The 144,179-nt window shown below is 39.4% G+C and overlaps 2 protein-coding genes across 12 annotated transcripts in view; both read left to right on the top strand.

The window, feature by feature from the left end:
* The window catches only part of LOC147357059 (C4b-binding protein alpha chain), a 46,856-nt gene extending 9,712 nt beyond the window's left edge, over window positions 1–37,144 (top strand). For all 11 annotated transcript variants that reach the window (XM_086342805.1, XM_086342804.1, XM_086342803.1 and 8 more), the window contains 10 exons: window positions 787–969; window positions 1,657–1,756; window positions 20,303–20,388; window positions 20,565–20,759; window positions 21,002–21,184; window positions 22,678–22,878; window positions 24,259–24,450; window positions 34,600–34,770; window positions 36,043–36,218; window positions 36,737–37,144. In XM_086342805.1, the coding sequence (XP_086198931.1) occupies window positions 787–969; window positions 1,657–1,756; window positions 20,303–20,388; window positions 20,565–20,759; window positions 21,002–21,184; window positions 22,678–22,878; window positions 24,259–24,450; window positions 34,600–34,770; window positions 36,043–36,218; window positions 36,737–36,949 (1,700 nt within the window). In that variant the 3' untranslated portion in view covers window positions 36,950–37,144. The remainder of the gene's footprint in view (window positions 1–786; window positions 970–1,656; window positions 1,757–20,302; window positions 20,389–20,564; window positions 20,760–21,001; window positions 21,185–22,677; window positions 22,879–24,258; window positions 24,451–34,599; window positions 34,771–36,042; window positions 36,219–36,736) is intronic.
* A 27,242-nt stretch (window positions 37,145–64,386) lies between these two features.
* Window positions 64,387–131,195, top strand: LOC147357058 (zona pellucida sperm-binding protein 3 receptor-like). Its single transcript, XM_086342802.1, has 12 exons — window positions 64,387–64,490; window positions 78,810–78,976; window positions 80,096–80,275; window positions 81,341–81,440; window positions 91,435–91,520; window positions 91,688–91,882; window positions 99,886–100,068; window positions 101,438–101,635; window positions 111,064–111,246; window positions 114,951–115,148; window positions 118,123–118,305; window positions 130,749–131,195. The coding sequence occupies exons 2-12, from the start codon at window positions 78,835–78,837 to the stop codon at window positions 131,021–131,023; spliced, it is 1,923 nt and encodes a 640-aa protein (XP_086198928.1). The 5' UTR covers window positions 64,387–64,490; window positions 78,810–78,834; the 3' UTR covers window positions 131,024–131,195.
* Window positions 131,196–144,179: the final 12,984 nt, after the last annotated feature.

Here is a 144,179-nt window from a genome sequence, read left to right as displayed (position 1 = left end):
TCTTCACTGCCTGTGGGTTTATCCAGAATGGACAGGAAAAGTATAAACTTCTAAAGTGGCTCCTAAAGGGTAAATCAGCCCTATATTTTGTTCTTGCAAGTAAAGCAGGATTAAGATTGTTATGCTTCAAGGGGTCCATGTTTCTTCCTTCAGACAACACAAAATCCAAAGGATGCAAAAAGGACAAATTAGGAATGTTATAGTCATCCTTCTCCTAGCCACCAAGTTTCTGTTCTCTGAAACAATCAATGTTATGTAATGTTCAGTTCTGTTCAGTTCAGTTGATTAGTTGTGTCTGACTCTTTGCGACCCCATGAATTGTGGCGTGCCAGGCCTCCCTGTCCATCACCAACTCCCGGAGTTCACCCAAACTCATGTAATGTTACTATTAATTAAATGGTAAGTTTCTGTTATTATTAATGAGGTGATATACTTCTGTTGAAGAAAACTGTTGGACTTCGGGATTTGCATGGATGCATATGAGTCAGCAGATATGGGCAATCTGCTAGGCTGATGAAATCCTGTCTGCCATCCTTTTAAGATAAATCATTTATAGGAGAAAAGAAATGAAAAATTTATGCCTTTTATCTTTATCATTGTCGTTAATCAACAAACATGTATTACGAATTACTCTTTGGATTCATTGAACAGTGGGGATAATAGGAGTTATTACTTTTCTTGATTAGAGGAGAAAAGAATGGTTCCTGCCCTAAAGTAATGCTACTGAAACTTTAGGATGCTGTGTCTCAAGCTCTAACTTGAGTGTTTTGTCATTTTGGTATTCAGGCAGTTGTGGTATTCCACCCTATTTAGACTTTGCTTTTCCAATAAATGAGTTGAATGAGACAAGGTTTGAAACTGGAACTACTCTGAGATACACCTGTCGTCCTGGCTACAGGATAAGTTCAAGAAAGAACTTTCTTATCTGTGATGGAACAGACAATTGGAAATACAAAGAGTTTTGTGTCAGTAAGTATGAACATTCATTTCTCTTATTTGTGCTTTGTCCTTCTTTGCAAAGTTGCCTCAGGAACTAAGCTTTATAAATGCAAATGAGTATCTCTGATCACTGAGGAACAATCCAGTTGGTCAGTTACTGATTTCAATGTACACGTGTGCCACTTTTTGGAAAAACAAACAAATGAATAAAACAAACAAATTAGGAGCCACCTAGTTGCACTGAAAAATAAATCTATCATTTACAATCTATTCACTAAGTACTTTTTTTCAGAAGTGAACTGCAAATTCATTTTAATACACTGAAAACTAGATTCACTGTATAAAATTATGAAAATTACATGTCTAGAAAATGATGATACAGTTTTCAAAGAAACCTCATCCCAAATACTGTGTTTGGAAGAAGATGCTGTTATTCACTCTTAATTGAGAATAAATTCTGTGATATTTTTCTAGTAGTATGGGTATACACAAGCAATCTATACTTTTTTTGTACCTTTTGTGACCAAGGACATGTATTTTGAGTGGCTTAAGTTCCAAGTACACACTGGAGATGTAGAATGGAGCTGAGTTCCCTGGTCAGTATGTTAAATTCTGGACCATAGACTTCATTACCACAATGATCCATCAGCTCTCTTTTCTAATGCCATATCCTTGAGTGCATGGAATCGCTAATCATCATTTTAACTTTTCTCGCAGAAAAACGATGTGAAAACCCAGGAGAATTACTTAATGGGCAAGTGATAGTTAAGACAGATTACTCTTTTGGATCAGAAATAGAATTCAGCTGTTCAGAAGGGTGAGTGTGAGGCAATCTAGAGATACTTTTCTTTTAAATTAAAATTTTAAAATAGCTAATGTATAATATAATCTTTATTTCAAAACCAAACATGATATAAAAGGTATCTACTGAGAATTCTCACTTTCATTCTATTTCCATCACCACATTCCTTTCCATCTTTAAACAGGGATACACTTATATTGGCTTCTCATGTATTTTTCTAGTGTTTACTTTTATAAATACAAGTTAAGAAATTATTATGTATTCCTATTTGACAACTTTCCAATAGGAAAATTAGTCTTAAATCTCTTAAATCTTGCTTTATATTTTATTTATCAATATAAACAGAAGGTGTCTCTATGTTTGTGCATAGAGAGGTTTCTCATTAATTCCCTTTTACGCCTGCACAGGATTTTATTGTGTGATGTATTGTGGGCTGATAATCTCTTTGATGGATCCATGAATTTTCCAATCTTTTTCTGTTCTGAATTATGCTCTAATGCATTACCTTGTATATATAAATTATATCTGTAGGGTAAATTTCCATGGTAGGAATCCTGGGTCAAAGAGTACATATATTTGAAAATTTGAAAACTATTTCCAAATTGCTCTCTGTAGGAGTTACATGGTTTTGCAGAATATACAAATGTTTATTTCACCATAAACTTTCCAACTAAGTTTGCTGTCAAACCTTCAATGCTTGTAAAAATGTTGAAAATTTCCCAATTTAAGAGGTAAAAATGAAATCTTACTATAGTTTAAATGTATATTTCTCTTATTATGAGTAAAATTCAGCATGTTTTAATAAGAGATGTTTGTATTTATTCAATATTTGTGAATTATTTGGCATATCCTTTGCCTATTTTTACTATTAACTAGTTGGGCATTTTATTCTTAATTTTTACGGTATATGGATATATATATTCACATGGATTTGTGTCTGTTAGGGTTCACACCTTGCTTCTGATGTGAGCTGCAACTTTGCGTTCAAAGTTTTTCTTTTGACTTGGCTTTGGTGCATGCATGCATGTGTGCTAAGTTGCTTCAGTCATGTCTGACTCTTTTTGACGCTATGGACTGTAGCCCGCCAGGTTCTTCTGTCCATGGGATTCTCCAGGCAAGAATACTGACTGGATCTCCTCTTCCAGGGGATCTTCCCCACCCAGGGATTGAACCCGTGTCTCTTGTGTCTCGTGCGTTGCAGGCAAATTCTTTACCCACTGAACTACCTGGGAAGCCCTTGGCTTTGGTATATGTTGTCAAATTTATCAGTCTTCCTTTTAAAATGGCTTCTGAATTTTAAGTCTTAATTTAAAAGGCCTTCTCAAATACAAGGTTTTGAACTATTTGCCTAGCTTTCTTCTATACTTTTATGTTTTCATATTTTTTAATGTTAAAAGCTTTGATCCATTTGTAGTAAATATATAGTATACAACAGAATAGGAAAGACTAGAGATCTCTTCAAGAATTTTAGAGATACCAAGGGAATATTTCATGCAAAGATGGGCTTGATAAAGAACAGAAATGGTATGGACCTAACAGAAGCAGAAGATATTAAGAAGAGGTGGCAAGAATACACAGAAGAACTGTACAAAAAAGATCTTCACAATCAAGATAATCACGATGGTGTGATCACTCACCTAGAGCCAGACATCCTGGAATGTGAAGTCAAGTGGGCCTTAGAAAGCATCACTACGAACAAAGCTAGTGGAGGTGATGGAATTCCAGTTGAGCGATTTCAAATCCTGAAAGATGATGCTGTGAAAGTGCAGCACTCAATAGGCCAGCAAATGTGGAAAACTCAGCAGTGGCCACAGGACTGGAAAAGGTCAGTTTTCATTCCAATCCCAAAGAAAGGCAATGCCAAAGAATGCTCAAACTACCGCACAATTGCACTCATCTCACACGCTAGTAAAGTAACGCTCAAAATTCTCCAAGCCAGGCTTCAGCAATACGTGAATCATGAACTTGCAGATGTTCACGCTGGTTTTAGAAAAGGCAGAGGAACCAGAGATCAAATTGCCATCATCTTCTGGATCATGGAAAAAGCAAGAGAGTTCCCGAAAAACATCTATTTCTGCTTTATTGACTATGCCAAAGCCTTTGACTGTGTGGATCACAATAAACTGTGGAAAATTCTGAAAGAGATGGGAATACCAGACCACCTGACCAGCCTCTTGAGAAATCTGTATGCAGGTCAGGAACCAACAGTTAGAACTGGACATGGAACAACAGACTGGTTCCAAATAGGAAAAGGAGTACATCAAGGCTGTATATTGTCACCCTGTTTATTTAACTTCTATGCAGAGTACATCATGAGAAACGCTGGGCTGGAAGAAGCACAAGCTGGAATCAAGATTGCCAGGAGAAATATCAATCACCTCAGATATGCAGATGACACCACCCTTATGGCAGAAAGTGAAGAGGAACTAAAAAGCCTCTTGATGAAAGTGGAAGTGGAGGGTGAAAAAGTTGGCTTGAAGCTCAACATTCAGAAAACGAAGATCATGGCGTCTGGTCCCATCACTTCATGGGAAATAGATGGGGAAACAGTGGAAACAGTGTCAGACTTTATTTCTCTGGGCTTCAAAATCACTGCAGATGGTGACTGCAGCCATGAAATTAAAAGACGCTTACTCCTTGGAAGGAAAGTTATGACCAACCTAGATAGCATATTCAAAAGCAGAGACATTACTTTGCCAACAAAGGTCCTTCTAGTCAAGGCTATGTTTTTTCCTGTGGTCATGTATGGATGTGAGAGTTGGACTGTGAAGAAGGCTGAGCGCTGAAGAATTGATGCTTTTGAACTGTGGTGTTGGAGAAGACTCTTGAGAGTCCCTTGGACTGCAAGGAGATCCAACCAGTCCATTCTGAAGGAGATCAGCCCTGGGATTTCTTTGGAAGGAATGATGCTGAAGCTGAAACTCCAGTACTTTGGCCACCTCATGCGAAGAGTTGACTCATTGGAAAAGACTGTGATGCTGGGAGGGATTGGGGGCAGGAGAAGAAGGGGACGACAGAGGATGAGATGGCTGGATGGCATCACTGACTCGATGGACGTGAGTCTCAGTGAACTCCTGGAGTTGGTGATGGACAGGGAGGCCTGGCGTGCTGTGATTCATGGGGTCGCAAAGAGTGGACATGACTGAGCGACTGAACTGAATTGAACTGAACTGATACAGTATGAGGTACATATCCAAGTCCTTATTTTTCCATATGACTTTCCTGTTATCTCAACACCATTTATTAAAAAGTCCATCCTTAACTTACTGATTTGAGATTGTTTTTGGCTACTATATGGAATTCTCATATATATCTGGGTCTATTTCTAGACTTTCTATTCAATCATTGTTTTGTCTGTATATTTATATACACATTGCACAGTCTTCTACTTATTGATGTTTTATAGTATGTTTTAATAGTAATATGGGTAGTGCTATCTAATTACTTTTCTTTTCTAGGATTTTCCTAACAATACTTGTTTATCTTTCTATATGAACTTTAAAGTTAGGCATATTTTAAAATCATGTTGGATTAGCTTTTAACTTTATTTTAGGAGAATAGATTTTTTTTTAAATGCTGAGTCTCTCTAGACACGAATATGTTATTGTAGGGAAGACAAAACTTTACCTTTACCCTCTTAGGGTCTCTGACTGGGCCTGAGAATTAAGTTGACATAACACATATTAATAGGAGAAAAGTATACCAATCTTATTTTTGCATGTACATGGGAGCCTTCACAGGAAAATGATTAGGCCTATGTGCTTATATGTTAAATTTTTTTTTTTTTACTGGAATATAATCGCTTTCCTATGGCTTCCCTGGCAGCTTAGATGGTAAAGAATCTACTTGCAATGCAATGTGGGAGACCCAGGTTTGATCCCTGGGTCGGGAAGATCCCCTGGAGAAGGAAATGGCAACCCACTCCAGTATTCTTGCCTGGAGAATTCCATGGACAAAGGAGCCTGGTAGGCTAATGTCCATGGGGTTGCAAAGAGTTGGACATGACTGAGCAACTAATGCATGTGCTAGTTTCTGCTGTACAAAAAGTGAATCAGTTATATGTATACATCTATCGCCTCCTTTTGAGATCTCTCCCTACCATCCCACCCATCTAGGTTATCCCAGAGCACTGAGCTGAGTCCCCTGTGCTTTACTATAGGTTCCCACTAGCTAGCTATTTTACACATGGTAGTGTATATATGTCAAACCTAATCTCCTAATCATTCCACTCTCCTTTTCCTGCTGTGTTATATGCCAATTCTCTATGTCTGTGCCTCTGTTCCTGCCCTGAAACTAGGTCCATCTGTACCATTTTTCTAGATGCCACATACATGCATTAATATACCATATTTGTTTTTTTCTTTCTGACTTCCTTCACTCTGTATGACAGATTATAGGTCCATCCACATGGGCCAATTTTGTTCCCTTTTATGCTGAATAATATTCCATTGTATGTATGTACCACATTTTCTTTATCTATTCATCTGTTGATGGACACTTAGGTTGTTTCCATGTCCTGGCTACTGTAAACAGTGCTACAATGAACATTGGGGTACCTGTGTCTTTTTGAATTATGGTTTTCTCAGGACATATGCCCAGCAGTGGGATTGCTGGGTCATAAGGTAGTTCTATGTTTACTTTTTCAAGGAACCTCCACACAGTTCGCTATAGTGGCTGTATCAATTTACATTCCCAGCAACAGTGCAAGAGGGTTCCCATTTCCCCACACCCTCTCCAGCATTTATTGCTTGTAGATTTTTGATGATGGCCACTATCATCAGAGTGAGGTGATACCTCATTGTAATTTTGATTAACATTTCTCTAATAATTAGTGATGTTAAGTATATTTTCGTGTGCCTTTTGGCCCTCTGTGTCTTCCTTGAAGAAATGTTTATTTAGGTCTTCTGCCCATTTTCTTTTGGGTTTTTTTTTCTTTGATATTGAGCTCTGTGGACTGTTTATATAATTTGGAGATTAATCTTTTGTCTGTTGCTTTGTTTGCAAATATTTTTTCTCATTCTGAGGGTTGTCTTTTTGTCTTGTTTATGGTTTCCTTTGCTATGAAAAAGTTTTCTAAGTTTAATTAAATTCCATTTGTTTATTTTTGTTTTTATTTTCATTACTTTAAGAGGTGTGTCCAAAAAGATCTTGCTTTGATTTCTGTCGGAAAAAAGTGTTTTTCCTGTGTTTTCCTCTAAGAATAACTGTACAGTCTTGCAGTAGGTCTTTAATCCATTTTAGTTTATTTTTGTGTATGGAGTTAGGTAGTGTTCTAATTTCATTCTTTAGCACATATCAATAGCTGTCCAGTTCTCCCAGCACCAGTTATTGAAGTGACTGTCTTTTCTCCTATGTATGTTCTTGCCTCCTTTACCATAGATTTGGTGACTATATGGGTTTATCTCTGGGCTTTCTATCCTGTTCTATTGATCTATATTTCTGTTTTTGTGCCAATACTATACTATCTTGATTACTGTAGCTTTGTAATATAGTCAGGGAGCCTGAATCTCCAGCTCTCTTTCTTTTTCAAGATTGCTTTGACTATTCAGGATATTTTGTATTTCCTTACAAATCATAATTTTTTTTTGTTCTAGTTATGTGAGAAATGCCATTGTTAATTTGATAGGGATTGCATTGAATCTGCAGATTGCTTTGGGTAGCATACTCATTTTCATGATATTGATTCTTCTCATCCAAGAACATGGTCTGTCTCTCCAACTGTTTGTGTCATCTTTGACTTCTTTCATCAGTGTTTTATAGTTTTCTGAGTACACACCTTTTTCTCCTTAGGTAGATTTATTCCTAGGTATTTTATTCTTTTTGTTCTAAATGGGATTGTTTACTTAATTTCTCTTTCTAATCTTTTGCTGTTAGTGTATAGGAATGCAAGAGAGTTCTTTGCATTAATATTGTATCCTGAAACCGTATCAAGTTCATTGATTAACTCTAGTATTTTTCTGGTGACATCTTTAGGATTTTCTATGTATAGTATCATGTCATCTGCAAACAATGATAACCTGGATTCCTTTTTTTTTTTTTTTTTTTTCATTTTTCTTCTCTGGGTTCTTTTTCCAAACTGGACTCCACTTTTTTTTTTTTTCTTTCTTTTTCTTCTCTGATTGCCATGACTAGGACTTCCAAACTATGTTGAACAATAGTGGTGAGAGTAGACTTCTTAGTCTTGGTCCTGATTAGAGGAAGTGTTTCCAGTTTTTTTGTCACTGAGAATGATGTTTGCCGTGGGTTTGTCATATATGGCCTTTATTATGTTGTGGTAGATTCCCTCTATGTCCACTTTCTGGAGAGTATTTTTTTTTTTTTTTCCCACAAATGGGTGTTGAATTTTGTCAAAAACTTTTTCTGCATCTACTGAGATGATCATACTGTTTACATTCTTCATTTTGTTAATGTAGTGTATCACATAAGTTGATTTGCATGTATAGAAGAATCTTTGTATCCTTGGGATAAATCTCACTTGACCATGGTTTATGAGCCTTTTTGCATATTATTGGATTCTATTTGCTAATATTTTGTTGAGGATTTTTGAGTCTATTTGTATCAGTGATATTGGTGCACAGTCTTTTTTTGTGATATCTTTGCCTGGTTTTGATATCAGGGTGATGGTAGCCTCATAAAACAAGTTTGGGAGTGTTCCTCCTTCTGCATTTTTTTGGGGGAGGTTTGAGGATAGGCATTAGATGCTTTCTAAATATTTGATAAAATTTGCCTGTGAAGCCATCTGGTCTTGGAAGATTTTTAATTACAGTTTCCATCTGGTTACTTGTGATTGGTCTGTTTATATTTTCTAATTCCTCCTGATTCAGTCTTGGAAAATTGTCCTTTTCTTCCAGGTTGTCTATTTTGTTGGCATATAGTTGCTTCTAGCAGTCTCTTGTGGTCCCTTGTATTTCTATGGCATCAATTATAATTTCTCCTTTTTCATTTCTAATTTTATTGATTTGAGTCTTCTCCCTTTTTTTCTTAATGATTCTGGATAAGGGTTTATATATTTTATTTATCTTCTCTATGAACCAACTTTTAGTTATATTGATTTTTGTTACTGTTTTATTCATTTCTATTTCATTTATTTCTGCTCTGACCTCTTCTTTCCTTTTACCAACTTTGTTTTTTTTTTTTTTGCTGTTATTGTTCTTTCTTTAGTTTCTTTGGATGTAAGGTTAGATTGCTTGTTTGAGACTATTCTTGTTTCTTGAGTTGAGGTTGAATTGCTATAACTTCCCTTTTAGAATTACTTTTGCTGTACTCCGTAGGTTTTGAATTGTCCTGTTTTTGTTGTCATTTGTTTCTGCATATAAATTTTTTCTCCCTTTGATTTCTTCAATGATCTCTTGTTATTAAGTAGGGCACTGTTTAGCCTCCATGTGTTTATGTTTCAGTTTTTTTCCTTGTAATTAATTTCTAATCTTGTACTGTTGTGGTCAGAAAAGATGCTTGATACAATTTCGATTTTCCTAAATGTTCCAAGGCTTGGTTTGTGACCAAAGATGTGATCTATCCTGGAGAATGTTCCATGTGCACATAAGAAAAAATTGTATTTTGCAACTTTCAAGTGAATGTCCTATCAATATCCATCAAACCTATCTAGTCTATCATGTCATTTAAAGCTGTATTTCTTTATTTACTTTGTGTCTGGATGATCTGCCTGTTGGTGTAAGTGGGGTGTCAATGTCCCCACTATTATTGTGCTACTATCAATTTGCCCTTTTATGGCAGTTAGCATTTGCCTTATATATTGAGGTGCTCCTATGCTGGGTGCATAAATACTTATAATTGTTACATTTTCTTCTCTGATTGATCCCATGATCAATATGTAGTGTCCTCCCTTATCTCTTGTAACTCTATTTATTTTAAAGTCTATCTTGTCTGATATGAGAATTGCCACTCCCACTTTCTTTTTATTTCCATTTGCATGGAATATCTTTTTCCATCCCCTCACTTTATGTCTGTATATGTCCCTAAGTCTGAAGTGGGTTTCTTGTGAGTGAAGAAGTGAAGTGAAGTCGCTCAGTCATGTCCTACTTTTTGCGACCCTGTGGACTGTAGCCCACCAGGCTCCCCTGTCTATGGAATTCTCCAGGGAAGAACACTGGAGTGGGTTGCCATTTCCTTCTCCAGGGGATCTTCCCGGCCCAGGGATCGAACCCAGGTCTCCCACATTGCAGGCAGACGCTTTAACCTCTGAGCCACCAGGAAAGCCCTTGGGTTTCATGTAGACAGCAATATATGGGTCTTGTTTTTGTATTCATTCAGCCAGTCTGTGCCTTTTGATTGGAGCACTTAATCCATTTACTTTCAAGGTAATTATTGACATGTATGTTCCTATTACCATTTTCTTAATTGTTTTTGCTTGTTTTTGTTCTTTCTTTTCTCTTGTATTTCATACCTAGAGAATTTGTTGTAAAGCTAGTTTGGTGATGCTGAATTCTTTTAGTTTTGCTTTTCTCCACCGAATCTGAATGAGATCCTTGCTGTGTAATCTTGGTTGTAGGTTTTTCCCTTTCATCACTTTATATCCTGCCATTCCCTTCTGGCTTGAAGAGTTTCTGCTAAAAAATCAGCTGACAACTTTATGGGAATTCCCTTGTATGTTATTTCTTACTTTTCCCTTTCTGCTTTTAACATTTTTTCTTTGAATTTACTTTTTGTTCACTTGATTGATACGTGTTTTTTCTTGGGTTTATCTTATATGAGACTCTCTGTGCTTCATGGACATCAGTGGATATTTACTTTTCCATGTTAGGGAAGTTTTCAACTATAATGTCTTCAAATATTTTCTCAAACCCTTTGTCTTTCTCTTCTGGGACTCCTACAATTTGAATTGTTGGTGCATTTAATGTTGTCCCAGAGGTCTCTGAGACTGACCTCAATTCCTTTCATTCTTTTTTCTTTATTCTGTTCCTTGGCAGTTATTTTCACTCTTCTATTTTCCAGCTCACAAATTGATTCTTCTGGTTCTGTTATTGTTATTAATTCCTTCTAATGTATTTTTCATTTCATTTATTGTATTGTTCACCACTGTTTGTTCAGTCCTTTAGTTCTTCTAGGTCCTTGTTAAATATTTGTTGTATTTTCTGGATCTATGCCTCCATTCTTTTTCCAAGATTTTGGATCATTTCTACTGTCATTACTCTGAACTCGTTTTCAGGTAGGTTGCCTATTTCCTCTTCATTTATTTGGTCTTGTAGGTTTTTAACCTTGTAATATATGTTTTTGTGGTCTCATTTTTTTTTTTTTTTTTTGGTAGGTGAGGCTGTGTCCCTGTCTTACTTATTTAGCCTGAGGTTTCCAGCACTGGAGTTGCTGGCAGTTGGGCAGAGCCAGGTTTTGGTGCTGAGATGAGGCCCTCCAGGATAACTCACTCTGATTAATATTCCCTTTGGTCTGAGGTTCTGTGTTAGTCCAATGGTTTGGATGCAACTCTGTCACTACAGGAGCTCACTCCTGACCCTCAGAGCAAAAAAAAAAAAAAAAAAAAAGGTAAAAGAAAAAAAATATAACAAAAGCAAAGAACAAAAGGTTAAATTAGAAAATTAAAAATATATTAGAAAAAATAAAAACATAAATGAAACAAAAATACAGCAAAACAGAAGCACAACAGCAAAAAAGAAAAGAGAAGGAAAAGGATGCTGGAAAAGGCTTTGGCTGTAGGGGGGCAGGTCTTAGGAGAGAATGGGGCTTAGGCAGGTGTGGGGAGGGGGCTCAGTACCAGTCCTGAGGGGTGATGGAGGCAGGACTTAGGGCTCAGCAGAGCTAGAGGGTACCTCAATGGTCCAAGGTTCAGGCAACAGGACCCCAACAGGCATTCCAGGGTCGAAACTGGAGGGGGGAAACAATGGTTCCATTCCCTTCCAATCCAATCCCTGGAATGTTTCTCCTTATCTCTTCTGGGCCCCTCACTGGATGGTCCTCACTTGAGTGTGGAAACCCTTCCCCTCCCCCACATGCATCTCAGGAGCACTGGGTCTACTGGAGTCTACTTTTCCTTCCTCCTTCCCTCCTTCCCTCTCTTCCCCCCAGGAACCCTGCAGCTAGAGGGGGCCTCAGAGGGTGAAAGTTCAGGTCTGAGATCCCAGTAGGCTTCCTAGGGTTTGAGTGGGCAGGGGAAATACTGGCTGTGTTGACTTTTGATCCTATGATTCCCCCAAGGTCTCTCCACATCCCCACTGTGGGTGGCCCTCTCCCAGCTTGGGAATCCCTTTTCTCCCCCAAGCTGAGCCTCAGGGGTGCCAATTCCTCCCGCTTCCACTTCTCCTCCCCCTTCCCTTCCCCCCATGTCCTACCTGGTAACACAGGAGTTCCTCCCATCCTTAGGTGTCTGAGGTCCACCGCCAGTGCCTGGTAGATGCCCTAGCCGTGAGGAGATGTGAGCTCCATGTCCTCCTACTCTGCCACATCTACCCCACGCTTTATATATTAGATTGCGCAAAGAATAGTATTTGTGGATCACCTGGAGAAGGAAATGGTAACCCACTCCAGTATTCCTTCCTGGAAAATCCCATGGACAGAGGATCCTGGTGGGCTACAGTCCATGGGGTCACAAAGAGTTGGACACAACTTAGTGACTAAACAGCAATGACAGCAATGAAAATATATATGGTGGCTAAAGAGAGATAAGCATTATTTTTAACATGATCTTTTAGTACACACTTCTCTTGGCCTCAGTACTCTTATTTTAGGTGATAAAAATGTTCTTTCCTCCTGGTATAGAAAAGTCATATTTCACATGGGAATTTGGTCTGCTTTCTTGAAGAAAAGGGGAGGTCAGAAGTTTCTTGCATCTGCTAATTTTCGGGTACCTTTAGCTAAAAATAATACTGACGCCAAAGTGGCCTGTTTTGGGGTGCTATACCCTATTTATTTTAGTGTTATTCTCGTTTCTTTAGAAGTGTTTCAATATTTTCTTTCTGCATTTCTTGAAGTGATTAAACCTAGGTATTTTAGTTTTTCTATTTTATTTATTTATTTTTAATTTTTTACTTATTTTATTTAATTTTTGGCTGTGGTGGATCTTTGTTACTGCAAGAGCTTTAGTCGAGTTGTGGCAGGTGGAGCTACTCTCTAATTGTGGTGCACTGGCCTCTCACTGTGGTGGCTTCTCTTGTTGCAGAGCACAGGGTGTGTGGGCTTCGGTAGTTTGATGCATGGGCTCAGTAGTTGTGGCCCCTGGGCTTTAGAGTACAGGCTCAATTGTTGTGGCGTACAGGCTTAGTTGCTCAGAAGTATGTGGAATCTTCCTGGATCAGGGATGAAACTCATATCTCCTGCATTAGCAGGTGGATTCTTTACCACTGAACCACCAAGGAAGCCCCTAGTTTTGCTACTTTAAATGGATCATTTCTTCCATTAAATACTGTAATATTATATGTGTATTTATACACAAATATGCTTGATTTCTGCATGTAAACTTAATGTCTAAGCTAATTTTCTAAATTATTTTATTATTTATATTAGTTTTTCAGTTTAATTCTCTTGGGATTACCCAGTTTGCAATCATATCCTCTGCAAAGAGTGATTATTTTACTTCTTAATTTCCATTTTCATACTTTTTTTAATTGTAGCTTTTTTTTTTTTCTATATCAGTTATATTAGTTAGGACTAACTCAGGTGTATATATATGGATTTGCTATAGGAATCTGACTTGATAACAGTCTGGCAGCTGGCGAAAGTGTACAGGAGGCTGTTTCTTTTATGTTTGCTACCGTGACCTGAGGTCAGCAGGGCAGGCAGTCAAAAAGGGAAGGTGGATTTGAAGTGGGAGATGTAAAACCAAAAGAAGAATCACGTGGCTGAGTGGAGTATAGACTGGAAGTCATAGTATGCACTAGAGTATACCCATGAGTATAGACTGGGGTTCATATTGTTCTTTCACTACCTCTTAGCCTTCGACTTCAAAGATGAGAATGTCTTGTAGAAGTTGTTGCCCTTCTCTGCAGTGCTAATGTACTTGGATCAGAAGTTGGACTATATGAAGGAGGACATCCTTCAGGAGCTGGGTTTGCTGTAATTCTGGCTGTGTGTTATGGCACCAAGGTGATGGAGCAGAGAAGTAATATGTGTTAACTGTAGGCACATCTTATGCTGTGATCTGATCTTTTAAGCATATACAGAACTTGGCTATTAATTCACTTACAGACCACAATAACTTGGCATTATGCATGAAAGAAAATTCTGGAAAAGTTTCTCCTTAGGTTCAGTTCAGTTCAGTTCAGTTCAGTTGCTCAGTTGTGTCCGACTCTTTGCGATCCCATGAATCGCAGCACGCCAGGCCTCCCTGTCCATCACCAACTCCCAGAGTTCACTCAGACTCATGTCCATCGAGTCAGTGATGCCATCCAGCCATCTCATCCTCTGTCGTCCCCTTCTCCTCCTGCCCCCAATCCCTTCCAGCATCAGAGTCTTTTCCAATGAGTCAACTCTTCACATGAGGTGGCCAAAGTACTGGAGTTTCAGCTTCAGCATCATTCCTTCCAAAGAAATCCCAGGGCTGATCTCCTTCAGAATGGACTGGTTGGATCTCCTTGCAGTCCAAGGGACTCTCAAGAGTCTTCTCCAACACCACAGTTCAAAAGCATCAATTCTTCGGCGCTCAGCCTTCTTCACAGTCCAACTCTCACATCCATACATGACCACAGGAAAAACCATAGCCTTGACTAGACGGGCCTTTGTTGGCAAAGTAATGTCTCTGCTTTTGAATATGCTATCTAGGTTGGTCATAACTTTCCTTCCAAGGAGTAAACGTCTTTTAATTTCATGGCTGCAGTCACCATCTGCAGTGATTTTGGAGCCCAGAAAAATAAAGTCTGACACTGTTTCCACAGTTTCCCCATCTATTTCCCATGAAGTGATGGGACCAGATGCCATGATCTTCGTTTTCTGAATGTTGAGCTTTAAGACAACTTTTTCACTCTGCACTTTCACTTTCACCAAGAGGCTTTTTAGTTCCTCTTCACTTTCTGCCATAAGGGTGGTGTCATCTGCATATCTGAGGTGATTGATATTTCTCCCGGCAATCTTGATTCCAGCTTGTGCTTCTTCCAGTCCAGGGTTCTCATGATGTACTCTGCATATAAGTTAAATAAGCAGGGTGACAACATACAGCCTCGAGGTACTCCTTTTCCTATTTGGAACCGGTCTGTTGTTCCATGTCCAGTTCTAACTGTTGCTTCCTGACCTGCATACAAATTTCTCAAGAGGCAGATCAGGTGGTCTGGTATTCCCATCTCTTTCAGAATTTTCCACAGTTTATTGTGATCCACACAGTCAAAGGCTTTGGCATAGTCAATAAAGCAGAAATAGATGTTTCTTTGGAATTCTCTTGCTTTTTCCATGATCCAGTGGATGTTGGCAATTTGACCTCTGCTTCCTCTGCCTTTTCTAAAACCAGCTTGAACATCATGAAGTTCACGGTTCACATATTGCTGAGGCCTGGCTTGAAGAATTTTGAGCATTACTTCACTAGCATGTGAGATGAGTGCAATTGTGTGGTATTTTAAGCATTCTTTGGCATTGCCTTTCTTTGGGATTGGAATGAAAACTGACCTTTTCCAGTCCTGTGGCCACTGCTGAGTTTTCCAAATTTGCTGGCATATTGAGTGCAGCACTTTCACAGCATCATCTTTCAGGATTTGAAATAGCTCAAGTGAAATTCCATCACCTCCACTAGCTTTGTTTGTAGTGATGCTTTCTAAGGCCCACTTGACTTCACATTCCAGGATGTCTGGCTCTAGGTGAGTGATCACACCATCATGATTATCTGGGTCGTGAAGATCTTTTTTGTACAGGTCTTCTGTGTATCCTTGCCATCTCTTCTTAATATCTTCTGCTTCTGTTAGGTCCATATCTTTTCTGTCCTTTATTGAGCCCGTCTTTGCATGAAATGTTCCCTTAGTATCTCTAAAATTCTTGAAGAGATCTCTAGTCTTTCCCATTCTGTTGTTTTCCTCTATTTCTTTGCATTGATCACTCAGGAAGGCTTTCTTATCTCTTCTTGCTATTCTTTGGAACTCTGCATTCAAATGCTTATATCTTTCCTTTTCTCATTTGCTTTTCGCTTCTCTTCTTTTCACAGCTATTTGTAAGGCCTCCCCAGACAGCCATTTTACTTTTTTGCATTTCTTTTCCATGGGGATGGTCTTGATCCCTGTCTCCTGTACAATGTCATGAACCTCAGGCCATAGTTCATCAGACACTCTATCTATCAGATCTAGGCCCTTAAGTCTATTTCTCACTTCCACTGTATAATCATAAGGGATTTGATTTAGGTCATACCTGAATGCGCTAGTGGTTTTCCCTACTTTCTTCAATTTCAGTCTGAATTTGGCAATAAGGAGTTCATGATCTGAGCCACAGTCAGCTCCTGGTCTTGTTTTTGCTGACTGTATAGAGCTTCTCCATCTTTGGCTGCAAAGAATATAATCAGTCTGATTTCAGTGTTGACCATCTGGTGATGTCCGTGTATAGAGTCTTCTCTTGTGTTGTTGGAAGAGGGTGTTTGTTATGACCAGTGCATTTTCTTGGCAAAACTCTATTAGTCTTTGCCCTGCTTCATTCTGTATTCCAAGGCCAAATTTTCCTGTTACTCCAGGTGTTTCTTGACTTCCTACTTTTGCATTCCAGTCCCCTGTGATGAAAAGGACATCTTTTTTGGGTGTTAGTCCTAAAAGGTTTTTTAGGTCTTCATAGAACCGTTCAACTTCAGCTTCTTCAGCGTTACTGGTTGGGGCATAGACTTGGATTACTGTGATATTGAATGGTTTGCCTTGGAAACAAACAGAGATCATTCTGTCGTTTTTGAGATTGCATCCAGGTACTGCATTTTGGACTCTTTTGTTGACCATTATGGCTACTCCATTTCTTGTAAGGGATTCCTGCCCACAGTAGTAGATATAATGGTCATCTGAGTTAAATTCTCCCATTCGAGTCCATTTCAGTTCGCTGATTCCTAGAATGTTGACATTCACTCTTGCCATCTCTTGTTTGACCACTTTCAATTTGCCTTGATTCATGGACCTGACATTCCAGGTTCCTATGCAATATTGCTCTTTACAGCAACAGACCTTGCCTCTATCACCAGTCACATCCACATCTGGGTATTGTTTTTGCTTTGGCTCCATCCCTTCATTCTTTCTGGAGTTATTTTTCCACTGATCTCCAGTAGCATATTGGGCACCTACTGACCTGGGGAGTTCCTCTTTCAGTATGCTATCATTTTGCCTTTTCATATTGTTCATACTCTGATGCTGGGAGGGATTGGGGGCAGGAGGAGAGAAGGGGATGACAGAGGATGAGATGGCTGGATGGCATCACTGACTCGATGCACTTGAGTCTGAGTGAACTCCGGAAGTTGGTGATGGACAGGGAGGCCTGGCGTGCTGTGGTTCATGGGGTTGCGAAGAGTCGGACATGACTGAGGGACTGAACTGAACTGAACTGAACTGTTCATGGGGTTCTCAAGGTAAGAATACTGAAGTTGTTTGCCATTCTCTTCTCCAGTGGACCACGTTCTGTCAGATCTCTCCACCACGACCTGCCCATCTTGGGTTGCCCCATGGGCATGGCTTAGTTTCATTGAGTTAGACAAGGCTGTGGTCCTAGAGTGATTAGATTGACTAGTTTTCTGTGAGTATGGTTTCAGTGTGTCTGCCCTCTGATGCCCTCTTGCAATACCTACTGTCTTACTTGGGTTTCTCTTACCTTGGGCGTGGGTTATCTCTTCACGGCTGCTCCGGCAAAGCGCAGCTGCTGCTCCTTACCTTGGATGAGGGGTATCTGTTCACCGCCACCGTTCCTGACCTTCAACATGGGATAGCTCCTTTAGGCCCTCCTTCACCTGCGCAGCCACGGCTCCTTGAACATGGGGTTGGTCCTCCCGGCTGCCATCCCGGGCCTCGGGTGTGGGGTTGCTCCTCCTGGTCGCTGCCCCTGGCTTCGGGCATGGGGCCATAGGGTAGCTCCTCCTGGCCACTGCCCCTGACCTCGGACGTGGGGTAACTGCTCTCGTTGCCGCCCCTGACCTCGGATGCGGGGTGGCTCCTCTTGGCCGCCCCCCGACCTCGGACGCGGGGTGGCTCCTCTTGGCCGCCCCCCCGACCTCGGACACGGGATAGCTCCTCTCGGCTGTTCCTGCACCGTTGCACCCTGGCACTCTCGGCCACTGCCCCGACCTCGGCTGTGGGTAGCTCCTCACAGCCGCGCTTAGTGTGCCGGTCGCAGCTGCCTGCCTCCTTGTCTTTTAGCCACCGCCATTTTGGACTCTGCTGCACTCAATATGCCAGCAAATTTGGAAAACTCAGCAGTTGCCACAGGACTGGAAAAGGTCAGTTTTCATTCCAATCCCAAAGAAAGGCAATGCCAAAGAATGCTCAAACTACCGCACAATTGCACTCATCTCACATGCTAGTGAAGTAATGCTCAAAATTCTCCAAGCCAGGCCTCAGCAATATGTGAACCGTGAACTTCATGATGTTCAAGCTGGTTTTAGAAAAGGCAGAGGAAGCAGAGATCAAATTGCCAACATCCGCTGGATCATGGAAAAAGCAAGAGAGTTCCAGAAACACATCTATTTCTGCTTTATTGACTATGCCAAAGCCTTTGACTGTGTGGATCACAATAAACTGTGGAAAATTCTGAAAGAGATGGGAATACCAGACCATCCGATCTGCCTCTTGAGAAATTTGTATGCAGGTCAGGAAGCAACAGTTAGAACTGGACATGGAACAACAGACCGGTTCCAAATAGGAAAAGGAGTACCTCGAGGCTGTATGTTGTCACCCTGCTTATTTAACTTATATGCAGAGTACATCATGAGAACCCTGGACTGGAAGAAGCACAAGCTGGAATCAAGATTGCCGGGAGAAATATCAATCACCTCAGATATGCAGATGACACCACCCTTATGGCAGAAAGTGAAGAGGAACTAAAAAGCCTCTTGGTGAAAGTGAAAGTGCAGAGTGAAAAAGTTGTCTTAAAGCTCAACATTCAGAAAACGAAGATCATGGCATCTGGTCCCATCACTTCATGGGAAATAGATGGGGAAACTGTGGAAACAGTGTCAGACTTTATTTTTCTGGGCTCCAAAATCACTGCAGATGGTGACTGCAGCCATGAAATTAAAAGACGTTTACTCCTTGGAAGGAAAGTTATGACCAACCTAGATAGCATATTCAAAAGCAGAGACATTACTTTGCCAACAAAGGCCCGTCTAGTCAAGGCTATGGTTTTTCCTGTGGTCATGTATGGATGTGAGAGTTGGACTGTGAAGAAGGCTGAGCGCCGAAGAATTGATGCTTTTGAACTGTGGTGTTGGAGAAGACTCTTGAGAGTCCCTTGGACTGCAAGGAGATCCAACCAGTCCATTCTGAAGGAGATCAGCCCTGGGATTTCTTTGGAAGGAATGATGCTGAAGCTGAAACTCCAGTACTTTGGCCACCTCATGTGAAGAGTTGACTCATTGGAAAAGACTGTGATGCTGGGAGGGATTGGGGGCAGGAGGAGAAGGGGACGGCAGAGGATGACATGGCTGGATGGCATCACTGACTCGATGGACATGAGTCTGAGTGAACTCTGGGAGTTGGTGATGGACAGGGAGGCCTGGCGTGCTGTGATTCATGGGGTCGCAAAGAGCCGGACACGACTGAGTGACTGATCTTATCTGATCTGATTTTGGACTCCTGTTTTCTATTCTAACTACCTAACATAGGTTTTTTATTTGATTTTTTCTTGTTTCTTGTGGTAAGGTTGTCTTGCTATATACTTCCCTTTAGTACTGCTTTTGATGCATCTCATTGGTTTTGGGTTGTGTTTTCATTGCCATTTGTTTCTAAAGATTTTTTTCATTTCCCTTTTTATTTCTTCAGTAACTTGTTCATTACTTAGAGTGTATTATTTAATCTCCATATGTTTATTTATTTTACAGTTTTTCCCCCCATAATCGACATCTAGTCTCATAGTATTATGGCTGGAAAAGATACTTGATATGATTTCAATTTTCTTAAATTTACTGAGACTTGATTTCTGACCCAAGATGTGTGAACCTTTATTCTTTAAGGACAATTTGCAGTCCTGCATGTATTGGGTTGTTATAGTTTTCACTGGCTTTAATTAGAGGGCATGGAAATAGTACAAGGTGGTGCCCAGGAAATCTCCCTACTTTTCAGATATAAACACCATCACCACTCTTGCTTTAAGCAAGCCAATGTCCCATGGCTAATCAGGATTAATCATTTCACTTAGGAAAGTAACATGCTTCTTTGTCTGTTTATTCATTTACTTGAGTACCCAGATTTGATGAGATCAAGTTTAAAGTTTAATTTGCCAGGATAGTATTAAATTATAGAATAAAAGAACAAATGAACAGATACACATCTCATTGCAGTGATAAAATTTTACAGAATGGCATTCTTAATGGAAAGTATTATGTGATAAAATATTATTTCTTCATTTTTAATATAGAATAGTAAGTCTATTTGTTCAGACTTCTTTATTCAACTTAATTTATACTAGGAATAATTTCATTAAAATCTTCAATCCTGTCTTATTCAGGTATGTCTTAATTGGCTCAGCCAACAGTTATTGTCAGCTACAAGATAAAGGAGTTGTCTGGAGTGATCCTCTCCCACAATGTATAAGTAAGCAAAGACTCTTTTTGACTTGACTATGAACTTAAACTTTATTACATGTTAGGTAATAATAAAACTCATGTCCCTCATTGTTGCTTCTTATACACTTCATTAGAATTTGCATCATGAATATTAGATTTTAAGGATGACTTCCCTCATTTTTTCTTCCTCTTCACTCATCTCAGTTGCCAAGTGTGAACCTCCTCCAACCATTAGTAATGGGAGACACAATGGTGGCGATGAAGACTTCTACACATATGGCTCTTCTGTCACCTACAGCTGTGACCGTGACTTCTCAATGTTAGGCAAAGCCTCCATTTCTTGCAGAGTGGAAAATAAGACAATAGGTGTTTGGAGTCCAAGCCCTCCTTCTTGTAAAAGTAAGTCATAATGATGAATTTTGGTTTGAATTCTTAGTTTAAAAGAAAAAGGAAGGGAAAGGTATTGGGGGAGGTGAAATTATTCAAAGAAAAACTAATTATTTTAATGATGCAGTGGTTAATTTGGTAAACTGATATTTATGCTGTACCAGTTTGTGGTAACAAATAGCACTGATATGATGGAATCTCATTTTACTGAAGCTTTTAAAAGTTGAAATTTGTCTTTTCTTGTGGATTTTTAGAAGTCATTTGTGTTCAACCAGTGGTTAAAGATGGAAAAATAACCTCTGGGTTTGGACCCATCTATACTTATCAACAGTCTATTGTATATGCCTGTAATAAAGGTTTTCGGCTTGAAGGCGATAGTTTAATCCATTGTGAAGCTGATAATAGCTGGAATCCTCCTCCTCCCACTTGTGAACTCAGTAAGTATGGACCATGAAAGAGTTTCAATGTTTGGCATCTAAAGATATCCAGAAATATTATTGGGAGCATACTTACATGCCTAAGCACATCTGAATCACACTAGAAGTTTAAATTTAGATCAATCCCTCTTTTTTTTCTTGTTGAAAAAAAGGATTACAGTATACTGTGCAAGACCATATAACATCACAAAAAGCTGTCACACACAGTTGTAAAGGTTGTGCATACTCCACCCCTAAAGATAGAGTTTAGCATTGTAGAGGTTGCTCTACAATAAACTGTTTATTGTATGTTTATTTCAAAATATAGTATGTTTATTTCAACAATTTTCTTGAACTTGATAGAAAATTGCTTTGTTCTAACAAAGATCATATGATAATTGTTTTAAAGATAAACAGTAAAGAGCCCTGAGGGAAAAAGGTCTTTTTCTAACTTACACAAAATTTTGTATGGATTAACTATCAATGTAATTCTCATACTCTGAAATTATAAACTCATGTGGATCCCTGAAAATTATCTTAATAGTAATAATAATGACTTGATGCTAGTATAGGTTTATAGCAAGAATTAATTCAATGGATTCTGTCCAGAATTGTGGGCACTAGTATTATCCTCATTTTAAGAACCAGACATCCATTATTTGAAATGTCCAGGTTAGGAAAATCCATAGAGAGAGAAAGTCTTTTAGTGGTCTCTAGGACCTGGGAGAAGACAAGACTAGGGGGTAACTGCTAACAAGTACTGAATTTATTTTTGGGTTGGTAAAAATATCCAAAAGTTGGATAGTGGTGATGGTTGGAAAACTCTGTAAATATACTGAAAACCACTGGATTGCATACTTTAAATGGATGAATTTTATGTTATGTGACTTGTCTCTCAATAAAACTGTTTAAAAAGACCTTTACCCTTGAAGATGAAAATATAATAAATGTCCAAATTGACGTGTTTGTATTATATTTCCATATTGTGAACCTGTATTATCAGGAAAGAGTGAAGATGACAAGACACAGATTTAGGCTCAAAAGTCACTTGGTATTTTATTTGTTCTTGACAAACCCTTCAATGATAAAGCTCCTGATGTCATCTGAATAAGAGGAATGGCTCTTGTTTATTTTCTTCTATTAGTCAGGAAACAAGAAAGTTTGATGTGTTTGCCTGAAACATTTCTCCAGCCATACTTACCTAGCAAGCCCAATGTTTCAATTCAGAGACTAAAGTTTGTGATATAAAATGAAGATGAAAAAGAATTCACATTTTAAAAAGTTGGCACAACACACAGAAATCACTTGTCAGTGCCCCTAGTAAGAACTTCTCTGATGCCTTCCACATTTGGATGCCTGTCCTGTGTGTTTTCTGGTATGGCTGATTCATCAGCCATGGTAGGCTGGCTCCTGGCTGAACGAGGACTTGCCACCCTTTTATATGACAGGCTCATTGATCATTGTTGCATCCCTATTGAGAGTGTACTTTTCCCTTTTTGTTTCTTTATGAGCAGATGGTTGTCTTGGCTTACCACACATCCCTCATGCCTTGTGGGAAAGATATGACCACCAGACACAAACAGAACAGCAAGTGTATGATATTGGGTTTGTATTGAGCTACAAGTGCCATTTTGGCTATAAGCCAGAGACAGATGGACCTACAACTGTGACTTGTCAGAGCAATTTGGAGTGGAGCCCATACATAGAATGTAAGGGTGAGTTTCTTTTTTTGTAAATCTTTTTGTATATTAAATATTCAGTATGAGCTTGATTTTTCATCTTAAATGGATGTAATTTTTCCCTCAAGATAAATTTGACATTATATTAATTGAACTGTATATGAACTATTATCACCAGAAGGGACCATAAATTTCTTGGAGTTTGAGCTGAGAAATTATAATCTTATCCTGATTCAGAATCAAATGAGATACAAGCACAGAAGTCAAATATTACACAGATTAAGTATTAGCTCCAATATTGGTAAAGGTAGAATGTAGAATACAACTCAACCATTGCTTGAGTCAGACCTCCATAACAGCCCTTTCCTCCCCAGTATAGGCTCTGGGGTGCTTTGCAGAGGAAAGTCTGTGAAGTAGTCATGAACTCAACCAACTTCAGCGTGACTTGTGTCTCATGTCTCTTGAGTGATGGGACTGTGGGCTGAATGACCTGCCTCTAAAAGACAGACTCTGATCCCTGACTCAGTGTTTTTGCCTCAATAGGACAGGAAGGAGACTGTCTCTAGTCTCACTTGAGAGTAAGTGAGGGACTGAGAGACATATGGATGCAATTTTATGGGACTCTGCAATTGACAACATGCATTTTTATACCTATCTATGGGAGTCTTGCCATTTTAGAGGTGAAGACACTGAGGCACAGAATACAGGGAACTTTATTCTGTAGATTGGAATTGAAAAAATATGTGAAATGCACAAATAATGATAGCTCAGTTAGTAAAGAATTCACCTGCAATTCAGGAGACCCCCAGTTCAATTCCTGGGCTGGGAAGATCTGCTGGAGAAGGGATGGACTACCCACTCCAATATTCTTGGGCTTCCCTTGTGGCTCAGCTGGTAAAGAATCCGCCTGCAATGCAGGAGACCCGGATTTGATCCCTGGGTTGGGAGTGATTACCTGGAGAAAGAAAAGGCTACTCACTCCAGTATTCTGGCTTAGAGAATTCCATGGACTATATAGTCCATGGGATCGCAAAGAGTTGGACATGACTAAGTGCCTTTCACTTTCATAAATAATGAAAAATGGTAGTTCACATATTGAAAGATTATTTGTTTCACATTAGGAGTTAAAGTTTAATTGCAGTCATTCAAACTCATTTTGTGGAAATAAAAAGAAAGACCTTAATATCATGGAATTAAAATATCATTAATAAAATCTTTTACCACCACTTAAATAAGGTATTGGAAACAAATGAGCTGGAGTGCTTTAGCAAATCAGGGACTGGGAGAACAGACTTGGTGTCCCTGTTATCCCAATCTCTCTTCAGTGATGAGATCTTCTAAAGGTAGAAATGGGATTTAGCCATAGGAGCCTCCTCATAGTGATTTTACTATTAGTCTTCTTTTATTTTTTTTTAGAGGTATGTTGCCCAGAACCAAACCTGAATAATTATGGAAGCATCACTCTACACAGAAGACCTAGCACTAGTACTCACTGTACCTATATCAGTGGAGATAAGATTTCATATGAATGTCATAGTAAATATATGTTTGATGCTATATGTACAAAACATGGCACTTGGAGTCCTAGAACACCAGAATGCAGACCAGGTAAGACCTTATGGAAACACATTTTTTAAAAGAAGTTTTTCATGTCAAATTGATGGAGATTATAATTCTTTGCATTTTATTTACCAAGTTTTTAGTGAATATATTTGTTTTTCTATCTATATTAAAAATCTTTTTTTTTGTTTTTTGTTTTTTTTTGAAACTTTTATTTTGTTAACTGTGTAACCAATTAACAATGCAGTGATAGTTTCAGGTGAACAGCAAAGGGACTCATGTCTGTATATCCATTCTCCCCAAACACAATTCCCATCCAGGCTGCCACGTAACATTAAGCAGAATTCCATGTGCTATGCAGTAGGTCCTTGTTGGTTATCCATTATGAATATAGTAGTGTGTATGTGTCCATCCCAAATTACTTAACTATCTCTTCCCCCATGATTCCCCCTGGCAACCGCAAGATCATTCTCTAAGTCTGTTGGTCTGTTTCTGTTTTGTAAGTTCATTTGTATCATTTCCTTTTAGGTTTCACATGTAGGTGATATTATGTGATATTTCTCTTTCTCTGTGTGACTTACTTCACTCAGCATGACAATCTCTAGGTCCACCCATGTTGCTGCAAAGGACATTATTTCATTCTTTGTAATGGCTGAGTATTATTTCATTGTATTTATGTACCACATCTTCTTTATCCATTCATAGACATTTAGGTTGCTTCCATTTCTTGGCCATTGTAAACAGTGCTGAAATGAACATTGAGGTGCATGCATCCTTTCAGTCCATGTTTTTCTCCAGATATATGCCCAGGAATGGGATAGCAGGGTTATATTGTAGTTCTATTCTTAGATTTTAAGGAACCTCCATACTGTTCTTCATAGTGGCTGTACTAATTTACATTCCCACAACAGTGTGGGAAGGTTCCCTTCTCTCCACATCCTCCACAGCATTCACTGTTTGTGGAGTTTTTGATAATGGCCATTGTGATTGCTGTAAGGTGATATCTTATTGTAGTTTTGATGTGCATTTCTTTAATAATTGGTGATACTGAGCATCTTTCCATGTGCCTCTTGTCCATCTGTATGTCTTCTTTGGAGAAACGTCAATATTTAGGACTTCTGCCCATTTTTGGTTAGGCTGTTTGTTTTGATAGTGCTAAACATCATGGCAGCAGCAGCAGCAGTGACTGTTCTTGCTTGGAGAATCCCAGGCACGGTGGAGCCTGGTGGGCTGCCATCTATGGGGTCGCACAGAGTCGGACACGACTGAAGCGACTTAGCAGCAGCAGCAGTAGCATCAGCAAACATCATGGGCTTTTCATAAATTTTGGAGACTAATCCCTTTTCAGTTACATCATTAACAAATATTCCAAGCTGTGGGTTGTCTTTTGTTGTTGTTGTCTTTTCATTTGTTTATTGTTTCTTTTGCTGTGCAAAAGCTTTTGAGTTTAAGTAGATATCATTTGTTTATTTTTGTTTTTATTTCCATTATTCTGGGAGATGAATTGAAAAAGATGCTGGTGGAATTTATGTCAGAGAGTGTTCTGCCTATGTTTTCCTCTAGGAGCTTTATAGAGTCTGGTCTCGCATTTAGGTTTTTAATCCATTTCAAGCTTATTTTTTGTCTATGGTGTTAAAGAATGGTCTAATTTTATTTTTTTAAATTTGTAGCTGTATATGATTTTCCCAGCATCATTTGAAGAGACTGCCTTTCCAACATTGTGTAGTCTTGCCCCCTTTGTGTATGTGTTTTATCTGGGTTTTTTATCCAGTTCCATTGATCTATATTTCTACTTTTGTATGAATATCATACTTTCTTGATGACTGTAGCTTTGCAGTATAGTCTGAGGTCAGGGAGGCTAATTCCTCCAGCTTTGTTTTTTTCTTAAGATTGCTTTGGCTAATCAGGATCTTTGTGTCTCCATTACAAATTTTAAGACTTTTTGCTCAAGTTCTGTGAAAAATTCCATTGGTAGTTTGATAGGGATTGCATTGACTCTGCTTTGTGTAGTATAGTCGTTTTAGCCATATTGATTCTTTTCATCTACAAACATGGTATTTTTTCATCTGGTTGTGTCTTCTTTGATTTCTGTCATCAGAATCGCATGGTTTTGGGGGTGGAGGTCTTTTGTCTTATTGTTGTTTAGTTGCTCAGTCATGTCTGGCTCTTTGCGACCCCAGGGACTGCAGCATGCAAGACTTCCCCGTCCTTCACTATCTCTCAGAGTTTGATCAAACTCATGTCAGTGATGCCATCCAACCATCTCATCTTCTGTTTCCCCCTTCTCTCCCTGACCTCAATCTTTCCCAGCATCAGGGTCTTTTCCAATGAGTGAGCTCTTTGAATCAGGTGTCCAGAGTATTGGAGTTTTACCTTCAGCATCAGTCCTTCCAATGAATATTCAGGATTGATTTTCTTTAGGAATGACTGGTTTGATCTCCTTGGTGTCCAAAGGGCTCTCAAAAGTCTTCTCTAGCACCACAGTTCGAAAGCACCAGTTCTTCAGAACTCAGCCTTCTTCATGGTGCAAATTTCATATCTGTACATGACTACTGGAAAAACAATAGCTTTGACTAGACAGATCTTTGTTGGCAAAGTAATGTCTCTGCTTTTTATTTTTTTCCTATTCTGAATTATTATTTATTTTAAAATATGTATTTATTTATTTTAATTGGGGGCTAATTACTTTACAATATTGTATTGGTTTTGCCATACATCAACATGAATCCACCACGAGTGTACACGTGTTCCCCATCCTGAACCCCTCCCACCTCCTTCCCCGTACCATCACTCTGGGTCATCCCAATGCACCAGCCCCAAGGACCCTGTATCCTGCATCAAACCTGGACTGATGATTCATTTCTTATATGATATTATACATGTTTCAATGCCATTCTCCCAAATCATCCCACCCTCTCCCTCTCCCACAGAGTCCAAAATACTGTTGTATACATCTGTGTCTCTTTTGCTGTCTCGCATACAGGGTTATCGTTACCATCTTTCTAAATTCCATATATATGTTTTAGTATACTGTATTGGTATTTTTCTTTCTGGCTTACTTCACTCTGTATAATAGGCTCCAGTTTCATCCACCTCATTAGAACTGATTCAAATGTATTCTTTTTAATGGCTGAGTAATACTCCATTGTGTATATGTACCACAGCTTTCTTATCCATTCATCTGCTGATGGACATCTAGGTTGCTTCCATGTCCTGGCTATTATAAACAGTGCTGCAATGAACATTGGGTACATGTGTCTCTTTCAATTCTGGTTTCCTCAGTGTGTATGCCCAGTAGTGGGATTGCTGGGTCATATGGCAGTTCTATTTCCAGTTTTTTAAGGATTCTCCACACTGTTCTCCATAGTGGCTGTACTAGTTTGCATTCCCACCAACAGTGTAAGAGGGTTCCCTTTTCTCCACACCCTCTCCAGCATTTATTGCTTGTAGACTTTTGGATGGCAGCCATTCTGACTGGCATGAAATGGTACCTCATTGTGGTTTTGATTTGCATTTCTCTGATCATGAGTGATGTTGAGCATCTTTTCATGTGTTTGTTAGCCATCTGTATATCTTCTTTGGAGAAATGCCTATTTAGTTCTTTGGCCCATTTTTTGATTGGGTCATTTATTTTTCTGGAATTGAGCTGTAGGAGTTGCTTGTATATTTTTGAGATTAGTTGTTTGTCAGTTGCTTCATTTGCTATTATTTTCTCCCATTCTGAAGGCTGCCTTTTCATCTTGTTTAGAGTTTCCTTTGTTGTGCAGAAGCTTTTAATTTTAATTAGGTCCCATTTGTTTATTTTTGCTTTTATTTCCAGTATTCTGGGAGGTGGGTCATAGAGGATCCTGCTGTGACGAATGTCGGAGAGTGTTTTGCCTATGTTCTCCTCTAGGAGTTTTATAGTTTCTGGTCTTACGTTGAGATCTTTAATCCATTTTGAGTTAATTTTTGTGTATGGTGTTAGAAAGTGTTCTAGTTTCATTCTTTTACAAGTGGTTGACCAGTTTTCCCAGCACCACTTGTTAAAGATATTGTCTTTTATTTTTTTTTTAATTTTATTTTATTTTTAAACTTTACATAATTGTATTAGTTTTGCCTCCTTTGTCAAGGATAAGGTGTCCATCGGTGCGTGGATTTATCTCTGGGCTTTCTATTTTGTTCCATTGATCTATGTTTCTGTCTTTATGCCAGCACCATACTGTCTTGATGACTGTGGCTTTGTAGTAGAGCCTGAAGTCAGGCAGGTTGATTCCTCCAGTTCCATTCTTCTTTCTCAAGATTGCTTTGGCTATTTGAGGTTTTTTGTATTTCCATACAAATTGTGAAATTATTTGTTCTAGCTCTGTGAGGAATACCGTTGGTAGCTTGATAGGGATTGCATTGAATCTATAGATTGCTTTGGGTAGTACACTCATTTTCACTATATCGATTCTTTCGATCCAAAAACATGGTATATTTCTCCATCTATTAGTATCCTCTTTGATTTCTTTCACCAGTGTTTTATAGTTTTCTATATATTTAGGTAGATATATGCCTAAGTATCTTATTCTTTTCGTTGCAATGATGAATGGAATTGTTTCCTTAATTTTTCATTCTATTTTCTCATTATTAGTGTTTAGGAATGCAAGGGATTTCTGTGTGTTGATTTTATATCATGCAACTTTACTATATTCATTGATTAGCTCTAGTAATTTTCTGATGGAGTCTTTAGGGTTTTCTATGTAGAGGATCATGTCATCTGCAAACAGTGAGAGTTTTACTTCTTCTTTTGCAATTTGGATTCCTTTTATTTCTTTTTCTGCTCTGATTGCTGTGGCCAAAACTTCCAAAACTATGTTGAATAGTAGTGGTGAAAGTGGGCACCCTTGTCTTGTTCCTGAGTTTAGGGGAAATGCTTTCAGCTTTTCAGCATTGAGGATAATGTTTGCTATGGGTTTGTCATATATAGCTTTTATTATGTTGAGGTATGTTCCTTCTATTTCTGCTTTCTGGAGAGTTTTTATCATAAATGGATGTTGAATTTTGTCAAAGGCTTTCTCTGCATCTGTTGAGATGATCATATGGCTTTTATTTTTCAATTTGTTAATGTGGTGTATTACATTGATTGATTTGTGGATATTGAAGAATCCTTGCATCCTTGGGCTAAAGCCCACTTGGTCATGGTGTATGATCTTTTTAACATGTTGTTGGATTCTGATTGCTAGAATTTTGTTAAGAAGGTTGCATCTATATTCATCAGTGATATTGGCCTGTAGTTTTCTTTTTTGTGGCATCTTTGTCAGGTTTTGGTGTTAGGGTGATGGTGGCTGCATAGAATGAGTTTGGAAGTTTACCTTCCTCTGAAATTTTCTGGAAGAGTTTGAGTAGGATAGGTGTTAGCTCTTCTCTAAATTTTTGGTAGAATTCAGCTGTGAAGCCATCTGGACCTGGGCTTTTGTTTGCTGGAAGATTTTTGATTACAGTTTCAATTTCCGTGCTTGTGATGGGTCTGTTAAGGTTTTCTATTTCTTCCTGGTCCAGTTTTGGAAAGTTGTACTTTTCTAAGAATTTGTCCATTTCTTCCATGTTGTCCATTTTATTGGCATATAATTGCTGATAATAGTCTCTTATGATCCTTTGTATTTCTGTGTTGTCTGTTGTGATCTCTCCATTTTCATGTCTAATTTTATTGATTTGCTTTTTCTCCCTTTGTTTCTTGATGAGTCTGGCTAATAGTTTGGCAATTTTATTTATCCTTTCAAAGAACCAGCTTTTGGCTTTGTTTCCTCTGCCTTTTCTAAACCCAACTTGCAATCTTGAAGTTCTCAGTTCACAAATGCTGAAGCCTAGCTTGGAGGATTTTGAGCAAATCTTACTAGCATGGGAGATGAGTTCAATTGTCTGGTGGTTTGAACAGAAGATCCAGTACTGCCTTTCTTAGGAAGTCGGATGATATTGACCTTTTCTAGTCCTGCGGCCACTGCTAGGTTTTCCAATTTTGCTGACATATTGAGTACAGCACTTTAATAGCATCTTCTTTAAGGATTTTAAATATCTGCTGGAATTCCATCACCTCTGCTAGCTTTATTGGCAGCAATGGTTCCTAAGACCCACTAGACTTTACATTCCAGGATATCTGGCTCTAGGTGAGTGATCACACTATTTGGTTATCTGGGTCTTGAAGATCTTTTTGTATAGTTCTGTGTATTCTTGCCACCTCTTCTTAATATCTTCTGCTTCTATTAGATGTCAGTGGGAAGCTGACATCTTAAATAGTTTAAAGACATTGTTATGTATCCTTGAGGCAGACCAAGACTGCCTCAAGGCTCTATTGTTTCTTGGGTGCCCCTCCCTTGTCTTTTCATCCCTTCCTTTCCTAAATTAATATTTGTTAGAATCTGCCCTTTGGAATTAGGGGAATGTCATGGAGGTTGAAGGTGTGTTCCTTACAAGAAACCAGGGATAGAAGGGCTTCTGTGCCCAGGAGCCCCACAGGATCCTGATCAATTTCATGCAGAAGAAAAAAAATGCTTATAACTGTGCATTCATATGGTCAGATCCAAATCCACACTTTAAAAAAGAAAATGTTGAATAAAGCTGGCACAAATTCTATAGCTCCTGACTTCTTCTCACTAAAGCCAACTGCTGACTTCTTAAAGATAGGGAGGGGTACAAAGCTCAGCACCCATCAGCTTTCAGTCTCTATCTGCTAAATGAATGAAAGGATAGAAAATCAGATCTTGAGATGAGTGTCATTTTTCCCCTCCTTACATTTTTGCAGTTTAAGTGTTGGAACATTACTAAAGAAGGACAATCTAGAGGCAGATGAAATTACTAAATTTAACTTTGATTTCTCCTCTTGGAAATCTACTTAGTTCTTCTGAAGTGTGTGTGAACTGAGAAAAGTTTCCAATACTAGAAATTTCTCTTATACTTTGGCACTTTTTAACCTAGAAGTTCCCATCCACTGCTCAGTTGTGAGTATGTTGATCTCAGGACGCACTGGTTGAAACATTTGGGCACCCTCCCAGGACACCTGGTACTAGTGAAATGACCCTATTATTGTGCTGCTTATGGATCAATCACTTGGTCAGAGAACAAGCTTGTCTTTTGTCCCAATATCAAGGATGCTTCTAATATCATAGCATAATAGGGTTTTGGATTCCTCAAGGACAGATTTCCTCCTTGGAAAATGGAAATTAGAACAATGAACTTCACAGGGGGATAAATATTAGTAACTGTTGTGACTTCCATCAAGAGAGAGGAACTATACCATTGTTCATTCCCTACCACGCACGCCTTTTTCATAATTTGCTTTTACAATGTAAGTTTAGAATTTAAGAAATGTGTAACGGTGGTGATTTGTCTGATCTGATGTTTTTATGTGTTGTATTTTTTTTTACCTAGCTTCGTTTGTACAATTTGAACAAAGGAAATGAACTTGCAGTGAAAATCCTTTCCTGAAGCATCATTCAGTTGGAAAAATGAAACAAAACACACACACACCAACAAAAAGCATATTAGGTTAAAAACGTGTATATACTGAATGTTTTTTAAGTGGATAAGTTTGTTAAAAAATACTGCTCATTAGTCCAACTTTCTTTTTATCCCCCATTATTTGTTCCCATTCTTTGACTTTGCTGGTTTCCCTCCATTTTCTGAATCAATGAAAATGGACCACATCTAATAGATAAGCTAGACATTTCAATTATTACCTTTTGTTTCTTGGTATTTATTCTTTTTTCTTCCTTTCTTTCTGGTCCATGTGCCTTTACCTACTACATTATAAAACCTGCTCAAATCTATTTAAACCTGCCTTTCAGAGTTTACATCTTTTCTTCCTTCTCTACCTTCCTTACTCTGGAACATCATCATGCCACCTAGTCTTGCTTATTCAGTAGAGTTAACATGATGCCATTGATGTTCTGTATCAATGTGCTGTTCTATGGGTGCCTGCATGGCCATGATATTTTCAGACTCTCTTATGACAAGGACAGAAGTGTTATCACAGCCAAGGACTAAAAATGCAGATGGAGGATCTTGACCTTTCCATATGTATGCACACTTCTTGTGATGTTCTTTTCTGACAGGGATGGCAAAGAAGGCCTCTGCTAAATCAGTGGCCTCATCTACCAGAAGACATGTTAATCTGCTCTAGCAAAGATACCACATGTGGTACAGTGGCTGCAATGCTGTTGCGTTTTTAGTAGTCTACTGTAATTCTCCAGAATCCGAATTTTTTGTAGTAGACAGACTTATGAAATACATGGGGATACAATGACCACTCTTGCATCTTCAATTATTTAAGAGTGGCACATATTTCTCCGTTTCCTCTACACATTGGTAAATGATATTTAAAAGAACTTATCTTCTTTGCCTCTAAGGGGAAGATATAGGTCATATCAATGACTTCTACTTGGTTTTCTTGGATAGGACAATCTTAACCCATAGGCCAAGGATGAATATGGGGATTATGCCAGTGACCAATTTTGTCTATCTGGCCCACACTTTCAAAGATAATGGAAATGCCCACCAAGTGGTTTAATAAGGGAGCCTTGATGGTTCCAGGTATCTATGTCAACTCAAACTCTATGTCCAATAATACTTGGATTATTATGCACTTCTCATCTGTGCATAATTGCTTATGTAAATGGACGCAGGTCCTCTCGGAAGACTGGGGAACTCATTACTGTGCATATGTCTCAAGTTGTTGTAGTCTCCTTAGTCATGGAAACTTTTTTCTTCAGTTAGTGATCTCCAGACCTGAGATTATTAATAGTACAGGTCCAGAAACTAAGCAACAGATTGTAATTTTTAATGGACCAAAGGCCATCAGCCTCCTGATCATCCATCCTTTATTTCTTTCCATGGTACAGATTGAGTAGTATCTAGTTGGCTGCTCATCTGTTTTCACCCTAAGGAATGTCATGTTCTATTAACCATCTTCCTAATCTCAGTCTGGTTGTATCTCTAACTTGCCACTCCTTATGATGATTACATTTACTTAGCTTCTAAAGCCTATGAGCACCACTCAGATTGTGACTGCTAAGAGTGAACCTTGTTCTTTAACAGTCTTCCCATCATCAGCTCTGGTCTCTGATACAGTGCTCCTCTCATTATGATATTCCTTCTGTCCTTGGTAAATGTATCCTCCAGGTCTTCCCAGACAACATAGTCACTTGGTGGAGTTTCCTGCATGTGTGTGGCACATCTACTCCAGCATACTCACTCTTCTGAATCACTTAATCACTCTCTCTACCACTTGCCACAGCAACTCCAGCATTTGAACCTCATTGTTGGCATCACATTTTCCATGCCTCAAGGAGGCATCTTAGGATAGTACTGTAGATACTATTGTCCATCAGTTTAACATTTTACTGACATTTCCAAAAGTGTCAAGTGTTAGTTGCTCAGTCATGACTGACTCTCTGCAACCCCACCAGGCAGCCCACCAGGCTTCTCTATCCATGGATTCTCCAGGCAAGAATACTGGGGTGGGTTGCCATTCCCTTCCCCAGAGGATCTTCCTGATCCAGGGATCAAACCCAGGTCTCCCTCACTGCAGGCAGATTCTTTACCATCTGAACCACCAGGGAAAGCATTTCCAATGACCTGTTTTATTTAAACTCCTCATGCAGTGTTTGTGGGTCCTGACAGTGTTCTCTTTCACACAGGTGCTCAGCACTGTGTCGTGTCTATTGTTCCAACATGCAAGCCATCATTCTTATTCTTTCTATGAGCTCTTTCTGAACTATTTTAGAGGACAGTGAGTATATTCTTGGGAAGATAGATGGACTGGTCTTATTGGGAGAAATGAGTCAGAGATTGCAGATTTATTTTGCATCTTTAGTTTCTCCCAGAAATACATCTCTGCATTTAGCACAAAAGCAGTGGAATGTGACACCAGCACAGTGTGACTTTGACTTAATTCCGTCTTCCTGTCAAAATGGCTCCTAAATAGTGTCAAGTTTAGTGAATTTTCAAAAAAATGAAGCCAATCCTAAGTGCTTGTCAGTCCATTGTAACCTTTCTATGGTTCCCCAGCCTCAGGCCTTCATGAAGGCAGCTCGAGTCCTGCGTTTGGCTGAGTGATTAGATGGGTAGAGAAGACAGAAGGACAGATGGAAGCTTCCTTTGAACCACACAGATACTAGGAAGTGTTATTATATGCATTCTACATGCTGACCTTCTTTTACTTTTATGTCTCACCTCAAGATTGTAAATCCCCTCCTGTCATTGCCCATGGACAACGTAAAGTAGTCTCTAAATTCTTTACATTTGATCACCAAGCTGTATATGAATGTGATGAAGGGTACATCCTGGTTGGAGCAAAAGAACTCTCCTGCACATCTTCAGGCTGGTCACCTGCGGTCCCTCAGTGTAAAGGTAACTCTGGCTCCCTCTTCATTTTAAGGGGGCGGGGGTGGGACTATCATCAAAGGATTGAGAGCACAGTTTCTTTCCTGTGAGAGGCAGCAAAAAAACTACTTGATTTGATTTATTGAAAATAATTACTATGGTCTGATGGTATCCAAAGCAAAAAGTACAGAGGGCACACAGAACATTAATTTCCCCTTCTTTTCCAGGTACAAAATTCAGCCTTTGTGAGGCATCTCCATTTGTCAGTTTCTTGTATAATTCCAGAAATAGTCTACAGATGGTACATTCTATCTGCATGTAGCTGTGGCCTGCAGGAAAATTTTCATGAAAAGTTGGTCTAGAATGTAAGCCCTAGTGGACTAATGCCAAGCATTGTGAAATCACAAGTATTTCTATCAGTGCCAGTGCAGGGCACCAGCTGCTCACAGTGTAGCTGTGTGGTGAGGGACTCCTAATTTTCCAGCTGTTATGGGGACATGAGGTCAAAATGAGGTCTGATTATTGCATGCACAGAGGTTTAATATCATTTCATCATCAACAACTTCAGGGATGATTTGCTACCATCGTCTCCTTTGCACACAGGAGAATAATAAGCAAGAGGGGAAAATTTTCCTCTATTGTCTTACAGGAATCAAGATACAAGAGACAGCTGATTTGATAGTTGAAGATTTGGGGTCACATGCCCTTTTTATTGGAGAAGGCAATGGCAACCCACTCCAGTACTCTTGCCTGGAAAATCCCATGGACGGAGGAGCCTGGTAGGCTGAAGTCCATGGGGTCGCTAAGAGTCGGGAACGACTGAGCGACTTCCCTTTCACTTTTCACTTTCATGCATTGGAGAAGGAAATGCAACCCACTCCAGTGTTCTTGCCTGGAGAATCCCAGGGACCAGGAAGCCTGGTGGGCTGCTGTCTATGGGGTCGCACAGAGTCGGACACGACTGAAGCGACTTAGCAGCAGCAGCCCTTTTTATATTGTTAGGCTATTTAAAATAGTTATATGTCCTTCAGCAAGTCACTTAACCTCTCTGTATGTCACTTTCTCTTAGATAAAATAGTGAGACTTAAATAAGACGATCACATAAAGATCTACCCCAAAGTCTGATAAAGTACTATCCCAATGCTCAATAAATATGCTAACGAATATTATTTTTCTTCTCAAGATTAAAAAAAAGGTAAAACAATTAGCAACACTTAAATACAGTTCATTCTTAGTACCCTAGGCTTGCATGTTTTTTCTTAGATCTGTGTATTGCTTAAAGTTATGTTTCCATTGCAGCATTGTGTCTGAAACCAGAGATAGAATATGGAAGGTTATCTGTGGAGAAGGTTAGATATGTTGAACCTGAAAGAATTACTATCCAGTGTGAGTCTGGCTTTAGTGTGGTTGGTTCTGAAAATATCACTTGCTCAGAGGACAGAACCTGGTACCCGGAGGTGCCCAAGTGTGAGTGGGTAAGTCACACAATTTGAGGTAATTTTTGTTTTATTAAACCCCAAAGCACTGTCCTGCCAGCAAAGGTGGTACCTGACTTGTCAAGATTCATTCATTCAAAGGAACTCTCATTTTCGCTTTGGAGCCTTCTGGTCCAATAGGAGATGCAAAGTTTTCCTGCTCTCACTTGTGATCAGGGAAAACTGAGCCCCTTTGGAGTGGAGGGTCTCAGAGCTGGTAGTAGTGACTCCCAACTTTTCTAGAGGATTTGATATACTCCTGTCCCATTTCTGGATGGTCAGAAGTAGTGTCTGTTCCCACAGAAGCGTTCTGGGAGGCTGTCTCAGAGCAGAGTTATATTCCTCTCAGGAAGATGATGGTGGGAAGCAAGGTGTTTCTGGTTTTCCTGCTCCCCCACCAGTCCTGGGGTGTGTCTTCGTCCTGAATCTGTAACCCTGCCTGTTTCTACATGAACTGTGCCCCCTAACAATCAGGAGAGAAGTCTTTCAAGCATACTCATCATGTGTTTTTCCTTTAGGAGTATCCTGAAGGCTGTGAACAAGTAGTCACAGGCAGGAAACTCTTGCAGTGCCTCTCAAGGCCAGAGGAGGTGAAATTGGCCCTGGAAGTGTACAAGCTGTCCCTGGAGATTGAAATCCTTCAGACAAATAAACTAAAGAATTCCTATCAGGAAGCATTTCTCTTAAGAAAGAGGGAGAAAAATGTGACTTGTGACTTTAATCCAGAATAGATCACTTCAGTTAATCACCTTTACCATCTCTTTATGCCATCAATTGTGGTAATAGTTATCTAGAAAGAATAATTTGTTAACATTTAGTTATTTGAGATTGTAGAATTGTTGATCATTTTCTGACTCATTGTTTTTGCTTTTCTGTCTACATTGTACATATTTTTTTTCCATTAAAAATTAACATATCCAACAGTATTTTGTTTTCATGGTCATTAGGGCCTCTGTGAAATGAGGTCTGAGAATAAACCCATGCATAAAGTTTATACATTTATTTTACTGTAGAGACCCTGGACATAGGGACTTGGGTTTACACCAATACATTTTTCTGCATTGCCTTTACTCAACATTTCTGCATATAGGTCACTTAGGCACTCAGTATTTAGATTAAACATCAACACACCCCGAACGCCTTGTTCACTGTTGCCCATTTGAAGCAGCCATGCCTTTTTCTAAGTGCCATGCACTTGGCCTCTGCCCCAGTAATGCACAGGGCATTGCCTTATGAGAAGGGGATTCTCGTCTGTGTCCATCTCCTGATTCCATCCTCAGCAACAAGCTCTGAAAGTTTGACGAGTGGAAGCCAACATTGCAGCCACCTTTATGCTCCTAAGTCCTTGATCTGGTTTAGTCCTTATTTTCCTTAATAGAAAGAAAAATAGCCTGAGCAATTGTTTCCCATCTGAGGAGAAACCTCATATCAATCACTTTTATGTCTCAGGGTGTTCGGAGACTTTTATCCTTTGCATTAACCACTTCCTACAATTCTTGCATCCTCTGAAATCTCTCTGTTACTCATATCTTGGCTTTTTTGGCTATTCCATCTGTTTTATACACAGAACTCTATGTGGGAACAGGGGCTTCTTTAATTCCCCTCATCATACTCCAATGAGACAATGTTGTATAACAGACTTTCACTAAAGCTTCAATAAGTTTGAATTCGCTATAGTTACCTACTTGACACAGAAGGTATCTATTCATGGTCTTAAAAGCCATTTGTCTGATCCTTTTACTCAGAATTTCTTTTGGTTGGTATTTGTTTTGGTTTCTCCTGAGACAAGTGAGGAACTACTTTCCTTGGGAGGCACCCCAGAAAGTGCTGTGATTGAGTGGAAGAAGTGTGAAAGGGAGGATTGCCTCAAGAGGCCATTGCTGTTGCAAGCAGAAGCTCAGTCATGCTGATGGCTTTCTGGGAGCAATACTAAGTTGTCTTTCCAAGGAGGAGGATGCAGGGTATTTATTGCCAGTTCTCTCCTTTCATTGGTAAAGACTTGCTCTGGTAGGACTGACACTCAGTCACATCTGACCTGCACTGTGGGCCAGTGTGGGCAGAAATGAGACTTCAGGGCAGAGAGACACGCATAGCCGATGGTTCCATGGGGCTGCTCATGGTAACCTCCAGAGCAGGTATGTGAGCAAAACACAAGTCACGTCTTCTCTAGTTGCTTTTTCTCTGTTGAAGTGCTGTTCCAGTCTATCCATTTTTCTCCCTACTCAAATCTCTTGTGCTTATGCTCAGCCATTTCAGTTGTGTCCAATTCTATGATCCTATGGACTGTAGCCTGCTAGGCTCCTCTGTCCATGGGATTCCTCAGATAAGAGTACTGGAGTGGGTTGCCATTTCCTCCTCCAGGGGATCTTCCTGACTCAGGGATTCAACCTGTGTCTCTTGTGTCTCCTGCATTGGCAGGTGGATTCTTTTACCACTGGGCCACCTGGGGAGCCACTCACACACTGTATAAAACAGTACAATTCATACATTTGCTGTAACAAATATTGATTCCTCCTCTTTTGGTTTGGGATATGAGGATGAAGCATGAGCCTCAGTGGTCCTTTAGACACTCTGTGAAGAGGATTTCACCATCATCTTCTATAATTGTCCAAATTTCTAGTGTATTATAACTATCTTCACATTCATCATCTAAAACACAATCTAAGAAAGTAGAATATCCTGTTAAGTATGCACATGAGCTGAGAAAGCTTTAGTTCAGTTCAGTTCAGTCACTCAGTCGTGTCCGACTCTGCGACCCCATGAATCGCAGCACGCCAGGCCTCCCTGTCCATCACCAACTCCCGGAGTTCACTCAAACTCACGTCCATCGAGTCAGTGATGTCATCCAGGCATCTCATCCTCTGTCATCCCCTTCTCCTCCTGCCCCCCATCCCTCCCAGCATCAGAGTCTTTTCCAATGAGTCAACTCTTCGCATGAGGTGGCCAAAGTACTGGACATTCAGCTTTAGCATCATTCCTTCCAAAGAACACCCAGGGCTGATCTCCCTTAGAATGGACTGATTGGATCTCCTTTCAGTCCAAGGGACTCTCAAGAGTCTTCTCCAACACCACAGTTCAAAAGCATCAATTCTTCTGTGCTCAGCTTTCTTCACAGTCCAACTCTCACATCCATACATGACCACTGGAAAAACCATAACCTTGACTAGACGGACCTTTGTTGGCAAAGTAATGTCTTTGCTTTTCAGTATGCTATCTAGGTTTGTCATAAGTTTTCTTCCAAGGAGTAAGTGTCTTTTAATTTCATGGCTGTAGTCACCATCTGCAGTGATTTTGGAGCCCCCCAAAATAAAGTCTGACACTGTTTCCTCTGTTTCCCCATCTATTTCCCATGAAGTGATGGGACCAGATGCCGTGCTCTTCGTTTTCTGAATGTTGAGCTTTAAGCCAACTTTTTCACTCTCCCCTTTTACTTTCATCAAGAGGCTTTTTAGTTCCTCTTCACTTTCTGCCATAAGGGTGGTGTCATCTGCATATCTGAGGTTACTGATATTTCTCCCAATAATCTTGATTCCAGCTTGTGCTTCTTAGGAAACTTTATTAGAAGAATTTGCAAGAGATTAATTTGTTCAACTTGGTGCTTCCTGAGGGTTTGAGTAAGAGGGAGAAAAGGGACTTGGATATTTTATCTCAGAAATTTAAAGTTTAGAGCAGAAAAAGATAATGGAGGAGTAAGATGGGGAGATCATCTGCCTCCCCAGAAACATCAAAAACTCATCAAGATATGAAACAAGTACAAAGCAACCTCTAAATGACAGCTGAAGACCTGAGATCTCCAAAGGGGCAAGCTAAGCTCCCTGGAATGAGGTAGGACTAAAGATAAAGACATTAAAAGAGAGAGAAAGAGAACTTCAGGACAGGAGCCTGTGCCCCAAGGGAGGGAGGGAGTCATGAAGAAGGAAAAGTTTCCATGCACTGGGAAACTCCCTCACAGGTGGGACCAAGAGGGAGCTGCAGAACCTCAGAGAGCCATGCAAAAGTGGGAGCCCAGAAGGCAAAATACAGAGAAAGCTGCACTTCTCGGCCCATAAGCAGATCACAAGTCTTAGCCCTGACCAGAGGGTGGAGGCGGGGAGCCAAGAGAAGTGGCTAACAAGCCCCAGCCCTGCCCAGAAGGAGGGGGCAAGAAGCTGAGAAAAGCACCACATGAGCCTCACCCTAGCAAGCTCCACCTGCAACAAAGAGTAGGATCAGGGTCAGAAGCTCTGGCAAAGATCCCAGGGAGAGGTAGTGGGCTGGTGGCAGTGAGAATGTGCTGAGATGCTTCAATGTGGCACGGAAACAGACTTGTCTATTACTGCCAAAGCCAGGAGGGGTGCCAGAGACAGTGGACAAAACAGCACCAATCTGGTCCTAATCCCATAGGTTACAGCTACCACAAGGCAGAGAGCAGGCACAGGTTACTGCTCGCATCTTGCTGGGAGCTTAAACAGCTGAGCTCTTTCTAAGAATCCTTTTCCTCTGGGAGAACTCACGACCTACCTCAGATGGTATCAACTCCAATAGGTCACTGCTGCCACAGGCACTCCCGGTACAACCCATAAGTGGTGGCCATATCCTCCCTTCTCCCCAGCCCAAGAGAGCAAGTGAACCCCAATGAGATTTGGCCTTTGCCCCCTCATGTCCAAGGCAGGAACAGTGGACCAAAGTGGCAACTCTAAACATTGGGAGCAACTACAACCTGAAATAAGGCCAGATCTGACACTGAAGTCACCCTACACGGCCCACAGCAGGTCCAGAGACCTTTCTAGAAACATTAGAGGCCTTTGGTGTAAGCCTCACTGGATGTTCTGGGCTGCTGAGTGTTGCCTTCACCAAGAATATTGGTAATTTGTCTTTTGCGCTGTGTGGCTTGTGAGGTCTTGGTACTTCAGTAGGCATCGAGCCTGAACCCCTGAGGTGAGAGACTCAAGCCCAGGACTTTGAACCACCGGAGAACTCCTGACCCCAGAGAACATTAATAGATGAGAGCCTTCCCAAAGGCCTCCATCTCAACACCAAAACCAAGCCCACCCAAAAGCCAGCAAGCACCAGTACCCAGATACTCCACACCAATTCTTCAATGAGACAGGAACACAATGCTGCACATTAGCAGACAGGCTGCCTAAAGCCATACTGAACCCATAGACACCTCAAAACCTACTGCTGGACATGGTGCTGCCTTCAGAGAGATAAGATGTAACTCCAGACCAGAACACAGGCACAAGTCCCCCCAACCAGGAAGCCATCACAGGGCACTCGTCCAACCACACCCACAGGGAGCAGAGTCCACAACTAGGAAGAACTGTGACCTTGAGAACTTTTTCATTTTCTTCTTTTAAATCACACTTTTTATTCTTCCTATACACTCTACTTCTACATCGGACTTTTGCAGTGCTGTGGACTTTTCCTTTTTAAAATCTTTTTAAAAAGATTGTTTCTTCCTCTTTTGGAATTTTTTGTTGTTGTTCTGTTTGACTGTTTTTCTTATTGTTTTTCCTGCTGTAGCTATTCCTTAATAAATACAAATCTTTTTCACATACATCTTTTTATCTTGGATTTTCTATTTTTCTTTTATCTTTTCTTCTGCCCCCACCTTTTCTCTTTTATTTCCCTTCTTCTCTTTTTTTTCCTTCACTCTTTCTTTTTTCACCAGGTATGTTAATTTATGTTTTCTTTGCTATATTCCCCAGTTGACACTCTACTCTGACTCAATTTTCCAGTCTGAGTTTTAGTTAACCCTGTTTTTAATTGGTCAATATCATTTTTGGTTTCCTTTGCTCACCAAGTCAATCTGTTGTACTTTCTTTTCTTTGGAATATTCTGGTTATATTTGTGTGTGTGTAAGAGTGTCTAGTACTTTGGCCACCTCATGCGAAGAGTTGACTCATTGGAAAAGACTCTGATGCTGGGAGGGATTGGGGGCAGGAGGAGAAGGGGATGACAGAGGATGAGATGCCTGGATGGCATCACCGACTTGATGGGCATGAGTTTGGGTAAACTCCGGGAGTTGGTGATGGACAGGGAGGCCTGGCGTGCTGCAGTTCATGGGGTTGCAAAGAGTCGGACATGACTGAGCAACCAAACTGAACCGAACTGAAGGGTGTGTATATGTCCCATTGCTTTTGTAATTATCTACCTGACCTTGTATTTACCATTTATGTAGGTTCATCTTTTATCTCTTGTTATGTTTTGCTTTTTGTCTTGGTATGTTTGTTTTAATCCTCTTTAATCCCATAAAAAAATGACTTATGGAGTCTCCTATCCAGGGATTTGGCCTGAACCATTGAAGTGGGAGCCCTCAGCCCAGGAACCCAGACTGCCAGAGAACTCCTAAACCCAGGGGATATTAATAATTGAGAACTTCCATGAAGTCCTACACCTGTACACAAAGCCTGTATCACACCCAATTGCCAAGGCACCCAGTGCAGGACATCTCACCCAAACAACAAGCAAGACAAAAACACAAAAACAATCATCACTGACAAGATTCCCAAAGACACACCAAAATATACCTCCTCACACTGTCCTGCCTATCAGAAGGAAAAAAAAAAAAACAACAACAACAAAAAAACCCCAACTCACCTCCTCCCACTAGAATGCAGGCACAAGTCCCCCCTAACACGAAGTCAACACAGACAAATGAACCAACCTTAACCATTGAGGGCAAAAACCAAAAGGAAGAAGGAACATGACCCTAAAGCCTGGGAAAAGGAGATCTCAAATGGAGTCAGCTGGGGACAAAAAATGAAAAGACAGAAATATAGCACAAAGGAATAAACAAAGTAGAAACTCACAAGATCAAATAAACAAAGAGGAAATAGGAAAACTACCTGAAAAAGAATTCAGAATAATGATAGTGAAGATGTTCCAAAGCCTCTAAAATAGAATGGGGTAAATATAAGAAGCAATTAATACAATTACAATGACATAAGAGAAGTAAAGAATAAACAGAGATGAATAACACAATTACTGAAATTAAAAATACTTTAGAAGGAACCAAGAGTAGAATAACTGAGGCAGAAGAACAGATAGGTGAGCTGGAAGATAGAATGGTGAATTCTGCTGAAGAGCAGAGTAAAGGGAAAAGAATGAAAAGTATTGAGGATAGCTTCAGAGACTTTTGGGACAGTATTAAATGCACCAACATTAGAATTATAGGAGTCCTAGAGGGAAAAGAGAAGAAGAAAGGCACTGAGAAAATTTTTGAGGAGATTATAGCTGAAAACTTCCCCAACATGGGAAAGGAAATAGTCAATCAAGTCCAAGAAGTGCAGTCCCATACAGGATAAACCCAATGAGAAACTCGTCGAAACACATACTAATCAAGCTAACAGTGATTAAACACAAAGAAGAGGGCAGCAAGGGAAACAGCAATACAGTATATTGATGCATATATATGGGATTTAGAAAGATGGTAACGATGGTCCTATATGCAAGGCAGCAAAAGTAGTACAGATATAAAGAACAGACTTTTGAACTATGTGGCAGAAGATGAGGGTGGGATGATTTGAGAGAATAGCATTGCAACACATATGTTACCATATGTAAAATAGATGACCAGTGCAAATTCAGTGCATGAAGTAGGTCACTCAAAACCAGTGTTCTGGGATAACTCAGAGGGATGGGGTTGGGAGGAAGGTGGGAGTGGGGGTCAGGATGGGGGGAAACATGTGCACCCATGGCTGATTCATGTTGATGCATGGTGGAAACCACCACAATATTGTAAACTGATCATCTTCCAATTAAAAAAAAAAAAAAGAAAGCAGCAAAGGAAAAGCAACAAATAACATACGAGGAAAAACCCATATGATTAACAGCTAATCTTTTGGCAGAAACTCTGCAGGCCAAAAGGGACTGGCAGGATATATTTAAAGAACTGAAAGCAAAAATTCTACAACCATGGTTACTCTACCTAGCAAGGATCACATTCAAAATTGATGGAGAAATCAAAAGCTTTACAGACAAGCAAAAGTTAAGGGAATTTAGCAACACAAAACCAGCTTTACAACAAATATTAAAGGACTTATATAAGCAGTAAACACAAGAGAAAGGAAAGACCTACAAAAACGAACCCCAAACAATTAAGAAAATGCCAATAGAAACATATATATCAACAATTATTTTAAATGTAAGTGGATTAAATGCTCCAACCAAAAGACACAGACTGGCTGAATCGATACACACACAGACACACACAAGACCCATATATATGCTGTCTACAAAAGACCTACTTCAGATCTAGAGACATAAACAGAATGAAAGTAAAAGGATGGAAAATGATATTGTGTTCAAATGGAAATCAAAAGAAAGCTGGAGTGGCAACTCTCATTTCAGATAAAATACACTAAAAAGGGTTTCCACTCTTGCTTCTATTATTCAACAAAGTTTTAGAAATCCTAGCTATGACAATTAGAGACGAAAAAGGAATAAAAGGAATCTAGATTTGAAAGGAAGAAGTAAAATTCTCACTATTTGCAGATGACATGATACTGTACGGGCTTCTCTGGTGGCTCAGAGGATAAAGCGTCTTCCTGCAATGCAGACCACTTGGGCTTGATCCTTGGGTCAGGAAGATCCCCTGGAGAAGGAGATGGCAACCCAATTTGGTACTCTAGCCTTAGGCTAGTATCGTGTACTATCATGTACCTAAAGATACTATCAGAAAATCACTAGAGCTAATCAGTGAATTTAGTAAAGTCACAGGACACAAAATCAATATGTAGAAATCTCTTGCATTCCTATATACTAACAAATAAATACCAGAAACAGAAATTAAGCAATCAATCTCATTAACCATTCCAACAAAAACACTAAATACCTAGGAATAAACCTAACTAGAATCTCAGGGATGGGAAGCCTGGTGGGCTGCTGTCTATGGGGTTGCACAGAGTCGGACACGACTGGTTTTGTGTTGCTAAATTCCCTGATGTAGCAGCAGCAGCAGGAAGACAAAAGAACTATATACAGAAAACTATAAGATACTGATGAAAGAAATCAAAGAGGACATAAACAGATGGAGGGATATTCCATGTTCCTGGGATGGGAGAATCAATATTGTAAAAATGACTATACTACCAAATGCAATCTACAGATTCAGTGCAATCCCTATAAAATTACCCATGACAGTTTTCACAGAATTAGAACAAAAATTTCACAATTCATATGGAAACATAAAGGACCCCAAATATTCAAAGCAATCTTGAGAAAGAAGAATGGAGCTAGAAGAATAAACTTACCTAATTTCAGACTATACTACAAAGCTACGGTCATCAAGACAGTATGGTACTGGCACATAAAGAGAAGTATAGACCAATGAAATAAAATAGAAAGCCCAGAGATAAACCCTGGGATTTATAAGCCCAGAGATAAACCCACACACCTATGGGCACCTTATCTTTGATGAAGGAGTCAAGAATATACAGTGGGATAAAGATAGTATTTTCAATAGGTGGTGCTAGGAGAACTGGACAACTCTGAGTAAAAGAATGAAATTAGAATACTTCCTAACACCATACTATGCTGTACTGTGCTGTGCTTAGTCACTCAGTCATGCCTGACTCTTTGTGACCCCGTGGACTGTAGCCTGCCAGGCTCCTCTGTCCATGGGGATTCTCCAGGTAAGAATACTGGAGTGGGTTGTCAGGCCCTGAATCTTCCAAACTCAGGGATCAAACCCAGGTGTCCCACATTGCAGGTGGATTCTTTACTGTCTGAACCACCAGGGAAGCCCTTTTAACACTGTACATCAAGATAAACTTGAAATGGATTAAAGACCTAAATGTAAGACTAGAAACCATAAAACTCTTAGAAGAAAATGTAGACACAACACTGTATGACATAAATCATAGCAAGGTCCTCTATGACCCACCTCCTAGAATAATGGAAATAAAAACAAAAATAAACAAGTGGGATCTTAATTAAACTTAAGAGCTTTTGCACAGCAAATGAAACTATAAACAAGGTGAAAAGGCAACCCTCAGAATGGGACAAAATAGTAGTAAATGAAACAACTGACAAAGGATTGATCTCTAAAATATACAAGCAGCTCATACAACTCAATACCAGAAAAACAAACAATTCAATCAAACAGTGGGAAAAAGACCTAAACAGACCTTCTTCCAAAGAAGACATATGGATGGCTAATAATCACATGAAGAGAAGCTCAACAGTGCTCATTATTAGAGAAATGCAAATCAAAACTACAATGATATATCACCTCACAGTGATCAGAATGGCCATCATCAAAAAATCCACTAACAATAAGTGCTGGAAAGTTGTGGAGAAAAGGGAACAATCTTGCAAAGCTGGTGGGAATGTAAATTGATATAGCCACTATGGAAGACAGTGTGGAGATTCCTTTAAAAACTGGGAATAAAACCACCATACAACCTAGCAATACCACTTCTAGGCATATACCCTTGAGGAAACCAAAACTGAAAAAGACACATTTATCCCATTGTTCATTGCAGTACTATTTATGATGGCTGGGACATGAAGTAACCTAGATGCCCATCAACAAATGAATGGATAAAGAAACTGTGGTACATATATACAATGGAATACTACTCAGCCATAAAAGGAACACATTTGAGTCAGTTCTAATGAGGTGGATGAACCTAGACCCTATTACACAGAGTGGAGTAAGTCAGAAGTGAAAGTCACTCAGTCATGTCTGATTCTTTGTGACCCCATGGACTGTACAGGGGGTCTGTACAATTCTCCAGGCCAGAATACTGGAGTGAGTAGACTTTCCATTCTTCAGGGGATCTTCCCAACCCAGGGATCGAACCCAGGTCTCCCACACTGCAGTCAGTCTTCACCAGCTGAGCCACCAGGGAAGCTCCATATATATTAATGCATATATATGGAATCTAGAAAGGTGGTACTGATGAGCCTATTTTCAGGGCAGCAATGGAGGCACAGACATTAGAAAACAGACCTATGGACCAGGGTGGGGGAGAGGAAGGATAGAGGAAGGAGAGGATTAGATGTATGGAGGCAGTAGCATGGAAGTATATACACTAATATATGTAAACAGATAGCCAGTGGAAATTTGCTGTATGACTCAGGGAGCTCAAACTGGGGCTCTGTAATAACCTAGATGGGTAGGAAATGGTGGGAGGTGGAAGGGAGTTTCAAGAGGGAGGTGACATATGTATACTTATGGTTAATTCATGTTGATCTGTGACAGAAATCAGTCATCAATCAATTAAAAATAAACATTATTATGAAAATTTTAAAGTGTAGAAGATATGGAAAATAATTGCCTTTGCCTTATGAGGAGAGGGTAGGGCAGACATATCATTTTTATTTTATTTATTTTTTTAAAAATTTTATTTTATTTTTAAACTTTACAAAATTGTATTAGTTTTGCCAAATATCGAAATGAATCCACCACAGGTATTCATATGTTCCCCATCCTGAACCCTCCTCCCTCCTCCCTCCCCATACCATCCCTCTGGGTCGTCCCAGTGCAAGGTAAAAAGGCAGCCTTCAGAATGGGAGAAAATATTAGCAAATGAAGCAACTGACAAACAGCTAATCTCAAAAATATACAAGCAACTCCTACAGCTCAACTCCAGAAAAATAAATGACCCAATCAAAAAATGGGCCAAAGAACTAAATAGACATTTCTCCAAAGAAGACATACAGATGGCTAACAAACACATGAAAAGATGCTCAACATCACTCATGATCAGAGAAATGCAAATCAAAACCACTATGAGGTACCATTTCACACCAGTCAGAATGGCTGCCATCCAAAAGTCTACAAGCAATAAATGCTGGAGAGGGTGTGGAGAAAAGGGAACCCTCTTACACTGCTGGTGGGAATGCAAACTAGTACAGCCACTATGGAGAACAGTGTGGAGATTCCTTAAAAAACTGGAAATAGAACTGCCTTATGATCCAGCAATCCCACTGCTGGGCATACACACTGAGGAAACCAGAAGGGAAAGAGACACGTGTACCCCAATGTTCTTCACAGCACTGTTTATAATAGCCAGGACATGGAAACAACCTAGATGTCCATCAGCAGATGAATGGATAAGAAGACATATCATTTTTAAAAATTGAACTCCAGTATAGTCTCATGTTAGAAGGAACTGTAAAGTTTGTAAGCAAAGGAAACCCAAACGGACGTTCATTCTGTTTGTGTCTGTGTCTTCCTGCGATGGTTCTCTCCGCTTCCTACATCAGTAAGCACCGGAGGAGAAGACGCTGACAATTCCTTGGGATTAGATGTGAATAAATAGCCAGCAATTGTTTCACTCACTGACTTTCACTGCTTCTCACTCATCTTCTCCCACAAGCAGGAGTGATTACATTCTCCTGTGTTTCTCCTTTGCCAACAAACCTCCCTCAGAAGAGTCTTCATTCATTAAGTACTGTAATAATTTGAAAACCAAGTCTTTATTTTATTTTGTTACATAATGGTGGAGTTAACTTTCTATTTCATTATAATTTATATCATTTATTATTTCTGTCACATTGTTTTTTTTTTTCTTTTTTTTACTATGGCACATGTTTTCTCTACAACAGAATAAAAACATGGTTTCTATTTCATACTATATAGTTTCATTGAATATTGCTTGCAATTATACTCACTAATGAGTTCAATGATTATTGGATAAATAGATAGTTGGTGTCTTTCTAAATGCATTCAGTTCAGTTCAGTCGCTCAGTCGTGTCCGACTCTTTGCGACCCCATGAATCGCAGCACGCCAGGCCTCCCTGAGGCCCAACTCCTGGAGGTCACTCAGACTCACGTCCATTGAGTCCGTGATGCCATCCAGCTATCTCATCCTCTGTTGTCCCCTTCTCCTCCTGCCCCCAATCCCTCCCAGCATCAGAGTCTTTTCCAATGAGTCAACTCTTCGCATGAGGTGGCCAAAGTACTGGAGTTTCTATATACATAGAAATCCTTGGTAGATTTTTGTAGCTGTGTTTAAGAATGAATGCTTTGCTGATACAGAGAAATTAGGTGGGATCCAGGGATGGGTTAGGAAAGGATAATTTTTCTTATTTTCATCAATGAAATTAAGATTTCTACTACCTGGTTCCTACTTCCCCATCATTTTATTAGTGGATTAGAACTGAATAGCTAAGTATGCTTATGGTTTTATTTACATGCTTAGATAAAGAATTATCTTACTCAAGCTTCATTCTTTAGCTGTACAGCAGAAATAGCTGAGGCTTTTAAATTCCAATCCTTCATGTTACCTTCCATACGATTCTCTGTGAGTATGAAGGTGTAATGCAGAGACTATAATTCACACTGATATGAATTATTCCTCCATTCCTTTTTCTTTTATTTAATTGACTCTAAAATATCTAAAATAAATGCATGTGCAATTAAACAAACATTAAAATAATAAAGATGGCTGTAAGCCACTCAACTCTGTTAACATTTTTTGTTTCTCATTTCATTTTAAATTTAAATTTCACATTTAAGTTTTTAATTCTTATAAAATTATAATTACATATTTAAGTTATAAATTATATAAAGGTATACATTGAGTTTGAGTGAGCTCCAGGAGATAGTAAAGGACAAGAAGCCTGATGTGCTGCAGTTCATGGGGTGGCAAAGAGTTGGACATGACTTAGTGACTTAACAACAAATAAATTATATAACTTATAAAATTATAAATAGCAAACCACATTACAAGTGAAACTATTTCTTGGCTTATTATTTTGGGGGAAATATCAATAACCTCAGATATGCAGATGACACCACCCTTGTGGCAGAAAGTGAAGAGGAACTAAAAAGCCTCTTGATGAAAGTGAAAGAGGAGAGTGAAAAGTTGGCTTAAAGCTCAACATTCAGAAAACTAAGATCATGGCATCTGGCACCATCACTTCATGGGAAATAGATGGGGAAACAGTGGAGACAGTGTCAGACTTTATTTTTTTGGGCTCCAAAATCACTGCAGATGGTGACTGCAGCCATGAAATTAAAAGACACTTACTCCTTGGAAGGAAACTTATCACCAACCTAGATAGTATATTGAAAAGCACAAATATTACTTTAACAACAAAGGTCCGGCTAGTCAAGGCTATGGTTTTTCCAGTGGTCATGTATGGATGTGAGAGTTGGACTGTGAAGAAGGCTGAATGCCAAAGAATTGATGCTTTTGAACTGTGGTGTTGGAGAAGACTCTTGAGAGTCCCTTGGACTTCAAGGAGATCCAACCAGTCCATCCTAAAGGAGATCAGTCCTGGGGGTGTTCATTGGAAGGACTGATGCTGAGGCTGAAACTCTGGTACTTTGGCCACCTCATGAGAAGAGTTGACTCATTGGTAAAGACCCTGATGCTGGGAGGGATTGGGGGCAGGAGGAGAAGGGGTCGACAGAGGATGAGATGGCTGGATGGCATCACTGACTTGATGGACATGAGTTTGAGTGAACTCCGGGAGTTGGTCATGGACAGGGAGACCTGGCGTGCTGTGGTTCATGTGGTCACAAAGAGTTGGACATAACTGAGTGACTGAACTGAACTGAAAATTAATTTAAAATAGAAGAACATTTAACATATGATGCGCTAACTGAACCCACACAATTCCTTTTCCCTGGTCTCAGAGAAACATTGTCACCTCTTGCAGCATTTTTTTTTTCCTGGTACTTATCACCATATTTTTTTTTTTTCTCTAATTTTATTTTATTTTTAAACTTTACATAATTGTATTAGTTTTGCCAAATATCAAAATGAATCCGCCACAGGTATACATGTGTTCCCCATCCCGAACCCTCCTCCATCCTCCCTCCCCATACCATCCCTCTGGGCCGTCCCAGTGCACCAGCCCCAAGCATCCAGCATCATGCATCGAACCTGGACTGGCAACTCGTTTCCTACATGATATTTTACATGTTTCATTGCCATTCTCCCAAATCTTCCCACCCTCTCCCTCTCCCACAGAGTCCATAAGACTGTTCTATACATCAGTGTCTCTTTTGCTGTCTCGTACACCGGGTTATTGTTACCATCTTTCTAAATCCCATATATGTGCGTTAGTATACTGTATTTATGTTTTTCCTTCTGGCTTACTTCACTCTGTATAATAGGCTCCAGTTTCATCCACCTCATTAGAACTGATTCAAATGTATTATTTTTAATGGCTGAGTAATACTCCATTGTGTATATGTACCACAGCTTTCTTATCCATTCATCTGCTGATGGACATCTAGGTTGCTTCCATGTCTTGGCTATTATAAACAGTGCTGCGATGAACATTGGGGTACACGTGTCTCTTTCCCTTCTGGTTTCCTCAGTGTGTATGCCCAGCAGTGGGGTTGCTGGATCATAAGGCAGTTCTATTTCCAGTTTTTTAAGGAATCTCCACACTGTTCTCCATAGTGGCTGTACTAGTTTGCATTCCCACCAACAGTGTAAAAGGGTTCCCTTTTCTCCACACCCTCTCCAGCATTTATTATTTGTAGACTTTTGGATCGCAGCCATTCTGACTGGTGTGAAATGGTACCTCATAGTGGTTTTGATTTGCATTTCTCTGATAATGAGTGATGTTGAGCATCTTTTCATGTGTTTGTTAGCCATCTGTATGTCTTTTTTGGAGAAATGTCTATTTAGTTCTTTGGCCCATTTTTTGATTGGGTCGTTTATTTTTCTGGAGTTGAGCTGTAGGAGTTGCTTGTATATTTTTGAGATTAGTTGTTTGTCGGTTGCTTCATTTGCTATTATTTTCTCCCATTCTGAAGGCTGTCTTTTCACCTTGCTAATAGTTTCCTTTGATGTGCAGAAGCTTTTAAGGTTAATTAGGTCCCATTTGTTTATTTTTGTTTTTATTTCCAATATTCTGGGAGGTGGGTCATAGAGGATCCTGCTGTGATGTATGTCGGAGAGTGTTTTGCCTATGTTCTCCTCTAGGAGTTTTATAGTTTCTGGTCTTACGTTTAGATCTTTAATCCATTTTGAGTTTATTTTTGTGTATGGTGTTAGAAAGTGGTCCAGTTTCATTCTTTTACAAGTGGTTGACCAGATTTCCCAGCACCACTTGTTAAAGAGATTGTCTTTAATCCATTGTATCACCATATTTTTAAGTAACTTGTTTGTTTTTTCTTCTACTTTTTATTGAATTTTCCATTTGTCTGTTGAATACAGACAAAGCTTCAGTCATCTTCTAGCTTAATCATCTACATTTCCTCCTTTTTCCAGGGTAGTTATTGCACAATTTCAGTTAAATCAATAATAACTTCTAAATGTCATGACTGAAATAAATCAAGTAGTGTTCTGTAAGGATGTTCCTCTCTTTACAACTTTCTTTTGTTTTATTCTGGTGTTTAGTGCCCTCCTAGTGATGTTGTTTGCTTGCTAGCTTAGTTTTTTATATATCTATTTTCAATTCTTCTCAAATACTTCAAGAGATTTTTCAGTCTACCAGCATTGTTCCAATGTTCAGAGGTATAAGATGCTTATCTACTCCCTTCTAGACCATACAGACCTTCGTCTCAGAGCCCTCCATCCTCCTACATATTCTTAATTTGGGTTCCACTAGAAGCAGACCCTGAGATAAGAATGAAAAGATAAGTAGTTTATTTGGAAGGTTCAGGCAACACCCTATTCAGGAGATGAGTAGGGCAGTGAAAGGAAAAACAGCCAATAAGGGATGTGTCAAGCCACTTAGGATGCCAGCAGCCTAATGCCAGGGGAAACTGGTAAATAAGTTGAACTCACACCTCAGGAGAATCACCCAAAGGAGAGGGAGCTGGGGTAGTGATACTAACTTCCATCAGTTGTTAACTGAGAGCTGCTTCTGGGAGGTGTTCAGTTCAGTTCAGTCGCTCAGTTGTGTCCAACTCTTTGTGACCCCATGAACCGCAGCACACCAGGCCTCCCTGTCCATTGCCAACTCCCGGAGTCCACCCAAACCCATGTCCATCGTGTCAGTGATGCCACCCAACCATCTCATCCTCTGTCATCCCCTTCTCCTCCTGCCCTCAATCTTTCCCAGCATCAGCGTCTTTTCAAATGAGTCAGCTCTCTGCATCAAGTGGCCAAAGTACTGGAGTTTCAGCTTCAACATCAGTCCGTCCAATGAACACCCCCAGGACTGATCTCCTTTAGGATGGATTGGTTGGATCTCCTTGCAGTCCAAGGGACTCTCAAGAGTCTTCTCCAACACCACAGTTCAAAAGCATCAATTCTTCGGTGCTCAGCTTTCTTCACAGTCCAACTCTCACATCCATACATGACCACTGGAAAAACCATAGCCTTGACTAGATGGACCTTTGTTAGCAAAATAATGTCTCTGCTTTTCAAAATGCTGTTTAGATAGGTCATAACTTTCCTTCCAAGGAGCAAGCGTCTTTTAATTTCATGGCTTCAATTACCATCTGCAGTGATTTTGGAGCCCCGCAAAATAAAGTCAGCCACTGTTTCCCCATCTATTTCCCATGAAGTGATGGGACTGGATGCCATGATCTTAGTTTTCTGAATGTTGAGCTTTAAGCCAACTTTTTCACTCTCCTCTTTCACTTTCATTAGAGAAAAGGGAACCCTCTTACACTGTTGGTGGGAATGCAAACTAGTACAGCCACTATGGAGAATAGTGTGGAGATTCCTTAAAAAACTGGAAATAGAACTGCCTTATGATCCAGCAATCCCACTGCTGGACATACACACTGAGGAAACCAGAAGGGAAAGAGACACGTGTACCCCAATGTTCCTCGCAGCACTGTTTATAATAACCAGGACATGGAAGCAACCTAGATGTCCATCAGCAGATGAATGGATAAGAAAGCTGTGGTACATATACACAATGGAGTATTACTCAGCCATTAAAAATAATACATTTGAATCAGTTCTAATGAGGTGGATGAAACTGGAGCCTATTATACAGAGTGAAGTAAGCCAGAAGAAAAAACACCAATACAGTATACTAACGCATATATATGGAATTTACAAAGATGGTAACAATAACCCTGTGTACGAGACAGCAAAAGAGACACTAATGTATAGAACAGTCTTATGGACTCTGTGGGAGAGGGAGAGGGTGGGATGATTTGGGAGAATGGCATTGAAACATGTAAAATATCATGTATGAAACGAGATGCCAGTCCAGGTTCGATGCATGATACTGGATGCCTGGGGCTAGAGCACTGGGACGACACAGAGGGATGGTATGGGGAGGGAGGAGGGAAGAGGGTTCAGGATGGGGAACACATGTATGCCGGTGGCGGATTCATTTTGATGTTTGGCAAAACTAATACAATAATGTAAAGTTTAAAAATAAAATAAAATTAAAAACAAAAAACAAAAAACACTTTTAGAAAAAAAAAAAAAAGAAGCTCTTTAGTTCTTCTTCACTTTCTGCCATAAGGGTGGTGTCATCTGCATATCTGAGGTTATTGATATCTCTCCCGGCAGTCTTGATTCCAGGAGCTTTTGGGAGGTGTTACTTATCTCCATTTTTCCTGAAAATCAGAGTGTTTCCCCATCTATTTCCCATGAAGTGATGGGACCAGATGCCATGATCTTAGTTTTCTGAATGTTGAGCTTTAAGCCAACTTTTTCACTCTCCTCTTTCACTTTCATTAAGAAGCTCTTTAGTTCTTCACTTTCTGCCATAAGGGTGGTGTCATCTGCATATCTGAGGTTATTGATATCTCTCCCGGCAATCTTGATTCCAGGAGATTCTGGGAGGCGTTACTTACCTCCATTTTTCCTGAAAATCAGAGTGGCTTTAAACAGTCCTGGAAAAGCCTGGGCTTAAGGAAGCAGACTGACAGGTGGAAGTTGTCCAGGCTGAGCTGAAGTGGTAAGGCCTTAGTGATGGGACAGGATACTTAATGGTGTGCTACACACTTCAGCACATGGTGAATGCTCTCACACCTGCTTTTGTTACTTTCTCTGGTTCTTGGATCCATATTTTCCTCTCTCTTGAAGTTTCATTTTACAAAAGCCCATCCTTTTGGAACTGCCTGAGAAATGATGCATAGAAAGTAAAAATTTGGAACTTTGCATGTTTGAAACTGTCTTTACTGTCACATGTGATTTAGTTTGATTGTGTGTAGAAGGCTGGGCTAAAAATAATTCTTCCTCACATTTTAAAGGAATTTTTCTCTCATTGTAAATGAATTTCTCCTAATACTTGCAGTGTAGCTATTGAGAAGTCAGAGAACCTCCTGACTTCTGACCTGATTTTCTACACTCTCCTCTGGACTCTTTTAGGATACTCTCTTGTTGTCCGTGATGTTCTAAACTATCATGTTGCTGCAGTTTGCTGTATTTTGTCTATTTATTCATTTCCCCCATATTTGACTCATCTTTTCAGTCTATAAACTCATGTTCTTCTGGTCTGAGAAACTTTCTTATATGATTTCTTCTATAATAGTTCTTCACTCTTATCTCTGATTGAAGTCCAATTTGTCTGATAATTGGATTTCTTTGTTGATTGGTTGGTGATCTACCTTTGCTGTATTTCTGCCTTCATTCTTACACACCCAACCCTTTACACACTTCTTAGGAGATTTGCTTGGCTTTATATTCCAAACCTTTTGTTGATTTTCAGTTTCTTTTAAGAACATATAATAACGTTTTTCAAAGGATTTCTATTCTCTTTTTAAAAAAGTACTGCCTGTTTTTTCCTACCTAGATTCATTCTGTCTTCATGCAGCTATTTGTAATAGAGAAGTGTTATTTTTCTCCCTGAAAACTTTTATTAATGAACATGGTCTTTGAAGACTGACGCTTGAAGAATCTCATTTAAAGTTCTGTGTATATCAACAAATTTTGCTGACTGTAATCTTGCTTGCAGTCTGATGGTACAGGTGAGGTATTTACAATTCAATTGTTGTCATAACAGAGATTACTACATGTTTTTCTATTTTAACCACCACCCCCCCCTTTGATTTTAAGAAACAGAACCACTTCTGGTTCATCATTTTAAATATCAGCTGGACACATCACTTTTCACTAGGGCCTACCTATCTTGGAGCAACTTTCTAATGAATGCAACTTCCTAATCAATTACTTAGAAAAGAAACTGCTTGACAAAGTCATAGATACAGAGACTAAATAGGTGGTTACCAGAGGGGAGAGGGGTAGGGGAAGGAAATAAACAGATGAGGGGGATTAAAAGGTACAGGGTTTCCCTGGTGGCTCAGTTGGTAAAGAATCCCACTGCAATGTGGGAGACCTGGGTTCGATTCCTGTGGTGGGATGATCCCCTGGAGATGGGAATGGCTACCAACTCCAGTTTTCTGGCCTGGAAAATTTCATGGACATTATAGTCCAGAGGGTCACAAAGAGCTGGACACAGCTGAGCGACTTTCACTTTCACTTTTAAAAGGTACAAACTTCCAGTTGTAGAATAAATTAGCCATCTGTATGAAATGTATAGTGTGGGGGAATATAGTAACTATGTTGTATTTTTGTATAATGACATTTTCTAATTCTACTTATCATGGTGATCATTTTGAAATGTTTCAGTTCAGTTCAGTTGCTCAGTCATGTCCGACTCTTTGCAACCCCATGAATCATAGCAGCCAGGCGTCCCTGTCCATCACCAACTCCTGGAGTTCACTCAGACTCACGTCCATCGAGTCAGTGATGCCATCCAGCCATCTCATCCTCTGTCATCCCCTTCTCCTCCTGCCCCCAATCCCTCCCAGCATCAGAGTCTTTTCCAATGAGTCAACTCTTTGCATGAGGTGGCCAAAATGTTTAGAAATATTAAATTATCATGTTGTGTAACAGGAACACTATGATACATGTTGTGTACCATAATGTTGTTCTAAATCAATATACTTCAGAAACTAACAAAGAAAAAGAGATCAGATTGAGATGATTGGATGAAAGCAGTCAAGAGGTACACACTTCTAGTAAAAAGATAAATCTGTACTAGGGATGTGATGTGGGCTTTGCCAGTTGGCTCAGTGGTAAAGAATCTGCAGGAGACTCAAGAGCCACAGGTTCAGTCGCTGGGTCAAGAGGAAGAAATGGCAACCTGCACTGGTATTCTTGCCTGGAAATTTCCATGGACAGAGAAGCCTGGCAGGCTACAGTCCATGGGGTCACAAGGACTGAGCACATTCACACACAGGGATGTAAAGTACTACATAATAAATATAATGCATGTTGTATATGAAACATATGTTACATTGAAAGTGTTATATGCTATCACATATGCTGTATGCTATATATGAAAGTGTTAAGGGAGTAAATCTTCAGGGTTTTTACTCACAAGAAAACATTTTTTCTATTTAATTTTGTATCTATATGAGATGATGGATGTTCATTAAACTTACTGTGATAATCGTTTGGTGATGTATATAAATCAAATCATTATGCTGTACACTTTAAACCTACGCAGTAGTATGTGTTAATTATATCTCAGTAAACAATGTGAGAGTTGGACTGTGAAGAAAGCTGAATGCCGAAGAATTGATGCTTTTGAACTGTGGTGTTGGAGAAGACTCTTGAGAGTCCCTTGGACTGCAAGGAGATCCAACCAGTCCATCCTAAAGGAGATCAGCCCTGGGTGTTCATTGGAGGGACTGATGCTGAGGCTGAAACTCCAATACTTTGGCCACCTCATGCGAAGAGTTGACTCATTTGAAAAGAGCCTGATGCTGGAAGGGATTGAGGGCAAGGGGAGAGGGGACGACAGAAGATGAGATGGCTGGATGGTATCCCCGACTCGATGGACATGAGTCTGAGTGAACTCTGGGAGTTGGTGATGGACAGGGAATCCTGGTGTGCTGTGATTTATGGGGTCACAAAGAGTCGGACACGACTGAGAGACTGAACTGAACTGAAACTTGGGAAGGGGTGGGGAGTAAGAAGCTGCTTGCTCTTCACTTCCTTTGTCCCCAGAATCAGGGCTGAAATGCAGACATAGTGCTGGTGAGCGAATTTCCACCATGTTTAGGACAGCATCCTGTGGGATGCTGAAGCAACAAGGAAGAAGGAATCTGGTCTTTGGTTGAAGTGCTGCTCTTCATCCTGTTCACAGTGCCAGATGTCTTGTTGCTCACATCGTCTGCACTGTTTGCTGAACGCAGGGTGGGCAAGGTGCGAGCTTGGAGGATGCAAGAAGATGTGAGAACCGCAGGGACTGCAGGGGTGTTTGTTGGTTTTTTTTTTTTTTTGCAGAGGTGTTTATTCTTTTCTGGCTGGCACAGCAGCTGTAGCAGCAGACATAACATAACACAGCTGCTCTCCTGGCTGACACAACAGCCATAACACAGTGTTCTCTCCTGGCTGATGCAGCAGCCCTGGCAGTATTCACACTATATTCTTTCCGCTTGTGCCTGACCCAACAGACACAGCCATGGCGCAGCAGTAATTCCTGCCACTTTATTGGTGGAGCTCATATATCTGCGCAGCACAAGGTAGTCGTGTGCAGGGCTATAAATGATCTCACTTCAAGTTTTCTATTTACAAAACTTGGGGCGAGAGAGCCTGAACACGCCATCTTGGCTAATTTCCCCACTGTTGATCATGTGGTCAGAACAGCTGACCATCCTAAATTCCTTTAATGCCTCCTCTTTCATGAAAGACAAATAAACTTCTGTCTACTTTGAGCCACTGAGCTTTCTGATGTCCTATTTCCTGACAAGTACAGGGTGAAAGTGAAAGTGGAAGTTGCTCCGTCGTGTCCAACTCTTTGCGACCCCATGGACTGTACAGTCCCTAGAATTCTCCAGGCCAGAATACTGGAGTGAGTAGCCTTTCCCTTCTCCAAGGGATCTTCCCAACCCAGGGATCGAACCCAGGTCTCCCGCATTGCAGGCAGATTCTTTCCCACCTGAGCCACAAGGGAAACCCAAGTACAGCGTAGGGACTCCCCAAATATTAGTGTTTATTAGTGTTTTCTCTGTTGCTGTCCCGTGTCTCCAGAGAAGCGGTTTCTGGTCTTCCGCCTACTTGTTTACTTGAACTTCTATCATGCAAGATGAAAAGGTTACTGCTTCTATATTCTCTTTGAATTCTGTTTTCTCCCTCCACCTCCTCGGCCTATCTCCATCACATTACTTTTGCACTATCAACACTGAGAGAACTTTCAGTCTTTCCTGAGATACTTGCTCCTTTTCTTAGAATGTAGAGGATTTGCATTTATCTCTTTGTTTTAACAGCGTTTTCCCTTCCACTATGATTAGTTCATCTTTGTGTTTCACTCAGAGGTTTGCTCATAGTGGTGCCGAATAATTATATTGTGAGTAAAAAGTGTATACAGTTATGTGAAATGTTAATTTGGTGCTAAAGTTTAGTTCAGCCTAAGAGAAGTTAACTACAGAGCCTCTGCTGCCAAATATTTTCTGACCACAGGAAAATGAACTACAACAAAGTGAATTATTTCTATTTTAGATTTAATAATCTTGGGGAGAAGTAAATTGGTAAACCATAGGTTCTGTCAAGCAAAATTTTAGCTAAAGGGAGACTATATTGATTGTGCTGACATTTTATATTTATGGGAACTAAAAAAAGGGCATGTTATTTTCTAAAATTCATCTGAATTCAGGAATTATTCTTCCTAGTTCTTTCACCAATTTTAGGCAAATAATAAATTTTCTGGTATGATAATGAGTCTATTAGCATAATTAAAAATTTGATGAATTCTCCTTCCTATGTTCAAAGTATATTGAAATATTCTACATGAGTTTACATAATTTAAAATTTTTATTTCCGAAAATACTTGTTTTTCTTAAAACCATTAGATGTCATCTAGCTCACCTGACAGGAGTTTGGGTATTATAAGTTTTAAATTATATCCATTTTTAATGTGTACCAAAATGTACATGTATCCATCTGGGTCTGATCTGGAAAGAAAGAAACGACACAGTGATTTAAATGGGGAAAGTTTAATATAAGGAATGATGAAATTTTGATACAAGAGAAATTTTAGGCTTTAAGAAAACTCTATATGTTTCGCTAGGGCGGCAGGAAGGTACTCAAGCAGGACAAACTTCAAAGGGGGCCCTTTTCTGATGTTTGGGTTTAGATCTTGTTGGAAAAGGCATAATTGTAACCTACTAGATGCCAGAGAAGTTCAGTAAGTTGCCTGAACCGGAGCTGGTCTGCAGAAACCAAACAAACCTTGGGAGTGCAGGCAGAGCGTAACTGAGCTGCAGCTGGTGACTATGCTTGTGGGGCTCCAGCTGGTCCGGGGCAGGACAGCATTCTTTGTTTGTGCAGGGGCTGCCCGTGGTAGCCAGGAGCATAGGTGTGCATAGTGACAGGGAACCCAGTTGCAAGCCTACAAGACAGAGATGGGTGTAGGCACATAGCAACTGGCAGCCAGGTGTGCAGACATGCATCAGAGTGCTGGTATGGCAAAAGGGCTGGCATAGCATCCCTGTCAGGAGAACCTATAGGAAGCTTGTGGCCAGGCCAATTCATGGCTGCAAAATTACCATGAAATTCTGCATTCTGGGCAAGGACCGGGGATGACTGCTGCTAGATAACCTCACACTCACAATGCTAACCTACTGTGAAGCAGCAGGAAACAGCTGGAGATACCTTCTTCCTACAATGTTCCTTTAGCACCCTCTACTGAGAAAGCTTAGCATCATGCTCACTGCAAAGGGGAAATGTTCATTATCTCAGTTGTCTGTAATTGGAGTCAAAGGGCAATATAGTGAAAACTGGCAGAGGATTTATACCTTAAAGTTGCTAAAACAGAAATGTGAAGTCAAGACACTCCATGATTGCTTCAGAATTAAATCTATAAAGAAGGAAATGCTAGAAGAGAAGCAGAAAATTCATTAAAACTCAGGTTTATTTATTTATTTTAATTTTTGACTGCACCACATGGCATGTGGGATTGTAGTTCCCCAACCAGGGACTGAACCCATGCCCCCAGCAGTGGAAGTGAGGAGTCTTAACCACTGGACTGCCAGGGATGTCCCAAAACTTAGATTTATAATCTAAATGTTCCATCAAGGGAAAAATGAGAAATGGTTATATATTTTCTGTTGGTTGATAAAACTAGACATATTTCTGACAGAGGGCCTTATTTACTCTTACTAAAACAGGTAATATTAAATAGAAAATTAAAATTGATCTCAGGTTACTTTATAAGAAACTGAACAACAGCATGGACAACACCATCACCAACTGCAAAGCTCTTCTTTCAATAGCCTTTTATAAAAACTGAGTTGGTTGATCTATTAAAGCATACGTTGAGATTGATGCATTTGAAAGAAGGTAAGCTACTGATATTCAGATAAATAGCTACTAAAGCTCTATTTTGAAACAAAGATAGACCATGGAATACATAGAGAAATGAATAAATAGCATCTCCGTTAGATTTGTGGTTCCCCAATTTGTTGCATATGAGAATCACTAGGGCCATTTCAGGAATGTTTCAGATCCTTGAAGCCTTACCAGATGTATTTCTTTAGGGGATAGAGCCTGAGAATCTGGATTTTTAACCACCATAAGGCGTTTTGGGGGAACACCTGAGTTTTAATGAATAAAATAATAAATAATAAATGAATAAAATAATAAATAAACCTGAGTTTTAATGAATTTTCACCTAAATTTGCAATCTCTCCTTGAGGGCATCTGATAATTATTCACAGGTTGATACAGTGTTTCAAAGGCTCACCTCCCTTGACCTTGATCTTCCATCTTTTGAGTGCCCCGGGGGATCTGCTGTAACTTCTGATGCAACTGCTTCTCAGGTCAGCTTGTCCCTGCACCCAATCCTGTCGCCATCATGCCTTTAAGGCAATGTTCCTGAAAGGACTCCTGAATGACCCCTCTGCGTGCAGCCTCCATCTTTGAATCTATTTCTCAGGGAATGGAATGTATGAACTATTCATTGGTTAACCCAACCTATGAAATATCTCCTTTTCTGATTTACTTGTTCTTTGTCCATATTTTTATGTGCTAGTTCTATTTTTGGAATGATTTGTAAAAAAGTCTTTTCTCTTTATAGTGTTAAGTCTTAATTTGTTATATATGTTTTAATTATTTTATTATCTTTTCTACTGTTTGAGGTGTGAATGGTGTAAAAATTATACTTGAGTTAAGCATTTTCCCCTTTGTTTTCACCTTTGATATTGTGTTTAAAAACTTTATACCCCCCAAAATATGTGATTCTCCATGGACATTGAGAATGCTCCCAAAAGAAAAAAAATCCATAGATAAAGGAAAAAACAAAAAATTCATAGATAAAAGCAATCTTCAAGGATTGCCTACAATTAGATCCATAGAAAAGGACATGTCAGAAAAGTGAATAGTGAACAAAATGACAAAGGGATAGAGTGAGAATCAGAAGGAACAGACTGGGGATTCTAACTGTTACTTCTGAAGTTTTGCTATAAAGAAGAAAATATTAAAGATCTCATCAGCAAACGCATAAATGCCCTCACACTGAAATTACAAAGCCCTGAGAGGATCTGGCTCCAGCAAGAGGGCACTTATAGTCAGAACACCTTTGCCATGGGTAATATTTGAGGATACAAATGTTTAGTGATGACATTTGTATCATGCTTTAATCACAAGCAACAAATTTGGCCTCAGACAACAATCGATGTACCTATGTGATGGTTTTAATCAAGTCCTCACTTTCGAATCCAAATCTTTCAAGAGTGTTTGGGAACTAAGACAGTATAGATGCTCCTACTCAGCACGTAGGAGCTGCTGCTGCTAAGTTGCTTCAGTCGTGTCCGGCTCTGTGCGACCCCATAGACAGCAGCCCACCAGGCTCCCCCATCCCTGGGATTCTCCAAGCAAGAACACTGGAGTGGGTTGCCATTTCCTTCTCCAATGCATGAAAGTGAAAAGTGAAAGTGAAGTCACTCAGTCGTGTCTGACTCTTAGCGACCCCATGGACTGCAGCCGACCAGGTTCCTCCGTCCATGGGATTTTCCAGGCAAGAGTACTGGAGTGGGTTGCCATTGCCTTCTCTGAGCATGTAGGAGACTCTGGTTCAATATCATAGTATTTCTTATCTATTCAGTTTCTATCCACCTCCGAAATATATCTTCAATTTACTTCAGAAAGGCTCCAATTCTGTCTGCCACAACTTTGTCTTACATGATTTTGTTATGCCTCCATCATTGTCCTATCACTTCCCCCTAACCCCAACCATCACCACTCTCTTGATGTGTAAGTGGTCACTCCCTTTATATTATTTATGAAATAAGTATGCATCCTTAATTACTAGCTTGCACGCTCAGTCACTTGAGTCATGTCCGACTTTTTGCAACCCCACGGACTGTAGCCCACCAGGTTCCTCTGTCCATGGAATTTTCCAGGCAAAAATACTAGAGCGTGTTGCCATTTCCTTCTCCAGGGGATCTTCCCAACCCAGGGTTCAAACCTTCGTCTCCTACATTGGCAAGTGGACCTTTAACCACTGAGTTACCCAGTAAGTCCAATTACAAGCTTGGGGTTGATTTATTTCTTTTTATTATTGGGATCATACAATATGTATTATGGGCTCAGGTGGCTCAGTGGTAAAAGAATCCACCTGCCAATGCAGGAGACACAAGAGACACAGGTTGGATCCATGGGTCAGGAAGGTCCCCTAGAGGAAGCCATGGCAACCCACTCCAGTATTCTTGCCTGGAGAAACACATGGACAGAGGAGCCTGGTGGGCTACAGTCCATGGGGTCACAGAGAGTCAGACATGACTGAAGCGACTTAGTACACACATTCATGCACTATCTCAATTGCTGCTGGTGAGATGAGCTTTAAGGTGGATTTTATTTATGCATTGTTTAAACTTAATTATAGGAGCTAGTTCTTCATCTAACACTCTGAGTTAGGAGTAGCAGGTTTTAATGCTTTCATTTTTCAGCAAATAAAATCCAGACCCCAGGACAGGAAGATATCATAGATCCAGCTTTCCTAGCCTCCAGTTCTACATTTTTTTTCCCCAGTGAACACTGTTCTTTTTTGGTTAGGTCATGGGAATCATCCTTCTAATTATCCCTCATGGGCAAGGTAAGCAAAGGGAACAATGAACTATTATGACATGTTATCAATTTGAAGACTGGTTAAGGGGAAGGAGGAAATTAAATATCTACTGACACTTTTCTCTGCAGTTAATCATTTGCAAGGACAATTAACGGTTACTTCTTATCTGCGCCAACTGCTCATTTTTACCTGACCAGACAGCCACCAATCACATTGCTGGAACTCAGAGGATTTTCAGCTGAGCACTTGCTTGAAAGGCAAGGATGTTGTGATAAATTCTGTTGTAGAGAGGGTTAAGAATATCTGAGATCAAAGGTAACTCATTCTGAGAGAAAGAAATCAAGGCAACACTGTGGAGTCTGTTTCTTGTTCAGAAACCTACAGGTAAGTAATTTACTAAGCACTCAGATTACCTTAAGGAAGAGACTGATGTTTTTGTCTGAGGAGTGAAGGCTTCAAAGGATAAGGCAGAGAGAAATAATCAAGTGTCTGTTCATCAGAAATCCTTTCAGGATTCCTATGTTTTGTGGTAGAAATAAAACAGTTTGTGGGACTTGAAAAGTATTTAAAATTTTTTGAAGACTTGCCTACCAACGAAATAAATTGGAAAGTAAATCAGGAGTGTAAGATGCTATTTTTACTGATTCTAAAATATGTGTGTTTGTTGGTTTTTTGCCTATGTCTCACGTCTGGGAGAAGAAGCTGGAAGTAACTCAGATTTGCTGGAAAGACAACAGGGGTCCAGTGAGAAAGTAGGACATAGAAGGTCTGGTTTTCAGAGCCTGCATTCAGCAAATGTGTTAGGTTTCTCTTTGGAGATTTCATCTACCTGTCATCAGTCTTTGAAAGCAAAGATTTGTAGATAATAAGTGGATACTGGTAACCCTCTATTCAGTCTTTGAAGCGTGAAATCATAGTCTTCCTCACCTCTTTTCTCTCCTCACTTTCCGTAATTGGCATTGTTCTCTTCTGCCTTGAAATTCTCTTCTACCTTGGTTGAGCATGGCATACTTGCATTTTGGTTGTGAATTCATTCATTTCACCCACTCCTTTCCTTGGCTGCATCTGTTCTGACTTAAACTGGTAGTAAAAGGAGAGTGAAAGTAAAGTAGCTAGAATAAGCAGAAGCATTAAAACAAAACAAAACACCAAAACTCAGAATGGATCTCAGACAAGCAGAACTAAAACTGTGAAACACTTAGAAGAAATTATAGGAATAAAATCTTCACATTGAGTTAGGCAATGGTTTCTTCAATACATAAGCAACAAAATTAAAAAATAAATTAAAAATTCATCTAAATTAAAAACATTTGTGCTCCAAAAGATACTATCAATAATAAGTAGAAATCCCACAGGATGACAAGTGGCTTGTATCCAGAATATATAAAGACCTCATACAACTTAGAAACAAAAAGACAATTAACCCAATTAGAAATGAGCAAATGATTTTTAATAGAGATTTCTTTAAAGAAGATATCCGTATAATAATTAGCACATAAAAATATTCAACATCATTAGACATTAGAGAAATGTAAATCAAACCCACAATGAGGTACCACTTCATACATACTAAGGTGGCTAAATTAAAAAAGACAACCAATTTCAAGTGCTGAGGGATAATGCAGAGAAATTGAAGCCCTCATTCACTGCTGCTGGGAATGTAAAATGATGCAGTCACTTTGGAAAATTATTTGGCAGTTCATCAGTATATTAAACCTAGAGTCACTGTATGATCCAGCAATTCTAGTCCTAGAAAAAAGGGAATACACCCAATAAAAAAATTAAAACAAGTGTATATGCACAAAAATGTACATGAATGTTCATAGCAGAATTATTCCTAATAGCTCAAAAGTGGAAACAACCCAAATGTCCATCAGCTAAAGGATGGAAAAACAAGAGGTGGAATAGTCATAGAGCAGAATACTATTCAGTTATAAAAAGGAATGAAGTACTAAAGTTATGATATCAATGAACCCTAAAACATTATACTAAGTGAAGAAAGCCAATCACAAAATCCCATACACTATATGATTCTATTTATATGAAAAGTCTAGAATAGACAGATCCACAGAGATGGAAGGTAAGTTAGTGGTTGCCAGGGCCTGGGAGGGAGATAGACATTGGGGGGTGACTGCTAATGGATATAGCACTTCTTTGGGAGTGATAAAAATATTCAAAAATCAGATGGTGGTAATGGTTATACAACTCTGTGAATGTACTGAAAGCTGTGAATTTTATGCTTGAAGTAGGTGAAATTTGTGGTTTGTGAATTATTTCTCAGTAAATGTTTTTATAAAATGATTACATGTGGGATGAAAGAGGGTAGAATAAGGTTTTTATTTTATAAGATTTTTATTAACATACATGCCCCATAAAAACCAGAGATAGCTGGGCTCAGAGATCCGTGAATGATTCATGGATGATGGTCAGAGTCAGGAAGCTGATGAGCTCCTCCCAGGAAGACAGTTAAGGTGAGGGAAGAAGCAGCCCAGAATAGAGCTCTATGGATGCCCCATGGTCTGGGTATGGCACTGGGTTTCTCTATTACCATGAGCCATAGCGAAGGCCAGACCAAGGCTTCTGGCTGAAATCCAGCGTGCCTTCCTCTGCACCAGGGCTGAGTTAAAAACTCCTGGAATTGTAGCCACCAGTCGTTATAAGTTTAGATCATTATTGTGATGATGTTTTGTCTTCTAGGAGTTCACCTTCCAGCAGAGTCACATGCTAATTCCAGTTCTGTCCCTGTCTTCCCTAGGTTTAACAACTGCCAGCACCATGGCAGTTTCAGTGACTATGCCAAGCCCTTTACAGAAAATATTCTTATTTAATTTTCTCAATAATTGTCAGAGAATTGTGTAGTTTTTATAGAGGAAATTTGGGCTTAGCTGAGTATCTTGCCATGGGAACACATTTCCCATGTGGTGGAACCAGGAGTAAAATCCACATGGCCTGGGCCTGATTCCAGAGCTCACACGTGTGTACTGGCCACACACTGTCCTCCTCTGTAGATAACACTTTGGCTGTGGCCTTGATACGTTGAGATAAAAGGAGTGAAATCATTTCCCATCATTTTCCATTTGCCATCATTGCCTAACTTGGCTGTGAGCTGCAGAGAAAGGAGAAACATTTTTTATTACTCTCTCTCACTCTCCTTTTACTGGTCTTACGCCATTGCTCTCCATTAACTGGTTGATGACATTGACTCAGGTTAAAGATGGGGAAGGGGAACCTTGGAACCTACAATGAAATCACCTGGTAGTATCTTACTAAAATAAAGAGATGCTGGTTCAATCCCTTGGTTAGGAAGAGCTCCTGGAGAAGGAAATGGCAACCCATTCTTGCCTAGGAAATCCCATCTGTCCATGGGGTAGCAAAAGAGTTGAACACAACTTAGTGACTAAACAACATCTTTAAGATAAATACAATCTGACCACACACACACACACACGGATAGAAATGGACATGAAGCATTTTTTCCTCTTTAAAGCATATTTTGTCATAAATTTAGAAATATTTGTTCAGCATCTTTTCTGTGCAAGGCGGTCATAAGTGAGGGTTTTCACCCTCTCACTTCAAGGAGTTTATGGTTTAGCTGAAACACAGACTTTTGACTTTAGCTGTAATCCAAGTTGCAATTAAAATAGAATTATGAGCACTGAGCGCTGAAGAATTGATGCTTTTGAACTGTGGTGTTGGAGAAGACTCTTGAGAGTCCCTTGGACTGCAAGGAGATCCAACCAGTCCATTCTGAAGGAGATCAGCCCTGGGATTTCTTTGGAAGGAATGATGCTCAAGCTGAAACTCCAGTACTTTGGCCACCTCATGCGAAGAGTTGACTCATTGGAAAAGACTCTGATGCTGGGAGGGGTTGGGGGCAAGAGGAAAAGGGGACGACAGAGGATGAGATGGCTGGATGGCATCACTGACTCGATGGACGTGAGTCTGGGTGAACTCTGGGAGTTGGTGATGGACAGGGAGGCCTGGTGTGCTGCGATTCACGGGGTCACAAAGAGTTGGACACGACTGAGCGACTGAACTGAACTGAACTGAAATTGTAACTGGAATATGGAAGCTGGAATTTTGGATAGGACCAGTGTTTGAGATGTGTCTGGAAAATGGGTGGGATTTAATGGAGGAAAGGGTGAAAGAGCAGATGATGTAGACAGGTAAGATGTGAACTAGTAAGACAGTGGAAAAGTGTTTGAAAATTTCAGAATATATTGAAGAATACAAATAATTTCAATTGAAGATAGTCATGAGAATATACTTAACATCATTTTAAGACTGTCCAATGCACTGATCACGTGTCAGAGCTAGTGTTGTTAGAGTCTATTATTTACAATGAGTGTATTCAATGCATATATTTTCCTTATAAACTTAAGTACAAATATGGAGTTATTTAGAGGAAATTTTCATTTTAAAGTGTCATTACAAAAATTTAAAGCCATTTACTTTTTTTGCCAACATTTTAGTATTTTAAGATTTTTTATTCCTTTCATTAAATGACCAGTTTACCATAGCTAGCAAATTACTGGCTTACTGACAAACTACAGTTTTTTCTTTTTCTTTGGGAAGATTTAAATATTTTTGAATAGTCCTGTGAGCTTGGAGTTGTTTGGTTTTCATCATGTACAAATTGTCTTGTGACAGCTCCCTCTGCCTTAGAGGAAGGTGGTAAGGAGACATCCCAGATGGCGACTGGACAAAGGTGGTCAGTGGTCCCGCCTCTCCTGGGGCTGTCCCAGTTTTAGTATGGAAAGCCTCACATCCTAGAAGACCCCCTCAGTCTCAAGCAAACAGATGGTGACCCTGTGTCGCAGAAGTGGGATGGTGTGAATGCCTCAGAGACTTAGATTTCTATTTCTGCACACTTGCAGAACAGGCTGACTCATTCCATATATATTCAACATTACTTGTTATAGACAAATTTGCTATTATGTTGATTTAATTTTTGGCAGAATTGAAGTCATGAATAGAGCATGTGGAATGAGGCAGGAGGATTGGGTACACATGCAGGAGATAAGTTTGGAGGAGTGGTGTGATTGCAAGATTTAGGAAGTTAGTGTGATTTGAGTCTTCACTCAATCAAAGAGCTAAGCCGCTGCTAAAATAGAAAGCTAGTAGAAAGTTGCTCTGTATCACTGGTGGCTCAACCTGGTGCTCTGTGACAACCTAGATGAATGGAATGGGCTGTTCAAGAGGGAGGGGGCTATGTATACTTATGGCTGATTCATGTTGTTGCATGGCAGAAACCAACACAATGTTGTAAAGCAATTATCCTCCAATTAAAGATTTAAAAAATGAGCAAAGCATGTGAATAGATATTTCACCAAGGAAGAGATCAGATCAGATCAGATCAGATCAGTTGGTCAGTCGTGTTCGACTCTTTGCGACCCCATGAATTGCACCACGCCAGGCCTCTCTGTCCATCATCAACTCCCGGAGTTCACTCAGACTCACATCCATTGAGTCAGTGATGCCGTCCAGCCGTCTCATCCTCTGTCGTCCCCTTCTCCTCTTGCCCCCAATCCCTCCCAGCATCAGAGTCTTTTCCAATGAGTCAACTCTTCACATGAGGTGGCCAAAGTACTGGAGTTTCAGCTTTAGCATCATTCCTTCCAAAGAAATCCCAGGGCTGATCTCCTTCAGAATGGACTGGTTGGATCTCCTTGCAGTCCAAGAGACTCTCAAGAGTCTTCTCCAACACCACAGTTCAAAAGCATCAATGCTTCAGCGCTCAGCCTTCTTGACAGTCCAACTCTCACATCCATACATGACCACAGGAAAAACCATAGCCTTGACTAGATGAACCTTTGTTGGCAAAGTAAGGTCTCTGCTTTTGAACATGCTATCTAGGCTGGTCATAACTTTCCTTCCAAGGAAAGTAAGCGTCTTTTAATTTCATGGCTGCAGTCACCATCTGCAGTGATTTTGGAGCCCAGAAAAATAAAGTCTGACTCTGTTTCCACTGTTTCCCCATCTATTTCCCATGAAGTGATGGGACCAGATGCCATGATCTTCATTTTCTGAATGTTGAGCTTTAAGCCAACTTTTTCACTCTCCACTTTCACTTTCATCAAGAGGCTTTTGAGTTCCTCTTCACTTTCTGCCATAAGGGTGGTGTCATCTGCATATCTGAGGTTATTGATATTTCTCCCGGCAATCTTGATTCTAGCTTGTGCTTCTTCCAGTCCAGCGTTTCTCATGATGTACTCTGCATATAGGTTAAATAAACAGGGTGACAATATACAGCCTTGACGTACTCCTTTTCCTATTTGGAACCAGTCTGTTGTTCCATGTCCAGTTCTAACTGTTGGTTCCTGACCTGCATACAGATTTCTCAAGAGGCAGATCAGGTGGTCTGGTATTCCCATCTCTTTCAGAATTTTCTACAGTTTATTGTGATCAACACAGTCAAAGGCTTTGGCATAGTCAATAAAGCAGAAATAGATGTTTTTCTGGAACTCTCTTGCTTTTTCCATGATCCAGCAGATGTTGGAAATTTGATCTCTGGTTCCTCTGCCTTTTCTAAAACCAGCTTGAACATCAGGAATTTCATGGTTCACGTATTGCTGAAGCCTGGCTTGGAGAATTTTGAACATTACTTTAGTATCGTGTGAGATGAGTGCAATTGTGTGGTAGTTTGAGCATTTTTGGCATTGCCTTTCTTTGGGATTGGAATGAAAACTGACCTTTTCCAGTCCTGTGGCCACTGCTGAGTTTTCCAAATTTGCTGGCATAATGAGTGCAGCACTTTCACAGCATCATCCTTCAGGATTTGGAATAGCTCAACTGGAATTCTATCACCTCCACTAGCTTTGTTCATAGTGATGATATACAGATGGCCAATGAGCAGATGAAAAGTTGTACAGCATAATTAATCACAGGGGGACACAAATCAAAACCACAGTGAGATTCCACTGCACATTCATGAGGATGACTGTCATCAGACAGACCAACAGTGACAGGTCTTGGTGAGGATGGAGAGAAATTGGAATCCCCCAAGCTGCTGGTGGGAATGTGACATGGTGTAGCCATCATGGAGAACACTTGGGCAGTTCTCTTCAGAACTCAAACAACTTACCACATGACCTGCCATTCCATTCCTAGGCATCCTCTAGAAGAACTGCAAACACCTGTCCTCACAATGACTTGCACACCATGCACACAGTAGCTCTAGTTTCAACCCCACATGGAAAAAGACCCAAATGCCTATTGATGGATGAATGGATGAACACATTCTGATGCAGTCATATAGTATTATCCAGGAATACAAAGGAAGCAGCCAATATAGCACAAATACACACAACAATATGCATATATCTCATAATAATTCTATGTGAGTGAGAAACCAGACAATTAAGAGTATACCTGTATGTTTCTGGTCACACAGCTTTCTAGAAAATGCAAACTATCCTTCAGTGACAGACAGCAGGCCAGAGGTTGCTGGGGAAGGGTGCAGAGGGAATAGGAAGAGGCTGGAGGGCTGGATGACGAGGGGAAGACTGTGGTTGATGGTGTAGAAGTGGCTTCACAGGTGCCACATGGGTTAAACTACCAGATTGCACATTCGTACATAGGTTTATTGCATACAAAATACACCTAAACAAAATGTTCAAAGGAGGGAGGAAATCATATGTAGCAGCAATCATTTCTTTTATGGATTCAGGATCTCATGACATTTTTCTCCTAGTATATTTTTGAAAGAATGGGCAAAGATTTCTTAGGAACAACATCTCAGATAGTTTCATTTTTCATGTGCATATTATTCCATTTGGAATTTGTTTGAAATACTGTGAGATAGAAATCCAGCTATTTCCCCCAATTAGGTCAACACTATTCATTGTAAAAATTCATCTTTCTACCCTTACTTGAAAAGCTACCTTTATCCCATAACAAAGTGTGTATACATTTGGAAAAAAAGAGAGTTAAGCTGCTGTGTACAATGTGAGAGGTACCATAAGCTTCCCCCCGTAGCAAGGAGCACAGTGACAGCTTTGGGGAAAATAGAGAGAAAACTGCTTTGACTTAAGTGGGCATCTGCTGACAATTAGTATAATTAAGGGTTAATGGTAATATGAAACCATCTCAATCTATGTCAGTTTTTAGAGTAAAAAGTGAAATTTTGGATTTTACTGAAACTTAATTTCATATATCAGGCTTCCCAGGTGACTCAGTGGTAAAGAGTGATAAACAAGTAGGAGATGCAGGTTCAGTCCCTAGGTTGGGAAGATCCTCTAGAGAAGGAAATGGTAACCCACTCCTGTATTCTTGCCTGGGAAATGCCACTGACAGAGAAGCCTGGCAGGCTACAGTCCATGTGATTGCAAAGAGTTGGAGGTGACTTAGCGATTAAACAACAACAATTTTATATATCGCTTTAGATAAAAGGACTATTTCTTAAGTAAACTAAGAGTATTTGAGGTTTTATCCCCCAATTACGGGGTAAATATGGCCCAATAGGGCCGGCCATTAAAGACGTCTGATTAATGAAAGACCAGAACCAAGAAAAACACCAGGAATGCCTCTCCCCTTTCCTCCTTCCTTCCTTTCTCCCCCTCTCCTCTCTTTCCCTCTCTCTCTCTTTCCTTTCTTTTTGGTGGCAAAACCAATGCTTTTAAAAGTTTGAATTGACCCAAAGGATTACTGTTCTTGTTGATAGCTGCCATAAGAAACGTACATAGCTACAGATAGATATATAAGTTCGTAAATAATAGATAGATCAATAGGTGTAACTCCTTTCCTCTGTCTCATCATTTCTCACTTTTCTTTCATTTGCTTCTACTTGCCTAATTCCTGTGCCATTTCCTTGTTCAGAGCATTTCCACTGGTTTATCTGGCCAATTGCAATAATTTTCTTAATCTCCCTGTCCTCTCTCTCTGCCTCTTTCAGTCTATCTTGTTCACAGCTGTCATAGTGATCCCCAAAGCAAAGCAAATCATGTCACTTAAATCAGTAGCTGTCCATTTCCTAACCAAACTCCTAACCTTGGCACTGAAAACTCAATAAATCCCAGTTCTAATCAGTCCTATCTTTCACCATTTTGTCTCTATCACACATTCCTTACCTGCCAAAAAAATGGGAGCACTAATTACTGTTGCCCAGAAATAATCTTTATCTTATATACCTCACTGTTATGTTTTTCTATATCTTCATTTTTGTTTTATTTTTTAAATTTTATTTTATTTTTAAACTTTAAAATATTGTATTAGTTTTGCCAAATATCGAAATGAATCCGCCACAGGTATACATGTGTTCCCTATCCTGAACCCTCTTCCCTCCTCGCTCCCCATACTATCCCTCTGGGTCGTCCCAGTGCACCAGCCCCAAGCATCCAGTATTGTGCATCGAACCTGGACTGGCGACTCATTTCATACATGATATTATACATGTTTCAATGCCATTCTCCCAAATCTCCCCACCCTCTCCCTCTCCCACAGAGTCCATAAGACTGTTCTATACATCAGTGTCTCTTTTGCTGTCTCGTACACAGGGTTATTGTTACCATCTTTCTAAATTCCATATATAGGCATTAGTATACTGTATTGGTGTTTTTCTTTCTGGCTTACTTCACTCTGTATAATAGGCTCCAGTTTCATCCACCTCAATAGAACTGATTCAAATGAATCCTTTTAATGGCTGAGTAATACTCCATTGTGTATATGTACCACTGCTTTCTTATCCATTCATCTGCTGATGGACATCTAGGTTGCTTCCATGTTCTTGCTATTATAAACAGTGCTGCGATGAACATTGGGGTACATGTGTCTCTTTCCCTTCTGGTTTCCTTAGTGTGTATGCCCAGCAGTGGGATTGCTGGATCATAAGGCAATTCTATTTCCAGTTTTTAAAGGACTCTCCACACTGTTCTCCATAGTGGCTGTACTAGTTTGCATTCCCACCAGCAGTGTAAGAGGATTCCCTTTTCTCCACACCCTCTCCAGCATTTATTGCTTGTAGACTTTTGGATGGCAGCCATTCTGACTGGTGTGAAATGGTACCTCATAGTGGTTTTGATTTGCATTTCTCTGATAATGAGTGATGTTGAGCATCTTTTCATGTGTTTGTTAGCCATCTGTATGTCTTCTTTGGAGAAATGTCTATTTAGTTCTTTGGCCCATTTTTTGATTGGTTCATTTATTTTTCTGGAGTTGAGCTGTAGGAGTTGCTTGTATATTTTTGAGATTAGTTGTTTGTCAGTTGCTTCATTTGCTATTATTTTCTCCCATTCTGAAGGCTGCCTTTTCACCTTGCTAATAGTTTCCTTTGTTGTGCAGAAGCCTTTAAGTTTAATTAGGTCCCATTTGTTTATTTTTGCTTTTATTTCCAGTATTCTGGGAGGTGGGTCATAGAGGATCCTGCTGTGATGTATGTCGGAGAGTGTTTTGCCTATGTTTTCCTCTAGGAGTTTTATAGTTTCTGGTCTTACGTTGAGATCTTTAATCCATTTTGAGTTAATTTTTGTGTATGGTGTTAGAAAGTGTTCTAGTTTCATTGTTTTACAAGTGGTTGACCAGTTTTCCCAGCACCACTTGTTAAAGAGATTGTCTTTAATCCATTGTATATTCTTGCCTCCTTTGTCAAAGATAAGGTGTCCATATGTGTGTGGATTTATCTCTGGGCTTTCTATTTTGTTCCAGTGATCTATATTTCTGTCTTTGTGCCAGTACCATACTGTCTTGATAACTGTGGCTTTGTAGTAGAGCCTGAAGTCAGGTAGGTTGATTCCTCCAGTTCCATTCTTCTTTCTCAAGATCGCTTTGGCTATTCGAGGTTTTTTTTGTATTTCCATACAAATTGTGAAATTATTTGTTCTAGCTCTGTGAAGAATACCATTGGTAGCTTGATAGGGATTGCATTGATTCTATAAATTGCTTTGGGTAGTATACTCATTTTCACTATATTGATTCTTCCAATCCATGAACATGGTATTTTTCTCCATCTATTAGTGTCCTCTTTGATTTCTTTCACCAGTGTTTTATAGTTTTCTATATATAGGTCTTTAGTTTCTTTAGGTAGATATATTCCTAAGTATTTTATTCTTTCCATTGCAGTGGTGAATGGAATTGTTTCCTTAATTTCTCTTTCTGTTTTCTCATTATTAGTGTATAGGCATGCAAGGGATTTCTGTGTGTTGATTTTATATCCTGCAACTTTACTATAATCACTGATTAGTTCTAGTAATTTTCTGGTGGAGTCTTTAGGGTTTTCTATGTAGAGGATCATGTCATCTGCAAATAGTGAGAGTTTTACTTCTTCTTTTCCAATTTGGATTCCTTTTATTTCTTTTTCTGCTCTGATTGCTGTGGCCAGAACTTCCAAAACTGTGTTGAATAGTAATGGTGAGAGTGGGCACCCTTGTCTTATTCCTGACTTTAGAGGAAATGCTTTCAATTTTTCACCATTGAGTATAATGTTTGCTGTGGGTTTGTCATATATAGCTTTTATTATGTTGAGGTATGTTCCTTCTACTCCTGCTTTCTGGAGAGTTTTTATCATAAATGGATTTTGAATTTTGTCAAAGGCTTTCTCTGCATCTATTGAGATAATAGTATGGTTTTTATTTTTCAATTTGTTAATGTGGTGTATTACATTGATTGATTTGCGGATATTGAAGAATCCTTGTATCCCTGGGATAAAGCCCACTTGGTCATGGTGTATGATCTTTTTAATGTGTTGTTGGATTCTGATTGCTAGAATTTTGTTAAGAATTTTTGCATCTATGTTCATCAGTGATATTGGCCTGTAGTTTTCTTTTTTTGTGGCATCTTTGTCAGGTTTTGGTATTAGGGTGATGGTGGCCTCCTAGAATGAGTTTGGAAGTTTACCTCCCTCTGCAGTTTTCTGGAAGAGTTTGAGCATGATAGGTGTTAGCTCTTCTCTAAATTTTTGGTAGAATTCAGCTGTCAAGCCATCTGGACCTGGGCTTTTGTTTGCTGGAAGATTTTTGATTACAGTTTCAATTTCCGTGCTTGTGATGGGTCTGTTAAGATTTTCTATTTCTTCCTGGTCGAGTTTTGGAAAGTTGTACTTTTCTAAGAATTTGTCCATTTCTTCCACATTGTCCATTTTATTGGCATATAATTGTTAATAGTAGTCTCTTATGATCCTTTGTATTTCTGTGTTTTGTGTTGTGATCTCTCCATTTTCATTTCTAATTTTATTGGTTTGGTTTTTCTCCCTTTGTTTCTTGATGAGTCTGGCTAATGGTTTGTCAATTTCATTTATCCTTTCAAAGAACCAGCTTTTCACTTTGTTGATTTTTGCTATGGTCTCTTTTGTTTCTTTTGCATTTATTTCTGCTCTAATTTTTAAGATTTCTTTCCTTCTACTAACCCCGGGGTTCTTCATTTCTTCCTTTTCTAGTTGTTTTAGGTGTAGAGTTAGGTTATTTATTTGACTTGTTTCTTGACGTATGCCTGTATTGCTATGAACTTTCCCCTTAGGACTGCTTTTACAGTGTCCCACAGGTTTTGGGTTGTTGTGTTTTCGTTTTCATTCATTACTATGCAAATTTTGATTTCTTTCTTGATTTCTTCTGTGATTTGTTGGTTATTCAGCAGCGTGTTGTTCAGCCTCCATATGTTGGAATTTTTAATAGTTTTTCTCCTGTAAATGAGATCTAATCTTACTGCATTGTGGTCAGAAAAGATACTTGGAATGATTTCTAGTTTTTTGAATTTACCAAGGCTAGATTTATGGCCCAGAATGTGATCTATCCTGGAGAAGGTTCCATGTGCGCTTGAGAAAAAGGTGAAATTCATTGTTTTGGGATGAAATGTCCTATAGATATCAATTAGGTCTAACTGGTCTATTGTATCGTTTAAAGTTTGTGTTTCCTTGTTAATTTTCTGTTTAGTTTCTCTATTCGTAGGTGTGAGTGGGGTATTAAAGTCTCCCACTGTTATTGTGTTATTGTTAATTTCTCCTTTCATACTTGTTAGCATTTGTCTTAACATATTGCGGCGCTCCCGTGTTGGGTGCATATATATTTATAATTGTTATATCTTCTTCTTGGATTGATCCTTTGATCATTATGTAGTGACCATCTTTGTCTCTTTTCACAGCCTTTGTTTTAAAGTCTATTTTATCTGATATGAGTATTGCTACTCCTGCTTTCTTTTGGTCCCTATTTGCATGGAAAATCTTTTTCCAGCCCTTCACTTTCAGTTTGTATGTGTCCCCTGTTTTGACGTGGGTCTCTTGTAGACAACATATGTAGGGATCTTGTTTTTGTATCCATTCAGCCAGTCTTTGTCTTTTGGTTGGGGCATTCAACCCGTTTACATTTAAGGTAATTACTGATAAGTATGATCCCGTTGCCATTTACTTTATTGTTTTGGTTTCGAATTTATACATCGTTTTTGTGTTTCCTGTCCAGAGATTATCCTTTAGTATTTATTGGAGAGCTGGTTTGGTGGTGCAGAATTCTCTCAGCTTTTGCTTGTCTGAAAAACTTTTGATTTCTCCTTCATATTTGAATGAGATCCTTGCTGGGTACAGTAATCTGGGCTGTAGGTTATATTCTTTCATCATTTTAAGTATGTCTTGGCATTCCCTCCTGGCTTGAAGAGTTTCTATTGAGAGATCAGCTGTTATCCGTATGGGAATTCCCTTGTGTGTTATTTGTTGTTTTTCCCTTGCTGCTTTTAATATTTGTTCTTTGTGTTTGATCTTTGTTAATTTGATTAATATGTGTCTTGGGGTGTTTCGCCTTGGGTTTATCCTGTTTGGAACTCTCTGGGTTTCTTGGACTTGGGTGATTATTTCCTTCCCCATTTTAGGGAAGTTTTCAACGATTATCTCAAGTATTTTCTCATGGTCTTTCTTTTTGTCTTCTTCTTCTGGGACCCCTATGATTCGAATGTTGTAGCATTTAATATTGTCCTGGAAGTCTCTGAGATTGTCCTCATTTCTTTTAATTCGTTTTTCTTTTTTCCTCTCTGATTCATTTATTTCTACCATTCTATCTTCTAATTCACTAATCCTATCTTCTGCCTCTGTTATTCGACTATTTGTTGCCTCCAGAGTGTTTTTAATTTCATTTATTGCATTATTCATTATATATTGACTCTTTTTTATTTCTTCCAGGTCCTTGTTAAACCTTTCTTGCATCTTCTCAATCCTTGTCTCCAGCTATTTATCTGTGATTCCATTTTGATTTCAAGATTTTGGATCAATTTCACTATCACTATTCGGAATTCTTTATCAGGTAGATTCCCTATCTCTTCCTCTTTTGTTTGGTTTGGTGGGCATTTATCCTGTTCCTTTATCTGCTGGGTATTCCTCTGTCTCTTCATCTTGTTTAAATTGCTGAGTTTGGGGTGTCCTTTCTGTATTCTGGCAGTTTGTGGAGTTCTCTTCATTGTGGTGTTTCCTCGCTGTGTGTGGGTTTGTATATCTTCATTTTTAACATAAAATGTCTTGCATCCAATGCTCCAATTTCATAGCAGTGTCTGCCACCTCAGATGTATCCATGTCCATAAAGCCCACTCCCATTTCTTTACCTGCAATTAACTGTTCTCCTGAGCATGCTCCTGAAACAGATATATGCTATCTTTTATTGCAAATATTTGTGCTTAATGTTTTATCTTCTACACTCAGTTGTAATCTCCTTGAAGGGATGGTTCCCATGAGATTTTTTGTAGCCCTTTACATGGGGAAATTCAATAACTATTTATTAAGATGAGTTCTTCCAACAGAGAGATATTGAGGAAACATCAGATCATGCATCTTCCAAGAGTTCCACATGGGGTCCTTGATACAAAAAGGAAAATGGCAGCCAGGCCCTTCTCTGGGCTGTGGAAAGTCTCTGATCCAACTCTGTTACAAATGACCTTGGTCGCTGGTCTGTTGGCTTCTGTTCTTGGTGAGTAATGGGAAAATGAGGTCAGATTGTCACCATACAACTGAGTTCATCAGCATATCCTATTTTAACAGTTGTCTAAAAGATACCCATCCTTAACACTGTGGAGAGTATTTGACCACTTGAAATTTAGGGAAATTTATTATAACCCCCTGCCTTCCCCCAGCACTAAAGGTTTATTATGGTCACTTTTAATACTCCTTTTTAGAGCTTTCTCTCCAGGGACTCTTCAAAAGATCTAACCTTCATTGCCTGTGTGGTTCTTTAGAAAGTAGTGAATTGGTGTAATTATGCTGGGGCTCCCATCCCTTTATTTAATTATTCCAAGGGAGGTAGAATTAAGGCTTTACTTTTTAAGGATTTAATGGATCTCTACCTTGTGATGCTTTTTGAAAAACATTTTATTTTCAGATACATAGTCTATTTAAAACCATGTGTAAAATAGATAGCTGGTGAGAAGTTGCTACATAACCCAGGGAGCCAAACCTGGCATTCTGTGATGACCTGGAAGGGTGGAATGAGGGGAAGGGATACATATATAACTATGGCTGATCGCATTGTTGTACGGCAGAAACCAATACAACACCATGAACAATTTTCCTCCAATTAAAAAACAAGTTTAAAAAAGAACTAGTAGAGGGAAAAAAAGAAAAAACAAAAAACAAAATCCCAAGGGTCCAAAAGGACATATGGAAATGTCTTCTCATTTCTGACTCCTGAGCCAACTAATCTTATATAATGCTATTATTGCTAAAATATATATTATTTCTCGGGCAAGAAGATAGGATTACATGGCAAGGTATAAATGCCAGTGTTCTGAATATGTAGATTGGGGAATCTAATAGAATGATGAAATTCAGGTCTGTTTGTCCATTTTCTGACAAATTATCACATTTACGGGAGAGGAAGGATGAATTTTTTCTGCCTTTTTCCATTATTGTCATTGTTATCGAACAACAAACATGCTTTATGGATTGTTTACTATGTTTTCAATGAACAGCAGAGTAATAGGAGTCATGATAGAGAGGAGCATGATCTCTGCTCTAAAAGTCCTATTACTGAATAATTGAGGTGCTATGTCTTAATCTATAACTTGATTCTCCTTGTCATTTTGGTATCCAGGAGATTGTGGTCCTCCACCTGATTTACAGTTTGCTTCTCCAGACAACAAGGTGAATAACAAAGACTTCAAAACTGGAACTACACTGAAGTACACCTGCCTTCCTGGTTATAGCAGAATCAGACCAAGTTCAGTTACTTGTAATGACAGAGGCTCATGGGACTATCGTGTCTTTTGTGCTAGTAGGTATCAAAGTTTATTTTTCTCACCTGTCAGTTCAGTCACTCAGTCATGTCTGACTCTGTGACCCCATGGACCGCAGAACCCCAGGCTTTCCTGTCCAACACCAATGCTCAGAGCTTGCTCAAACTCATGTCCATCGAGTCAGTGATGCCATCCAATCATCTAGTTCTCTGTCATCCCCTTCTCCTCCTGCCTTCAAGCTTTCCAAGCATCAGGGTCTTTTCCAGTGAGTCAGTTCTTCCATCAGGTGGCCAAAGTATTGGATTTTCAGCTTTAGCATCAGTCTTTCCAATGAATATTCAGGACTGATTTCCTTTAGGATTGACTGGTTGGATCTCCTTGCAGTCCAAGGGACTCTCAAGAGTCTTCTCGAACACCACAGTTCAAAAGCATCAATTCTTTGGCTCTCAGCTTTTTTTATAGTCCAAGCTGTATATCCACTGTACTTTTTTTTTTTGGGGGGGGTGGGGGGGAGTTCTCTTAGGAACTTAATAAATTCTTTAATTCAAAGACTACTTTGATGAAAGTAGTCTTTAAAATTAACATTACCTATAGTAATTGGAGCCAGTATTTGGAGCCAGTCAGTTGGAAATATACACAGATATTTTGTTAACAGTAAAAATAAAGAATATTTTCCTTTCTTTTGTTTCCTTGTGACCAAGGACAGATATTTTTAGAACATACTTTACATGGATAACTTGTCATCCTTTATTATCACAATGATCTAACTAAGCCATCAAATATAAGCATATTTTTTCTTCTTTTAAAAATTTTTAAAATATTCAAAAAATGGGATAAATGTTTACTTTTATTTTTCCTCAAAATATAAAGTTCAGTAAGTCAGGGTGATGTATGGCAAAACCAATACAATATTGTAAAGTAATTAACCTCCAATTAAAATAAATACATTTATATTAAAAAAATTTAAAAAAGAAATAAGTTTTGAAAAAATTTTCTGTGTTTATGTGGAAGTAGCAGTTAAAGCCAATCAATCAGATTCCCCCCCCCCCCCATTACTGCTATTCAGTAATTGTAATCAGTCATTAATTTCATTTTCCTTCTAGAGAAGCAATGCAGAAACCTAGGAGACTTACCAAATGGGAAAATAGAAGTTAAGACAGATTTTCTTTTTGGTTCAACTGTAGAATTTAGCTGCTCAGAGGGGTAAGTATAAGGCAATCCGAAGCAATACTTTTCCTTGCAATTAATTTTTTATATGTAGATAATGCATTCACATATTTCAAAAATAAAATGATATGGAAAAGTATCATCCAGAATTCTTACTTCCCGTCCATCTCATTCCTCTCTGCCCACTGACAGGCAGTGACTTTAGTTTCTGATTTATCTTCTTAGTTTTTACATGTGTAAATACAAATGAGTACTTTATCACACAGAAGACAGCTGACTATCCATGTTAGTTTAAACCTTGCTTTTATTTTGTTCACTTAACAATATTGCCATGGATTGAATGTTTGTATCCTTCCCAAATTTGTATGTTGAACCCTGATTTCCAGTGTGATAGTATTTGGAGATAAGGCCTTTGGAAGTTAATGAAGTCATAAGAGTGGAGCCCGCATTATGGGATTAGGCCCAATATAAGACGAAACACAGAGCTAGTTTCCTTTCTGTTTGTCTGCATCATGTGAGGACACAGCAAGATGACTGCCACTTACAATCCAGGAAGAGGGTTCTTGCTGGAACATGATCATGCTGGTGTCCTGATCTCCAACTTCCAGAACTGTGAGAAATAAATTTCTGTTGTTTAAACCATCAATCTATGATATTCCATTATAGCACCTTGGACTAAGATACATATGTACTGGAGATCTCTGATATTCATGTGCTGTTTCTTCATTCTGCGCATATATGTTTACAGCTGTATAGTTTTTCAGTGGATGAATCATAGCTTATCATAGTTTATTTAATGGTTCCTATTGATAGAATTTGTGAGTTTCTATTCTTGTGTTATTACCTACAATGCCCTGATGCATAATTTTCTGTACATGATATTTTGCATGCATGCAGTTATGTCTGTAGGAAAAATTCCCAGAAGTAGGATTACAGGATCACAGAGATGATACTTTAAAATATTGATAAATATTGCTAAATTTCTCTTCACAGACTTTGTTCAATTTTGTAATGCAAACAAACATCTATTTTCCCACCATCTCTTCAATTGAGGATTGCCCATTCAGATTAGAAAATAAAACTTCCTTGTAGTTTTAAAAAACTTATTGAGATGTGTAGGTTGATATGTAGTCACAAGAAACAGCAAAGAGAGATTCTATACATTATTGTTCCAGTTTGTCCCAGTGGTACTGTCTTCCATGACTGTAGTACAGTATCACAATCAAGAAATCGACACTGATATAATTCATTAACCTTATTCAGGTTTCATTTCTCTCTGTGTGTGTGTGAGAATTTATTGCTGAGACTATATTTCATGGTATGAAATTTGTTTAGCCATTCACCTGTTGAAAACATTTGCATATAGGTTTTGTGTGTGTGTAAATGTGAACTTACGTCTTCATTTTTTTCTGGGGTAGATACATAGGTGGGTCATATAATAGTCATAGATTTAATTTTTAAAGGAAATTGCCTGTTTTCCAGAGATGTCGAACCATTTTATGTTCCCATCAGCAATGTCAGACTAATCCGTACCATCCACATCAGCATTTGATGTTGCCAATTATTTTAGACACTTCGATAGGTGTGGTGATATCTCACTGTGGTTTTAGTTTGTATTTCTGTCATAGACATTGATGTTGAACTTCTTTTTATGTGCTTATTTGCCATTTGTATCTTCCTCCGTGATTGTTGCTCAGTCATTCAGTTGTGTCTGACTCTGCAACCCCATGGACTGCAGCACACCAGGCTTCCCTGTCCTTCACCATCTGTGGGAGTCTGCTTAAACTTATGTCCATTGAGTCAGTGATGCCATGCAACCATCTGATCCTCTGTTGTCCCTTTCTATATCTGTTCATATCTTTTGCCCATTTTCTAACTGGATTATTTAGCTTTTTACCATTGAGTTTTCAGATTTTTTAAAAAATATATTCTGTATACTCTTCCTTTGTTGGATATATGATTTGCTAATGTTTTCCTCTAGTTTGTAGTTTGATTTCTCATCCTTTTCACAGATCTTTCACAGAGTTAAGGTTTTTAATTTTGGTGAGGTGCAACTTTTCAATTTTCTTTTAGGCATCATTTTATTGGTGTCAGGTCTAAGAATTTATCATTTAGTCTTTGATACTGTGTGCTTGTGTGGATCTATTTCTGGGTTTTCATTTTGTTCCACTGGGTCTATTTTTCTGCCAACACCACACTGTCTTAATTACTATAGCTACATAGGAAGTCAACGTTGGGTAGAGAAATTCCTTTCACCCCCTTTTTGTTTTTCAAAATTGTTTTAGGTATTCTAGGTTCTGTGTATTTCCATATAGCTTTTAGAATAAACTTCTCTATGTCCACAACAAACTTTGCTAGAATTTTGGTAAGTCTTGCATTCTGTATAGAATTTGACATCTTTAAAATGTCTAGTCTCCCAATTCATGAATACAATGCTCTTTTCCATTTACTTAAGTCTTTTAAAATTTCTTTTTCAAAATTTTGTAACTTTTAGTGCATATTTTATATACATATTTTATTATATTTATATCTATATTTGTATCATTTTCTTTGGAGCAATGGTAAATGGCATTGTCTCTTAAAGTTTGATTTTCTCATATCTGTTCTTGGTATATAGTAATATGATTGATCCTGTGTGTTGATCTTTGTCCTGCTGTCTTACTGAACCCACTAAACTAGTTCTGAAAGATTTTTGTTTTGTTTTTGTAGGTTGCTTGTGATTTTCTACTTAAACATTAATGTCATCTATAAATAGAAACTTTTTTTTTCTGCCTTCACAATGTGTATGTCTTTTATTTATTTTTCTTTCCTTATTGTGCTAGCTAGAACTTCTAATTCTATGTTGAACAACCACGGTGACTGTGGACACCCTTGCCTTATTCCCAATCTTGGAGAAAAGCTTCTATCTTCCACCATTAAGTATGTTAGTACAGGCTTTTTTTTTTTCTTTTTTAATAGATGCTCTTTATTGAGAAGTGCTCCTCTATTCTTAGTTTACTGAGAGATTTTATCATGAAAGGTTATGGATTTTTAAAAAATGTTTGTTATTCATCACTGTGCATATGATCACATAATTTTTCTTTCTTTCTTTTTTTTTTATCCTGTTGGTATGATGGGCTACATTGACTAGTTTTCAAGTTTTAAAACTGTTTACCTCAAATAAGTTTCATTTGGACATGATGCATCATTGTTTTTACAAATTCTTGGGTTGATTTTCTAATATTTTGTTGAGGATTTTTGTGGATACTTTTAAGAGAAATAAATTGGTCTATATTCTTTTTTTTGTACTATGTCTGAATTTGATATATGAGTAATTATAAGCATTATAAAGTGAGTTAAGAAGTGTTCTTTTCTCCTCAGTTTTCCAGGAGATATTGTGGAAAATAATTTTTTTAAAAATATCTGACAGAATTCTCCTATAAAACTATCTGGGCTTATATATTTCTTTTTCTGTACTCTTAATTATGAAGTCAATTTCTTTAATAGTTCTAGGATTACTCAAATTGTTTATTTTGACTTTGTTGCATTTTGTACTTTTCAAAGAATTATTCTTTTTCTTTTAAGATGTTGAATTTATGAGAATAAAATTGTTCATTCCTTTATTCTTCCTTCAATGGCTTCAGGATCTGTAGTGAAATTCTCTGTTTCATTTCATGATATTGCTGACTTCTGTCTTCTACCTTTATCAATCTTATAAGAGATTTACCAATTTTATCATTTTTTTTAGAGTCAGCTTTTTGTTTAATTATTTTCTTATTGTTTTCCTGTTTTATTTATTTATTTTTTTTTAATAGATTATAGTACACTTGGATTCTTCTACTCATAGCCTAAGTTTGTTTGGAAGCAGATGGTAGTTAGGAGTTTGGTATAACGTATAGAAGATTTTAAAGGTTTTACATGAAAGTTGATTTCTAGCTGGGTGATCAATAAACCCTTGTCCTAGTCAAGGCAGAGGCCACCTGCATAGGCTATGACCTTCTACTCTTTTTGTTCATTGATAATCCCAGTTTAATCCATGATTCTTTGTTGAAAGCAGCTGAAAGTGTTTCACACTATCCAATATTATTCCCCTAAGCTTTTCTTTTTCCTTCCTTCCTTCTTTCTTTCTTTTTTTTTTTTTTTAATTTTTTAAAAAAATCACATGCTCCCCATCCTGAACCCTCCTCCCTCCCAACCTCCCCATACCATCCCCCTGGGCCTTCCCAGCGCACCAGCCCCAAGCATCCAGCATCGTGCACTGAACCTGGACTGGCATCTCGTTTCATACATGACATTTCACATGTTTCAATGACATTCTCCCAAATCTTCCCACCCTCTCCCACAGAGTCCATAAGACTGTTCTATACATCAGTGTCTCTTTTGCTGTCTCGTACACAGGGTTATCGTTACCATCTTTCTAAATTCCACATACATGCGTTAGTATACTGTATTTATGTTTTTCCTTCTGGCTTACTTCACTCTGTATAATAGTCTCCAGTTTCATCCACCTCATTAGAACTGATTCAAATGTATTCTTTTTAATGGCTGAGTAATACTCCATGTTTTCCTGTTTTAAACTTACTGATTTCTGCTTTTGTTTCCTTTTTCCTCCTTGCTTTGGGTTTATGGCTTCTTCTTTTTTCATGTTTCTTGAAGTAGGAATTTCGATTCCTGATTTGAGAACTTTTCTATTTTCCAATGTAAGCATTTATTGCTATGAAACTCCATTTCAGCACTGATTTATCTGTGTTCTACACATTCTCTTATGTTATAGTTTCATTTTTATTCTGTGTATTTAATTTCCTTTGAGATTTCCCTTTGACCATGGATTATTTAGAACTGTGCTATTTAATTTTCAATTGTTTTGAGATTTTTCTCTTGTCTTTCTGTTATTTGTCTCTAGTTTAATTCCATTACAGTCAGAAAATATACATTGCATGATTTAAATTTTTATATGTCTGCTGAGATTTATTTCATGGTCCAGGATATAATTTTTCCTGATGAATTTCTCTGGGTGCTTGGGAAAATGTGTATTCTGCTGCTGTTAAATGGTTTCCCTGTAGTCTTAATGTGCACTTTTCTATTTACAAGTGATGTTGAGCATATTTCATATATCTGAAAGATGTTCAGCTGATGCTGAAGCTGAAGCTCCAGCACTTTGACCATGTGATGAGAACAAATGACACATTGGAAAAGACCCTGATGTTGGGAAAGATTGAGGGCATAAGGAAAAGAGGGCGACAGCGGATGAAATGGTTGCATGGCATCACCGATTCAATGGATATGAACTTGGGCAAACTCTCGGAGATGGGGAGGGACAGGGAAACCTGGCGTACTACAGTCCATGGAGTTGTGAAGAGTTGGACACAACTTGGCTACTGAACTACAACAAAAAGATATCTATATTTTTTCTTTTTAAATGTCAATGAATTACAGTATTTTTTTCTCACTGTGTCATCTTTCCTTTGACTTGTCATCCTTTCCTTTCACTTTCCTTCCTCTTTCTTGCCAAGCAAAATGTATGTGCCATATCTGTTGAACTTATCAATCTTTTTTTTTTTTTAAAGGCTTTTGGATTTGAGTTATAGTCAAAAGGCCTTCCTTGCTTGAAGATTGTAATTATCCACAATTATTCAACTACTTTTATGGTTTAATGTTTTAATTCAGAGTTCAGAGGCACTAGCCAATTTTATCTTTCCTTAGGTGGATTTCATATTGTCTTGCCACCATTTATTAAAGTCCATGATTAATTCTCTGGTTGGCTTCCCTGGTGGCTCAGATGGTAAAGCGTCTTGGAGACTGGGATTCGATCCCTGGGTTGGGAAGATCCTCTGGAGAAGGAAATGTCATCTGAAAATAATGATACTATTATTTTTCCTTTCTAATTTTTTTTCAGCATTTTTAAACCATATATATTTTTTGATCTGTTTTAGATTTACAGAAAAATTATGAGGATAGTGCAGCTACCTCCCATATGCCCTATACCAAGTTTCCTCTAGTGTTAACATTTAACATCAGTGTGACACCCTTGTTACAACTCTTGAAGCAGTATTGAGACATAATCATTAGCTGAAGTCTGACCTTTATTCAGATTTCATTCAGTTCAATTCAGTTCAGTCACTCAGTCATGTCCGACTCTCTGTGACCCCACAAATCGTAGCACGCCAGGCCTCCCTGTCCAACACCAACTCCCGAAGTTCACTCAGACTCACGTCCATCGAGTCAGTGATGCCATCCAGCCATCTCATCCTCTGTCATCCCCTTCTCCTCCTGCCTCCAATCCCTCCCAACATCAGAGTCTTTTCCAATGAGTCAACTCTTCGCATGAGGTGGCCAAAGTACTGGAGTTTCAGCTTTAGCATCATTCCTTCCAAATAAATCCCAGGGCTGATCTCCTTTAGAATGGACTGGTTGGATCTCCTTGCAGTCCAAGGACTCTCTAGAGTCTTCTACAACACCACAGTTCAAAAGCATCAACTCTTCGTCACTCAGCCTTCTTCACAGTCCAACTCTAACATCTATACATGACCACAGGAAAAACCATAGCCTTGACTAGATGGACCTTTGTTGGCAAAGTAATGTCTCTGCTTTTGAATATGCTATCTAGGTTGGTCATAACTTTCCTTCCAAGGAGCAGGTGTCTTTTAATTTCATGGCTGCATTCACCATCTGCAGTGATTTTGGAGCCCCCCAAAATAAAGTCTGACACTGTTTTCACTGTTTCTCCATCTATTCCCCATGAAGTGATGGGACCGGATGCCATGATCTTCATTTTCTGAATGTTGAGCTTTAAGCCAACTTTTTCACTCACCACTTTCACTTTCATCAAGAGGCTTTTTAGTTCCTCTTCACTTTCTGCCAAAAGGGTGGTGTCATCTGCATATCTGAGGTGATTGATATTTCTCCCGGAAATCTGGATTCCAGCTTGTGTTTCTTCCAGTCCAGCGTTCTCATGATGTACTCTGCATATAAGTTAAATAAGCAGGGTAACAATATACAGCCTTGACGTACTCCTTTTCCTATTTGGAACCAGTCTGTTGTTCCATGTCCAGTTCTAACTGTTGCTTCCTGATCTACATACAGATTTCTCAAGAGGCAGGTCAGGTGGTCTGGTATTCCCATTTCTTTCAGAATTGTCCACAGTTTATTGTGATCCACACAGTCAAAGGCTTTGGCATAGTCAATAAAGCATAAATAGATGTTTTTCTGGAACTCTCTTGCTTTTTCCATGATCCACGGATATTGGCAATTTGATCTCTGGTTCCTCAGTCTTTTCTAAAACCAACTTGAACATCAGGAAGTTCACGGTTCACGTATTGCTGAAGCCTGGCTTGGAGAATTTTGAGCATTACCTTACTAGCATGTGAGATGAGTGCAATTGTGCGGTAGTTTGAGCATTCTTTGGCATTGCCTTTCTTTGGGATTGGAATGAAAACTGACCTCCTTTTCCAGTCCTGTGACCACTGCTGAGTTTTCCAAATTTGCTGGCATAATGAGTGCAGCATTTTCACAGCATCATCTTTCAGGATTTGAAATTGCTCAACTGGAATTCCATCACCTCCACTAGCTTTGTTCGTAGTGATGCTTTCTAAGGCCCACTTGACTTCACATTCCAGGATGTCTGGCTCTAAGTCAGTGATCACACCATCGTGATTATTTGGGTCATGAAGATTTTTTTTGTACAGTTCTTCTGTGTATTCTTGCCACCACTTCTTAATATCTTCTGCTTCTGTTAGGTCCATACAATTTCTGTCCTTTATCGAGTCCATCTTTGCATGAACTGTTCCCTTGGTATCTCTAATTTTCTTGAAAAGATCTCTAGTCTTTCCCATTCTGTTGTTTTCTTCTACTTCTTTGCATTGATCGCTGAGGAAGGCTTTCTTATCTCTCCTTGCTATTCTTTGGAACTCTGCATTCAGATGCTTATATCTTTCCTTTTCTCCTTTGCTTTTCACTTCTCTTCTTTTCACAGCTATTTTTAAGGCCTCCCCAGACAGCCATTTTGCTTTTTTGCATTTCTCTTCCATGGGGATGGTCTTGATCCCTGTCTCCTGTACAATGTCACGAACCTCAGTCCATAGTTCATCAGGCAGTCTATCTATCAGATCTAGGCCCTTAAATCTATTTCTCATTTCCACTGTATAATCATAAGGGATTTGATTTAGGTCATACCTGAATGGGCTAGTGGTTTTCCCTACTTTCTTTAAGTCTGAATTTGGTAATAAGGAGTTCATGATCTGAGCCACAGTCAGCTCCTGGTCTTGTTTTTGTCGTCTTTATGGAGCTTCTCCATCTTTGGCTGCAAAGAACATAATCAGTCTGATTTCAGTGTTGACCATCTGGTGATGTCCATGTGTAGAGTCTTCTCTTGTGTTGTTGGAAGAAGGTGTTTGCTATGACCAGTGCATTTTCTTGGCAAAAGTCTATTAGTCTTTGCCCTCCTATTAGTACCACTTTTCAGTTTCAGGATTCTATCCAGGATAACATGTTACTTTTAGTTGTCACATTCCCTTGGACTCTTGGCTGTGATAAGTTCCGAGTGTTTCGTTGTTTTGGGTGACCTTGTCAGTTTTCAGGACTACTGGTACTTTGAGGATGCCCCTCTGTTGGAATTAGTCTGATGTTTTTCATGGTTAGACTGGAGCTGAACACAGAAGTTGGCAGTCAGTGGATCAGGGTTAGGTACTACTGTTTGCTCTTAGACTCAGTATCCTTTTTCTCATTATTATGCTAGCAATTTTATCTCACATAAAATACTTATACTGGCCTTTGCTTTCTTCTTCTCGACTTTAGCAGAAACAACTCTAATATTTCCCGCCTAAGTTTGGTAGGGCTCTGTCTCCACTGTTTCCCATTATATTGGACATTTTTGCTAAGAATGCTTGATTTTTTTCAAATGTCATTTTCTTCTTAGATTTATTCATGTATATATTAATCTGATCAGGCTGTCACAGCAATAGAAATTTATTTTTACAGTTCTGAAGCCTGGAAGTCCTAGATTTAGGTCTGATAGCATTCAGTCACATGGCCTTCCCTCTGCACATGCATGAGGTTGAGAGAGAGTGAGCTCTGTGATGTCTCTTCTTATAAGAACTCTAATGCTAGTGAATCAGGGCCCCTCCTTTATCACTTAATTTAGCCTTAATTACTTCCTTACTCCAGATACAGCCATACTGGGGTTGAGGGTGTCAATATATGAATTTTGGGAGGACACATATATTCAGTTCATAACAATATATTGTATATTGATATGTTTCCTAATTTTGAAGATTCCTTTCATTTTTTGTATAAACCTATTTGATTATGGTATGTTTCTCTTTTGAAGTGTTTTTAAATTTTGTTTATTTTATTCAGGAACTTGTTATTGATATTCAGGATATATTGATATATAATTTTTTTTTTAAGTAACAAGTTCTGGAAGAATTACTGAGACTTGTTTCAAGGGCAAGAATAACAAGATGATATATAATTTTTTTTTAAAGTAACAAGTTCTGGAAGAATTACTGAGACTTGTTTCAAGGGCAAGAATGACAAGATGATAATCAGGAAGTTAGTGATTTATGAGAGTAAGCCAAACTCTAGTGCCAGAAGAATGATTCAAATTAGAGGTCAAAATTGTTTTGTTAATCAGCAATTTATCTGGATCTTCTATTCAAATGAAACTATATAGGAAACTCAAGTATATTTTTACTCTTTTGTATTGCTTTATTTGTAGCTTGTTAGATAAAGAGTTTAAGTGGAGTTCTAAGATTCTGAATGCAAACCTTGACATTTACTTTTTTTTTATGATGAATATATGCCCTGTAGAAAAAGCTTAGTAATATGGTTTAAAAAATAAGTAAGTAAAAGAAAAATGGAAAAATAAGTCTTTCTCCTTGATATGATGAAATTTAACTCCACATTGGCCTAAATGGTAATTAGTAATCAAGAGATCATTATTTTTTCATTTTTAATGTTGAATAAAATTTCTTTTCATCCAGACCTTATTAACTGGAAATTTACACTTAGAATAAGACAAATTCCACTAAAATCTCTGGCCTCTCTTATTCAGATATTTCTTGATTGGCTCAGCTACTAGTCATTGTGAGATCCAAGATAAAGGAGTTGACTGGAGTGATCCTCTCCCTCAATGTATAAGTAAGTAAAGACTCCTTATGACTTGACTATAAACCTAAACCATGTTAGGTAATAAAACACCTGTGCCTCTTTATTGCTTATTGTACACTCCATTAGAATTTGCATCACGAGCGTTAGATTTGTAAGTATGCCTTCCCTCATTATTTCTTCCTCTTCATTCATCTCAGTTGTCAAGTGCAAGCCTCCTCCAACCATCAGCAATGGGAAGCACAATGGTGGAGATGAAGATTTCTACACATATGGCTCTTCTGTCACCTACAGCTGTGACCCTGACTTCTCAATGTTAGGCAAAGCCTCCATTTCTTGCAGAGTGGAAAATAAAACAATAGGTGTCTGGTATCCAAGCCCTCCTACTTGTAAAAGTAAGTGACAATACTGAATGTATTAAAAGAAATGGAATGATTCAAAGACAAACTAATCAAGGCAAAGTTAAATTAATTCACTTGTTCAGCTACTCATATGCTATTATTAGTCAGAAAGCATAGGCTATACTGCAATAATAATCAATACCAAAATCCCCAGATTTTTTTAACAGTAAAAACTTTGTTCTTTGTTTGGTTTTTGTTTGTGTGTGTGTGTATATATATATATATATATATATACACATATATCAGTCAGTCAGTTCAATCACTCAGTCGTGTCTGACTCTTTGCAACCCCATGGACTGCAGCATGCCAGGCCTCCCTGTCCATCACCAACATGTAAATGTATGAAAGTGAAAGTGAAGTTGCTCAGTCACGTCCGTCTCTTTGTGGCCCCATGGACTGTATGTAGCCTACTAGGCTCCTCCGTCCATGGGAGTACTCCAGGCAAGAGTACTGGAGTGGGTTGCCATTTCCTTCTCCAATGTAAATGTATACATATATACACATTTTAATTTTTTTTTAGGCTCCTTGTTAGTGCACAGCTCACTTGGGAAATCCTCTAGAGGGCAGTCATTTACATGGTAATCCAGATTGTTTATATCTTCTGACAACTCCCTCACAAAACATCCAAAATCTCATCTGTTCTGTACATCTGCATCTAAATTCCTGTTCTGCAAACAGGCTCACCTGTACCATCTTTCTTGATTCTGCTGCTGCTGCTAAGTTGCTTCAGTCGTGTCCGACTTTGTGCGACCCCATACACGGCAGCCCACCAGGCTCCCCCGTCCCTGGGATTCTCCAGGCAAGAACATTGGAGTGGGTTGCCATTTCATTCTCCAATGCATGAAAGAGAAAAGTGAAAGTGAAGTTGCTCAGTCGTGTCTGACTCTTAGCGACCCCATGGACTGTAGCCCATCAGGCTCCTCTGTCCATGGGATTTTCCAGGCAAGAGTACTGGAAAATGGGTACATATGCATTAATATACAATATTTTTGTTTTTCTCTTTCTAACTTATTTCACTCTGTATGACAGACTTTAGGTTCATCCACAGCACTACAAATGACCCAATTTTGTTCTTCTATTTTTTGGCTGCAGAAAATAGCACAACATTGTAAAGCAATTATACGCCAACAAATAAGTTAAGGAAAACCACAAAACTTCCACAATCAGTTCATCAGGGGATGTGAACAAGTAGACAGTCCTGGGCTCATATGTTCTTTGACTTGGAAGTAAAATATCTTGCTTTTCATTAAAAATTTTGGCCAAACTAGTCCTTTGTTTCTGCCTAGTATAAATGAAATAGGAAATATAGTTTTCTGTTTCCCTGGAACAACTAGAAATATGGGTGGACACCACACTTGTAATGTTAACCACGTATGTATACAGGGCACACAAAGTCATACCAACGTTAGCAGATCAAAAGTAAAAGATAAGCATAGAAGATATTTTACCTTTCATTTCTAAAAGCCATGCCAGGATCAGGAATGACTCATCTTACTGGTATAAAACACCTCTAATTGTGGCATTTAATGGACTTTAACAACACAGTGTCATTTACTGTTTTGATTTAGTACAATGCTGGGGCTAAAGAGATAATTGTGAAGAGTTCGAAATGCCTAGAGTCTCACTGCAAGAGCTGGAATTGACAGGACCTGAGGCTGGAAAGTTTGCAGGGCTAGGTTATGAAGGACCTTGTCTGTCTTCAGAACTTCAGAACAGACAGAATGTCTGTGAAGGGCAGACATTGAAAGGCTTTAACCAGGGGAGTAAATGTGCTGCATTTTAGAAGGAGAAGTCTGGCTATAGAGTGAGCAACAGTTTGAAGTGGGACAGAACTTAACCCATAGACATCTGCTGCAGCTATCCAGCCAAGTAGTGAGGCTGGTTTCAGCCGAGGCAATGGCAGTTGGCCTGGAGAGAAGTTGAGAAATGCTGAAGGAATTAAAAGTGGCAGGACTGACAGGTCTTGATGACTGATGGCTGTGGGGTGGTGGGGGAGGGGGGATTCGTTCTGTGCTTGTGATCTGGGATGCCCTGGCTGCTCTACATCGCAACCATCACATCAATTCTATTGGCCACTGAACATGAAAGTGAAAGCTGCTCAGCTGTGTCTGACTCTTTGCAACCCCATGGACTGTATAGTCCATGGAGTTCTCCAGGCCAGAATACTGGAGTGGGTAGCCTTTCCCAACTGGCCACTGACCCACCACCAAAATCATCCAGGAGTGTAAGCCATTAGAAGAGGAAGATTTTGGGGTCTTTGGAATTTGGGTTTTAGATATTGATTAGAAGTTTTTGAGATATAATTGACACATAATATTAATTTCATATGTACATCATAGTGGTATGATATTTGTGTATATACAGTGGAATTGATCATAATAAGGCTAGTTGACATCTTTCACCATACATAGTTACAAAATAATTTCTCTTGTGATGAGACTATTAAGACTCTACTCTCTTTGCAACTCTCAAATATGTATTGCAGTGTTATTAACTATAGGCACCAGGCTGTAGATCACATCCCCATGACTCATTTATATATCTGGAAGTTTGTACCTTTTAACCCACATCACTCATTCCCATTGCACATTCCCACGTCTGGCAACCACCAATCTATTCTTTGTAATGATGAAATGGGTTTTTCAAATACTTTCTTCTTTGATGAGAAATATTAGGACTTTATCCACATGGACTAATATGACAGGACCTCATTTTGCTGAGATTCCTAAGAATTAAAAGCACATACATAAAGCTTTAAAATATTTTCTTTGTATGTACTTGATGTAGGCTTGTATCAAGTCTCCCTGAGAACTATATATCAATAGTAATCACATCATTATCGCCATTTCTCTTTTATTTATTTTTTCTTTTTTTGTATATTCTTGCCTCCTTTGTCAAAGATAAGGTGTCCATATGTGCGTGGATTTATCTCTGGGCTTTCTATTTTGTTCCATTGATCTATATTTCTGTCTTTGTGCCAGTACCATACTGTCTTGATAACTGTGGCTTTGTAGTAGAGCCTGAAGTCAGGTAGGTTGATTCCTCCAGTTCCATTCTTCTTTCTCAAGATCGCTTTGGCTATTCGAGGTTTTTTGTATTTCCATACAAATTGTGAAATTATTTGTTCTAGCTCTGTGAAGAATACTGTTGGTAGCTTGATAGGGATTGCATTGAATCTATAAATTGCTTTGGGTAGTATACTCATTTTCACTATATTGATTCTTCCAATCCATGAACATGGTATATTTCTCCATCTATTAGTGTCCTCTTTGATTTCTTTCACCAGTGTTTTATAGTTTTCTATATATAGGTCTTTAGTTTCTTTAGGTAGATATATTCCTAAGTATTTTATTCTTTCCGTTGCAATGGTGAATGGAACTGTTTCCTTAATTTCTCTTTCTGTTTTCTCATTATTAGTGTATAGGAATGCAAGGGATTTCTGTGTGTTGATTTTATATCCTGCAACTTTACTATAGTCATTGATTATTTCTAGTAATTTTATGGTGGAGTCTTTAGGGTTTTCTATGTAGAGGATCATGTCATCTGCAAATAGTGAGAGTTTTACTTCTTCTTTTCCAATTTGGATTCCTTTTATTTCTTTTTCTGCTCTGATTGCTGTGGCCAAAACTTCCAAAACTATGTTGAATAGTAATGGTGAAAGTGGGCACCCTTGTCTTGTTCCTGACTTTAGAGGAAATGCTTTCAATTTCTCACCATTGAGGATAATGTTTGCTGTGGGTTTGTCATATATAGCTTTTATTATGTTGAGGTATGTTCCTTCTATTCCTGCTTTCTGGAGAGTTTTTATCATAAATGGATTTTGAATTTTGTCAAAGGCTTTCTCTGCATCTATTGAGATAATCATATGGTTTTTATTTTTCATTTTGTTAATGTGGTGTATTACATTGATTGATTTGCAGATATTGAAGAATCCTTGCATCTTTGGGATAAAGCCCACTTGGTCATGGTGTATGATCTTTTTAATGTGTTGTTGGATTCTGATTGCTAGAATTTTGTTAAGGATTTTTGCATCTATGTTCATCAGTGATATTGGCCTGTAGTTTTCTTTTTTTGTGGGATCTTTGTCAGGTTTTGGTATTAGGGTGATGGTGGCCTCATAGAATGAGTTTGGAAGTTTACCTTCCTCTGCAGTTTTCTGGAAGAGTTTGAGCATGATAGGTGTTAGCTCTTCTCTAAATTTTTGGTAGAATTCAGCTGTGAAGCCGTCTGGACCTGGGCTTTTGTTTGCTGGAAGATTTTTGATTACAGTTTCAATTTCCGTGCTTGTAATGGGTCTGTTAAGATTTTCTATTTCTTCCTGGTCCAGTTTTGGAAAGTTGTACTTTTCTAAGAATTTGTCCATTTCTTGGACGTTGTCCATTTTATTGGCATATAATTGTTGATAGTAGTCTCTTATGATCCTTTGTATTTCTGTGTTGTCTGTTGTGATCTCTCCATTTTCATGTCTAATTTTATTGATTTGATTTTTCTCCCTTTGTTTCTTAATGAGTCTGGCTAATGGTTTGTCAATTTTATTTATCCTTTCAAAGAACCAGCTTTTGGTTTTATTGATTTTTGCTATGGTCTCTTTTGTTTCTTTTGCATTTATTTCTGCTCTAATTTTTAAGATTTCTTTCCTTCTACTAACCCTGGGATTCTTCATTTCTTCCTTTTCTAGTTGCTTTAGGTGTAGAGTTAGGTTATTTATTTGACTTTTTTCTTGTTTCTTGAGGTGTGCCTGTATTGCTATGATCTTTCCCCTTAGGACTGCTTTTACCGTGTCCCACAGGTTTTGGGTTGTTGTGTTTTCATTTTCATTCGTTTCTATGCAAATTTTGATTTCTTTTTTGATTTCTTCTGTGATTTGTTGGTTATTCAGCAGCGTGTTGTTCAGCCTCCATATGTTGGAATTTTTAATAGTTTTTCTCCCGTAATTGAGATCTAATCTTACTGCATTGTGGTCAGAAAAGATGCTTGGAATGATTTCTATTTTTTTGAATTTACCAAGGCTAGCTTTATGGCCCAGGATGTGATCTATCCTGGAGAAGGTTCCATGTGCGCTTGAGAAAAAGGTGAAATTCATTGTTTTGGGATGAAATGTCCTATAGCTATCAATTAGGTCTAACTGGTCTATTGTATCGTTTAAAGTTTGTGTTTCCTTGTTAATTTTCTGTTTAGTTGATCTATCCATAGGTGTGAGTGGGGTATTAAAGTCTCCCACTATTATTGTGTTATTGTTAATTTCTCCTTTCATACTTGTTAGCATTTGTCTTACATACTGCGGTGCTCCCATGTTGGGTGCATATATATTTATAATTGTTATATCTTCTTCTTGGATTGATCCTTTGATCATTATGTAGTGACCTTCTTTGTCTCTTTTCACAGCCTTTGTTTTAAAGTCTAATTTATCTGATACGAGTATTGCTACTTCTGCTTTCTTTTGGTCCCTATTTGCATGGAAAATCTTTTTCCAGCCCTTCACTTTCAGTCTGTATGTGTCCCCTGTTTTGAGGTGGGTCTCTTGTAGACAACATATGTAGGGGTCTTGTTTTTGTATCCATTCAGCCAGTCTTTGTCTTTTGGTTGGGGCATTCAACCCATTTACGTTTAAGGTAACTACTGATAAGTATGATCCCGTTGCCATTTACTTTATTGTTTTGGGTTCGAATTTATACACCATTTTTGTGTTTCCTGTCTAGAGAATATCCTTTAGTATTTGTTGGAGAGCTGGTTTGGTGGTGCAGAATTCTCTCAGCTTTTGCTTGTCTGAAAAACTTTTGATTTCTCCTTCATACTTGAATGAGATCCTTGCTGGGTACAATAATCTGGGCTGTAGGTTATTTTCTTTCATCATTTTAAGTATGTCTTGCCATTCCCTCCTGGCTTGAAGAGTTTCTATTGAAAGATCAGCTGTTATCCTTATGGAATTCCCTTGTGTGTTATTTGTTGTTTTTCCCTTGCTGCTTTTAATATTTGTTCTTTGTGTTTGATCTTTGTTAATTTGATTAATATGTGTCTTGGGGTGTTTCTCCTTGGGTTTATCCTGTTTGGGACTCTCTGGGTTTCTTGGACTTGGGTGATTATTTCCTTCCCCATTTTAGGGAAGTTTTCAACGATTATCTCCTCAAGTATTTTCTCATGGTCTTTCTTTTTGTCTTCTTCTTCTGGAACCCCTATGATTCGAATGTTGTAGCGTTTAATATTGTCCTGGAGATCTCTGAGATTGTCCTCATTTCTTTTAATTCGTTTTTCTTTTATCCTCTCTGATTCATTTATTTCTACCATTCTATCTTCTAATTCACTAATCCTATCTTCTGCCTCTGTTATTCTACTATTTGTTGCCTCCAGAGTGTTTTTAATTTAATTTATTGTATTATTCATTATATATTGACTCTTTTTTATTTCTTCCAGGTCCTTGTTAAACCTTTCTTGCATCTTCTCAATCCTTGTCTCCAGGCTATTTATCTGTGATTCCATTTTAATTTCAAGATTTTGGATCAATTTCACTATCATTATTTGGAATTCTTTATCAGGTAGATTCCCTATCTCTTCCTCTTTTGTTTGGTTTGGTGGGCATTTATCCTGTTCCTTTATCTGCTGGGTATTCCTCTGTCTCTTCATCTTGTTTAAATTGCTGAGTTTGGGAGTCCTTTCTGTATTCTGGCAGTTTGTGGAGTTCTCTTTATTGTGGCATTTCCTCGCTGTGTGTGGGTTTGTACAGGTGGCTTGTCAAGGTTTCCTGGTTAGGGAAGCTTGTGTTGGTGTTCTGGTGGGTGGAGCTGTATTTCTTCTCTTTGTTCAGTCGCGCTGTGGGGAGGGAGGGAGGGATGCTGCAAACAAATGACACTGGTGTGCGCTCGCAGTGCCTCAGCCACACTGGGTCTGCCCCCGCTCACGGCGTGTGTAGCCTCCCTGCCCACTCTGCTCGGGCTCTAGGTTGTTCCCGCTGGGAACAATCCGAGGCTGGCCCTGGGTTGCATGCACCTCCCAGGTCCAAGCCGCTCAGGTTCAGGCACTCAGGTAGTTCTCAGAGGCGCAGACTCAGTTGGGCCTGCGTTTTGTGCTCTTCCCAGGTCCGAGCAGCTCAGGTGATGAGGTGTTTGGCGAGCGCCAATGCTGCGACTTAACGCCTCCCCGCCACTCGGTTATCTGGGTGTAAAACCGGTGCACCTTCTCAGGCAGATGTTGACCGTCCGGACCCCCAATAAGTTTTAGTTAGCAAAGAAGCCTGCTTACAGTTTTATAGATAATGTCTCTCTGGGGCTGCGATTGCCCCCTTCTGGCTCTGGCTGCCTGTCACCGGAGGGGGAAGGTCTGCAGCCGGCTATCTCTGTTTAGTCCTTTGTTCCGTGCCCGGGCTGGCGGTGTCCTAGGTTAGGGCCGGCTTTTCGCATGGTAGATATCCCACAGTCTGGTTTGCTAGCCCAAATTATTTTGCTCAGATAGTGCTCAGGGTATTCAGGCCAGATTCTTACTCTCAGCAATGCAGCCCGCGCCGTGCCTCCCTGCCCAGCCCCCGCTTGCTAATGGCGGATGCAGGCGTCTGCGCTGCTTCTCCGCTGGGGGAGTTACTGTAGGGCTCGCAATCTGCGAATTTTAATTGTTTATTTATTTTTTCTCCCTGTTATGTTGCCCTCTGTGCTTCCAAAGCTCGGCACGGATTCGGCAGTGAGAAGGTTTCCTGGTGTTTGGAAACTTCTCTCTTTTTAAGACTCCCTTCCCCGGGACGGAACTCCGTCCCTCCCTCTTTTGTCTCTTTTATTGTCTTTAATATTTTTTCCTACCTCCTTTTGAAGAGTTGGGTTGCTTTTCTGGGTGCCTGATGTCCTCTGCCGGCATTCAGAAGTTGTTTTGTGGAATTTACTCGACGTTTAAATGCTCTTTTGATGAATTTGTGGGGGAGAAAGTGTTTTCCCCGTCCTACTCCTCCACCATCTTGGCTCCTCCCTCCGCCATTTCTCTTTTATAACTCATATGTCTTTTTTATGCTTCATTAGATATAGTCTGTCACGGACCACGAGTTCGAAATGGAATCATTCTGTCTGGATTTGGACCCATCTATCACTACAAAGACTCTATTCTGTTCAGCTGCAAGAAAGGTTATATCCTCAATGGAAACAATTTAATCCATTGTGATGCTAATAATGAGTGGCATCCTTCTCCTCCCACTTGTGAACTCAGTGAGTATGCACCAAAGGGATTTTCATAATTGGCATCTAAAGTTATCCAGGAATATGGGTGTAGCATGCTCACAGGCACAAGCCCACTTAAATCCCAAGAGTCATTTTACATTAAATTAGTACATTTCTCTAGTTTTCTCATGTCAGGAGAAAGGTTTTTTCCTTTCTTTTTTTCCTTTTCCTGCTAGTAATCTCTTTGTGTTATCTGAGGGTTTTCTATACATATACATCAAACAGTTTTGAGCCAAGTGACATCACAGACATGGCAGATTTATTTATTCCTTACAAAATATTTCAGTAGACACTAGTAAATTGTCTCATCCTAACAAAATAAACATATTCTGAGAATTTTTTGAAAGATGGAGGTAAAATTCCTTCAAGATATTCCATTTTAAAATTTGCACAGAGATGCTGTATGGGCTAATGTTGGCCTTGATACCTTGAAGTTTTAAATACATACAGCTCAGTCATAAGGTTAATGATACTTATTGCTAAGAATTATTAAGTACTTTATATCAAGCATTGTTTTAAGTACATGACATCAATTAATTCATTTAGTATTTACCATGATCCTAAGAGGTGGATATCACTTTTTTAAAAATCACATTTTAATGATGACAGAACAGAGTGATTAAGTAACTAGCACAAGCTTACATAGTTATTTGGCAATGGAAGCCACTGCTACATTGTGATATATTCATTTCTTTCTGCCATTAGGAGAAATAGGTGATGATTTACATATGTAGTGACAAAATTTAATAAATATGTGATTTAACAGATCTGTACCCTTTCTTCAATCCATATATACCTTTGGCATCATATCCATTAGGGAATAAAAGCAGAATCCAATGTTATGTGAAACAAGGTTTAAGCTCAAATCAGAAGTTCCTGGTGACAGTGTTATAGTATCTGTATAGTATCTGGGGAACACAACAACTCTTATTCTAATTCCCTTTTAGGCAAGGAGAATCAGGCAAACACTTTGTTTATTTAGCAGCAAACTTGTGCTGTGTATCCTCAGTGATCTCTGATGCTCCCATGCTGAAGTACTTTGACATGGAAGGAGAACTAAGTTCCTGGAGGTTGACCCAGTAATCTAGATATTGCCCCTTTCTGCACCATGGTGTGTTGCCTCAATAACATCCTCTGGTTTGCTGTGTGCTTTGAGTGCTTGGCAATAGTCTATCAGAGGTTGATGCTGCCAAGTCTGTTCCTAGAATTCCCATCTAACCTTTGCCATCTGTTTCTCCCTCAGTTAATATGAGCTACCTTTTCTGGGGATAGGGGCGGGTGTGTGCCAGGCTTATTGGGTCAGTCTGCCAACCCCCAAAACAGGTTTCTTTCATCCTTGCATTTTTTTCATGATCAGATAGTTGTATTGGGTTACCAGACATTCCTCATGCTGTCTGGGATGGAAAAGACAACAAGCTAAAAAATCAAGAGGTATTTGAAGTTGGGACCGAGTTGAAATATCAATGCAAGTTTGGCTACAGACCTATTCCAGATGAACCTCTGACTTTTACTTGTCAGAAAAATTTCACGTGGACACCATCCAAAGGGTGTGAATGTAAGTAAACTTTGTTTTGTGTACTCTAATTTGTGGTATCTTCTTTTCCACTGAAAATGTTGAGCATGTGCTCGGATTTTGTACTTTACTGGTTACAATTGATTTCTTAAAATGTATGCTTTGAAATACTTCCAGAGTTAATGTGTTGGATCTTTGCAAATTAGTAGAGGAGCTATTTTAAAGGTCATCCTGAAGACTGGGAGAGCTAAAAAATCATGTCCTTCATGATTTTTCGAAGGGCCTCTGCCCCTTCGAATTCAGCATCAAATGAAAAATCAACTTGGGTATCAAATATGGGTATCACCTTTATAATTGGTAACCCTCTAGGGCAGCTGTCATTTATACAGTAATCCAGATTGTTTAGATCTGTAACAACTCCAGTGTAAAACCTCAGTGGTCAGTTTTGCAGGCAAAATGAACAAGGAATCAAAAATCTTTGACCTGGAAATGGTATATCTTACTTTTCATTAAAGCCTTTTGGCTAGTCTGGTCCCTTTTTGGGGCTTCCCAGAAGGTGCTAGTGGTAAAGAATCCATCTGCCAATGCAGGAGATATAAGAGATGTGGGTTCAACCACAGGGTGGGGAAGATCCCCTGGAGGAGGGCATGACAACCCACTTCAGTGTTCTTGTCTGGAGAATCCCATGGACAGAGGAGCCTGATGGACTTCATGGGATATGTCCATAGGGGCACAAAGGCACACAACTGAAACCACTTAGCTCACACACACACACACACCCGCGTGCACACACACGGAAAGAATACCCTATCGCTGCCTAGTGAAAAAGAAATAAAAAATATAGTATTCTGCTTCTTCTGAAGCAACTGAAAATATCAATGGACATCACACTAATGATGTCAATGGGCCTACAGGACAAAAAAAAAAAAAAAAAAAGGAAAAATCATACTGACATTAGTAGATCAGTAGTAAAAGGCAAGCAGAGAAACCATGTTCACAATCTTCTCTGGAAAAATCAGAAGGGAGGTTATGTAAATTTCAGTGATGACTTGGCTTCCTGGTCTAAAACTTATCTTTACAGCAATTAACATCACAGTGTCATTTACGTCTTCATTCAGTACAATGCCAGGCCAAGAGAGCATTTTTGTTTTTTAGTCACTAAGCTGTGTCTGACTCTTTGGGACCCCATAGAATGTAGCAGGTCAGGCTTCCCTGTCCTTCACTATCTCCCTGAGTTTACTCAAATTCATGTCCATCAAGTCAGTGAGGCCATCCAACCATCTCATCCTTTGTCACCCACTTCTCCTTTTGCCCACAATCTTTCCCAGCACCAGGGTCTTTTCCAATGAGTTGGCTTTTCTCATCAGGTGGTCAAAGTATTGGAGCTTCAGCTTCAGCATCAGTCCTTCCATGAGTATTCAGGGTTGATTTCCTTTAGGATTGACTGGTTTGATCTCTTTGCTGTCCAAGGGACTCTCATATGTCTTTTCTAGCCTGCAAGTGACCTGAGACTGGAAAGTTAGCAGAATTAGGTTATGAAGGAACCTGTGTATGACTCTCAGGAGTTCAGTATGAAGATGAAGGGGAGACAGTGAAAGTCTTTAGCCAGGGGAGTAAATGTGCTGCATTGTAGAAAGAGAAGTCTGGCTATAGGTGGGCAATAATTTGAAGTGGAACAGAACTTAACCCATAGACTTCTGCTGCAGCTATCCAGCCAAGTAGTGAGGCTGGTTTCAGCTGAGGCAATGGCAATAGGCCTGAAGAGAAGTTGAGAAATGCTGAAGGAATTAAAGTGGCAAGACTGACAGGTCTAGATGACTGACCAGCTGTGGGGTAGCAGGGGAGGGGGAGGTTTGTTCTTTGCTTGTGATCCCTGATGCCTCTACATCACAACCCTCATGTCATTATTATTGGCCACTGACCCACCACAACAGAAACAAGACCAAGAGCTGACTGTGGCTCAGACCATGAACTCCTTATTGCCAAATTCAGACTTAAATTGAAGAAAGTAGGAAAACCACTAGACCATTCAGGTATGACCTAAATCAAATCCCTTATGATTATACAGTGGAAGTGAGAAATAGATTTAAGGGTCTAGATCTGCTAGATAGAGTGCCTGATAAACTATGGACAGAGGTTCTTGACATTGTACAGGAGACAGGGATCAAGACCATCCCCATGGAAAAGAAATGCAAAAAAACCAAAATGGCTGTCTGGGGAGGCCTTAGAAATAGCTGTGAAAAGAAGAGAAGCGAAAAGAAAGAAAAGTAAAGATATAAACATCTGAATGCAGAGTTCCACAGAATAGCAAGGAGAGATAAGAAAGCCTTCCTCAGCGATCAATGCAAAGAAATAGAGGAAAACAACAGAATGGGAAAGACTAGAGATCTCTTCAAGAAAATTAGAGATACCAAGGGAACATTTCATGCAAAGATGGGCTCGATAAAGGACAGAAATGGTATGGACCTAACAGAAGCCGAAGATATTAAGAAGAGGTGGCAAGAATACACAGAAGAACTGTACAAAAAAGATCTTCACAATCAAGATAATCACGATGGTGTGATCACTCACCTAGAGCCAGACATCCTGGAATGTGAAGTTAAATGGGCCTTAGAAAGCACCACTATGAACAAAGCTAGTGGAGGTGATGGAATTCCAGTGGAGCTCTTTCAAATCCTGAAAGATGATGCTGTGAAAGTGCTGCACTCAATATGCCAGCAAATTTGGAAAACTCAGCAGTGGCCACAGGACTGGAAAAGGTCAGTTTTCATTCCAATTCCAAAGAAAGGCAATGCCAAAGAATGCTCAAACTACCACACATTTGCACTCATCTCACATGCTAGTAAAGTAATGCTCAAAATTCTCCAAGCCAGGCTTCAGCAATACGTGAACCATGAACTTCCAGATGCTCAAGCTGGTTTTAGAAAAGGCAGAGGAACCAGAGATCAAATTGCCAACATCCACTGGATCATCGAAAAAGCAAGAGAGTTCCAGAAAAACATCTATTTCTGCTTTATTGACTATGCCAAAGCCTTTGACTGTGTGGATCACAATAAACTGTGGAAAATTCTGAAAGAGACGGGAATACCAGAGCACCTGATCTGCCTCTTTAGAAACCTATATGCAGGCCAGGAAGCAACAGTTAGAACTGGACATGGAACAACAGACTGGTTCCAAATAGGAAAAGGAGTACGTCAAGGTGTATATTGTCACCCATATTTAACTTATATGCAGAGTACATCATGAGAAATGCTGGGCTGGAAGAAGCACAAGCTGGAATCAAGATTGCTGGTAGAAATGTCAATAACCTCAGATATGCAGATGACACCACCCTTATGGCAGAAAGTGATGAGGAACTCAAAAGCCTCTTGATGAAAGTGAAAGTGGAAAGTGAAAAAGTTGGCTTAAAGCTCAACATTCAGAAAATGAAGATCATGGCATCCGGTCCCATCACTTCATGGGAAATAGATGGGACAACGGTGGAAACAGTGTCAGACTTCATTTTTCTGGGCTCCAAAATCACTGCAGATGGTGACTGCAGCCATGTAATTAAAAGACGCTCACTTCTTGGAAGGAAAGTTATGACCAACCTAGATAGCATATTGAAAAGCAGAGACATTACTTTGCCAACAAAGGTCCTTCTAGTCAAGGCTATGGTTTTTCCAGTGGTCATGCATGAATGTGAGAGTTGGACTGTGACGAAAGCTGAGCACTGAAGAACTGATGCTTTTGAACTATGGTGTTGGAGAAGACTCTTGAGATTCCTTGGACTGCAAGGAGATCCAACCAGTCCATTCTGAAGGAGATCAGTCCTGGGATTTCTTTGGAAGGAATGATGCTAAAGCTGAAACTCCAGTACTTTGGCCACCTCATTTGAAGAGTTGACTCTTTGGAGAAGACTGATGCTGGGAGGGATTGGGGGCAGGAGGAGAAGGGGACGACAGAGGATGAGATGGCTTGATGGCATCACTGACTCGATGGACGTGAGTCTGAGTGAACTCCGGGAATTGGTGATGAACAGAGAGACCTGGCGTGCTGTGATTCATGGGGTCACAAAGAGTCGGACACTACTGAGTGACTGAACTGAACTGAACTGACCCACCTCTTATCTTCATTACTGCCACCATATTTGGCCTCAGGTCAAATGACAGGGAGGGAACACAGCCCCGCCCTTCAACAGAAAATTGGGGTAAAGATACTGAGCATGGCCCTGACCATCAGAACAAGACCCAGTTTCTCCCTCAGTCAGTCTCTCCCATCAGGAAGCTTCCATAAGCCTCTTATCCTTCTCCATCAGAGGGCAGACAAACTGAAAACCACAATCACAGAAAACTAAGCAATCTTATCACATGGACCACAGCCTTGTCTAACTCAGTAAAACTATGAGCCATGCCTTGTAGGGCCACCCAATGGACGGTTCATGATGGAGAGTTCTGACAAAACATGGTCCACTGGAGAAATGCAAACCACTTCAGTATTCCTACCTTGAGAAGCTCATGAACAGTACGAAAGGCAAAAAGATAGGACACTGAAAGATGAACTCCCCAGGTCGGTAGGTGCCCATCATTCTGCTGGAGATCAGTAGAGAAATAACTCCAGAAAGAGTGAAGAGATGGAGTCAAAGCAAAAACAACAACCATTTATGGATGTGACTGGTGATAAAAGTAAAGTCTGATGCTATAAAGAGCAATATTGCATAGGAACCTGAAATGTTAGGTCCATGAATCAAGGCACATTGAAAGTTGTCACACAGTAGAGGGCAAGAGCAGAGAAGGCAATGGCACCCCACTCCAGTACTTTTGCCTGGAAAATCCCGTGGACGGAAGAGCCTGGAGTCCATGGGGTCGCCTAGGGTCGGACATGACTGAGCGACTTCACTTTCACTTTTCACTTTCATGCACTGGAGAAGGAAATGGCAACCCACTCTAGTGTTCTTGCCTGGAGAATCCCAGGGATGGGGGAGCCTGGTGGGCTGCTGTCTATAGGGTCGCACAGAGTTGGACACGACTGAAGTGACTTAGCAGCAGCAGAGGGCAATAGTGAACATTGATATTTTAGGGATCAGCGAACCCAAATGGGCTGGAATGGGGGAATTTAACTCAGATGACCATTATATCTACTACTGTGGGCAAGAATCCCTTAAAAGAAATGGAGCAGCCAACACAGTCAACAAAAGAATCCAAAATGCAGTACTTGGGTGCAATCTCAAAAATGACAGAATGATCTCTGTTCATTTCCAAGACAAACCATTAAGTATCACAGTAATCCAAGCCTATGCCACAACCAGTAATGCTGAAGAAGCTGAAGCTGAATGGTTCTATCAGGCAAGTGTATGCTCCTTGGTTCTGTCTTGTCACAACAAAGCTTTGGAGTGATGGACATTAAAGCCCTCGGGGTGCCACAGCTCTCAGGTCTTGGACAGACCATGTTACAGCTCTCAGGTCTCAAACAGACTGTGTTATAGCTCTTAGACAAATCAGGGTTACAGCTCTATTTTACTTAGAAGATAGCAGGATCCATCCTCAAAGCGTGAGGGCATGCCAACCCAAAGACGTGAAGAGAAAAGAGTGGAGGAGTGCACCAGCGTGCTGGAGACAGAGAGACAGAGAGAGAGAGAGCCCACTGGCTCCTCTTTTTATATGTTTTTCCCTCCCCCTGGGGCTGCCCTATGCAAATTGGGCTAGCCAGGAGTGCTGTTTGTTTACCCGAAGGCCTCACTCTGGTCCTTGGACCTTCTTTTGACCTTCCTTTGTTCTATTTTCGTGGGCTTTTCCCTTCCTTGTCTTTTAGCCACTGCCATTCTGGACTCCTGTTTCCTATTCTAACTACCTGACAGTTCTATGAAGACCTACAATACCTTCTAGAACTAACACCCCAAAAAGATGTCCTTTTCACTAGAGGGGATTGAAATGCAAAAGTAGGAAGTCAAGAAATACCGGGAGTAATGGGCAAATTTGGCCTTGGAGTACAGAATGAAGCAGGGCAAGGGCTAACAGAGTTTTGCCAAGAGAATGAACTGGTTATAGCAAACACCCTCTTCCACAACACAAGAGAAGGTTCCACACATGCACATCACCAGATGGTCAATACCAAAATCAGACTGATTATATTCTTTGCAGCCAAAGATGGAGAAGCGCTATACAGTCAGCAGAAACAAGCCCAGGAGGCATGACTGTAGCTTATAGCATGAACTCCTTATTGCCAAATTCAGACTTAAAATGAAGAAAGTGGGGAAAACCACTAGACCATTCAGGTATGACCTAAATCAAATCCCTAAAGACTATACAGTGGAAGTGAGAAATAGATTCAAGGGATTAGATCTGATAGACAGAATGCCTGAACAACTATGGACAGGGGTTCATCATTTTGTACAGGAGGCAATGATCAAGACCATCCTCAGGAAAAAGAAACGCAACAAGGCAAAATGGTTGTCTGAGGAGGCCTTACAAACAGCTATGACAATAAGAGAAAAGGAAAGGAAAGTGAAATCACTCAGTGGTGTCTGACTCTTTGCGACCCCATGGACTGTAGCCCACCAAGCTCCTCTGTCCATGGGATTCTCCAGGCAAGAATACTGGAGTGGGTTGCCATTTCCTTCTCCAGGGGATCTTCCTGACCCAGGAATTGAACCCAGGTCTCCTGCATTGCAGGCAGATGCTTTAACCTCTGAGCCACCAGGGAAGCCCCAAATGATAAAGGAAAGGAAAGTGAAGAAAATAAGAGAAGTGAAAGGCAAAGGAGAAAAGAAAAAGATATACGCATTTGAATACAGAGTTCCAAAGAATAGCAAGGAGAGATAAGAAAGCCTTCCTCAGTGATCAGTGCAAAGAAATAGAAGAACACAATAGAATGGGAAAAACTAGAGGTCTCTTCAAGAAAATCAGAGATACCCAAGGGAAATTTTCATACAAAGATAGGCACAATAAAGGACAGAAATGGTATGGATCTAACAGAAGCAGAGGATATAAAGAAGAAGTGGCAAGAATACACAGAAGGAAAAAGAGATCTTCATGACCCAGATAACCCTGGTGGTGTGATCACTCACCTAGAGCCAGACATCCTGGAATGTGAAGTCAAGTGGGCCTTAGGAAGCATCACTACAAACAAAGCTAGTGGAGGTGATAAAATTCCAGTTGAGCTATTTCAAACCCTAAAAGATGATGCTGTGAAAGTGTTGCACTCAATATGCCAGCAAATTTGGAAAACACAGCAGTGGTGACAGGACTGGAAAATGTTAGTTTTCATTCCAATCCCAAAGAAATGTAATGCCCAAGAATTCTCAGACTAGCACACAACTACAATCATCTCACATGCTAGCAAAGTAATGCTCAAAATTCTCTAAGCCAGGCTTCAACAGTACGTGAACTGTGAACTTCTAAATGTTCAAGCTGGATTTAGAAAAGGCAGAGGAACCAGAGATCAAACTGCCAGCATTCATTGGATCATCAAAAAAAAGCAAGAGAGTTCCAGAAAAACATCTACTTCTGTTTTATTGACTATGCCAAAGCCTTTGACTGTATGGACCACAACAAACTGTGGAAAATTCTTAAAGAGCTGGGAATACCAGACAACCTGACCTGCCTCTTGAGAAATCTAAATGCAGGTCAAGAAGCAAAAAAAAAAAAAAAAAAAACACCAATACAATATTGTAAAGTAAAAAAAAAAAAATAATAATTAAAAAAATTAAAAAAAAAAGAAGAAGCAACAGTTAGAACTGGACATGGAGCAACAGACTGGTTTCAAACTGAGAAAGGAGTACCTCAGGGCTGTATACTGTCAACCTGCTTATTTAATTTATATGCAGAGTACATCATGGGAAATGCTGGGCTGGATGAAGCACAAGCTGGAATCAAGATTGACGGGAGAAATATCAATAACCTCAGATATGAAGATGACATCACCCTTATGGCAGAAAGTGAAGAACTTAAGAGCCTCCTGATGAAAGTGAAAAAGTTGGTTTAAAATTCAACATTCAGAAAACAAAGATTATGGCATCTGGTCCCATCACTTCATGACAAATAGATGGGGAAACAGTGGAAACAGTGGCAGAGTTTATTTTTTTGAGCTCCAAAATCACAGCAGATGGTGACTGCAGCCATGAAATTAAAAGACACCTGCTCCTTGGAAGAAAAATTTATGACTAACCTACATAGCATATTAAAAAGGAAAGACATTACTTTTCCAACAAAGGTCTGTCTAGTCAAAGCTATGGTTTTTCCAGTAGTCAGGTATGGATGTGAAAGTTGGACTATAAAGAAACCTGAGCACCAAAGAATTGATGCTTTTGAACTGTGGTGTTGTAGAAGACTCTTGAGAATCCCTTGGACTGCAAGGAGATCCACCCAGTCCATCCTAAAGGAAATCAGTCCTGAATATTAATTGGAAGGACTGATGCTGAAGCTGAAACTCCAATACTTTGGCCACCTGATGCGAAGAACTGATTCATTCAGAAAAGACCCTGATGTGGGAAAGATTGAAGGCAGGAAGAGAAGGGGATTACAGAGGATGAGATGGTTGGATGGCATCACTGACTCAATGGGTATGAGTTTGGGTAAACTCCAGGAGTTGGTGATGGACAGGGAGGCCTGGCGTGCTGTGGTCCACGGGGTCGTAAAAAGCCAGAAACGACTGAGCGACTGAACTGAACTGAACTGAAGGGTGTTTTGTGATATTATTGACATATAATATTATTTTAGGTGTACCTTATACTGATTTGATATTTGTGAGTATAGTTAAATGATTGTAATAAACCTAGTGAACATATATCACCATACATAGTTACAAAATAATTTTTCCTATGATGAGAACTTTAAAGTCATGTACTCTAAGCAACTTTCAAATATACATATATTACAGTGTATTAACTATAGACACTGTGCTGTACATTATATCCCCATAATTTATTTATAACTGAAAGTTTGTACCTTTTGATCCACTTCATTCATTTGTCCACTTTGCATTCCCACCTCTGGCAACCACAAAGCTACTATCTGTAACTAAGAAATTGCTTTTCAATTTTTTAATGAAAAATATATAGGACTTTATCCACCTCGAGTAACATGACCAGACCTCACTTCACTCAGGTTCCTAGGAACTAAAAGGGTATCGTGCATGCTTAGTTGCTAAGTCATATCTGACTCGTTGAGACTTTGTGGTCTGTAGTCCACCGGACTCCTCTGTCCATGGGATTTCCCAAGCACAAATACTGGAATGGGTTGTTATTTCCTTCTCCAGGGGACTTTTCAGACCCTGAGTTGAATGCCCATCTCCTTTATTGGCAGGCAATTTCTTTACCACTGAACCACTTGGGAAATCCACTAAAAGGATATACATAAAGCTTTAAAATGTTTTCTTTATAGTTACTTGATGTAGGCTTGTATCAGGTCTCCCGGAGACCCATGTATCAACAGTAGTCACATCATTATCACCATTTCTTTTATAACTCAGATGTCCTTTTTATGCTTCGTTAGATATAGTCTGTCATGGACCACAAGTTCAAAATGGAATCATTCTGTCTGGATTTGGACCCATCTATCACTACAAAGACTCTGTTCTGTTCAGCTGCAAGAAAGGCTATATCCTCAATGGCAACAAGTTAATCCATTGTGGTGCTGATGACGAGTGGCATCCTTCTCCTCCCACTTGTGAACTCAGTGAGTATGCACCAAAGGGATTTTCATAATTGGCAACTAAAGTTATCCAGGAATATGGGTGTAGCATGCTCACAGGCACAAGCCCACTTAAATCCCAAGTCATTTTACATTAAATTAGTACATTTCTCTAGTTTTCTCATGTCAGGAGAAAGGTTTTTTCCTTTCTTTTTTTCCTTTTCCTGCTAGTAATCTCTTTGTGTTATCTGAGGGTTTTCTATACATATACATCAAACAGTTTTGAGCCAAGTGACATCACAGACATGGCAGATTTATTTATTCCTTACAAAATATTTCAGTAGACTAGTAAATTGTCTCATCCTAACAAAATAAACATATTCTGAGAATTTTTTGAAAGATGGAGGTAAAATTCCTTCAAGATATTCCATTTTAAAATTTGCACAAAGATACTCTATGGGCTAATGTTGGCCTTGATACCTTTAAGTTGTAAATACACACAGATCAGTCATAAGATTAATGATACTTATTGCTAAGAATTATTAAGCATGTTGTATCAAGCATTGTTCTAAGTATATGACATCAATTAATTCATTTAGTATTTACCATGATCCTAATAGGTAGATATTACTTTTTTAAAAATCACATTTTTTAAATTTAATTTAATTTTATTTTTAAACTTTACATAATTGTATTAGTTTTGCCAAATATCAAAATGAATCCGCCACAGGTATACATGTGTTCCTCATCCTGAACCCTCCTCCCTCCTCCCTCCCCATTTTAATGATAACAAAACAGAGTGATTAAGTAACTAGCACAAGCTCACATAGTTGTTTGGTGATAGAAGCCATGGCTATATTGTAATTTATTCATTCCCTTCTGCCATCATGAGAAGTTAGGTGATGACTTACATATGTAGTGACGAAATTTGATAAACATGCAATATGACAGACCTGTATCCCTTTTTCAATCCCTATGTACCTTTGACAACATATCCAGTAGGGAATAAAGAATCCAATATTATGTGGAACAAGGTTTAAGCTCAAATCAGAAGTTCTTTGGTAACAGTGTTATAGTATCTGGGAAACACTACAATTCCTATTGTAATTCCACTTTAGGCAAGGAGAACCAGGGGAACATTTGGTTTATTTAGCAGCAAATTTGTGCTGTGTATCCTCAATGATCTCTGATATTTCCCATGCTGAAGTGCTTTGACATGGAAGGGCAACTAAGTCCCTGGAGGTTGACCCAGTACCCTAGATATTGCCCTTTTCTGCACCACAGTGTGTTACCTCAATAATATCCTCTGGATTGCTGTGTGCATTGTCAGTGTCAATCCGTTCAGTCACTCCGTCATGTCGATCCCATAGGCTGCAGCATGCTAGGCTTCCCTGTCCGTCACCAACTCTTGAAACTTGCACAAACTCATGTCCATCCAGTTGGTGATGCCATCCAACCATCTCATCCTCTGTGTCTGCTTCTCCTCCTGCCTTCGATCTTTCCCAGCATCAGGGTCTTTTCCAATGAGTCAGTTCTTCTCATCAGGTGGCCAAAGTATTGGAGTTTCAGCTTCAGCATCAGACCTGCCATGAATACTCAGGACTGATTTCTGGTTGTTTCTCCTTGCAGTCCAAGGGACTCTCAAGAGTCTTCTCCAACACTGCAGATCAAAAGCATCAATTCTTTGGTGCTCAGCTTTCTTTATAGTCCAACTTTCACATCCATACATGACTACTGGAAAAACCATAGCTTTGACTATAGAGACCTTTGTTTGCAAAGTAATGTCTCTGGTTTTTAATATGCTGTCTAGGTTGGTCATAGCCTTTCTTCCAAGGAGCAGGTGTCTTTTAATTTCATGGCTGCAGTCAACATCTGCAGTGATTTTGGAGCCCAGGAAAATAAAGTCTCTCACTATGTCCATTGTTTCCCTGTCTGTTTGCCATGAAGTGATAGGACCAGATGTCATGACCTCATTGTTTGAATGTTGAGTTTTAAGCCAACTTTTTCACTCTCCTCTTTCACTTTCATCAAGAAGCTTAAGAGAACTAAACTTCATTTTCTGCCATAAGGGTGGTGTCATCTGAATATCTGAGGTTATTGATATTTCTCCTGTCAATCTTGATTCCAGCTTGTGTTTCATTCAGCCCGGCATTTCGCATGATGTACTGGCATGTAAGTTAAATAAGCTGGGTGGCAATATACAGACTTGACGAACTTCTTTCCCAGTTTGGAACCAGCCTGTTGCTTCTTGAGCTGCATACAGATTTCTCAGGAGGCAGGTCAGGTGGTCTGATTTTCCCATCTCTTTAAAAATTTTCCTTAGTTTCCTGTGATCCACACAGGCAAAAGCTTTGTCATAGTCAATAAAGCAGAAGTAGATGCATTTCTGGAACTCACTTGCTTTTTCAATGATCCAGTGGATATTGGCTATTTGATCTCTGGTTTCTCTGCCTTTTCTAAATCCAGCTTGACTATCTGGAAGTTCATGGTTCATGTACTGTTGAAGCCTGGTTTGGAGAATTTTGAGCTTTACTTTGCTAGCGTGTGAGATGAGTGCAATTGTGTGATAGTTTGAGCGTTCTTTGGAATTGGCTTTCTTTGTGATTGGGGCTTCCCTGATATCTCAGTTGGTAAAGAATCCACCTGTAATGCAGGAGACACTGGTTTGATTCCTGAGTCATGAAGATCTGTTGGAGACGGGATAAGATACCCACTCCAGTATTCTTGGGCTTCCCTTGTGGCTCAGCTGGTAAAGAATCTGCCTGCAATGGGGCAGACCTGGGTTCTATCCCTGCTTTGGGAAGATCCCCAGGAGAAGGGAAAGGCTACCACTCCAGTGATCTGGCCTAGAGAATTCCATGGACTGTAAAGTCCATGGAGTCCCAAAGAGTTGGACCTGACTGAGTGATTTTCACTTCACTTTCACTTTCTTTGGAATTGGGATGAAAACTGACCTTTTCCAGTCTTATGCCCACTGCTGAGTTTTCCAAATTTGCTGGCATATTGAGAGCATCACTTTCACAGTATCATCTTTTAGGATTTGAAATAGCTCAGCTGGAATTCCATCACCTCCACTAGCTTTGTAGTGATGTTTCTTAAGGCCCACTTGACTTAATATTCCAGGATGTCTGCTTCTAGGTGAGTGATCACACCATTGGGGTTATATGGGTCATGAAAATCTTTTTTGTACAGTTCTTCTGTGTATTCTTTTTAATATCTTCTGCTTCTGTTAGGTCCATACCATTTCTGTCCTTTACTGTGCCCATCTTTGCATGAAGTGTTCCCTTGGTATCTCTAATGTTCTTGAAGAGACCTCTAGTCTTTCCCATTCTATTGTGTTCCTCTATTTCTTTGCACTGATCACTGAGGAAGGCTTTCTTATCTCTCCTTGCTATTCTTTGGAACTCTGCATTCAAATGGGCATATCTTTCCTTTCCTCCTTTGCCTTTTGCTTCTCTTCTTTTTTCAGCTATTTTAAAGACCTCCTCAGACAACCGTTTTGCCCTTTGCATTACTTTTTCTTGGGGATGGTCTTGAGTGTGCAATGACTGCTTGGCAATAATCAGAGATTGATCCTTCCATGTCTCTTCCTGGAATTCCCAATTAGCCTTTGCCATCTGTTTCTTTCTCAACTAATATGAGTTACACTTGTTCTGGCAACGGGGAGACAAGGTGTGCAGAGTTCATTGCATCTGACTGCCAACCCCCAAAACAGCTTTCTTTCATTCTTGCACTTTTTTCATGATCAGATAGTTGTACTGGGTTACCAGACGTTCCTCATGCTATCTGGGATGGAAGAGACAACATGTTAAGCAATCAAGAAGTATTTGAAGTTGGGACCGAGTTGAAATATCAATGCAAATTTGGCTACAGACCTATTCTAGATGAACCTCTGACTTTGACTTGTCAGAAAAATTTCACATGGACAACATCTAAAGGATGTGAATGTAAGTAAATTTTGTTTTATGTACTCTTATTTGTGGTATCTTCTTTTCCATTGAAAATGTTGAGCATGTGCTCGGATTTTGTACTTTACTGGTTACAATTGATTTCTTAAAATGTATGCTTTGAAATATTTCTAGAGTTAATGTATTGGATCTTTGAAAATTAGTAGAGGAACTATTTTAAAGGTCATCCTGAAGACTGGGAGAGCTGAAAAATCATGTCCTTCATACTCTGCCCCTTTGAATTCAGCATCAAATGAAAAATCAACTTGGGTATCAAATATGAGTATCACCTTTATAATTGGTGATAAAGGGCAGCTGTCATTTATGTGGTAATCCAGATTGTTTAGATCTGTAACAACTCCAGTGTAAAACCTCAGTGGTCAGTTTTGCAGGCAAAATGAACAAGGAATGAAAAATCTTTGACCTGGAAATGATATATCTTACTTTTCATTAAAGCCTTTTGGCTAGTCTGGTCCCTTGTTGGGGCTTCCCAGAAGGTGCTAGTGGTAAAGAATCCATCTGCCAATGCAGGAGATATAAGAGATGTGGGTTCAATGACAGGGAGTGGAAGATCCCTGGAGGAGGGCATGACAACCCACTTCAGTGTTCTTGTCTGGAGAATCCCATGGACAGAGGAGCCTGGTGGATTTCATGAGGTGTGTCCATAGGGTCATAAAGGCACACAACTGAAACCACTTAGCGCACACGTGCGTGCGCACACACACACACACACAGAATACCTTGTTGCTGCCTAGTGAAAAAGAAATAAAAAATATAGTATTCTGCTTCTTCTGAAGCAACTGAAAATATCGGTGGATCCACACTAGTGATGTCAGCAGGCCTATAGGATGAAAATAAAATCATTCCAACATTTGTAGGTCAATAGTAAAAGGCAAGCAGAGATATCATGTTCACCTTCTTCTCTGGAAAAGCCAAAAGGGGATGTTATGTCAGATTCAGTAATGACTCGGCTTCCTGGTCTAATACATATCTTTTACAGCAGTTAAAAATGCAGTGTCATTTACTGTTTTGATTCAGTACAATGCTGAGGCAAGAGAGCATTGTTGTTGTTCAGTCACTAAGTCATGTGTGACTCTTTGGGACCCCATAGAGTATAGCTTTTGGGGTTTCCCTGTTCTTCACTATGTCCCTGAGTCTACTCAAACTCATGTCCATTGAGTCAGTGATGCCACCCAACTATCTCATCCTTTGTCATCCCCTTCTCTTAACCTCAATCTTTCTCAGCACCAGAGTCTTTTCCAATGAGTTGGTTCTTCCCATCAGGTGGCCAAAGTATTGGAGCTTCAGCTTCAGCATCAGTCCTTCCAGTGAATATTCAGGGTTGATTTCCTTCAGGATTGACTGGTTTGATCTCCTTGCAGTCCAAGGGACTCTCATGTGTCTTCTTCTAGCTTGCAAAAGCTGGAATTGACAGGACCTGAGGCTGGAAAGTTTGCAGGGCTAGGTTATGAAGGACTGTGTGTGTCTTCAGGAGTTAAGAATGTATGTGAAGGGCAGACATTGAAAGGCTTTAACCAGAGGAGTAAATGTGCTGCATTTTAGAAAGAGAAGTCTGGCTGTGGAGTGAGCAACAATTCGAAGTGGGACAGAACTTAACCCATAGACATCTGCTGCAGCTATCCAGCCAAGTAGTAAGGCTGGTTTCAGCTGAGGCAATGGCAGTTGGCCTGAAGAGAAGTTGAGAAATCCTGAAGGAATTAAAAGTGGCAGGAGAAGGCAATGGCACCCCACTCCAGTACTCTTGCCTGGAAAATCCTGTGGGCGGAGGAACCTGGTAGGCTGCAGTCCAAGGGGTCGCTACAAGTCGGACACGACTGAGCAACTTCACTTTCACTTTTCACTTTCATGCATTGGAGAAGGAAATGGCAACCCACTCCAGTGTTCTTGCCTGGAGAATCCCAGGGACGGGGGAGCCTGGTGGGCTGCCATCTATGGGGTCGCACAGAGTCGGACACGACTGAAGCAACTTAGCAGCAGCAGCAGCAGGACTGACAGGACTGGAAGACTGACGGCTGTGGGGTGTCGGGGGAGTTGGGGTTCATTCTGTGCTTGTGATCTGGGATGCCCTGGCTGCCTCTACATCACAACCATCACATCAACACTTTTGGCCACTGACCCACCACCACAATCATCCAGGAGCGTAGGCCATTAGAAGAGGAAGATTCGGGGTCTTTGGAATTTGGATTTCAGGCTTTAGATATTGCTAAGGGTTTTTTTTTTTTTTTAAGATATAATTGACTTATAATACTAATTTCAGGTGTACATCAGTGATTTGATATTTACATAAATACAGTGAAATGATCATAATAACTTTAGTGAACATCTATCACCATACAAAGTTACAAAATAATTTTTCTTATGATGAAATGTTTTAAGTTCATTCTCCAAACAACTTTCAAACATATATTACAGAGGTATTAACTTCAGGCACCATGCTGTACACTACATCCCCATGATTTATTTATAACTGGAATTTTGTACCTTTTGACCCTTCATTCCTTTTGTCCACTCTGCATCCCCACCTCTGGCAACCACCAACCTATTATCTGGAACTAAGAAATTGTTAACTAGAAACTAGAAGGATATCATCCATTCTTAGTTGCTAAGTCGTTTCTGACCCTTTGCGACCCTTTGGTCCATAGCCTGCCAGACTCCTCTGTCCATGGGATTTCCCAAACAAGAATACTGGCATGGGTTGTTATTTCCTTCTCCAGGGGATCTTCCAGACCCTGGGGTTAAATCCCTGTCTCCTTCATTGGCAGGTGGTTTCTTTACCACTGAGCCACTTGGGAAGCCCACTAAAAGGATATACATACAACTTTAAAAAATTTTCTTTGTGTGTTCTTGATGTAGGCTTGTATCAGGTCTCCTGGAGACCCATATGTCAATAGTAGTCACATCATTATCACCATTTCTCTTTTATAACTGAGATGTTCTTTTTATGCTTCTTTAGATATTGTCTGTCATCCACCTCAAGTTCCAAATGGAAACATTCTCTCTGGATTTGGACCCATGTATAATTTCAACGACTCTGTTCTGTTCAGTTGCAAGAAAGGCTATATCCTCAATGGCAGCAATTTAATCCATTGTGGTGTTGATGACGAGTGGCATCCTTCTCCTCCCACTTGTGAACTCAGTGAGTATGCACCAAAGGGATTTTCATAATTGGCATCTAAAATTATCCAGGAATATGGGTGTAGCATGCTCACAGGCACAAGCCCACTTTAATCTGAGTCATTTTACATTAAATTAGTACTTTTTTTCTAATTTTCTCATGTCAGGAGAAAGGTTTAATTTATTATTTTTTTCTGCTAGTAATTTCTTCATGTTATCTGTCTGAGGATTTTGTGTACCTATAACATGATTTTGACAAGTGACATCATAGATATTGCAGATTTATTAATTCCTAACAAAAATATTTCAGTAGACACTAGTGAAGTGTCTCATCCTCATGAAATAAACATATCCTGAAAATTTTTTGAAAGATGAAGGTAAAATTGCTTCAAGATTTTTCTTTTTAAAGTTTGCACATAGATGCTCTATGGGCTGATGTTGGCCTTGATACCTTGAAGTTGTAAATACATACAGATAGATTGTTAACATTCATAAAACACTTTATATCAAGAACTGCTCTAAATATATAACTTTCAATTAATTCAATTACTTAATATTTACTGCATATTCAGTCTCGGGTTAGGAAGATCATTGGAGGAGGAAATGGCAAAAAATTCCAAGGACAGGGAAGCCTGGTGGGTACAGTCCAAAGGATTTCAGAGTCGGACACAACTGATTGACTAGACACACACACATGATCCTAAGAGGTAGATACTACCTCTTTTTAAAATTTTAAAATTCCGTTTTAATGATGGGAAAAGAAATGAGTAAGTTACCAGCACAAGCTGAGTTAGTTAGGGGTGGAAGCCACTGCTACATTGTGGTTTATTCAATCCCTTCTGCCATTACAAGGAATTAGGTTACATTTTACATATGTAGTGAAAAAATTTGATAAGTATGCAAATTGACAGACGTGTTGTTGTTGTTCCATTGCTAAGTCATGTCCATTGACTTGCAACCCATGGACGCCGCATGCCAGGGTCTTCTGTCCTCTACTATCTCTGGGAATTTGCTCAAATGCAGTCAGTGATGCTATCTAACCATCTCATCCTCTGCCACCCAATTCTCCTTTTGCCTTCAGTCTTTCCTAGTGTCGTGGTCTTTTCTAATGAACCAGCTCTTAACATAGGTGGCCAAAGTATTGGAGCTTCAGCTTCAGCCACAGCCCTTCCAATGAATATTCAGGGTTGATCCTTTAGGATTGACTCATTTGGTTTCCTTGCAGTCCCAGGGACTCTCGAGTCTTCTCTAGCACCACAATTCGAAAGCAGCAAAATTTTAATAGAAGGAGCAAACAGCCTTCTCTATGGACCAACTCTCACACCCATATATGACTACTGGAAAAACCATAGCTTTGACTATGTGGACCTTTGTTGGCAAAGCAATGTCTCTGGTTTTTAATATGCTGTCTAGGTTTGTGATAGCTTTTCTTCCAAGCAGCAGGCATCTTTTAATTTCATGGCTGTAGTCCCTGACCACAGTGATTTTGGAGCCCAAGAAAATAAAGTCTGTCACTGTCTCCATTGTTTCCCCATCTATTTGCCCATGAAGTGATGGGACCAGATGCTGTGATCTTAGTTATTTGAATGTTGAGTTTAAAGTCAGCTTTTTCACTCTCTTCTTTCACCATCATCAAGAGGCTCTTTAGTTCCTCTTTACTTTCTGCCATTAGAGTGGTATCATCTGCATATCTGAGGTTGTTTTGATTCCAGCTTGTGATTCATTTAGCCTAACATTTTGTATTATGTACTCTGCATATAAGTTAAATAAACAGGGTGACAATATACAGCCTTGTCATTCTCCTTTCCCAATTTTCAACCATTCCATTGTTCCTTGTCTGGTTGTAACTGTTGCTTCTTGACTCACATACAGGATTCTCAGGAGACAGGTGAGGTGGTTAGATATTCCCATCTTTTTAAGAATTTTCCGCAGTTTGTTGTGACCCATACACTCAAAGGCTTTCACATAGACTATGATGCAGAAGTAGATGTTTTTCTGGAACTCCCTTGCTTTCTCTATGATGTACTGAATTCTGTCAATTTGATTTCTGGTTCCTCTTGCCTTTTCAAAACCCAGCCAGCACATCTGGAGGTTCCCAGTTCACATACTTCTGAAGCCTAGCTTGAAGGATTTTGAGCATAACCTTGCTGGCATGTGAAATGAGCACAGTTGTTCGGTAGTTTGAACATTCTTTGGCACTGCCCTTCTTTGGGATTAGAATGAAAACCGAGCTTTTCCTGTCCTATAGCCACTGCTGAATTTTTCAAATTTGCTGGCATATTGAGTGCAGCACTTTAACAGCATCATCTTTAGGATGTTAAATAGCTCAGTTGGGATTCCATCACATGCACCTAGCCTTGTTCATAGTAATGCTTCTTAAGACCTAAGGCACACTTGACTTCACACTCCAGTATATCTGACTCTAGATGAGTGACCATGCCATCATGGTTATCAGGGTTGTTAAGACCATTTTTGTATAGTTCTTCTGTGTTTTTTTGCCATCTCTTCTTAATCTCTTCTGCTTTTGTTAGGTCCTTACCATTCTTGTCCTTTATTACACCCATCCTTGCATATGTTCCCTTGGTATCTCCAATTTTCTTGACGAGATCTCTCGTCTTTCCCATTCTATTGCTTTCCTTGATTTCTTTGCATTGTTAATTTCAGAAAGCTTTCTTATCTCTCCTTGCTCTTCTCTGGAACTCTGCATTCAGTTGGGTATGTCTTTCACTTTCTCCCTTGCATTTTACTTCACTTCTTCCCTCAGCTGTTTGTAAGGCCTCCTCAGATAACCACTTTGCCTTTTTGCATTTATTTTTCTTTGGGATGGTTTTGGTCACTGCCTCCTGAACAATGTTATGAATCTCTGTGCGTAGTTTTTTGGGCATTCTCTCTACCAGATCTAACCCCTTGGATCTATTCATCACCTTTACTGTGTAATCATAAGGGGTTTGATTTAGGTCATACCTGAATGACTTAGTGGTTTCCCCTACTTTCTTCAGTTTAGGCCTGAATTTTACAACAAGGCGCTCATGCTCTGAACCACAGTCAGCTCCAGGTCTTGTTTTTTCTGTCTGTATAGAGATTCTCCATCTTTGGGTGCAAAGAATATAATCAATCTGATTTCGGTATTGACCATAAGGTGATGTCCATGTGCAGAGTCATCTTTTGGGTTGCTGGAAAAGCTGTTTGCTATGACCAGTGTGTTCTCTTGACCAAACTTGTTAGCCTTTCCCCTGCTTCATTCTGTACTCCAAGGCCAAACTCACCTGTTATTCCAGGTATCTCTGGACTTCCTCTTTTTGCATTCTATGAAGAAAAGAACATTTTTTTTTTAATTTAAATTTACTTATTTTAATTAGAGGCTAATTACTTTACAATATTGTATTGGTTTTACCATACATCAACATAAATCTGCCACGGGTTTTTTGATGTTAGTTCTAGAAAGTGTTGTAGGTCTTCATAGAACCAGTCAGCTTCAGCTTCTTCAGCATTAGTGATTGGGGCATAGATTTGGATTACTGTGAAACTGAATGGTTTGCCTTGGAAACAAACTGAGATCATTCTGTTGCTTTTGAGATTGCACCCAGGTCCTGCATTTCACACTCTTTTGTTTGACTATGAGGGCCACTCCATTTCTTCTAAAAGATTCTTGCCCACAGTAGCAGATAGAATAGTCATCTGAATTAAGGTCTTCCCTTGTGGATCAGCTTGTAAAGAATCTGCTTGCAATGCGGGAGACCTGGGTCCTCTCCCTGGGTTTGGAAGATCCCCTGGAGAAGGGAAAGGCTACCCACGCCAGTATTCTGGCCTGGAGAATTTCATGGACTGCATAGTCCATGGGGTCATGAAGAGTCGGACACAACTGAGTGACTTTCACTTTCTGAATTAAATTCGCCCATTGCCGTCCATTTTAGCTCACTGATTCCTCAGATATCGATGTTCACTCGTCTATCTCCTGTTTGACCACATCCAATTTACCTTGATTCATGGACCTAACATTCCAGGTTCCTGTGCAATAGGTCCTTTATGGCATTGGACTTTACTTTCATCACCAGACACATCCACAGTGGAGTGTCATTTCTGCCTTGGACCAGCGACTTCATTCTTTCTAGAGCTATTAGTAACTGCCCTTCACTCCTCCCTAGTAACATACTGAAAAGCTTTTGCCCTAGAAGGCTTGTCTTCGGGTGTCATATCTTTTTGCTTTTTCATACCGTTCCCGGAGTTCTCATGGCAAGAATACTGGAGTGGATTGTCACTTCCTTCTCCAGTAGTCCACTTTTTGTCAGAACTCTTCACTAGATGCCCTTTTTGTGTGGCCTCACATGGCATGGCTTATCATTTCATTGAGTTAGGCAAATCTTTTCACCAAGAGAACAAGGCTGTGTTCCGTGAAGGGGCTACATGACAGACATGTATCCTCTCTTCAATCCATGTGTGTCTTTGGCATCATATTCAGTAGGGGAGAAAAGCAAAATCCAAGAGCTAAGTGGAGGCAAAGTTCAAGCTCAAGTCATGAAGTTCCTGCTGCCAGTGTTATAGTATCTGGGGGACACTACAACTTCTATTGTAATTCCCCTTTAGGCAAGATCTGGGCCTCCTTACCTGGTCTAGGGAACATAGACTCAGGAGTTAGGTCCTGCCATAGAAGGAAGAAAGCCTTGACCAGAAATGTAGAGACTTTTTCATAGATGAGACACTCCCATTGTCTCTTCCTCCACCTCCTTTTCCTTTGGGAAAAGTGAGCAAGGAGGTGAGGGATCGGTGGATGCTCTTCTGGTCTTAGATGGGAATGTTGGGAAATGAGGAAAATTACTCCATTCAGACTACAAGAATTCTGTCATTGTGTAAGTGACATCAAGGAGACCCAGACTACATGGATTCCATAGAGTTAGATTTTAACATATTATGTAGAGACAAATAATGAGCAGTCCTGGTTTAGATCAACCTATTGAGAAATCAATATTCAAAATCAGGAATTAACTAAATACACTTGAAAAGAATGATATTCATAATATGACTATGATTCTATTGGGAACATAGGGCATATTTTATTAATAAAAAAACAAAATTAAAAGCATATTTAAAGAAGAATAGGAGGGTGAATAAATAGCATCTTTGGAGGAATCTACCATAATGAATAGAAAAAACAGCTAATATATTAGTTTCTCATATATAAATAGAGGCTCACAGATGCTTAAAAATCAACCTGTTTTCTAAGTTAGGTTTAAAGTTTCAATGACCGCTATGTTAAAAACAAAAAACTTTTTACCGTCTATAAATCATAAAATGAAAAGTTGTATATCCAAGTTGTCACAAATGTGCTATATCCATATATTTGTAATTGGTGATATTTATGGGTAAATTATAACCTGATATAAATGTCAGGTATTACTATGACGTTTTAAGGCTTATTTTGAAAAATTAAGAAGTTTGACAGATACAGAGATAATTCTAGATTTATTTGCAATTAGAGAGCTAGAGTATTTTATTCTAAATTATTTAAAAAGAAATCTAGTGTGGAAAAGTGTTATCTGAGAGAAAATTACTACAGCTTTAAAAAGTATATTTATTTGATGCATATTAATATATGTACATTTGTGTCTGTGTGTGTATGTATAACTGACTACATTATACACCTGAAACTAACATAACATTGTAAATCAAATACATTTCAATTAAAGTAAAATAAAATAAATATGTATTTATTACATTTCCCTTATGTCAGCTTTTTAGAACATTTCAAATTAGGTATTTTTTTACAGCTTTATTTTTTTATTGACATGCAATAAAATACATACATGTAGAATATGTAAGTCTATCAATTTGACATATGTATGCACTTTTGAAATTATCAGTACAATCAAGATAATGAACATATCAATCTGTCTGAAAAGTTTTCTCATGCTTCTTCCTCAAGCCCTTCCCTCACTGTCCCCAAAAATTCATTGCTCTGCTCACATTGGCTCGCATTGGTTCATAGATTGGCTCACATTTTCTAGAATTTTATACAGATGAAATAATATGCTTTTTTATAAGGCTTTTTTCATTCAGCACAATTATTTTCAAATTGATAGATGTGATTATGTACATCAATAATTTATTCCCTTTTATTGCTGAATAGTATTCCATGGTATAAATATCCCATAGATGTTCAGCTATTTCCTTACTGAAGGACACATCAAGGGAAAATCTTTCTACTTATTTACATATTTACCATTTCTGATGCTCTTCATCCTTTGTGTAGATACAGATTTCTATCTGGTATCATCTTCCTGTTGCTTGAATTACTTCCACCAATATTTCCTATAATTTAGACATGCTGGTAATGAATTCTTTTAGGTTTAAACGTTTGAAAAAAAATTTAGTTTGCCTTTGTATTTGGAAGATATTTTTTCTGAGTAGAGAATTCTAGATTGTTTTTTTTCTTTTGCTACTTTAAAAATATTGCTTCTATTGTCTTCTTTAAAAAAAATACTTATTTATTTGGCTGTATCAGGTCTTAGTTGCAGCAAGTGGGACCTTCGCTGTGGCATGTGGGATCTTTTTGTTGTGGTGGTCAGGTTTCTCTCTGATATTGCATGTGGGCTCCCAAGTGTGCAGGCTCAGTAGTTGTGGGGTGTGTGGGGGGAGCTTACTTGCCCCATTGCACTTGGGATATTAGTTCCCCAAACAGGGATTGAACCTGAGTCCTCTGCATTGAAAGGCAGATTCTTAACCACTGGATCACTGGGGAAGTCCCTATTATCTTTTTTTTTTCTTTAACTTTTGTTGAAGTATCATTGGTTTTTAGCATTCTATGTTTGATGTATGCAATAGTGTATTTCAAATTTGGCATATACTACAGCATGCTCACCACCAGAATTCGAGTTTACACTCATCACCATACAGTTGATCTCTTTCCCAATTTTGCCCTCCCCCCACCTCTTTTCCTCTGGTAGCTACTACTCTGTTCTCTGCATCCACATGTTTGTTTTATTCATATAGTTTGATTGGTTTTTATGTTTTGCATATAAGTGAAACCATACAATACTTTTTATCAACAAGATGTTTGTCAGCCTTGTTCTTTGCTCCTCTGTATTTAGGGTGTCTTTTTTCTTTCAGTTCAGTTCAGCCGCTCAGTCGTGTCTGACTCTTTGCGACCCCATGAATTGCAGCACGCCAGGCCTCCCTGTCCATCACCAACTCCCAGAGTCCAACCAGACTCATGTCCATTGAGTCAGTGATGCCATCCAGCCATCTCATCCTCTGTCGTCCCCTTCTCCTCCTGCCCCCAATCCCTCCCAACATCAGAGTCTTTTCCAATGAATCAACTCTTCACATGAGGGGGTCAAAGTATTGGAGTTTCAGGCTCAGCATCAGTCCTTTCAATGAACACCCAGGACTGGTCTCCTTTAGGATGGACTGGTTGGACCTCCTTGCAGTCCAAGGGACTCTCAAGAGTCTTCTCCAACACCACAGTTCAAAAGAATCAATTCTTCAGCGCTCAGCTTTCTTCACAGTCCAACTCTCTCATCCATACATGACCACTGGAATTAGAAAGATTAAAAAAAATTTTTTTTATCTTTGATTTTAGGAAATTTGATTATGATATGTTGTATCTTCATTCAGTTTTCTTTTTGTTTATTGTCACTGGAGTTTATTGAGTTTATTTAATTTTGGTTAATAATTTTCACAAAACTTGATAAATTATAACCATTATTTACTCAAATATTTTCCACCTCTATTCCCTTCTTTCTTTCAGGATCTCTGCTTATGCATATATGAAACCATCTGAAATTGCTTCACAATTGATTGTAGCTCTGATTCTTTTTTCCCCAGTCTTTTGATGTTTGGTATTTCATCTTTTATAATTGTTATGTGTTCAAATTTCTTAATCTTTTCCTTTGGTATGTCTAATATAATGTAAATCTGACTAAATTTTTTTTCTTTTTTTACTTTTAAATACTCATCTGTTAAGTGAGACCTCTCAACTACAAGTTTTTATTTCTATAAGTTTAAGTTGGGTCTTTTAAAATATTTATTTTATTTTATTTATTTATTTTTTTTACTTTACAATATTGTATTGGTTTTGCCATACATCAACATGCATCTTCCATGGGTGTACACGTGTTCCCCATCCTGAACCCCCCTCCCACCTCCCTCCTCATACCATCCCTCTGGGTCATCCCAGTGCACCAGCCCCAAGATTCCTGTATCCTACATCGAACCTGGACTGGCGATTCATTTCTTATATGATATTATACGTGTTTTAGTGCCATTCTCCCAAATCATCCCCTGCCTCCCTCTCTCACAGAGTCCAAAAGACTGTTCTATACATCTGTGTCTCTTTTGCCGTCTCGCATACAGGGTTGTTGTTACCATCTTTCTAAATTCCATATATATGTGTTAGTATACTGTATTGGTGTTTTTCTTTCTGGCTTACTTCACTCTGTATAATTGGCTCCAGTTTCATCCACCTCATTAGAACTGATTCAAATGTATTCTTTTTAATAGCTGAGTAATACTCCATTGTGTATATGTACCACTGCTTTCTTATCCATTCATCTGCTGATGGACATCTAGGTTGCTTCCATGTCCTGGCTATTATAAACAGTGCTGCGATGAACATTGGGGTACACGTGTCTCTTTCCCTTCTGGTTTCCTCAGTGTGTATGCCCAGCAGTGGGATTGCTGGGTTGTATAGAGGTGGTCTTAAAATATTTTTAATGTCTCCACTTATCATGTTCAATCTCTCATCTATATATTTAAATATATGAAATATAGTTATAATAACCATTTTAGTATCTTTATTTTCTAACTATATCACATGTCACTTTAGGGTTTGTTTCTATTGATTGATTGAGTTTTCTCTTCATTATGTGTTATATTTTCTTTGCCTCTTTGTATTTATAGTAGTTTTAAAGTTGAATACCAGACATTTTGAATGTGATGTTTTGGTGCTGGATATTTTTGAATTTGTTGAAAATATCTTTGAATTTAGTCTGGGATGCAGTTAAATTATTTGGAAGCTGATTATCTTCAGTCTTGCTTTTTAGCTTTGTCTAGAGGGATCAGAGAAGCCCCCTGCAGAGACAATATTATTCTGATTATTTTATCAATTCCCCACAAAACATGAGGCTTTCCAGTCTATCTGGTGGTAAAATGAGCTATATTCAGGCCTGAGTGAATACAGATATTGTTTTCTCTGCTTTTTGGGGTTCTTTGTTGGTTATTTGCTTACATGCAGCTGAAACTTAACATGTAGCTGAAAACTTGAAGGGGATCCTTTGAAGATCTGCAATGCTCTGTCTCTGACCAGACATTTTCTCTTTGTCACTCTGCCCTGTGAACACTGACCTCTCTGGACTTCCATCTCTATTTCATTAACTTCTTAATAACCTTCAGGGAGAGGTGGAGTTTTTGCCTTGGTTCTCCCCTCTCTGTGCTGAAGCCTGAAAACTCTCAGACTGTGACCATCAAAGAGCTTTTCTCATTTGCTTCCTCACTACTAGGGACCACTGTCTTCTTACTGCTTGATACTTTATGTCAAAAAACATTATTTCACTTAGTTTGTCTTTTCCCCCTTTGCCCTTTTTAAATTGTTCCAGGCTGAGAGTGAATCCTATCCTTGTTATTCCGTCTTGATCAGAAGCAGACATCCAAATAAAGGTTCTAAAGTATTCTTTCTCTTCAATTTTACAACAAAAGAAGAAAAAACCCTGACCTCAGGCAATGACTAAATTTCATCCTGTGTATTACCTCTAAAGCTGATATAAAACTCTGAAAATATTTATTTCTTCATCCTTGAGAATAGAGAGAGAGGTATATATAAGTCAATAAAGACCTGCCAAGAGGTATATGTTAATAGGCAGTTCCAATCATTCTGGATGTGGTAACCCCAAGGAAGATCACAAAAAGATGAATTAAGAATTTATTATTGTTCATGAAAAAATGTTGAAAATTAAAATTTTATACAGGCTTCCTTTAGCACCTAAGTTTTCAACATTTTTGTTGAAGAGTAACACACAGAAGAGAGCACAGCAAACACACCCATGTAACCACTGAGAGGTATCCCCATGGCGTTAGCCAGTCGTCAGTCACTTTCCTATCCAAAGGTAAATGTTCGGCTGACTTACAACATATATTTTAGAGCTTTATATAAACAGAATGGTTTGGTGTTTGTACTTTGCTTCTTTTGATCACATTATGTTTGTGATATTCATATTCTGGATTGAAGCTCTGGTATGTTTCTTTGTATACCTGTTTATTACTCCCTTGTAACATATATATAATTGAGTTATTCATTCTCTTCTTGATGGGCATTTGGGTTGTTTCCAGTTTAGAGTTATTAAGAATAATTCTGCTTTTAGTATTCTTGTATGTCTTTGGGTGCACAGATGTATGCTGGATAAACATGCAGGAGTGAAACTGCTATGGCATAAGTATAAATGTTCATAAATAGTAGATAATGTTAAAGTTTTAAAATAGTGGTCTATATGACCTCAGTCCTTTAAATTTATTGAGACTTCTTTTATTGCAAAAGCATGAAGTAATTTTTTGCAAATGTTTAGCATGTACTTAAAAAGTGTATTTTGCAATTTTGGGGTGCAAATTTGAAATTTTTGAATTTGCTAATGATGCTATTCAAATATGCATCCATTTCCATGCTGACCTCTTGTCTATTTTATCAGTTCCTGAGACAGGTTTGCATGTCTCCCTGATGATTTTCTTAAACATGAGCATAATTTTTTATTTGTCAGAGGTATACTGCTCAACACAAGGGATGGAGACTGTTAGAATCACAAGTGAAAAGAGAGGTTTTCCTGTTAGGAGTGAGTATACCAATGAGGACCATATTTCATATACATGTGATGGAGGCTATTACCCTGTTTCTCCTGATGGAAAAAGTGTATGCCAAGAAGATGGCACACGGAAGCCTGAAATGCCAGCATGTAAAAAAGTTAAGAATAGTGAGAGAGCTTTTCACAAGTATTCTACAGACTTCTCAAATGGTCCCACTTGGTTCCACAAATGATCATAGTACTTAATACCAGGTGACTTTGGGGTTGTTCTTTTAAAAAATATTGTGCAAAAGTGGTTGCAGATACTATACCTATCACTAGTGCCATGCAAGGAGCTATAGAACAAAGTTTATCAGTTGGAAAACATAAACAAAAAGTCTTAGAAGAAAAGTTTTCTTGCAAGAGAAAATAGCGGAGTTGATAAAATCCCCCTCAAAGTCTCATTTTCTCATTTTTCCTGCATATATACTGTGTAAGCACTGTGCCCGATGTTCCAGTAAAGAGAGACACCATCCTACAAAGCTCTGTATTTTTAAGTCAAGAGGGCAAGAAGCATTTATAAACTTCTGTAACAATGGAAGCTCCCACGTTGAGGAATTAACTTAGGGGAGCCTTTGATGTCTAGTGACTTTCTTGCTCTAACTCAGCCTTGCTGATCCATCTGATAGTTTAAATGCCAGAAAGCAGAAGAAATGAGTACCTAGGGCTATAAAGATCTGTCTCTAATCAGGTTAAGAAACGAAATGTCATCATTGTGAAAGATTCTTCACACCAACACGATAGAGATTATTGGGTACCATAGTTTGGGTTACTCTGAAAGCCAAGCTTGACAAAATGACTGGAGTACCAGTGGTTCATTTTGGATGTGCTCGGCTCCAAAAATGGGAACTAGGATCTTGGGGAGCAGGCGTGCAGGATGACATGGAGACAGGGAAAAAAGGAAAAGATAAGTATCGTAAACAGTAGGTGCTCAGTTCTTTGAGACAGCTAAGTATAAGGAATGCCTTTTAAAATTGTCTGTCTGAAGGGTGGGAAACTGAGGTGTTTATCCACTGCTTTCTGTCTCCCATAGTTTAGGGTTGCCCTGAGGGCAGTAACTGCCCCCTCTTCAATTCCAGTCATAGTTCTCCAGCTTCAGAGAAGGCCCAAGGCAGGCAAACTGAGATTTACTGTGAATGCTTTCTGTAGAATACCATCCATTATGTCCATGGTATTTTCATGATTTTTCTAACAATTTCATTTAGCTCAGGAAGATTATGAGGCCTGAACAATGAAAAGTACATACCTAAGACCATATGTAGATCAAGGCTGGCAGCGGGTGTAGCAACTAAGAGCAAAGTTTCTGCTGCCTAAAAGGATGTGACACTGAGGAAATTATTTTACAGTTTCTTTGTAGTATCTGATCAGAGTTGTAGTGGGAATTAAATGAGATAAGGCATGTAAAGGATTTAGCACATGACTGACAAAAGGACTTGCTCAACAAATGTTAATTATTACTACTGTAATTTGTATTATTGCTATTATAATACTATTGTATTATGAAAATGAAAGATAATATAGAACAACTTGAAAGACCTGAGTGTAACTTATGAACAGACTTTCTCATCATTCTGATTGTTAAATGCTGTTATATTGCCTTTTATTGAGAAACAGTGTGCTCAAAAATATGTTTCCCTTACAGTTACGTGTTTGAAACCCAAGGTAGAAAATGGAAAGCTGTCCGTGGATAAGGAAAAGTATGTTGCATCTGAGAATGTCACCGTCCAGTGTAACTCTGGGTTTAGTTTGGTCGGTCCCCAGAGTATCACTTGCTCAGAGAATACCACCTGGCACCCAACCGTGCCCACATGTCACTGGGTAAATTGCACCCATGTATGTCCCTGTATGTCCCTTTCAAACCTTAAAAATTATGCCTCCCCCAAAGCACTTATCCCAGCCAGCACAGGTGAGATCTGACTTTGTCAAGCTGTATAAACAACTCACTAAAAGTACCACCACTTTCCACCTTGAAGCACTGTGGTGAGCTGGCAGAGGCAACTTTCCCTGCTAGATTTGGTGGGTTCCCATAGTCCCAGGTATCCTTACCCTTGGCTCTACATTTTATATAATAAATGCTGCTTGCTCCATTCCTTATTGGTCATTAGAATCATTCCTCAGTTATCCTTTCGGGGGTGCTCTAGGTCTCCTTTGCATCTCTGCATCTTTTCTGCTTCACCTCTGCTTGGCTGCTGCTCAGAACAGGTTTGGGCTTGGCCTGAATGGTCACCTTTGCTAGGATGCAATCTTTCTTGATATTCTACTCATCTATCCATCCACCAGACAAGCTTGCATTTGTTAGTAATGCCTCTTAAATCCTCCCGACCCCTTTGCCTCCTCTTTTCTTTAAATCACTTTTAGGAAGTCTGTGAGCAAGTGCACACAGGCAGACACTTCAGGCAGTGTCTCCCAAGCCTGCAGGATATGAAAACGACCCTAGAGTTGTATAAACTGTCTTTAAGGACCAGACGTTTTTTATTGAAGGATACCCTGGCCAGCTCACCAATTCTTCCAGCCATTTAAGTAGAATATGCACATTTGTGTAGGTCAGGGCTTTGAATTAGGCAGATGCCCTGTACCTTTACTTCCCTCATAGCCCGGTTGGTAAAGACTCTGCCTGCAGTGCAGGAGACCCGGGTTTGATCCCTGGGTCAGGAAGATCCCCCTGGAGAAGGAAATGGCAACCCACTCCAGTATTCTTGCCTGGAGAATCCCATGGACAGAGGAGCCTGGTGGGCTACAGTCCATGGGGTCGCAAGAGTCAGACACGACTTAGCGACTAAACCCCCTCCCCCCCAACCTCCCGTACCTTCAAAAACTGCCTCCTGGACTGGGCCTTTCCCTGACAGCAGCAGCATTCTAGGTGCTTGGCTATCCTCAGCTGCGTGGCCCCCCATGCTCAGTGTGCCTCTCTTCTGCAGGCCTTTGGCAGCGGGAGATCTCCGGGCCCTGGAGCCAGAGCTGATCCCACTCACCTGCAAAGCCTTCAGGGTGGAGGGAAGGTTTTTTGAAAATCATTCTGAGGTGGCAGCTTTAAACTAGTGACAATCAGCCCCCATGTGCACTTGCTGCCTGATAGGAGCTCCTCTTAAACAATTGGAAGGAGAGAGTCAAGTTTAAGAGCATCACTGAGACATTCCCTTAAAAAGAGGAAAGAAAGGGGTTATTTTTGCCTTTAGATCAATGTACAGAGTCCTGGTCAACAAATGTGCTGTTCCTTAAGCACCATCACTTACTGTAATAAGTGTCTTGGCTTGGAGAGCTGGGATTATGGTGATTGCTACTGAAAATGTGTAATTTTCGATTATCTAGACTTTTCTGATTCAAATATTTAATCTTCTGGACTTGAAGCACTGGTTGATTAAATAAGCATTTTTCAAATATCACATTGTCTCTGTTGTTGTTACTGTGCCATGTCCGTTGTTCCACGCACAGCAAACCAAAGCTTACAAGGAGAACAAATCTCAAATCCACTTCTCTGAAGGCACAGGGCTTGGGTATTTGTGAAATAAAGAATGAAGAAGCTGGGAGGGTATGAGGCACAGGGAGTATGTGGAGTATGGGGAAAGGTGATTGGGAAAAGGCATAGTAATTGTCATTTACACAAGTATACCTAAGCTATGGGCCTCTGCAAGTTCAAAATGTCATCAAATGGACACTGGTGCATGCCCAGTTGGAGGGTCAGTGGTCCTATCTAGTGTCAACCAGCTTAGGTCCACCCAGATGCAACTGACTCCACATCCCTGGAAAACAATGGGCAAACATCTGATTGTTTTGGCTACATGCTGCTTAGAGGACATGCAAGTCTTTTGTTGTAACAATTAAAATGACCTCCTTTATATCTAGGGCTGATTCATGTTGATGTATGGCAAAAACCAACACAATATTGTGATTATCCTTCAATTAAAAATAAATAAAATTTAAAAAATGACCTTGACTAGATGAAATGGATTTAACTAATGACTACTCATGGGTTCACAAGTCATCTTGGTTAGTATGTCACATAGAATATGACACATTTCTAGTACAAAAATCCACAAATATCTGCAACTAAGTTCTTCTTCTTCTTCTTCTTTTTTTTTTTTTTGGTACCTCAGAAAGAATGCAAACCAGGAAATTCAAAGGTATTTATAAGTTACTTTTGCTTGAATGCTTTTACTCCACATCTAAATATATCCAAACTCTACCTACTCTTTATGAACAGAATAGGGCACAAAGCATTTTGGATTCTCAAAGTAAAACATTTATGTAACTAGAAACCAAAGCAATGAAACAACAACAACAACAACGCTGAAAGTGCAGAAGTCCTTTATTGCTCGCTTGTTAGTTACTAACTCACCACTCTATCCCTGCAAAGGATTCCACTATGCTCACTTTTAAGAGCACAAATTGGTTTATGTTATTTAACTTTACAGAAGTGGAATAATACATTGTGTATTCTTTCTTTCATGACTTTTCCCACTAAATATTGTATGTGTGAGATTCATCTATCTTGTATGTAGTTAAGGTTCATTCATTTCCATTTCTATTAAGTATTTCATTGTTGTATGATTATATCACAATTTACATATTTATTCTATTTTTAACGGACATTTATTTTCAGTTTTCTTGGCTATAAACATCTTTTCATGTGTCTTTTGCTGAACGTATGTATTCTTGTTGCACAAATACCTAAGGATGGAATTGCTGGATCATGAGAGGTATGTATGTCGGAGAAGGCGATGGCACCCCACTTCAGTACTCTTGCCTGGAAAATCACATGGATGGAGGAGTCTGGTAGGCTGCAGTTCATACGGTCGCAAAGAGTCAGACACGACTGAGCGACTTCCCTTTCACTTTTCACTTTCATGCATTGGAGAAGGAAATGGCAACCCACTCCAGCGTTCTTGCCTGGAGAATCCCAGGGACGGGGGAGCCTGGTGGGCTGCTGTTTATGCGGTCACAGAGTTGGACACGACTGAAGTGACTTAGCAGCAGCAAGAGGTAGGTATGTATTTGTTCAGCAGTTTTCCAAAGTGGCTATACCAAATTGCATCCCTCCCTACACCCCCCACTCCCTACTTCAATCTCTGCCAGAACCTGTCTGCTCACCAATGCAAGCTGTGTTCCTTTTCTTCCCTTCCATTTTTACATCTCTGTTCCTTTAATGATGCTTTCTAGAATTACTTATCAGATAGATTTCTTGCACTCAATTCCGGTGTCAAGAACTACTTGTTGTCAGACTAAGGCAAACAGCAAATTCTTATTCATTCATAAATTTTGTTTATTCAGCAGGTGTTGAGGTGATCTTTTCATGGAGAGTTGGGCTTAAAATTTTTTTTAAGACCTATTCCTGTCCTTCCTACCCTTTATTTAAGAAAATAAATACGTATTTTCTTCACTCTTTTGCATAAACTTAGAATTTCTGAACTGAAAATATTAGATCACATCTACTTCTAGTTCAGTTCAGTTCAGTCGCTCAGTCGTGTCCGACTCTTTGTGAACCCATGAATCGAAGCACGCCAGGCCTCCCTGTCCATCACCAACTCCCGAAGTTCACCCAGACTCACGTCCATCGAGTCGGTGATGCCATCCAGCCATCTCATCCTCTGTCGTCCCCTTCTCCTCCTGCCCCCAATCCCTCCCAGCATCAGAGTCTTTTCCAATGAGTCAACTCTTTGTATGAGGTGGCCAAAGTATTGGAGTTTCAGCTTTAGCATCATTCCTTCAATCCCAGGGCTGATCTCCTTCAGAATGGACTGGTTGGATCTCCTTGCAGTCCAAGGGACTCTCAAGAGTCTTCTCCAACACCACAGTTCAAAAGCATCAATTCTTTGGCGCTCAGCTTTCTTCACAGTCCAACTCTCACATCCATACATGACCACTGGGTGGCGGGGTGGGGGGGGGGGAGGGGGGGCAGGGAATACTATCTACTTCCAAACCCTTCTTTAAACATATGTGGAGACTGAGGCCTGCGGTTTGTTTTTGTTTAGTTGCTGTAGGGAGAGAGAAATTAGCCAAGATGGCATGGTCAGGCTGTCTCGCCCCTCCTTTTGTAAATAACCACTATGTAACAGCTGAGATCATTTATAGCACTGCACATGTGTGCGTCAGGAGGCACTCGCTACAGCTACTTTGTGCTGTAAGGATACGGGAGCTCCACTTGGAAAGTGGTGGCATTACTGCTGCGTCATGGCTGTGTCCATTGGGTCAGCCATGAGAGGGGAGAATATAGCGAGTCTACTGCTGTGACTGCTGCATCAGCCAGGAGAGAATACTGTTATGGCAGCTGTGCCAGCAGGAGAGAGGTTGTGTTGTGTTAGGTTATGCTATGGCTGTTGCCTGTAGGGAATAAACGTGTCTGCAGTTCCTGCCAACTCCCCCAATCTTCTTCCAACCTCTTAGCTGGAGTCTTGCCTACCCTGGTTTCAGTGAATAGTGCGGGCAGTGTGAACAGCAAGATAACTAGCACTGTGAACAGGATGAAGAACAATACAATTGGCATGGTCTGCAGGATACCCAGCGGGTAGAGGAGCCTGATGCTCCTCAGAAGAAGAGTTGGCAGGATACACAGTGGGTAGGGGAGCCTGAGGTTCCCCTGAAAGGAGGAAGCCAGTGGCCGGCATACAGAATGTGGTACTTTGTTAAACAACCCAATCAAAAAGTGGGCCAAAGAACTAAATAGACATTTCTCCAAAGAAGACATACAGATGGCTAACAAACACATGAAAAGGTGCTCAACATCACTCATTATCAGAGAAATGCAAATCAAAACCAATATGAGGCACCATTTCATGCCAGTCAGAATGGCTGCGATCCAAAAATCTACAAGCAATAAATGTTGGAGAGGATGTGGAGAAAAGGGAACCCTCTTACACTGTTGGTGGGAATGCAAACTAGTACAGCCACTATGGAGAACAGTGTGAAGATTCCTTAAAAAACTGGGAATAGAACTGCCATATGATCCAGCAATCCCACTACTGGGCATACACACCGAGGAAACCAGAATTGAAAGAGACACATGTACCCCAATGTTCATCGCAGCACTGTTTATAATAGCCAGGACATGGAAGCAACCTAGATGCCCATCAGCAGATAAATGGATAAGAAAGCTGTGGTATATATACACAATGGAGTATTACTCAGCCATTAAAAAGAATGCATTTGAATCAGTTCTAATGATGTGGTTGAAACTGGAGCCGAAGTAAGCCAGAAAGAACACCAATACAGTATACTAAAGCATATATATGGAATTTAGAAAGATGGTAATGATAACCCTGTATGTGAGACAGCAAAAGAGACACAGATGTATATAACAGTCTTTTGGACTCTGTGGGAGAGGGAGGAGGGGGATGATTTGGAAGAATGGCATTGAAACATGTATAATATCATATAAGAAACAAATTGCCAGTCCAGGTTTGATGTAGGATACAGGATGCTTGGGGCTGGTGCACTGGGATGACCCAGAGGGATGGTATGGGGAGGGAGGTGGGAGGAGGGTTCAGGATTGGGAACATGTGTACACCCGTGGGGGATTCATGTTGATGTATGGCAAAACCAGTACAATATTGTAAAGTAATTAGCCTCTAATTAAAATAAATAAATTTAAAAAAATAAATAAATAAAAAGAAAAAAAAATCCCTAGAGTAGTGGGGATATGTCAAAGAAGACAGGAATGAGCTTTCAATGGCCAAAACTATAACAAGATGAGCAATGTAATAAATTAAGTTCAGCTTTTGGGATTATACCGCAAAGTATAAAATGAATACCTATGGGTCCATACTCACATAAATAAATGACTGAATACATGTGAGACAATAGACAAATTTCCCATGCAGAATTTCAGATAATTGACATAGGTAATTCTGCTCTCAGGGAGGTGGAGTGTAACTCCCTGTTCCTGAAGAGTGAGTCATAGTGACTTCCTTCCAAAAAGTACAACACTATGGAGAGGGAGAAAAAGACTAACTTGGCAGTGGAATAACCTGACAAACACTACTTCAGCCAGGTTGTCAAGGTCAACATAAACAGGGATAACCATACTGATTGTATCACGTGATGAAAAGGACACTCCACCTAGGCAGTCTTCCTTCCCCAAAATCTATGAAATGAAAGTGAAAGTGAGTGGAGAGTCAATGAACTGTGAATTAAAAATATTTACTAAAAAAAACAAAAAACAAAAAACAACTTATAGAAAGTTTCAAAGATCAAAATTCAAATTTTCCATGAACTGGCCACTATTTACATATTATTTACATTGTATTAGGTATAAGCAATCTAGAGATGATTTAAATATATGGGAGAATGTGTGTAGTTTAGATGCAAATCCTAAAATACTATGTTACTTTTTATAAGAGACTTGAGCATCTGTGGATTTGAGTATCATATTGTTGGCAATTTGTTCATTGGCTCTCTGCTTGCAAAACCCATGGATAGGAAAAGGTGACTGTATAGAGTACTTATCTTTGGAGTCTCCAGATATACAATTATGTCATCAGCAAATAAAGTTAATGCTGAGGGAGGAGTTAAGATGGTGGAAGAATAGGACCGGGAGACCACTTTCTCCCCAACAAATTCATCAAAAGAACATTTAAACGTCGAGTAAATTCCACAAAACAACTTCTGAATGATGGCAGGACATCAGGCACCCAGAAAAGCAGCCCATTGTCTTCGAAAAGAGGTAGGAAAAAATATTAAAGACAAAAAAGGAGACAAAAGAGGGAGGGACGGAGCGCCGTCCCAGGAAGGGAGTCTTAAAAAGAGAAGTTTCCAAACACCAGGAAACACTCTCACTGCCAAGTCTGTACCGAGCCTTGGAAGTACAGAGGGCAACATAACAGGAAGGAAACATAAATAAGCAATTAAAACCCACAGATTATGAGCCCAACGGTAACTCCCCCAGAGGAGAAGCAGCGCAGACACCTATACCCGCCACTAGCAAGAGTGGGCTGGGCAGGGAGGCGCGGGCTACATCGCTTAGAGTAAGGATCTGGCCTGAATGCCCCGAGAGCTATCTGAGCAAAATAATTTGGGCTAGCAAACCAGACTGTGGGATAACTACCACGCGAAAAGCCAGCCGTAACCTAAGACACCTCCAGGCCCGCGCACGGAACAAAGGACTGAACAGAGATTGCCGGCTGCAGACCTTCCCCCTCCGGTGACAGGCAGCCAGAGGTGGAAGGGGGCAATCGCAGCCCCAGAGAGACATTATCTATAAAACTGTAAGCAGGCTTCTTTGCTAACTAAGACTTCTTGGGGTTCTGGATGGTCAACATCCGCCTGAGAAGGTGCGACGGTTGTACACCCAGAAAACCGAGCAGCGGGTAGGTGATAAGTCACAGTGACCACGCTCGCCAAACACCTCATCACCTGAGCTGCTCGGACATGGGAAGGGCACAAAACGCAGGCCCAACTGAGCCTGCGCCTCTGAGGACTACCTGAGTGCCTGAACCTGAGTGGCTTAGACCTGGGAGGTGCATGCAGCCCAGGGCCGGCCTCGGATGATTCCCGGCAGAGCAGCCCAGAGCCTGAGCAGTGTGGTCAGGAAGGGTACATGCGCCGTGAGCGGGGGCAGGCCCAGTGTGGCTGAGGCACTGTGAACACACGCCAGTGTTATTTGTTTGCAGCATCCCTCCATCCCCACAGCACAACTGAACAAGTGAGCCTAAAAAAAAAAAAAAAAAAAGTGTCCACCACCGTCCCCTTTGTGTCAGGGTGGAAATCAGACACTGAAGAGACCAGCAAACAGAAGAAGCTAGAACAGAGGGAATCACCTTGGAAGCGACAGGTGCAATAGATTAAAACCCTGTCGTTAGTACCGACTACATAGGAAGGGGCCTATAGATCTTGAGAAATATAAGCCGGACCAAGGAACTAGCCAAAAATGAACTGACCCCACAATACCCACAACAACACCAGAGAAAGTCCTAGATATATTTTTACTATTTTTACGATCATTCATTCTTTCTATTTTTTTTTAAATTTAAAAAAAAATTTTAAGTCCTCTATTACTCCTTTAATTTTCACTTTATAACCTACTATTACTTTGCAAAAAAAAAAAAAGGGCCCTATTTTTTTTAAAAGCAAACTTCATATATATATTTTTTATAATTTTTGTGACTTTTTTTTTTTCTTTCTCGTTCTCTTTTTTCTTCTTCTTTCCTTTAACATTGTATTTTGGAAATTCCAAACTCTACTCTAGATTTTTAATTTTTGCTTTTTGGTATTTGTTATCAATTTTGTACCTATATTTTCTTTATATTTTTGTGACTTTGTTTGTTTTTTTTTCTCTTTCTTTCTCTTCTTCTTTTCTTTAACATTGTATTCTTGAAATTCCAAATTACACTCTAGATTTTAAATTTTTGCTTTTTGGTATTTTTATCAATTTTGTACCTTTAAGAACCCAATCTTCAGTACCCATTTTTACTGGAGAGTGAGATTACTGGCTTGACTGCTCTCTCCCCCTTTGGACTCTCCTTTTTCTCCACCAGGTCACCTGTGTCTTGTCCCTAACCCCTCTCTGTGAATTTCTGTGTGTTCCAGACAGTGGAGAACACTTAGGGAACTGATTACTGGCTGGATCTGTCTCTCTCCTTTTCATTCCCCCCTTTTATCCTCCTGGCCACCTCTGTCTCCTTCCTCCCTCTTCTCTTGTCTGTATAACTCTGTGAACATCTCTGAGCGGTCCAGTTGTGGAGTGCACATAAGGAAGTGATTACTGGCTAGCCTGCTTTCTCCTCTATTGATTCCACCTCATCTCATTCGGGTCACCTCTAACTCTCTCCTCCCTCTTCTCTTCTCCATGTAACTCTGTGAACCTCTCTGTGTGTCCCTCACTGTGGAGAAACTTTTCATCTTTAACCTAGATGTTTTATCAATGGTGTTGTATAGAAGGAAGTTTTGAGACTACTGTAAAAATAAGACTGAAAACCAGAAGCAGGAGGCTTAAGTCCAAACCCTGACTCCAGGGAACTCCTGACTCCAGGGAACATTAATTGAGAGGAACTCATCAAACGGCTCCATACCTACACTGAAACCAAGCACCACCAAGGGCCAAAAAGTTCCAGAGCAAGACATACCAAGCAAATTCTCCAGCAACACAGGAACACAGCCCTGAACTCCAATATACAGGCTGCCCAAAGTTACTACAAAACCATAGACATCTCATTACTCATTACTGGACACTTCATTGCACTCCGGAGAGAAGAAATCCAGCTCCACCCACCAGAACACCGACACAAGTTTCCCTAACCAAGAAACCTTGACAAGCCACCTGTACAAACCCATACACAGTGAGGAAACTCTGCAATAAAGAGAACTCCACAAACTGCCAGAATACAGAAAGGACACCCCAAACTCAGCAATATAAACAAAATGAAGAGACAGAGGAATATCCAGCAGGCAAAAGAACAGGATAAATGCCCACCAAGCCAAACAAAAGAGGAAGAGATAGGGAATCTACCTGATAAAGAATTCTGAATAATGATAGTGAAAATGATCCAAAATCTTGAAAGCAAAATGGAATCACAGATAAATAGCCTGCAGACAAGGATTGAGAAGATGCAAGAAAGGCTTAACAAGGACCTAGAAGAAATAAAAAAGAGTCAATATATAATGAATCTGCAATAAATGAGATCAAAAACACTCTGGAGGCAACAAATAGTAGAATAACAGAGGCAGAAGATAGGATTAGTGAATTAGAAGATAGAATGGTAGAAATAAATGAATCAGAGAGGAAAAAAGAGAAACGAATTAAAAGAAATGAGGACAATCTCAGAGACCTCCAGGACTATATTAAACGCTACAATATTTGACTCATAGGAGTCCCAGAAGAAGAAGACAAAAAGAAAGACCATGAGAAAATACGAGGAGATAATAGTTGAAAACTTCCCTAAAATGGTGAAGGAAATAATCATCCAAGTCCAAGAAACCCATAGGGTCTCAAACAGGATAAACCCAAGGAGAAACACCCCAAACACATATTAGTCAAATTAACAAAGATCAAACACAAAGAACAAATATTAAAAGCAGCAAGGGAAAAACAACAAATATCACACAAGGGAATTCCCATAAGGATAACAGCTGATCTTTCAATAGAAACTTTTCAAGCCAGGATGGAATGTCAAGACATACTTAAAGTGATGAAAGAAAATAACCTACAGCTCAGATTACTGTACCCAGCAAGGATCTCATTCAAATACGAAGGAGAAATCAAAAGCTTTAGAGACAAGCAAAAGCTGAGAGAATTTAACATCACCAAACCACCTCTCCAACAAATACTAAAGGATATTCCCTAGACAGGAAACACAAAAAGGGTGTATAAACTCAAACCCAAAACAATAAAGTAAATGGCAACGGGATCATACTTATCAGTAATTACCTTAAACGTAAATGGGTTGAATGCCCCAACCAAAAGAGAAAGACTGGCTGAATGGATACAAAAACAAGACCCCTATATAGGTTGTCTACAAGAGACCCACCTCAAAACAGGGGACACATACAGACTGAAAGTGAAGGGCTGAAAAAAGATTTTCCATGCAAATAGAGACCAAAGGAAAGCAGGAGTAGCAATACTCATATCAGATAAAATAGACTTTAAAACAAAGGCTGTGAAAGAGACAAAGAAGGTCACTACATAATGATCAAAGGATCAATTCAAGAAGAAGATATAACAATTTTAAACATATATGCACTACCATAAGAGCACCGCAATATGTAGGACAAATGCTAACAAGTATGAAAGGGGAAATTAACAATAACACAATAATAGTGGGAGACTTTAATACCCCACTCACACGTATGGATAGATCAACTAAACAGAAAATTAACAAGGAAACACAAACTTGAAATGATACAATAGACCAGTTAGACCTAATTGATATCTATAGGGCATTTCACCCCAAAACAATGAATTTCACTTTTTTCTCAAGCGCACACGGAACCTTCTCCAAGATAGATCACATCCTGGGCCATAAATCTAGCCTTGGTAAATTCAGAAAATTTGAAATCATTCTAAGCATCTTTTCTGACCACAGTGCAGTAAGATTAGATCTCAATTACAGGAGAAAAACTATTAAAAATTCAAACATGTGGAGGCTGAACAACACGCTGCTGAATAACCAAAAAATCACAGAAGAAATTAAAAAAAAAATCAAAATTTGCATTGAAAAGAATGAAAATGAAAACACAACAAACCAACACCTGTGGGACACTGTAAAAGCAGTCCTAAGGGGAAAGTTCATAGAAATACAGACATACCTCAAGAAACAAGAAAAAAGTCAAATAAATAACCTAACTCTATACCTAAAACAACTAGAAAAGGAAGAAATGAAGAACCCCAGGGTTGGTAGAAGGAAAGAAATCTTAAAAATTAGGGCAGAAATAAATGCAAAAGAAACAAAAGAGACCATAGCAAAAATCAACAAAGCTAAAGGATAAATAAAATTGACAAACCATTAGCCAGACTCATCAAGAAACAAAGGGAGAAAAACCAAATCAATAAAATTAGAAATGAAAATGGAGAGATCACAACAGACAACACAGAAATACAAAGGATCATAAGATACTATTATCAGAAATTATATGCCAATAAAATGGACAACGTCCAAGAAATGGACAAATTCTTAGAAAAGTACGACTTTCCAAAACTGGACCAGGAAGAAATAGAAAATCTTAACAGACCCATCACAAGCACGGAAATTGAAACTGTAATCAGAAATCTTCCGACAAACAAAAGCCCAGGTCCAGATGGCTTCACAGCTGAATTCTACCAAAAATTTAGAGAAGAGCTAACACCTATCCTTCTCAAACTCTTCCAGGAAATTGCAGAGGAAAGTAAACTTCCAAACTCATTCTAGGAGGCCACCAACACTCTAATACCAAAGCCTGACAAAGATGCCACAAAAAAAGAAAACTACAGGCCCATATCACTGATGAACATAGATGCAAAAATCCTTAATAAAATTCTAGCAATCAGAATCCAACAACACATTAAAAAGATCATACACCATGACCAAGTGGGCTTTATCCCAGGGATGCAAGGATTCTTCAATATCCGCAAATCAATCAATGTGATACACCACATTAACAAATTGAAAAATAAAAGCCATATGATTATCTCAATATATGCAGAGAAAGCCTTTGACAAAATTCAACATCCATTTATGATAAAAACTCTCCAGAAAGCAGGAATAGAAGGAACACACCTCAACATAATAAAAGCTATATATGACAAACCCACAGCAAACATTATCCTCAATGGTGAAAAATTGAAAGCATTTCCCCTAAAGTCAGGAACAAGACAAGGGTGCCCACTCTCACCACTACTATTCAACATAGTTTTGCAAGTTTTGGCCACAGCAATCAGAGCAGAAAAAGAAGTAAAAGGAATCCTAATTGGAAAAGAAGAAGTAAAACTCTCACTATTTGCAGATGACATGATCCTCTACATAGAAAACCTTAAAGACTCCACCAGAAAATTACTAGAACTAATCAATGAATATTGTAAAGTTGCAGGATATAAAATCAACACCCAGAAATCCCTTGCATTCCTATACACTAATAATGAGAAAACAAAGAAATTAAGGAAACAATTCCGTTCACCATTATAACGAAAAGAATAAAATACTTAGGAATATACCTACCTAAGAAAACTAAAGACCTCTAGATAGAAAACTATAAAACACTGGTGAAAGAAATCAAAGAAGACACTAATAGATGGAGAAATATACCATGTTCATGGATTGAAAGAATCAATATAGTGAAAATGAGTATACTACCCAAAGCAATTTATAGATTCAATGCAATCCCTATCAAGCTACCAACGGTAATCTTCACAGAGCTAGAACAAATAATTTCACAATTTGTATGGAAATACAAAAAACCTCGAATAGCCAAAAAAATCTTGAGAAAGAAGAATAGAACTTGAGGAATCAACCTGCCTGACTTCGGGCTGTACTACAAAGCCACAGTCATCAAGACAGTATGGTACTGGCACAAAGACAGAAATATAGATCAATGGAACAAAATAGAAAGCCCAGAGATAAATCCACGCACCTATGGACACCTTATCTTTGACAAAGGAGGCAAGAATATACAA

The sequence above is a fragment of the Bos grunniens genome, chromosome 16 (assembly GCF_055505025.1).
Source record: "Bos grunniens cultivar Pamir isolate PY7600 chromosome 16, Bosgru_T2T1.0, whole genome shotgun sequence".
NCBI classification, from domain to species: domain Eukaryota; kingdom Metazoa; phylum Chordata; class Mammalia; order Artiodactyla; family Bovidae; genus Bos; species Bos grunniens.
Note: the sequence above shows the minus strand (reverse complement) of the source record. Positions and strands in the feature narration are given on the sequence as shown.

Bases quoted from the DNA above. Each gene is read 5' to 3' on its own strand.
- LOC147357058 (XM_086342802.1), top strand. From the start codon at position 78,835: ATGCATCTTCCAAGAGTTCCACATGGGGTCCTTGATACAAAAAGGAAA. The intron at 80,276-81,340 runs GTAGGTATCAAA...TTTTCCTTCTAG, and splicing joins CTATCGTGTCTTTTGTGCTA to AGAAGCAATGCAGAAACCTA. The intron at 91,883-99,885 runs GTAAGTGACAAT...ATGCTTCATTAG, and splicing joins AAGCCCTCCTACTTGTAAAA to ATATAGTCTGTCACGGACCA.